The 144,179-nt window shown below is 42.2% G+C and overlaps 4 protein-coding genes and 1 non-coding gene across 6 annotated transcripts; 4 read left to right on the forward strand and 1 right to left on the reverse strand.

The window, feature by feature from the left end:
- The first annotated feature begins 890 nt into the window (after positions 1 to 890).
- marcksl1a (MARCKS-like 1a) lies at positions 891 to 3,454 on the forward strand. Its single transcript, XM_052086710.1, has 2 exons — positions 891 to 1,186; positions 2,088 to 3,454. The coding sequence occupies exons 1-2, from the start codon at positions 1,103 to 1,105 to the stop codon at positions 2,619 to 2,621; spliced, it is 618 nt and encodes a 205-aa protein (XP_051942670.1). The 5' UTR covers positions 891 to 1,102; the 3' UTR covers positions 2,622 to 3,454.
- Positions 3,455 to 7,140: 3,686 nt separating this feature from the next.
- On the forward strand, positions 7,141 to 7,222 carry trnas-gcu (transfer RNA serine (anticodon GCU)). The gene has a single exon. It is a non-coding gene; the product is annotated as a tRNA-Ser (tRNA).
- A 188-nt stretch (positions 7,223 to 7,410) lies between these two features.
- adi1 (acireductone dioxygenase 1) lies at positions 7,411 to 9,243 on the forward strand. The gene is made up of 4 exons (XM_052086711.1): positions 7,411 to 7,585; positions 8,070 to 8,189; positions 8,326 to 8,505; positions 9,020 to 9,243. Exons 1-4 carry the CDS (start codon positions 7,463 to 7,465, stop codon positions 9,134 to 9,136), a joined length of 540 nt encoding a protein of 179 aa, XP_051942671.1. The 5' UTR covers positions 7,411 to 7,462; the 3' UTR covers positions 9,137 to 9,243.
- Positions 9,244 to 10,860: 1,617 nt separating this feature from the next.
- On the reverse strand, positions 10,861 to 34,103 carry trappc12 (trafficking protein particle complex subunit 12). 2 transcript variants are annotated; one of them, XM_052086679.1, is made up of 12 exons: positions 34,019 to 34,103; positions 32,268 to 33,567; positions 30,777 to 30,893; positions 22,797 to 22,910; positions 22,301 to 22,439; positions 17,408 to 17,520; positions 17,107 to 17,179; positions 15,921 to 15,994; positions 14,056 to 14,154; positions 13,812 to 13,915; positions 12,565 to 12,652; positions 10,861 to 12,482 (listed from the first exon to the last, which is right to left on the reverse strand). In XM_052086679.1, exons 2-12 carry the CDS (start codon positions 33,549 to 33,551, stop codon positions 12,240 to 12,242), a joined length of 2,448 nt encoding a protein of 815 aa, XP_051942639.1. In that variant the 5' UTR covers positions 33,552 to 33,567; positions 34,019 to 34,103; the 3' UTR covers positions 10,861 to 12,239. The 2 variants fall into 2 exon arrangements, with proteins under 2 accessions (XP_051942639.1, XP_051942640.1); XM_052086680.1 differs by lacking the exon at positions 34,019 to 34,103 and adding an exon at positions 33,870 to 33,996.
- Positions 34,104 to 34,203: 100 nt separating this feature from the next.
- eipr1 (EARP complex and GARP complex interacting protein 1) lies at positions 34,204 to 73,576 on the forward strand. Its single transcript, XM_052086697.1, has 9 exons — positions 34,204 to 34,379; positions 34,573 to 34,656; positions 45,330 to 45,462; positions 45,894 to 46,050; positions 50,641 to 50,740; positions 55,753 to 55,889; positions 65,141 to 65,308; positions 67,917 to 68,084; positions 70,278 to 73,576. The coding sequence occupies exons 1-9, from the start codon at positions 34,338 to 34,340 to the stop codon at positions 70,450 to 70,452; spliced, it is 1,164 nt and encodes a 387-aa protein (XP_051942657.1). The 5' UTR covers positions 34,204 to 34,337; the 3' UTR covers positions 70,453 to 73,576.
- Positions 73,577 to 144,179: the final 70,603 nt, after the last annotated feature.

Here is a 144,179-nt window from a genome sequence, read left to right on the forward strand (position 1 = left end):
TGTACACACTGGTTTTAATGGTATCAAAACACTACTTGTTTTTATTCTTTTAAGTTACACTTTAAATGCCTTGAATTAAACATCATAAAAGTGTCTCCCCATGTTGCCTGCACACAAGTCTGGCATGTGTACCACTACATCAGCAACTTTGAACACTTTATTCTTTTTCTCTTTTAAACAGTTGATTCTTATTTTTCAAACATGAGAATGCAAATATGTGCAATTCAATTCAATCCGCTCGCATTTGAATTTCTGCTGCGTCCTCATCCTTGCTACATTTTGATCTCTGCTCACAATCACAACCATAGCTAAGTATTTTGTAATCATTTTGACCTTTCTTTTGTTTTATTTCGTCCTCTTATTGTATTTATTTTTCCCATGTCGTGGCACTTATTGGATTACATGTGACATCGGGTATCAAATTCATGCACTTAAACATGTGCAAATAAACGTGTGATGCACAACAATAAAATCGTCTGAATCCTTGTGCCGCCTCCATCTTTAAAAAATACGTAACCGTTTTTTACCCAGAGTACTGTGCAAGGCTAACGTAAATTGCTTGATCAAGATGCGTGCCTCGTTGCAAACCCCTAACTAACATCAAAGTAATAATTGGTGATCTAAGGCACAAACAAACAATCACTGTAAATTACCCAAGTAAATATTAAAAACTTGACAGCTATTCAATACGTGATCCTATCATAATAACGTCTAGAATGCAGACACCTGGCAGCAATGCTAGAAACAGTGCAAAGTGGCATGCAGCTATTGCGCCTCTTGGCCCATCCTCCCGCATCACATTGGATACCGCCCTGCTGACACGCCCATGGGAGGAGACTCCGGTCGATTGTGAGGCGCGGTTGAAATACTCACATTCGCTTACATCCTTTAATTTGAGCTCAGCCGTCGTGGGTTACACAGTCACAGTGGGAGGACGGTCCTGGTGTCTGTCGTCAGGGCGAAGGAAGGATTCTAGACTCTTTGGCGAGATCTCGCTCATCCAAAACCTGGATTTTTCAATCTAAAAAAAACAAACACACATTCACTTAGATTTTTTTCTTTTCCGACCTTTTTGTGTTTAGAATATCGAACCGTAATAAAAATGGGAGCCCACATGTCTAAGGGAGACGTAGCTGTTGAGGGGAATGTCTCCGCCGACGTTGCTGCCGCCAAAGCCAACGGCCAGGTGAGTAAATTGGAGCTAGACCGAGACTGTGAACACCGGTTGGGAGTCACATGGCACCCAACGCCCACCACCGGCGTACTTGAAGCCGCGGTACCAAGTTGTCGCTCATCGGCACTCCCGTTTGCATTTGAAACCTCACAAATCACAATTTTATGAAATGATGGCGAAAAACAGATCCTTATGTAGTAAAATTCGGTCCACACTGGCGATCACCGACGGTGTCTTTGTTCAGTTTGACTATTGGATTCGCAAGGGAAATTCATTCAAAACGACGACAAAAATGTGATCCAAAGTGACACATTGCGACTAAATCTGTTGGATATGTGATGTGAACCATGTTTTATCGAGTGATTTGGCTTCAAACGTAGGGGATATTATCTCTCGGGCTAAACAAAAGATGCGCAGTGAAAAGCTTGAAAATGTGCTCTGTTGGAGGCACATTTTGCAGAGTTGGAAACAAAAGCACGCATTTGCGCCTGTTCGCAAAGCCAGGAGACATTCTAGTGTTGAATAAAATGGACGTTAAATCGCAATATGCGGCGCTTGATGTAAAGACGCGAAAACCCCAAATTTGATTTGTGTTAATGTATTTTAGCTACAAACTGGCCGTTTTTAACTGAAATCTGATGCGATGAATGAGCATTAAAGCCAAAAAAGACTGATGCCGAGAGCGTTTGTGACGAGGAGGTTCCTTTGTTCTTCAAAGCAGACGTAACACTACTGCCTCCACGCGGCCGAATCAAGTGATGCAAACAGCTGTAACAGCCCCTCCACCCCTTTTTAGAGATAAAGATCAACAGCTTCCCTCAACTGTAGCAAGGACCCATAGAAAATAGTCATCGTCATTTCTAACACTGAATTACACCACCTGCTTTACTGAATAAGACCTCTTGTTCTGTAGGAAAATGGCCATGTCAAGACCAACGGTGATGTATCCGCCAAGCCTGACGGGGATGTCGCCGCTGCAGACGGCAATGGCACAGCTGAACCAGCTAAGGAGGGAGAGGCCGGTGCTGGGGATGCCATTGAGCCTGCTCCTGCGGTGGACGGCGAGGCCGCCAAGACTGAGGTCGAGGCCCCCAAGGACGCAAAAAAGAAGAAGAAGTTCTCCCTGAAGAACTCCTTCAAATTCAAGGGTATCTCACTGAAGAAAAGTAAGAAAGGCAGCGAGGAGGCCAAGGAGGAGACCACCTCCCCTGCAGGCGAGGCGAAGCCCGAGGAGAATGGCCACACGGCCACGGAAGCCAAAGATGAGACGCCAGCCAATGAGGCCAAGGAGGGCGAGACCGTCGCTGCTCCAGAGGGAGAGACCAAGGACGCCGAGGAGGCCGCTCCAACCACAGAGGCCGCTCCCGCCGAGGAGGCAGCTCCTGCCGCTGCCCCCGCTGAGGAAACGACACCCGCTGCCCCCGAGGGCGACGCCAGTGCGGAGTGATTGCACCATCAGCGAATGAACTAATTTTCCAAGATTAAAGTATATAAATATATATGAGAGACTCATGCCACGTTCTTCAAGTTATACAACAAAACTACAAAAGAAGACAAAGGATATATCACATCTGCTGATTCAACCACCACTTCACTTGCCTCTTTTTTTTTTTAATCAGTCCTTGACAGACGGAATCTCACCGGGCCCTCAATTTGATGAAAGTGTCTCCCCCTTATGGTACACACAGGGAGTGGCATGTGGAGAAGGTAATGAACTGAATGTGGAGCAAATCAGGAATATAGTACAGACTCCCCCCCCCCCCCCCCCTGCCCAATTCATGGAGTCATCCTTCAAAGTGGCAACCATGTTTTTTCTTCTCATTTTTTGGGATCTAACGACTGCCATTGCTGCAAAGCAAGACATACCAGCTCCTCTATTTGAAATGACTTAAATGGACGCATAAACTTTTCATATGATCTTAATTTTTAGAACTATACATTCCTACGTTTTGCCCACAAATTTCAAATATTTTGTCATGTAAAAGGAGAAGAATGATGGGGAGGTGGGATAAAACCAGTGTTTTTTTTTTTTGTGCATTTTGATTTCTTTTCAGACTAAAGTCCCCATTCAAGTTTCTTGAGTATTGCAGTGTTCACATTTCAGAGTTTATGATGCAGGAGTTGGGATTGTGTACAAAATGTGAGCTTTTTATCTGCAAAACTTCTCTGTAAATATGTTTTGGCCAATGTTTTTGGTTCTCTTTATTTTGCTATCGTTTTGAAGATGTTAATGGTTTTATTGTAACTTTTAATAAGGGTAAAATAAATGTTTGATCCCCACTTGCTGTGTTGTGGATTGTTATTTGCTGATTCTTTTGCCGCCTACATAGGTATCTTCACATTCAGTAATAAATGTAAAAAACACACCTGCCTGGCTCAGCAATTTTGGCATAACAAGGTTCAGGACTGGTGTCAGAAAAGATATTTCAAATTGACGTGATCCTGCTGGAGTCGAATGCACCTTTCCAAGCCGCCTCTGCCACACCTTCATACAGTTCAAGGAGTCTCACTTCTGTCGTCATGGCCGTCTAGATGTCATTCCCATCTTCAAATTGCATCCCCTTGACGAACCCCTTGGGCTTCTGAGGGGGGGGGGGGTATCTCTGAGCCAGATCGAGTCAGAGGTTGCTCCCACATGGTGATGTTCTCCTCAGTCAAACTGTCAAACGTTCGGTGCATTGTGAGCAGGCCTGCTCTGGTGAGTACCCACAAGTTGCCCTGCCACAAGTGAATGAAACAAATGCCACGAAGCCTCTTTGTAGATGTGGTGGTGGATAATCTGGCCAACATCTGTATTCAAAATACTGTACTGGACTAAATAGACTGTTCTGTGATTCATGTCCTGGAACTTTTCTGAGACCTTTTACATTCATCCAATTTGAAAACGTAATGTAGCCCTCCAAATCAATTGTTTTGTCCACCCTCGTCTTTTCTCCCTTTAAAAAAGTTCGAGTCTCTTTTTTTTCTACATAAGAGTACAGAAACACGCAGGTCTTGCAAGAACCCTTGTTTAATACATTTGTATTCATCCCCCCCCAATTCACCTCAAACAACCACAATTGCTTTCATTCTACTGTTTCAACGCATCTTCCATTGAACATCTGTTTATCATTTGTTTCATGCTCTCCCAACAGGGGCGCCACCAACCTATTTGAAACTGAGAACTACCGGTACTTCTCAAGTACTGATTCACGTGAAGGGCTGCCGGTGTTTGACACACTTCAGATGTAACAAATTTATTTTACCTTCAATACGATTGGTATGTATTAATATTAATTGATGGTACACATTTATGTGAAGATACTAATCATGCGGATGATTTGTCACAAAGTACAACAACAAAAAAAGTAACAAAACTAAGTAACAATAATTGAAAAGCAGATCAAGAATTATTTTTAAAATCTTGTGCCCGTGCTGATTTTCTCAAATGATCACTTCTATAATAGTCCAAGAAAATAACAATGTCCCATCCAGTGACGGGCCGTGCATTTGAACCTTCGGCCTTCAGTGACGTCACATACAGCACATTAACACAATACAGTATAGGCTCGTCAGGCAGCACTTAATTTCAGGAGCATTTTAAACCATCAAGTATGCATTCCCAATTAAGAGCAGGAAACTAAATTTACAGATATTGTCAAAATTAAAAAGATTTAAAAAATACTAAATAAAATGCCACCCAAATTACGCTGTGATCATAGACCAGTCCGTCTTGAAAATTGTGTGGAAAGTAGTACTGCAACCAGCTCAACCTCTTCTCCGTCGGCCATTTTGGGTTAAAATGCAGCAACAGCTCCCTCTAGCAGAGGCTAATCCAATCACCAAACTTGCACATCATTGCGTCCAGTGTCAGCGTAAGCCCTTCTAACTGGCCCTGGTACGCAGACTCGTGATGTGATTGGCTGTTGGAAGTTGACTGTGACCGTTCATTTACAGCGCACAGGGGCCTGTTCTGTTTAATCTGAAGGCCCGGAGCAAGTTTAATTTACTTGACAACACAAGCTATCTGAAATATGATTGGTTTAAAAACTTTACCATAATAAATAAGTTATTTATCGAGTGGCTTTCAATGTTATTTAAAATAAGCCACTCGACTAAGTGGAAATAATATGACGTAAATAATACAGAGAATAATTTTGTTTACATATTTATGAAAATAAAATAACATACATTAAATGTATGTTATTCTCAAAAAGTATTTTTTTAATTTACTTTTCTGACAATGTTTAGGCCAGCAGAGAAGGCCTTGATGACCCTGACGGAACCCACTGGTCCCATCACTGGTGAATGATGTTTGGAACAGTTCTATGGACTACGCATATGGTCCTTAGTGCTTTACTTGGTGCCCACTGGCACCACCTTGGGGACTGCTACTCTATAGCAACTTTCTCAGATAAAACAAATCTGAATGACAATGGCCTTTAGTTGTTCATGGTAAACTTCACTCAATATAATTATTTAAAAAATGAAGCCATAAACGCCTGAGAAAAGTAATTATAGATGCATTAACAATTAAACTTGATTGGCTGACCTGTCCCAGGGGCAAATGAAACCTTGTTTGGGACATATTGACCTCAACAGTTCGAATTATTTATTTTTGTTTCTCTCTTGACTATTCAGATTCATTTTTCATTCTTTGTATATTCAATTTAAATGCTTTCGATATCTGGCGTCAAATCCATTTTTCTCATGGGACATATTGTAGTTCAGGTTTAACTGTGCAACCAAATGTAATCCATCCATCCATCCATACATCCATCATCTACCGCTTATCCGGGGGCGGGTCGCGGGGGCAACAGCTTTAGCAGGGAAGCCCAGACTTCCCTCTCCCTAGCTACTTCTTCCAGCTCTCCCCGGGGGATCCCGAGTCGTTCCCAGGCAAGCTGGGTGACATAGTCTCTCCAGCGTGTCCTGGGTCTTCCTCGGGGTCTCCTCCCGGTGGGACATGACCGGAACACCTCACCGGGGAGGCGTTCAGGAGGCATCCGAATCAGATTCCCAAGCCACCTCATCTGGCTCCTCTCGATGTGGAGGAGAAGCGGCTCGACTCTGAGCCCCTCCCGGATGACTGAGCTTCTCACCTTATCTCTAAGGGAGAGCCCGGACACCCTGCGGAGAAAACTCATTTCCGCCGCTTGTATCCGGGATCTCGTTCTTTCGGTCATGACCCATAGCTCGTGACCATAGGTGAGGGTTGGGACGTAGATCGCCCGGTAAATTGAGAGCTTCGCCCTTTGGCTCAGCTCCTTTTTCACCACGACAGACCGATACAACGTCCGCATCACAGCAGACGCTGCACCGATCCGCCTGTCGATCTCCCGTTCCCTCCTACCCCCACTTGTGAACAAGACCCCAAGATACTTGAACTCCTCCACTTGGGGTAAGATCTCCTCCCCGACCCGGAGGGGGCACTCCACCCTTTTCCGACTGAGGACCATGGTTTCAGATTTGGAGGTGCTGGTGCCAAATGCAATCATTTACCAAAAAGTTGATTTCGTCACTCTTGATGTTTTTGCAATCTTTTTTAATGTTTTTTTTTCTTTCCGCCTAATGATGGCTTGATGCACTGATTGTGACAGCTCTTTATACTTCATATTGAGAGATGACCTCACCAAATTCCAAATGAATATAGCACAGTTGAAATGAACTCTAGGTCTTTTATCTGTTCTTTGTGAGTGAAATAATTAGGGATTATAGATACGTGTCCATTGAACACATGACTAGGCAACAGTCCAGATGTAATACTATTGTAAAAGTGAAACTTGTGCAATGCATACATTCATTCCACACAGACTGATACTTTTTATGACATTACATTACCTAAATTAGCATGCCTTGATATTTGGCGCTCTCTCGTGGACAGAATGTCTCACGTTTATCAGTGTTTATCTTCTCGTTATGGATTATTCTGGTAGTATAGTAGAATATGATTTTATTTGAACAGTGATCCGGCACCACTGCATCGCGACGAGGTGGCCGAGTGGTTAAGGCGATGGACTGCTAATCCATTGTGCTCTGCACGCGTGGGTTCGAATCCCATCCTCGTCGACGGATATTATTTAATTGCTCCCTGTGAATTATCTTGAGACGTTTTTTGTCCTTCCAGAAGACAAATATATTGGATGTTAATGGACAAAACAATGTTGAATTAAATCTTGGTAAATATTCAATCGCCAACGTTCGACATTGTGCAGTGTTTGCGGAACGGAGGGTAGACGAACGCACCACGCGGCGCCGTTGTGGTCCAAATTCTCGCGAGCTCTGTGTGTCGTTGAGCGGGTTGTAAACATGGCGTTGGAAGCCTGGTACATGGACAACTCTGATGAAGACCAGAGAAAGCCGCACAAGCTCGACCCGAATCGACCCGTTTCGTTGGAGGAGTTAAAACAGCTTGGCGTTTTTTACTGGAAGGTAACTGTTTTGCCGCAGTCGCGACAATCACGTGCTGTCAGCATACACTCTTGCCGACACTTACCGAACTTGGAAGGAGTTTGCACATTTGTGGGGTGGCGCAACCGTTCTGTAAACAACTGCAGAACGTTTGCAGGATTGAGTGCTTGACTGTCGACAACACTTTTTTACCTACATTGTTACTAATTTGGAAAGAAACTCACAACTGTATATGAAAGAAAGCGACGCCGTTTTGGACTTTCGGAGAATGAAATGTCAGGATACACGTTAAAATACACGGTTACTTTACAAATTAACTTCAAATTTTGCATCTTTCTATTCGTAGTTTTTGTGTGTGTAATACACTGCTACTTTTACAAGTGAACTTAATTTCCAAGCCTTTATATTCTTGACTCTTTTTGTGAGTATTATATTTCTAGACAACAGATGTCCGATGCCATTCAGCAGCGAAGACATATGTTCCAGTATTGCGGTTTTGTTGCAGCTCAATGCGGACATCTATGAAACAGACCCAGAACTGCAATGCATCAGGAAAGAGCGAGGCTACTCCTTCATGGACATCATCACAATTGAGAAGAACACACTGACAAACTACGAGGAGAAGGTAACGTGCAAACGATGTTCGAGGTTTTCTTTCGCACAGTTATGGTTTGAGTTACCATTTCGAGTTTGCGTTTGCATCACCAGCAACTGTCTGCTTGTTGGAGCATTAAACAGAGGAAATCTCTGTCTCTTCTCAGTTAAAGATGTTCTATAAGGAACACTTGCACTTGGATGATGAGATTCGCTACATCCTTGATGGCCAGGGCTACTTTGACATAAGGGACAAAGAAGACCGCTGGATAAGAATTGCCATGAAGAAAGGTGACCTCATTTCCCTGCCAGCTGGTATCTACCACCGCTTCACCATGGACGAGTTGGTAAGTCTGATCGCTGAAATAGAACTTTTCAACCGCGGATGGGCGAATGCTTCTGCTTCATTATACTGGAGACATGGTGGCATGTTTATTCAGTTACAGTAAATATTTATTTGAAGTCATACTTAATTAAGCATACTGTTTGCATAAGAATTTCAAATTTTCTCAACACCACTGAAGATTTAGAACATCTCCACAACACTTTGTGGTATCCGATCGCCTCGTCGGTAAAACATCTTAATCGACTGGCCTGGTGAGGGGCAGCATGGTGCCACAGGTCATCTACAGTTGTAAAATGTTAAGAAGTAGTTGACTTGGTAGTCAGAAGTTGGAAGAAGTGACGTATAGTTTTGTAGAGAAGTCACGTTTTAACTGTCAAGTTTCAAACAAGTCCCAAGTTATGGCGGTCACAATCAAGGAAGTCAAGGATCACTGGTGAACATGTTCAAATAGACCCTACCTTTGTACGTCATTTTCCCCACAATACGCTGATTGTATTTTTTTTCTGTCTCCATAGAATTACACTAAGGCTATGAGGCTGTTTGTCGGGGAGCCAGTGTGGAAAGCCTACTACAAGCCAGCGGAAGACTATGAGATACGAAAGAAATATCTGGCTTCACTGCAGGATGATTGAAAAAGCGCAAGACTGCAGTCTGTGATTTGGGAATTCTGATCAGAACATGATTCCGCGATTACACATTTTCATGTTCCCCAAGATGCAATTACACTACACAAACTGAATGCTGGTGTCTCTAACTAATGTCGGGGGGGGGCTGGAGATCAGGCTGTGTCCTTCTAAAAAAATGGGTTCAAGTATTCCAATAAACACAAGTAATCCAATCTTCTCAATTTTTTATTAATAACAGTACAGAACAGTCACGGTTCTTCGGAACGTGAACAAGAGTGGTGACCCGGTTCTCTCTCTCATCTCCCTTTCCATTCTTGACGGCATGTCTAGTTGAGTAGTGATGTCTGATTTCTTCAGCATCACAACTTTCTGGGTGTTTTTTTTCATGCCGAGCGCAGGTCTAGCACAAGGAGCAGTTTAACTGTGCATGGGTGGGGTTTTCTTTCTTTTGATATTTTGCTAGATTTGCACAGGTGGAATTGGGCATAACGGGGTGTTTGCGTCAAAATCAGAGCGATCGGAGCACAGTACGCCCAAGTGCGCCATGCTTGACTTTTCCCGGCCAATCCCAGCGCCTTACCTCATTTGCTTCCAAATTAGAGTGATAGGAGCACAGTCCTCCCAAGTGTGCCATGCTTGCCATTGCGTAAACACAAATAGACTCTCTTCAGCCTATGCATGGCAAACTGCAAGCTCTCCCCTTGTGGATGATGGAGTCAGCCGTGCATGTGACATTGGCAAATGGAGACTGCCTTGCCCCCTACAATCATGCGTGGTGGTGACGGAGGTGCTATTAAAATATTTCTAAGATTTGTTTGGTAAATTTATTTCTAAAATGATTAAGAGGGGGGCGGCCCGGTAGTCTAGTGGTTAGCACGTGGGCTTCACAGTGCAGAGGTACCGGGTTCGATTCCAGCTCCGGCCTCCCTGTGTGGAGTTTGCATGTTCTCCCCGGGCCTGCGTGGGTTTTCTCCGGGTGCTCCGGTTTCCTCCCACATTCCAAAAACATGCGTGGCAGGCTGATTGAACACTCTAAATTGTCCCTAGGTGTGAGTGTGGGCGTGGATGGTTGTTCGTCTCTGTGTGCCCTGCGATTGGCTGGCAACCGATTCAGGGTGTCCCCCGCCTACTGCCCGGAGACAGCTGGGATGGGCTCCAGCACCCCCCGCGACCCTAATGAGGATCAGGCGGTTAGGAAGATGAATGAATGAATGAATGAATGATTAAGAGGGTTTGTCCCACACTGGTGTCATTTATAAATGGAATCCGATTACATCAACCATTTACTTCAGCGGCGGCACGTCAAATTTGTCTGCCTGCATCCTGATTAAATACACCAAAATCGCGTTCTACTAGCGCAGACTACTTTCTGTGGCCAAATTGTCAGATGAGAGGGGTGTGTGTTAACTTTGTGTGCCAGAATGCCCACAGAGGTGCAACACGGCCCCAAATATTCTCCACTGCACTTGGGCTGGCATGAAAATTTGGTAAGTGGGCTGTCACTTATATAGCGCTTTTCTACCTAATTAATAGGGGCACAATTTTAAATCAGAGCATTCATATTAAAGCTTCTTGCTTTAAGCTTTCATAGTGACTTATTTCTTTGTCTAGCACATCAACACAAGTACATGCTATTTTTTCTATGACAATAAAATGAGTGAATCAGTCATTTTAAATATTTCTGAAGTTACTGTCATTATGGTAGGGACTGCTTGTGGAGTATTGCACTCTCAAATGATATTTCTTTTATTGGGTTAAGACAGTATTTCTCACAAAGATCAACACAATATGTAAACAAAACAATCATGTTTTTAAGAACATATTTTGGATTATTTAATTCAACAAATTACAACCATTGTTTATTTTGACATCTATCTACGTGTCAATATACAAGTAAATAAAATGTATTATTATTATTATTATATACACTTTTATATACACACACACACTCTCCACATATTTATATATACCGGTACACACTATTGTGTGACATACAAAAGATGGATAGTTTACATGGCCTCTATTCAAATGTTAGGTTTTTGTTTTATAAAAATAAGGACCCAGACAAAACGTTTTAGTCTACAATGTTAATCTCGGTTTATTTTTTTTTGCTGAATTTTTTTTTTTTTTAATCGATTATTTCTTGTCATCGTTTCCTGTCCTGTCATCACAAAAACCTGGTATTTGAATAGGGTTTTGTAGGCTTTCAATATCCACTCTATGTAGTTGTGTGTGTGTTGCATAAACGGACACACACACACGCACACACACACACACACACACGCACACGCACACGCACACAGACACACACACACACACACACACACACACACACACACACAGCGTGGGCCCCCTTGTTGTTTTCAGGGGACATTCTAATGCAACCGTAGTGGTTTATGTATATTGTATGAGTTAATAAATCTCAGCACGAGAAATCTTAATTCAAGTAGCATTAGAGTTAATCCAGGAAAAGTATTATAAATGCGTTCTTACAGGGAGAAGTTTTGAAAGGACTCGTGCAGTGCAAGCTTACTGTACTCTCAAGCATAGTGAGTCTCAGCATAATGCCCTTTGTCAAGTCTCACATTGTTAACCTGCAAATCTGATAGAATGTAATATTGATTGCATTGAATGTTTACCAAATGTGAGGCAGTTGGCATCAAGGTTTTGGACTAGCATGGTGCTGTCCCCCTGTCTTGACTTGTCACACATGGAATCCATCCATTTGTGTAATTCATAAACTCAACCAATCAAATCAAAATCAGGATAATTTTCTGTCACCGGAGATTATGGCATTTCTGAGCGCTATCGGCAATACCAAATACGATAAAAGCACCACATCTTCAATGGTCAAACAGTCAACATATGGTGGAGCTTAAGTGTCTTTGTCATGTTCGACTGATAAAATAAATAAGAATCTAAGTATTCCAATTATAGTACTTGCTTAATTTTCCTACAAACCCCGATTCAAAAATTGTCAAAGCATTGCTTTGAGTGGCTAAAATTGTCATAATTCTAATGTTTCAGCCTTTTTGTATATGAAGAAGAAAATGAATGCCTAACTTTGAGAAACAAGGAGAAGACCATTTCCAAACCCGGTCTTTGGGTTTCAAACCAGTTTTAGGCACTGAGTATTGAAGCTGTCCCCTTCACGGCAGGACACAGCCTCCAACAGTGCCTGCTTCTTTTGGGTGCTGCGTGAAGATTCCAGTTCATACATAGTGGTCAGATTGAAGAGGACGCTCTCGTGGAGGTAGAGGGCTGGATCCTGTTGCACCAGGCCTTCCAGCTTGCCCAGGGATTCCTTGAGCCGGCCCAGGTAGAGCAAGCAAACTGCTGCGTTGTTGTTGGCCTGGTTAGGTATTAAGACAAACGAGCAAACGGCTTAAAATAATAGCGACGTGAATGCAATTAGCAGTGTGGCCAAGACTTACAACTGGGTTTTTTGGGTCCATCTTTAAAACGTCCATGAAGGATGCATGTGCTTCACCGTAGTTGTTCTGACTCAGGTAGACAAACGCTCTGGAAATCCACATAAACAAGTAGTGCTTTATGTCGAGTGGCAGTCATAATTTGCATGTATGTTAATATATATATATCAATCAATGTGTATCTTTGTATGGACACAGACATGTTGTACATTCATCATAATAATTACTAGTATAGAATACATTTGTATAATCTTCAAATAATATAGGTTTTAGTGCTTGGGACACATTAAAAATGTCATTTATATATGCACTAAACAGCTTCGGGCCCAGCACGGATCCCTGAGGAACACCATGAATAATGCCAAGATCTTTTGATCTATATTGTCCTGTTTTAACATACCGGCATTATATCCTTCCTGAAAGGTAACATTTGGTAACAACCAACCACTTGCTACGCCACAAATACCGTACTGTTCCAGTTTATTGATAAGGATTGAATGGTCTATTGTATCAAACACTTTATTAAAGTCAACAAAGATACCAACTGCATGTTTCTTCTGTTGAAACACATTTGTGAATTCTTCGATCGCGTCAATTATTGCCTTTGAGGTAGGTCTATTTGTTCAAAAACCATAGTCCCTCATTTATTAGTTTGTGCTTCTCTAAGAAAAGTCTAAGTCGAGAGATACTTTTCCAGAATCCAGCGATGGGTCTATAATTAGTAAAAAGAGGCTTGCCCTCATTTTTGTACAACAGTTTTAGTCTATCATCTTAAATTTCAATTTCAGCAAACCTTCGTGCTCAGTATAATAGCACACTTACTCTAGAATATGCAGGACTCCCATGTAGATAAATAGCTTCCCACTGCATGGGTGGGATTTCTGTACTCTTTTCCCCTAGTAGGTAAATAGCTGTCCACCGCTGAGGGACACTCGTATTCGCTGTGATGGCTTAAGTACCAAAATCAGATTTTTTCTGACACATTTAAATGTATTTGTGACCAAAAAAACCCAAACATAATTATAATCATTAAAGCGCCATAATCGGTGCTACATCACCCACCAGAGGTAAGCTCATTTTCGACATTATCAGCAATCTCAAGAGTGGCCACAGACTTGTATAAGGACTTTAAACATGCACCTTAGGCACCGGCAGACATTTGGCCATTGAACAGAACACTCACGACCGAGTTATTTTATAGAGACACTTTGCAAACATGCTCAATGAAAACATCCAAAAAACACACAGACCTGTTCATTAGCACACATGTTGTGAGGCTGGGCTCGCTGTCTGTCTTCTGGCATGTTTTTTCCACATCGCAGAAATACATCTCGGCTGTCTTAATGTCTCCAATCTGAACAAAGAAGCAAAAACACATTCTGCCGAGTCATTGCTTACAGGAATTGTTTGGCTTTAAAGTTTGCCGAACAAGAACCCGTGTATAGTTTTTATGTCTATGTCACATAAGGTATGGATGCGTGTTGATGTATCAACCTGCAAGAAGATGCGTCCTATGCCACTGAGCAGCTGTGCTCTCTGCTGAGGTTCATATTGGATGATGGCTTGATAGACCTCCACAGCCAGAACATAGTCCTGTGGCGAGAAATGGATACCGTTTGACGTATGAGAGTCGTCGAAAAAGAAAGGCAGAAGGTAGAAGAAAAATGAAAAAGCTTGGCAAAGAACTAAAAGGCACCGAAATTGCAGACAAATGGGGTAAAGGTGAGGGACGCGGCAGGAGGCAGAGACAGGTGGAGGGCAAGCTGAGCGGAGGCATGGGGAAGGCGAGCGAGAGAGGGCATTAATCAAACATATGGAGTAATAGCGGGGCGAGGTGACCCAACTCCCACCTCCACATTGCTCACACTGTGAGTCGACTACTGAGTAGAGCCAGGCAGGGTGGTCAAAAAGGCAGATGTGTGTGTGGGCTGACACACTACTCTGGGCTATAGTGTGCACATTTCTGCAAGTATTAATGGATGCGTGTGATTTGAATTTATAAGTATGTGTCAATAGCTACATTGGGAAAACGGAGATTGAATTTCATCTTCATTGCATTTGTCTATATTCACTCTTCACTAATGATTATAATATTTAAAACAAGCCGGCTCTTGTGATTTTCATGTTGACGTGTTGCTTCTCCCCCAGAGTAAAAGCATGAAAGTACGCACCTTCAATGAATGGCCTATTTTAAAACAGTTTTCATATATAGGGCGCACCGTATTATAAGGCTCATAGAAGCCACAATGGTGGCTGCAGTTGTGTTATGCATCCACAAGATGGAGCTATGCCCATGGGAATAAAATACAATACAGTTTTATTTATAGAGAGCTTTCACAACCGCTGCAGCTGTAACAAAGCGCTTTACAGAACATTTAAAATACTACGTCCAAGAAATTAGAACATTGATCCACATATAAGGCGCATCGGATTATAAGGCACACTGTCGGCTTTTGACAAAATTGAATGCTTTTACTGTGGAAAATAAGTTCCAAGAAATTGGACAGTACAATTACACTTACACTCTTTTTGTCATAATTTCATAGTGTGCGTGCAAATATTGTTTGCCCACTGCTTTCAGAATGCAGAATGCCGAATGCTGCTCCCCCCGTCTTTGAAATCATCCTTACTTTTTTAAACCCAGATGATTTTAGATTCACCACGCTGTGTTCACAAATCCTCAGTGACTTCTTCGAAATGGTTCAGTTCTGTTTATACCTCTAATAACAGCATTTTTTTTTTTAGCTACTTCAGTACAAAAAGTCCTACCCATAAAACTGGCGCACAACAATGAACAAACATTACTGTGGATGAGAGGGAGGCATTTATGCTGACATGTAGCTGATTTTTACACTATTTGTGAGGCATTCTTCCCATGTGTTTCCGGTTGACATATGAAAGTATAGTACTGATTGACCAATGAGTTTACTGCAATGAGTTCCACACTTTTGAGACCCCTAGCTGTGGTTTGTACACCAACAGAGCGTTGAAGTGACACAATACTAATCAAGCCAATCATTTTCACAATGTTTGAGAACGTCAACAAATAAATAGCCAACCATGAAAACCGGGGCCAGATTCAGGTTTGTCATCTTGACACTAGATGGCACCGTGGTTCTCTTTACGTTGAGAAACGCCTCACCACCTTTCCCTTTCTTCTGTTCCTCTCTGACCAAGAATCCAATTAGTGGTCAGTCTGGGGGGATTTTACTGTGAATCCTGCACCCGCTTGGCATCAGAGCGTGCTCTCACTCTCTCTCTGTCGCACACATAAACACATTAACACCACACACCAGCGACCCACCCTCCTCACACACAGGCAAACTAGACACTTGTATAAGGACATTAAACACACGTACCTTCATCACCAGCAGACAGTTGGCCATGGAATAGAGGACTCGACTGAGACGAGATTTCCAAAGCTTCAGAGATTCTAAAATCACAAAGAAAGGATACAGGGCAGATGTTTGATGGTTTGATGTTGTTCCTGTTTTCATCACACCTTTTTGGGTCCCTGCTCCGAGATCCGTTATTTCCACATATCCTACTTTCCTTTTAATTCCGATGCTTTACTCCTCCACATCGGGGGTTTGTTTTAAGAGGAGGCGATAGGGAAGACACTGCGGCACTTTTTTTCCTTCTTTCCCTCAGACAGTACCCCCTGTGGAAGTGCTTTTGTAAAGGCCTATTATTATTCATCGCGGCGCACCTGTGTGTGTGTGTGTGTGTGTGTGTGTGTGTGTTAGGGAGGGGAGCTAATCACTCAGTAGGGGTCTGATGTGCGAAGGCATGCCCCTGTGTTATTGACTTGACTGTCGGCTGTATGTGTGGGCAGGGTGAGGAGAGACAGAGGGCAGAGCTATTACACAAACTGCCAGCAATGGCGCACCAGCAGCAGACATTCACACACACCGTCCTGACAGTTTTTCCCCAATTATAAGCAAGTGTCTTGGTACGTTTAGCTCACATTTAGCAACTGCCATCTAGTTTTTCTAAGGGTTTATATTAAACTTACTTCTTGAGTGCAAAGGGGGGAGAAGCAGACTGAGAAGAGCCCGCAAAGAGATTTATTGCTAGGTTGAGTAATTTTGAAGGACAACAGTTTTGCGTAAGGGTAATATTAGCGGCGGTGATTATAGTCTATACTGCCCGCTTAATAACACACCACATGTGCAGATGCTCGTAGCTTGAAGAAGACTGATATGTATTGATCTGTTCTGCTGGCTGGGCTGGAGAAACCGTCTTTGATATTCAGCATGAGTACGGAAGCAGTGAGGTGCTGAACACTTTTAAGAGCACACATTGACGTGTTTGTGAGGTGGTGGACAATGTGTGTGTGTGTGTGTGTGTGTGTGTGTGTGTGTGTGTGTGTCGAGCCGCGGTATGGTGTAGTACCGCACCAGGCGTGCTTCAGTGCTCGTTTGTTCATGTGTGTATTTCCCAGTGGGGTCTGTGACCTCACTTTCCTCCAGTGTGTGAGGCAGTCTGGGCCCAGGGCCAGGTCCGCAGCCTACAGTCTGCTTGAGTGAGCATGTGTGTGCTTACCTTGCCTATTCTCCATTGTTAGGGTGATCATGTCGCCATCCTCAGCAAAGCCTTTCTCCAAGTTATCCACGATCTGTTTCAATTCAAGCACAGCACTGTCGGACTTCTGTGTACAGTATAGCGAAACGGCATATTCAATAACTCTAAAATCTGACCATATTTCCTTGTTTACAAAGGTTGATTTAAGTATTTGTCTGGCATTTTTTTTTTTGGTGGTAGTGAATTCTGTCATGTCAGTGCTACATATTATAAAGATCTTTATGTTCATCTGGAGGCTGTGTTGGTTTGTTCAAGTACTAACTGTGAGGCAGACAGTTTTGAGATTGTGCAGGCGGTCCAGAGCCTCCTGAGGCTTAGCCAGGTGCTGGGGAAGCTCGGCATGCAGTAACCGCATGGAGAATGGCACCATGGAGCCTGTTAGGGAGGGAAGGATAGCAAAAAAAAAAGAGAGGGGGGCAGGGGTGGGAGGAGAAAATACAGAAGAGAGGAAAGATGTGAGGATGGGGAAGATCAGAAATGGGGTGGGATGAGGACATTGAGGAGAGAGGGAAGAGGAAACAAAGGTACATGATGAAAATGCAAACCTCTACGCACGCACAGTCGCACACGCACACATACAAAACCCTGGAGGCCAGAACCTACAGATGGCATTGAGCTATGTATGCCTGCTTATTAAACCCTCTCATCGTTCTCTCTGAACATTGCACAGTACAATCACTCATTTCTACGCTTCATCCTTCTATGTCTCTGTCTCTTCCACACACATTATTGAAAAATAACCCATGTTCAGGAAAGGCCCTTAGCTTTGATTGGGGGTTCTTTGATACCGTCATCAAATCTCATGCATCTTTGGGCACCACTTCCACCCATCACGGTATACTCCACTTCAAAAGTATTGGAGCTGAAGCAAATTATTTTTTTTGACGTAAACATTTTTTTGGGCTTTGGACTATAAACAATCCGGTTGGAAATCATAAACCGGAAATGAGCTTTAATTTTATTGATTTTACGGCTACATACGATACACAAACTTTAGCACTACCTATACTGGAACATATTTCAACCTGTTTGAGCAATGGACCCTTTTTTTTGTTTTCATATCTGTAATGATCTGTTATGAGGGGCGTAAAGAGTTAGCGCTCAGTGATTTTCATAACAAAATATAGACAATTCATAACATTTGCGGGCGGCCCGGTAGTCCAGTGGTTAGCACGTCGGCTTCACAGTGCAGAGGTACCGGGTTCGATTCCAGCTCCGGCCTCCCTGTGTGGAGTTTGCATGTTCTCCCCGGGCCTGCGTGGGTTTTCTCCAAGTGCTCCGGTTTCCTCCCACATTCCAAAAACATGCGTGGCAGGCTGATTGAACACTCTAAATTGTCCCTAGGTGTGAGTGTGAGTGCGAATGGTTGTTTGTTTCTGTGTGGCCTGCGATTGGCTGGCAACCGATTCAGGGTGTCCCCCGCCTACTGCCCGGAGACGGCTGGGATGGGCTCCAGCACCCCCCGCGACCCTAGTGAGGATCAAGCGGTACGGAAGATGAATGAATGAATGAATGAATGAATGAATGAATAACATTTGCCGGTTCGGCCTACAGCCCCCTTCGTATATCTGTAAATAACTACATTTTGTCAACAAAAGCCGTTTGTCACTTTTTTTTTTTTTTTGCATTATAGTTTGCAGTGTCACGAACACGCCAAAGATATTTGTTAATATTAGTTGCACAAAACCCTTTTTTTCTGGTGAAATAAGAGTGTCTATGCTTTCTTTTGGTCGGTTTGGAGCTGATATTGTGACGGAATACAATATACAGTACTGTAGTTCTTCCAAGATCAATCAAAACACTGTAAAATGGCCGGCAATACTGGAAGTCGTTTTCAAAACAGCTGGGCAGTGAGCACAATGTAATATTCTATTAAAAAAATAAATGCAACACACTTTTTACAGTTGATGGAATTCAATAACAATGAACGTTAATTGTGCATATTTGTCTTAAAGGGATTATTATTGCAGGCCTTAGACCTGGTACATAAATGCGGATTTGTAAATTGCAAAATATTATTTCCACTGTGACGGCCCCCGTATATAAAGAGAGAACAATCAGACATTGAACATTTTTGGTCGTGTTGTGTGTCATGTGCACCGATAATCTCAAGCACAGAACACCACATATAAGTACTCTGATCCACCATCGGTCTATCCAGTCCTCCGAGGCAGAGATCTCATGTGATCAAACGTGCTCTCACAAACACGATAACACACAGGTAGTGGGTATGCGCCGATGGTTGCCGAGTGCTTCCGTAGGGGGACCCGAAGCGGGAATGTTGCAAGAAGGCAATTACGGAGAGGGGGGTGGGGGGGGACTGCTTTGGGAATATACTTTTTGCTGGCTGGGTAACTCACATACAGTATACGTAAAAATAATCAGGGACATACAGAATTTCATTTAATTTGGTGCTTCGTGTTGGTGGGTCAGAACCCTTCTTTGATTGACTATATTCTCTTCATGTCACAGTAGACAAAGTTAAATCGCTCCAGAATAGTTGGCTTTGCCGACACACACAAAGATTTTTGGTGTTAAATATTGAAGCAGGGCGGCCCGGTAGTCCAGTGGTTAGCACGTCGGCTTCACAGTGCAGAGGTACCGGGTTCGATTCCAGCTCCGGCCTCCCTGTGTGGAGTTTGCATGTTCTCCCCAGGCCTGCGTGGGTTTTCTCCGGGTGCTCCGGTTTCCTCCCACATTCCAAAAACATGCGTGGCAGGCTAATTGAACACTCCAAATTGTCCCTAGGTGTGAGTGTGAGTGGTTGTTCGTTTCTGTGTGCCCTGCGATTGGCTGGCAACCGATTCAAGGTGTCCCCCGCCTACTTTCCGGAGACAGCTGGGATAGGTCCAGCACCCCCCGCGACCCTAGTGAGGATCAAGTGCCTCGGAAAATGAATGAATGAATGAATGAATGAATGAATGAATATTGAAGCTGTTTAATATTTAAGAGTGTCGACCCAGACTAGTTTTGGACACTAAATCCACTCCTAAGAAATCTCAGACATTGGGTAATCACATAGGACAAACATACAAGACATAAAATAGTTGCGCATTTCATATGGTCGGTAAGGAAGGGGCAACATTGGGACAAAACCAGCCCGATTGTCTTTGTGCGTACCCACGATCAAATATTGATAATATTTGCAATTTCATCTGTGAATAATTGACAAAAACATTTTTGGTGATCTAATTAGATCCAAATTGTTTAGAGGGCAAGTAGGGCATGGGATTTTAATCATGACAATACATGCTCAGTAGAAACATGAGACAGACGGATTGCTGAACAAATGCTTCCATCTATTTTCCAAACTGCTTATCCTCATTACGGTCGCCAAAAATCAAGACTTGTGTCAGTTCGTTTGCAAGCACAAAGCATAAGGCATTTCATATCGAGCAAAGGAAAGTCAAATAGATGGATCCGTGTGTGTGTGTGTGTGTGTGTGTGTGTGTGTGTGTCAGTTACTTTTTTTTTTCTTGTGGTTGCTCGAGGGCGAAAGCAGATACTAAGTAATCGGAATACATTAGAGAGCAATTCACGCGTGTAAAACGAGGACCAACAAAAGCAAAGAGTTGCTGCAGACAAAAGTGGAGTTGTTCGACCTTCTCAAGGACACCAAGGATTAAAAAAACAAAAAAACAATCCTGGGAGAAACTTCCCTTGTGCAAAGTTCACAATGTTTGGCCCAATCTACATTAATGCAAACATTTTCCTTGAGCAAGGCCTTTTCTGCAGGTTTTCAACACAATTTCTTTGCCCTGTCCATTCGGTGGAAATTTCGACAACAAAACATCTTGCTGTGGACTCTCAGAGGTCAAAACAGAATCCGTACCAGGATGCTGGACAACTGCTGGAAAGTGAATATTCTTTACTGACAACAAGTGCAAAAACAACTTAATCACTCAAACGTTGTCTTTCGTGAGGAAGGAGTAACGTGTGTTGCAAATTAGCCACAAGCACTTTTAAAACAAGTGTAAATTGTCACACGAGTAATATGGAGTTAAACACAGTTAATAGTAATATGTTAAAACATTCTACCCTCTCATGTTCTTCAAAATCCTTCTTGAGCAAGGTTCTTTTAGATAAAACATTGCAAAAAACGTGCAAAGAAGTAGGGTCCGACATACAGTATTTTGTCAACTTGAGTGTTTAAAGCTCGACTCCTAAGTCGTTGCCCTTTGCTCAATGCATAAATCAGGCATGAATGGTCCGTGAGTTCCTACTGGTGAAATTCGCGATTGGGAGTCAGACATGACTTGCTGGGAACGACCTGCAATTGATCTTAGTTACATAAGTCCATATCAGGACATTTTGAGACCACTTTAAGATCAATTGTGATTTGTCTTTCTGCCATCAGAAGTCAGTTATATGTCCATTTTTCATGTTCCGATTTTCAACAGTTTTAAAGGGATGACAGTAACTGCTCTGTACAGCACCTGTATCGTATTGTAAGTGTAGGAGATTTGTAGTGTGAAGGTAGACATATTAGGGCTGAAACAAAGACTGATTTGATTCAGAAAAGTGGTTTTGATTTAAAAGACGTGAGCGCAGTGTATTGGACCAAATTGAATCGTTCCACTTGAAAAGATGTTGATGTAATGTATCGAATCGTTTTTTATTGGAGGGATAAATCTTTGAAGGAAAAGCCACATTCACTGTACTGACAAGTCATTGCATCAGGCCCTCTGGAAACGAGCCGAACCAAGACACGGATCAAATCATTCTTTCTTAAGAAGATGCACATGCCGACGACGTACATACATTTTAATTTTTGTTATCATCGTGGAGAGTTGTTTGTTTACAAACATCTGCATGTAGCACAGTACTATAATTTGTTGTATGCGTTCCATCATTCTAAAGTTCCACTTTTCACACTAATATATCATGCCAGACTCGATGGAGCTGACATAGGCTTCGCCATTCAGCCTTCCCGGCCAGCTAGGAGAACGCAACCCTGATTGCTGTTTGAAACTGGATTGCGCTGAACTGAACTGTGAGCTATTTTGTGTTGTGGAATAAGACTGGGAATTGTAGTGACTTTTCCAAGCATTATTTCTGGAAATACTTACACTTCCAACAGATGTGTCCAATGTTGGAAGTGTATTTTGAATTGGTTTGTGTATGTGTGTGTGTGTGTGTGTGTGTGTGTGTATACCTCTTCTCCCGGGATATAAAGTAGGGTAGTACTCATAAAAGAGGTCTGGTTGATCTAGATCACCAAAAGGCTCAAATTCCAGCTCAGCATTTTGGAAAAGATTCAGTTTTGTGAGAAGAGCCAAACGCGCAAACCAAAGCTGGAAAAGATAAACACAAATATACACGTCTTTGGGAGACAGGCATGAAAAATAAATACCAGCTTGTACAATGCTGGTCAGTGTTTGTTCAAGTATTGTATGTGCGTCATCTGTTTTCAAAAAAAAAAAAAAATAGTAGAAATAGTTCCATCACATTTCTGACATGACTTCTGCTTTAAATAAAGTGGGGAAACAGCAAAATAATATGAATTTGAGAAGAGGGAAAATAGCAAAATACTGCTGGTATTATTTTGGGGACAATGAGTGCAAATGTATTATTTAAGAATTTCACGAATTTAATTGATAGAGAGCACTTTTCAGTTCCGACAGAAACACAAGCAGTTGTTTGCAACCTACCTGCAGTGAGTTAGCGCTATGAGAAGTCGGCTGTCCAGCTTTTCCGTATCCCTGGCCATGAGCTGTCAAAAGACGACCTGTCAGATCAACTGCTGCACGCCAGTTCTTGCTGCTCTGTAGGGGAGGGGAGATAATAAGCCTCGGAGTGTTTGCAATCGCATCTCAAGTCACATCACACACTAAATCTGAGAGACATGAACATTCTGTGTCCGGCACCATTTAATTATTTTACTCAACTAGATAGTTACAGTAAACAGAAATATGGATGGATGGATAGATAGCAGTTCAATCTAGCCAGTGAGATCTGCGAGAATGGCCAGGCGTGCAATCCGGGCCTCCACTGTGCCATGTCACTCTGTTCGACTAACTGAATTTCGCTAACAGCTGATGGTAAAATTTTCATCTTTTACTGTTGTTTTGAAACATTACAAAAGTGGACATGACGCAATGACATCCAACAAGTTGTAGGTCGCGGTGAATGATGGCTGTCAGTTTCCCCAGCCTGAAATGTTGTTCATTACAGTGAAAGATTCACAAAAAAAAGTTTTTGAAAATGCTATGTTTCCAAATTTGTGGAAACGTTTTTTTGGAAGTCTGTTTTCTGTTCCCCAGTCCATAAAGATCTGACTGGATGAATTTAGTGACTAGCTTGACTAGTCTGTGCATACTGCATGTACCATTATTGTGATGATGATATTTTTTCACTATATTTTGTGGCCATACTCCCTTGATTTGTCCTTTTCAACCCATGAGTCTTCTTTTTTTTATTTCTGCCATTTCGTTTTGTATAGATCAAAGGCCCTTTGCTACTCTCCATGTTGGTCTTTTTCCTCTCCCTTATGGCCCGTTCTTATTTGCTATCTTTTATTTTACTGCTGCATTACTGTAGGGTTTTCTTTTATTTGCTCTCTTTTTCTGCCGAGTCATTAGGGTGAGAAATGAAGGTAAAAACAAGAAGGCAGCCGGGATGGTCAACGCAACTGCAGCCCTTTTAAAATATAAAATACACAGCAAACATGTCGGCAGGAGTCCCACTGTCAGGTTGCAAAGCATGAATGAGTTTGTGCATGAATATCTTGGTGCTTGTGTGAAATGGACAGAGGGTAAATAGGGATGAGAACATCTAGCATGTACAGTACTTGGCACACGAGAACAGCACGCCAAGCAACACCGCAGAAATCAACACTGCATGTAGGGTTAAAAAAATTAAAAGAAGAAAAAAATGATGCTATTTGCCAAAATAGTTGAGTGATGGAAACAAGAAGCAGTAGGTGGTAAAGTGAAGAGAAGGGGTGAGCCAGGAGAGCTGCAAGGGAAGAATCAAGTGAAACTAGGATGAGCTAATAAGTTCAGTGCAGAGACTTTACAAGACTTTCCAATGCGCTCTAGAGCAAAGCAATTTTAAATTAAGTGTCAACATAATGGTAATGTATGTATATATGTGTGTATATATATTTCTACATATATATAGCTATATATTGTGCTGTGAAAAAAAGTATTTGCCCCTTTCCTGATTTCTGTGTTCTATTTATTATTCATCGCACAAGGTTTCAGTCCATCAAACCAATGTTATTATCGCACAGAGACTACAAGGAAAATGCAGTTTCTAATGATGATTTTATTTACCAAGGGGGTTAAAAAATTTAAACCGATCTGGCTCATGTGAAAAAGTAAGTGTTATTTCAGAAAGTAACTGACTAACGACACTTTAAGGAAAGCCGAATTCAATTTCATAAACAACACCCTAGCACTACATTGGTTGAATGAAGAAATCACTTAAACAGAATCTGTGAGACACATAGTCTAGAATATCTCAAGAAACAAAGCCATCATGCCACGATCCAAATAAATTCAAGAAGAAATTGGGAAAAAAGTTATTGAAATCTATCAGTCTGGAAAAGGTTACAAATCCATTTCCAAGACTATGGGGTTTCAGCAAACCACTATCAAAGACATTATCCACAAATAGATAAAACTGGAAACAGTGGCAAACATTCCCAGGAGTGGTCGACCAGCTCAAATTACTCCAAGAGTGTGACAGGGACTCATCCAGGAGGTTTCAAAAGACATTCATAGAACTCTAGACCTTGCTGGCCTCGGGTCAGGTCATTGTTCACAATTAGAAAGACACTCTTCAATCATGCAGCAGGGCAACGATCCGAAACACACCAGCAAGTCCACCTCTGAATGCCATTAAAAAAAAAAAAAAAGTTTTGAAGTGGCCAAGTCAAATTCTGGATTTGAATCTAACTGACATGTTGTGGTGTTAGCTTAACAGACAGTTCATGCTCGAAAACCCTCCAATATGGCGGAATAGAAGCAATTCTGCAAAGAAGAGTGGGCCAAAATGACTCCAGAGCGTTGTGAATGACTCATCACCACCTCACAAATGCTGGATTTTCCATATTTTTGCGGTACACCCCATTAGGATGTACAGGTCACAATTACTTTTTCCACATAGGGAAAGGTGGATTTACATGTAGATTTTTTTTTTGCCTTAATAAATGAAATTGCCATTTAGAAACTGCATATTGTATTTCCTTGGGTTGTCTCTGTGTGATATTAATAAACCTCTGTGTCTGTGATAAAAATGCAAAGAACACAGATATCCGGAAGGGGGAAATACACTCTCTCGCGCGCTCGCCCTCTCTCACTTTCTAAAAACAAAACAAAAAAAACCCCTGCATTACAACACTTTATGAACAAACGAACGCCCACGTGTCTTCCCACCAGACCGAAAGCCTCCAGGCAACCCAAAGTTAAAAAGACTTTCGCCACTCAGCTTTGTTTAATACAGAGCTCCCATGCAACTTCAATAAGAAAATACAGCATAACACAAAGAGGGGAAAAACATTAGTATAAGACACACTTGAAGTGAAGTAATTGCAACCAAGGCCATCTTCGCTTTGAAGCCTGTGTAGTTGGTGCAGACACTTGAACCGTGGGTACAGACCACTGTCATCAAGCTGGGGGGCGGTTCCTTATTTTACCGATATGAACTTCACAGATCAGCCATCATTCCTCCCACTGGCAATGGCTAGAATTTTCCAACTATACCACAGAGAGATGTAGAATCACAAAACCTGTGTACTGTAATGCATTATGAAAAGTAGCTTATGGCTTTTAAGAGAACTCTGCATAATATTCCCAAAGATGGTTCAGCGCAGAGTCCAAGTTCTAAGTGACACTCCTCTGGGTAATAGAAACCGCTGATTGACTAGTGGGCTGTTAGATAGGTTTAATAGTGTGGTTGTCAACAATAACAGCTTGGCCTATTTTTTTGCCTTTGAGACAGTTAGCGAGCGCTGCTAAAGATGGCATTAAAGCCACTCGTCCTCATCCACCCACTCCCAAATAGAGTGCACATATTGTTTTCCGACGCTGCAAAAAAAGTGTTTGACTTGATTGGACCTGATTTATAAAATATTCACCTTCCAAATGAGATAATGTGTGGGATGTAAGAGTACATGTATTCTATTCAGATTTTTCTGTATATATTTAGCCATACAGAGTCCCCACACAGTAAGGGATGGTTAATATATTACAACAGGTAACAAACATACACAACAACCATCATACTCCTAATAGGCATCACTCAAAATACATTAACACACAAATGACAGCACAAACGTCTGCCATTTATTTTATCACTGGAGTATGTCTACAATTTTGTAAGCAGTCAAATCTGGTGATTGACTGGAAAGGTAAAAAAAAATCTCAAAAGCAGGTCAGCATTTAAACATTCGGCTGGACCATAAATTCTTACAACCACCCATCAACACATCAGTGCAGTAGAAACAGTGCAAATCCGAATGGAATTGCACTTGGGTGCACAGGGGTGGCTCCTTTCGCCAATCCAAAACAGTATACGCTTCAATCGGAATATCTCGGCAGCATCCGGCCTGTACATGTTCTATCAGTGCGCAGTGAGATTTTCTTTTACACATTTGAAAATGGCGGTTTCACACCAGAATTAGTTTGTGATGGGAGAGCTTGCATTAAAATACATGAAACATGTTTTATTATGCTATTGCTTTAAAGCAAGTGTAAAAACAACCCCACAACTGCTCGGCTAAATAGATGACTCAAGTCCATCTTAATAAATTGTCCTTCAGTAATTTTACCTCGGAAAACACCTCATCTGTGATATTAGTAATCTAATAGAGAGGAGGGACAATATCTGAACAAAATCTGAAATAAAAGCAAACAAAAAAAATTAAGGTCTGTTTAACTTAAATAAGATATGTACTGTGCAACAATTTGAAACAAACTGCATTTCCACAAATAAAGTTCTCGAAGAATTGTACAAAGTTTAGTGCAACCAAAATGCCACCAGAAACCTGACATATTGCTACATTTCGCAATATTTGCAGAGCTCCCGCAAACACACACAAGTGCACAGTTTGGTACATTGCTTGTCGTTTCTTGACATCTCTGCTGCAGTCCAATGCTACTTTCTGACTCACTGTAGCGCACCATTACTTTGTCCTCGGCTTTCAGGACCCACCTACAGCCGTCGCGGATAGTGACTGGCACACATGCACACACCGTTACAGTATGTACCTCTTGTATCGAGTATTGTTTGTGTGCGGGCGTTTGTGTTTGTGTTGTGTGCATGTGATAGCCCAATCGAGAAGGCCTGTAAAATATGCACAGCAGTCCTATGCATAATACATGCCTACAGCAGGAGAAAAGAACTTGTGAGCAGAGTAGATTTCCACCTCTCCATCTCTCCCCTTTGCCCCATTCATTCCTCCGCTGTGCTTACTGCTTTCTCTATTACTTGTTCATTGTTGTTGATCACGTTTTGAATAACAACTGTCTGTCTGGCTCATTTGCAGGTCACAAAGTATGACAGTAAAAGGGATTGGTAGCTTAAGCGATAGGGACAAACATCTAAGGAAAGGTATGTTTTTGGCAGAAGAATGAGGGACATATGTTATGCGAAGAGGAACGCTGTTTCGTTTTCTTCATTAGATGGAAGGAACGGTCTCACTGAAATCAAGACTAACTGCAGTACCACACCACAAGGTGTTGCTGGTGGAACATGCATTTATTTTTACAGTATAGGAGGGAAGGGTAACTTTTTCCAAAAAATCAAATCATTCAAAATGTTAATATTTTTGAGGCACTGTTTGTCCTGCAGATCACTTAAATCTAAAAAATAAAAAATGATGATGCCTTCTCATGTTCTGGTCTCGGCCTTCCTCGTGTGACACCAAGTTTGTCCGCCATGTGCTGAGGAGGGCAAATGGTGGAGGGCACACTGTCGTGTGAGTGAGATAACAGAGGCAAAATAATCCCCAAGTCTGTTTGTGGACAAGAATGATGAACACTTGCCTGAACTAGAGATAAAAAAACATTCTTTCTGATATTGCCAGTGATTGGTGGTTGGGGGGGGAGGGGGTTGTGTGAAAGAAGACGAGCAAGATGGCTATCACATCTTCAAACTGACCACTTCACACCATCCTCTACAAGAACCTTGTAGAGTCTTCCTGAAAAGATCGACATTGATTAACTTCCACAGTGAATGTATGCAGATGTAGTTGCCAGTGTCCCGTCCTCTGCTATATAGTGTGTGAAAGAAGCTGCACCAGAGAAGAGAAACTCACATGGCCCCACAGGATCATCAGGAATCCATGTTCAGAGGGCAGGCGACAGCTGCAGTGCATAGAAGCTGCAGTGGAGCAAACGTTTCTTTCACGTTCTTAACTTCAGTCTACGCTCAACAATGCCACTCATCCACGGCACACTGCCATCACGCAGCAGAGGAGCACTCTCAGTGATTGAGTACTGTCACAAAAATTGACAACTCCAAAAAAAAAGATTTCCTCCCATCAAGCCATTAGATTCCATAACACCACCGTAGGCAAAGGGGGACGAGATGGGAGATAGCTGACATGTTAGTGAACCACACGTCATCCACCCAGCTTCTCTTTGCCTGCCTCACCTTTCTAGCTACTGATATGCACCTTCTTTGTTGCACAGAACACCCACCCATCAAACCCATCCATTTCGAACGCCATTTATTCTGTTGACTAGGGTTGGAACAAAAAAAAAACAAACAAAAAAAAAAAAAACATCTGAACCGAAAAATCTCACCTCATCTTTTTGATTTAAAAGATGTGAGTGATTTGAATCGAACAGAATTGAATTGTTTCACTTGGAAATATATTGAGATATTTATTGAATCATCTTTTTTGGAGATGTATATCACACTCCTGATAAGTTCATTAAAATGTATGTAAAAGGGCAACAGAGAAGTCACCCCCTCAATCTGAGACATACCAAATCTAATCGGATCGCAATATTCTGAGTCAAACTGAATCGTTCACTTCAAAATCTTTTTAAAAACCATCCTTGAATCGTTTCACACAATAGATATCAAAAAACATATTGTCTTGTCTTTTGTGGAAAGCTGCACATCGCTACTATTCAGGATCGCGGGTGCTTGAGCCAGATGATTTTGGGTGAAAGGCCATAAATGTAATTAAATAAATGTCTCGGTAATACAGAAACATAATGCAAAAAAAGTCAAACTGCCTTCTCTTGGAGATCAAAGTGAAGTTGGGAGTGGCATTGGGAGTGATGGCGAACACCGCTTTACTAAGACTGTGAGGCAGCGCGGGGCAAGTTACACCACAATTTGTGAATGGATTCTGGTTGCTTGGGCTAACGTGTCAGCTTGCACTGTTGTTCGAGCTTTCGTAAAAGCCAGCATTATTTCTGTTGAGCCACACAACAATGAGACTGACTCTGACAATGATGTGAGGGAACCTGGCGTGTTTGATGGAGAACTTGCCCAGTTGCTCATTTCGGATAGGATGAGGACTTTGATTGATCTGTGAATGAGGACTGATCAAAAATAAGTATTATTACACCAAACTGTGTTGTGTTACCTGTGCCTTTTTAAAAACATACAGTATGTTAGTGTGCTTGAATGACGCCGTATTTTTTAAGATTGCTTATGTTTACCATGCCAGCGCCCAATAATACAGTGTGCCTTGCCTTGTGTTTATGACAGAAATAGCAGCCGTAACTGAGCCTGCACCTTTTAATACAGTGCGCAGTATGGTCGCGAAAATACGGTAGTTTTTCTGTTAGCTATTAATTGAATAAGACAGGTCACTTGCTGGTCTTAGCACAGAATGGATGGTAACTATTTTGGATCGTATTCACTGGAGGATTTATTCTTTCATTTGAAATCACATTTACAAAAAAATATGTGAGCTCTCAAACTCATCCGAACTGCTGCTTACCATATGAGCTAGCTAATACACCTAGAGCAGTATTTGAATCCATCTTATCTATCTTATCCGTCCATCCCGGCAGCATGGTGCAAAACTCTGCCTCAGTTCTTGTGCTTTGGATTTGAATTATGGGTGCTTCCTCCGGCATTCCCAAACCATGCATTTTAAAAACAATACCAATATGTAAAAACACCGATCTTTCTTCTGTAATTTTTTTAAAAACATATCTGGTATTGGAGTACCGGTAATCTAAAAGTAATTAAAAGTTTTCATAACTGCATTTTTTTAAACACGTAACAAGTACGTGGATCGGAATACAATTTTTAAAGTCACCCTTGAAATCCTGGTCGCCAGTTAGTTGCAGAACACATCTCGAGATGACCAATAATTCACACTCACATTCACATTATCAGTGAGTGGGAAATGAAACCATGCTGCCTGTACAAAAAGTCAGACGAGTGTACTACTACACCATCGATGATCACAGCACACAAAGCTAAAATATAATCCACAATCAATATTTTCACTAGCTTTTCCTGTTTGTTGCTCTAAGTACTTCCCCAAAATTTCTACAATGAACTACAGCGTTCCTTAAAAGGAGAAGGAGGTTCATTTGGCGGAAGCAAATATCAGCGAGTGAATTTCCCATAGCTTATATCATGTCATTCTTTTTTTAAAAAACAAAGTACTGTATTTGGCGAACACTGCATCAACAAACTTACAAACTTACAATGAGCTGTTTCAGACCCAGGAAAGATTGTTCCACAGAGTTGGCAGTGAGAACTTGTCGCTTCATGGCCGCCTGCTCTCCCAAGAATCGAACCATTAAATCTTTTACAGCATCGCCCTGTGACAAAATAAAACATTGTGACATCTCATGCAAAAAACAAGAAAACAAAACTTTTACAGCTTATTGCATATCATTTTTGGTTTGTCATCCGAATTAAATTAAATGTGGCAAGGGAGTTTTGTTACAAATTATTATACTTTGGCTAGGTGATATTTTAAAATAACAAATAGAATATTTAAGTTATACAATTTCAGAATAAGTACTGCCATTCTATCAACAAATTATTCCATTCAAGCAACAACAGAGAGCCCTGGTAAGGATCTCTGCACATAGGCCACTGAATTATATGTACAGGGCTTCAAAAACAAACCTATATTTTCGAAGAAAAAAAATCAATGTACCGTATTCAGGTTTTGGCAACTAATTTCACAATCAATTTGTCATGTTGCGCGAATGTTCTGTCGATCAGCGGCTGTGTCACACTTGTATTATGGCAGTTGTGTTACGTCAGGTGTATCTGAGCGCGCATGAGTTGAGACGTAGTTGCACACTGTTAATACAGAAGCCCAGCAATGAAGTCACTATAGATTAGAATTAGAACACAGACAGGGAGTGAACAGTACACTTTCCACAGAAGTCTGTCTGGAACTGCGCTAACGCGGAGTGCAACCATCCATGAACAGCAAATTAATAGATCAATTAATACGTGTCGAGGGTGAAAATACTCGCATATGCAAGCGCGACACTGTAGGCTATCCAATAGGATTGCATGACAAATTATCAACTTCCATTCAAAAACTGTTCTCCCCCCCAGAGTGTGAACAAAAACTTCTGCAAATCAGAGGCATAAAGGGTCTTTCTTCAAGTTGTTTATTTGTCACTCCCAACAGGAGTTTACTGTAAAACTGAGCGTAAGAGGTAAAATAAAGAATCAACTACCTAAATGCTGTTATACAGTCAAACTCAGGTAAGCTAATTATAATTAGCACCGATGTTAAGGAAAAATAATCTCATTCTTTAAATATGTGTAAATAAGGCATATTCACAGATATTGCAGAGCATGTATTTCAATGTCCATGGCCGATTGTAAAGGTTTTTGATTTCAACATTTCGTTAAAAAAATTTTTTGAGTGAAATTATTTAAGCGCTCTTCACAAACTATGCTGTTGATGCACTTCTCCGCCATATCAATTTGAAATAATTTCCTGTTTTTTTTAAGTAATTTGTACAAAAACTGTAATTGACTATTTAAAGAACCAGTCGTTGTAGCCCTGTATATGATAATTGCGTTTTACAATGAACTTGTTGGTAGGGCTGCATATCACTTGTAGCAGGAAGCTAAATGGCACTACTAGTGTAATACAATGAAGAAGAGGCAATGAAGAGATTTTTTTGTTTTGTTTTTGCTTTCTTGGAAATTGTTTGTCTTACCTGAAGGTTGTCAAACTTGAGACCTGGCATGGTGAGTCTGTTACTCTCTGAATATGCCGAGCTATACTGCTGTGAGGCCGTGGAGAGCAATGACTTCCTTGTCTCCTCAGATGGCAGCCAGGCATCATGGCGTCTATCCACCTCGCTTAGACTAAGCGCCGTTGCAAATGCGTCATCACTTCCTGAGAACACAGCCTGGAGTTGGTTGAAAGACTGCAGCTGAGTCGCTGGAGTAGAGGCGGGGGATTGAATTGGTGATGGTAACATTTGGGATGGATGAGGCTGAGGCTTGGCTGTGGACTCGGGAGGGACAGAACTACATCCTGAATGAGAAACGGGGGCACCTGGGGAGGTGCAGGACGATGAGGTAGAAGAGAGATGGTGGGGATTTGAGGCCATTGGTGTTGCATTTGGGCTTGGCGGGATCTCTGCATTTGGGTTGGACACTGAGATGAAGGAGGAGGGGGCCATGAAGGAATCAAAAAAGTCAGAGGCTGGATTGGCCTGTCCGTTGTCAGTGAAGAATTTGCTGAGGCTAGGGCTGGGCTGGCATACAAGTGGAATGGTCGACTTGCTGGGGGTTACCGCTTCATCACTTCCCCCGGTAGTCCCAATACTAAAACTGGGGGACTTGATGAGAGTGGGCTGGAAGCCGTCAGGTATCAGTGAATTTGGCTGCTTGCTCTGGCTGAATATAGTGCACACTGGCACAGGTTCATCTTTGAGAGGTGTCCCTTTATCCAACACTGGTTCCTCACTTTTAAGACTAGATGGAATCTTTGCGTCGGCGGGAGATGAATGGGCATGCTCTCTTACATTTGTCTCACCCATAGCCTCCTCTTTTTTCTCTGAATATTCTATCTGCTGCACATCTGAAACTTCAGTCTCAGTCATATGTATGCACTCAGTTTGTTCCTCAGTGTCACATGATGTGAATCTTTCATTCACCTCATCAACGCTACTATCGAGGAATGAATCAATTGGAGCAACATCCTCCTCCTCACTGTTATTCGGCGAATCAGAGATAATGACACTTTCCATCATTTGGTCATTGAGCTTGTCCATCAGGCTTTCTGATGGTGAAGCACTGCTGTCTCCTTGGGGTGTCGCAAAACCTCCCCCAAGGTCGATGCTTTCTTCTTGTGGCAGGATATCATTTCTGGTAGGAGTCCGAGTACTGAGCGTTGACACTGGAGGGTCTGGGCTTGGAGTCTCCTGGGTGACATCCTCAACCGTGATGTCCAAAGTGACTGGCCGCTGGGCGGGAGCCTCCTCACTCTCCATTTACTGCTTATCAAATCTTAAACCATAGTAAAATAAATAAGTAAGTACTGTAATTAAAATAAATGGGCCAAGAAAACTTTCTGAACGCGAATAATAACAACAATTAAAACACACTACAGAACGTACATTCAAATTCCACAGGGTTAGTATTGACAGCAATTTACATAGTCATCTTTCTCATAAAAGCAACACTGTAACTGAGATCTAGTACACGTTACTCTACACTGTAGAGTACTTCTCATGCAAGAAACGTTAGTGTAACCAAGGAATCGCGCATTCATTGATGTAATTTAGCGATTTTGCTAATGTTTACTCTACCGGTAGGAGAAGCATCTGTTCCAAGCACTCCAATAAATGCCTCAGGAATAGTCGCAAGCGGTTATAAAGGTATATAATAGTCCCAAGTGATCTATGCAGAATTCTAATAACAGAAGCCAAACGAATACAAGACAGGTATAATTTCTTACCTCTGAGAGACTCAAACACACAACATTAATGCGCACGCGCGGTTTCCAATGCTACCCGGAAGTTTTTCTACGGCAAGTCAAAGTTGCCAAATGTAATTTCCAAAACGTACTTAGTATTCTGGGATGGGTTTACGTACTTCTCCAAACGTCTTCACCGTTAAATGAACAAGGTTACGCATACTTTGCAGCTAAATTAATTTGTTTTGTTTAGGTTTTTTTGCAATCGCGGAAGTGGCGGTGTCATTCTAAACTATTTTGTTTACGAGTCAATCGTGTTTTTGTATCATTTAAACCTACCCACTTCATCAGTACCCTGACAATGGAAGACGACGCACCCGTTATTTATGGCCTAGAATTCCAGGTATGCAATGATGTACAGTGATATTAGTGTTGTATTTACCTTGCTAAAAAATATCGTTTAAATGTTTCATGTTCCATTTTATCCGTACACTATTTAGGTAAATGTTTATATATATTTTTCCAATGTCTTTGGTTTGCTGTCATGTATCAAATCAACAATTTTGCAGCAGGTTAAATTTGCGAATGTTTTGCAGGCACGATCACTGACTGCGCAGACAGCTGAAACGGATGCTATTCGTTTCCTCGTGGGCACGCAATCTCTGAAATTTGACAACCAGGTGAGACAACAGACGTGGTCAAGCCACACAATGCGCATGAATACTCGCCTATAATTGTGATGTGTAATTAACATTACATTTCCTCCCTGTGTGAAGTTAGCATGTTCTCCCGCGTGGCAGCTTCATGGAGCACTCTAAAATTTAGAGTCTAAATTGTCCCTCGGTGTGAGTATGAGCTCGGATGGATGTTCGTCTATGTGTGCCCTGTGATTGGCTGGCAACCAGTTCAGGGTGTACCTCGCCTACTGCCCGAAGACAGCTGGTATAGGCTCCAGCACGCCCTGTGACACTTGTGAGTTTAAGTGGATAGAAGATGTATGGATAGATGATATGGTAACAGTGCTGTTTTTTACAGCTATTTTATTTTCGCAAAGTAATCTATTGGACGAAAATGTTTTTTAGTTCAATTTTAGTAAAATATACTGTATGTGATCAAGTAAAAAATGATTTTAGCCCTGTTTTTGTCACATTTTTTGTCACATCCATCCATCCGTTTTCTCATCCGCTTATCCTCACAAGGGTCGGGGGGCATGCTTGAGCCTATCCTCGGGCAGTCGGCAAAGTACACCCTGAACTGTTTGACATCCAATCGCAGGGCACAAATAGGCAAACCACCAATTAACATTAAGATTCATACCTAAGTCACATATCATTTAGAGTGTTCCATTATCCTTTTGATACATTGTTTTTGGAATGTGGGAAGAAACTGGAGTACCTGGAGAAAACCCACGCAGGCATGGGGAGAACGTGCAAGTGCCACACAGGAAGGCCAGAGCTTGGAATCGAACCCTGGACCTTTGTACTGTAGGATGTACGTGCTAACCAGTTGTCCACCGTGCTGCCCGTTTTAGTCACTTATCTTTATATATATTGAAATTTTAATATTTATTGAAGATTCGTTGAAAGTTGAATATTCATTGAAAGTCTGAGGGTATGGATACCTTGACTGCTTTTTGCTGCTAAACAAAAAATGTTTACACCTTTGAAAGTTGTACAGGTTTTAGAGAAAATGAGATTACATTTCATGAAAAATGGCAAGGTCACGTCACATGATCTACAAAGTTAATTTCAAAGTCAAATTACTGTATATGTCAAACTAAAATATGCACTAATCTTCGAAAGGTTCCATTGGAACCAAAATCTATTTGATGTTCAGATTATTGTCCCCCCCCCGCCCCCCGATTGGGGGCTGGGGGTGTGGGGGGGATTTGGCGTGGAACAACTCATAACATATTACAGTATGTACATGGCTGCAGATTAGAAGCAATAAGGTAAATATTATTTCTACTACTGGAGATTTAGCAAGTGTTCAATTTAAATTACATAGAGAAGAAATACAGGATGTCTTTTGTCTGACTTCACCAAATACTACAAAATATCGGTGCTTTGAGTACCGGTACTAGCCGTGCTGACACAAGAGCAAAACTCATATCACCCAGTGTATTGTAGTTATGGTCTCCGGCATACACTGTACTTGTCATCTTGGTAATAAACAATACACACATTTACCAGTCGTCATAATTAACAATGACCTCTCCCTCTGCAGGGCTGTTATATTAATATGTATATTAACATAAATCGCATTGATTTGTGGAATGCACATTTGTACACTGATTACCAGCCATGGTGGTTGCCTTTAATTTTAATCGGAAATGCTCCCACACTTCTGCCATCTTCATCAAACGACAAGCTTCACTCCAGGCTCTGACTTCCTGCACATCCAGACCCTACAAACATAGATTTATGAAAGTTGATCCAACATAAATATTTATTTCCCCAAAAAAGTACAAATAATGACACTGGACAACAAGCGAGAAATTATGCAACGAAAACAAAAAGTGCTTGCACAAGGCAGTCAAAATGTGAAGTTACTAAAATATGCAAAAATCCTCCATATGATTGCAGATTTGGAATCCTTGTTGAATTGGCTTTCCAACAATACACACTTTGTGAAGATTGACCCCTTAATTATTGAGCTATAAGGGTTCAAAGGAAGGTGGCCATGCCCTTTGTGGCCAAAAAATGTCAAAATTCAGTGGGCCGTAGCTGCCAAATCCCTTTTCCAATTGACCTAAATTTTAAGATTTAGTTTTGTATCATCACCATCAACAAGTACACCACGATTTCCTGAAAATCAAAATCTGCTCAGTGAAACCCACTGAGTGATTTGTCATAGAACGACCCGGTAGAAGACTTTTATGTCTAAAAAAATAAAATAAAAAATAATTCATTTCTAATTGTATCAACCTTTTCAATGCCATTTGGAACCACACATGTTGCTTTGTCAGTTACACATTCATAAAGCAATGACAAATAACAGGACTTGAGCCAAGTGTGATTCTTGAAGGTACACAAAACTGCAACACGTCCACCCATTTGGTGTTTGAAATGATGGTTTCAAGTATTATTCATTGTTTGAATGTTCATGTGTTCTATTGTAGCTACTGTATGTTGATATGTGTGAATGAGAAGAAAGAAGAATCTGTGTGCATGCATGCATGCACATCTTGCATAGGTCATTACAGAGACAGATGAGAGAAACAGTTGGTGCTAAACGGGGGGAGAAATAATTAGCTCTCTGAGAAACGGAGAGGGATGACGGTGAGAGTGAGAAATGTCTGCCTAGAGAAAAATGAGCCTGTTTTCTGGCAGGCTTGAATGTGAAAATGGTTTGGCACCAAATGCGAACTTAACTCATTCCAGGTCTTATACAGAAACGTTCAAAAATGATGCTTGTCAGAAACTGTGACAATGAGCACGATCTATGTAATTTCTTATCACACATTGTCAATAGCTGAAGATACAAATTCCTGACACTTCTTCGACTGAAACATTTCAGGAAAAAAAGGTCAATGAGTTATGGTTTTATTTGAGAAGGAAGATCCAGGAGCAGACATGCAGCGAGAGACAGGTTTACGGGATGAAGCCAAAATTTGAGCTGGATACAAGTTGTGTAATTTACGGACTACGAAGTGCACCTGATTAAAATACCCAACTTATAAACGTAGCTCTAAAAAGAAGTGTAAACATGTAACGGCCTATATTTTAGCTGTAGGTCATCACGTGAATAACATGGGATATTTGTAAAAAAAGAAAACAGTCGCACAGATTTTTTTAAACTTATAATGAAATGAATTTTAACTTATAATGCACTCTCCATTTCTCCCAATGTAGAGTGCAGCTAGTTATACATGAGCCCCCCAGCAACGTTCTCAGTTGCTTTTGTTATTGCATGAGGCAAATTTGCTGACAAGCTTGTGCAGTATTCTTCATCACAGATCAATACAGCCTTTGGAAATCTGTTTATAAACCTTTCCTCTTCTGGTTGCCTGACCGTGGTTGAGGGACATAGGGGGGGATTTCGTTGTAGGCCTGAGTGGCTGTCCTCTGTGAATAATGGCCATCGTCTGTGGCTAATGATAATGGGAGTCCAGTAGCCAAACAAACAACAGATAGGGGTTCACACTGCAGAGATGGTTGCATTTATGGCACTCGTTCCCTCTGCTCATTAAACTCAACTCATGATGCAACTTTTTGCTCTCAATTGCTCCTACACAGCTTTGCACCGCTTCTCACACACACACACACACACACACAAACACAAACAAAAAGACACACATTTGCGCTTTCTCAGACAGCCTGCCTCTCCCTCACGCATGTGCGCTCCACCTACACATACGTCACACACCAAGCCCTATATCACACCAAGTATATCACAATACCCGTAATATGTTGGTAATAGTGGATTTTGACACTGCTCCACACTGTCAGGATCCACTGGCAAACCTCAGCAATATTTGTTCTTGTAAGCGTTACTCTGACGCTTAGGTAACATAATATCTCTGTTAGTTTTGTCATGACAAATTTATGCCATGCCATTATTTTAATAACGTGTGTATGTTTATAAACACAATATGCTCAGTATAGCTGGGTGATATGGCTGAAAAGTATATATATATATAGCGGCTGGGTAGCTCAGTTGGTAAGGCATCGGTTTGGCATATGGGAGACGGTGGTTCGAATCCCGCTTGGGGCAAAAAATGAGCACATAAAACCATGCAGTGTGGGTCCTTGGGCAAAACATTCACGCTAATGCCTACATCATACAATGATGAGAGACAATAAAATGAATGACATGCCGGCTCAGACGTCGCCCGGCCAAACAAAGTCTGCGTCAGGTGCTGGGGAACCAGAGCACCTTGATGAAAACTGGGCTACTGGAACAAAGCGGAGATGGACGAGATGCGATAACATGGCTCTGTTGGAATGCTACTACTCAAGCAACCCTAGTCAGAGGTGTTACATGCAGGGAATGTGGGCTGAATGGTTACTTCGAAACCCACAGTCACGGTTGACCACGAAACAACTAGTAACTCAGTGTTCCAACATCCACAAACGGCAACTGCTGTCACAACTTACGATTGATGAGGTACAACGCAGGTTCCAGGGTGAAGGGCCCAGGGCTGCCAGATCAGAGGAGGAGGTCATACAAGAGATTGGGAGGCAGATGATGCGATTGGGTGGCCAGCCCCAATGAATGAAATGCTGAGCGAGGCAGCAACTGACCTGAAAGCTAAGATCATGGCGAGAATGAAAGCTGGGCAACCTAGAAACCGATTACAACGGCTATGTGAAGTACCACCTCAAAGTCTCATGGAAAGGAACCACCTGAAAGTCTCATGGAAAGTGTGAATGCAGCACTGAGGGCGATCCCTAGCGTAACGATCACGGAAACCAATGAGCTGATATACGCTTCAGCATCAGTGATCCTTGAGATGCTTGGCTATAAAAGCAACCATGGAACACATGAGATCTCATCCTGGCTGTTCAGGAGCAGGCCCCGAGCACCAGAGCCATGGAGGCCCAGATATACCACACCAGACAAGACCCAAGGTGTAGGTTGTGCAAAGAGGCACCTGAGACGATCCAACACATAACTGCAGGGTGTAAGATGCTGGCAGGGAAAGCCATGTCGGTAGAAATGCCAGGTGGCTGGCATAGTCTACCGAAACATCTCTGCGGAGTATGGACTGGAAACCCCAAGGTCAAAATGGGAAACACCTCCGAAGTTGGTGACAGAGCGAAGATCCTGTGGGACTTCCAGATCCAGACTGACAAGATGGTAATGGCGAACCAACCAGATATCGTGATCATAGATAAAGGGCAGAGGAAAGCCGTTGTAGTGGATGTTGCGGTCCCAAATGATGGAAACATCAGAAAGAAGGAACATGAGAAACTCGAGAAACTCGAGAAATACTAAAGGCTCAGAGAGGAGCTGGAGAGAGCCTGGAAGGTAAAGGTGACAGTCATGCCTGTGGTGGTCGGAGCACTCGGGGCAGTGACCCCCAAACTAGATGAGTGGTTGCAACAGATCCCGGGAACAACATCGGACATCTCGGTCCAGAAATGTGCAGTGCTGGGAACAGCAAGGATACTGCGCAGAACCCTCAATCTTCCTGTCCTCTGGTAGAGGACCCGAGCTGAATGAGGGACGGACACCACCTGAGGGGTGAGATGAGGATTTTATATATAATATATATAATATACACACACACATAGGGAGAGAGAGGGGGAGAAATCATTTCCTACTCGAATGGGATACACAATACACACACATACAGGCATGCAAGGAGAGATTCAGAGTGAAACAAATGCAAGCATCAACACAAACAAGAAGTCATTTGTGTCACAGTTGTGCTTTGGTTCGAGACGGAGGACCCTAGAGTAGATCTGACCACTTGAGCTGAAGTGGCGGGGACCATGCTTTGTTCAAGTTCAGCTCTGCAGTAGCCAGCAAACTGACCAGCAACAACTCGTTCTCTCCAACAATTGTTGCCATTTTTACAATTTTGTCCATAATTGGACTTGAACCAGTGATGCCTTCCAAGTTCTTTACAGACTTAATCAAACAAGAGAGTGTTCCCCGATTTCCAGTAAGATGGAACATTCCTGAAAATAGATCAACACACAGTTGGATGAGAATGAGATGGAAGTTTGACTGCATTGCCTGAAGCACCTTTTGTTTGAAGAGAATATTTTTACACGTTAAACGTGGCACATAACACACGACAAAGTTCCTCTGTATTGAGTGAACATCCGCACGCTTGGGTTCACCTGTTTTATGAATTAGACACACAGCGTACCTGTGTACAATTCCCCGATTAGGGTCACGAGACATGAAACGTGGGGCTTCATGAAATAAACAAGATCCCTATTTAACACAATGAAATGAGAGCATCACAACATCCTTGCATATTCCAATATGGTGTAATAATGTGTGTCTTGAATTATGAGCATAATTTAAGAGTGAACAACAGCTGAGGATCCCAATTAAAACATACCCATAAGCCTTTGTCATAAGTTGTGCTGTATGCTTGATTCATGGAAATCATTGTATTCGCCACATTTTGCAGGTTTACTGCCCAAAAATGGTCTGCTTAATTGGGCTGAGTTTGAACTAAGAGTAAGAAAAATGTTTTTTCGATTGGCATTTCAGCCCGGAGAGCTCCTTCTGTATCCATAAGCCTTCTGGCCTCTCCACCTCCCATTAGGCATAATGCAGGGTGGAAATGTCTCTCTTAACTCACACAGCACTTCTCAAATCCCTCTGAGACCAATAGCTAGAATGACAGATCGGAGTGTGTGTCGGCATGGCATTTAAGGCCGCTAATGAGATAAAGTGCCCAAGCTTGGCACCTCTCACCCGCATTCCACTCCTCCGTACCGCTTACTGTCATCTTGTGCAGCTAAAGAGCTTTAGAACAGAGGCCCCTGAAGTGGGGTCCACAAGCCAGCTTGGTGTTATCCCTCCCTTACCTCCCCCTCCCTCCTCCCTTGTCTACCTCTCATTGCTTCTTTCCAGCACATAATTAAAAGCGCTGGGCCGGGTGCCCAAGTGGTTCAAAGTTATGAGTCACTCCCCAGGCCTGGAAGAGTGAGGCATAAATCACCTAGGGGGAGGGACTGTTGGAGGTTCTCTCTCCCCTCACACCTGGGTTTATTTGGGAGGACCCTATTCCTGGGCCCTCCAATTACCCCGTTCCGTCAGTCTGAATTTATTTGCACCACTCCCCCAGCACCATTAAATTACAACTTTGCGTAATTTTTATTTTCTGCTTGATGCAGTCTAACCCAAGGTTAATAGCTGCCTTGCTGACTTTGAGGTGGCTGAGGGACTCTGACGCGATGATGGTCTACCCCTCCTCTTCTTAATGCCCCTTTCTTTCTTCCTGTTGTTAAGCCTGTAAATGGCAAACAGGCAAGATGAGTGGGAGTTACTGTCCAGGGCATCCCTTTTTACAGTGCTCTGAGACATTGCAATTGTATCTCCAATTGGGGATACCGCCTTCAGTTGTCTGATCAACACAAGAGAACCTCACTTTTTACCGCATTGTGGGCCCTGAACTGAATTCAACTGGGGGACCATGTTGAATAGATCACTACCGGTAATGAAAGTCCCTCAGTAAAGTATGTAGGTTATAAAATAAAAGTTTAGCTTGTTGGACTTTAGATAGCTGTTGATTGTTTTTAACATCAGCCAAGGCCTAAGTAATATAACGGGTCAAGGACCTGCTTTCTAACATGCACCAATATTAATAATATACCGGTAGTTGAAGGGTTGGATCCCCTATAAATCTTTACTGGCCTTATTTAACTGCAGGGACGTACAAGTGTACTCTTGGCCCCAACTATAAAGTTGCAGTATTGAAAACCTGACTGACATGTTGCTGGCGCCAACCTTGGGTTAACTGCACCAATGTGGTTAGTAACCCAATAGATGGAGCAAAATGGATGAGAAACCAAGCCGGTAACTATATACTGTTCAAAACTGGACTGCATGTTTTTAATTTTTCATTATTTTGAAACATCTCAATATTAAGTGAGAATAAATGTGAACATGACGCGTATAACACAATGGGTTAAGTACTACAATTTCAACTATACTGTGTGTGTATATATATATTAGAGCTGTCAATTTAGCGTGTTTTTATTGGCATTAATTTAAATGAATTTTAACGGGATTAAATTTTTTCTCGCGAGATTAACGCAGCACATGTCACAAGCGGATGTTATGTTGCTTTATAAATACACCAGAACAAAACAACAAGCGCGCTGCAGAAGTCCACGCCCATGTCTGTTTTGCCAGCCACGTCAGCACGAGACACCGAAAACGAATACTTAAAGAGTTTATGAATGGAAAGTTTACTTTTAAAAAGTTGCCCGATTGCTCCACTGACAAGACCAAAGTTATCTGTTCTTCTCTCTCTCTATATATTACAGGTAAACGATGTATGCCACTGACACGATTGTTACTTGTTTGGAACTATTTTGTCTGCAAGGTTAGTGTTCTGCGTCCATATAAATAGAGCGGGTGGAGCTTCTGTGTTTTTGTCTGACAGTGGTAGCGACCTAGCGAAAATAAAACGTCTCCAGTGTTGTCCTCAAACCAAGTGTAGTCATTCAAAATGAGGTCTACACAAAAACCGTAGTGAGACTTCCGCACAAGAAGGACCAACACAATCAACATAGCCTGACTGTGTTAGGGGGAGTGACCCCCCACCCCCCTTTCAGAATGGTTTGCCCCAGCAGCACGGGGGAAGTGCGTGCGCTTTTTTGTACGGCGGGCAGTTTTGAATACAGCGGCACATAATGAACACTGGTGTCTGGTGTCTCGTTATTCTTCAACAAACATACAGAAACAGACTGCTGTGTTCAATGCAAACTTGAGAAAAACGAAGTATGCAACCATGGTTGAAATGCACTATAGGCTGAGTACTAGTTTACCTTAGATATGCACTTTATAATGTCATATTGCTCTGTTTTGATTTTATTAAAAAAAGCTGTTAAAGCAGCTGTTTTGTGACAAAATATTGTTTTCACTGTTGTTGATGGAGATTATGTGTGAATAACTGCTCCAAGTGAAAAATGTTCATGTAAAATTAAAAATCGAAATTGTTATTTCAGTAAATATTTGCATTTGGCACATAGAAAACTGATTCATGATTCCATGTTGATGAGAGCATTAAAATGGGGGGAAAATAGGACAAAAAATGTAAAAGGAAATTCAGAAACGATAAATGTGTGAGTAATCACGATTAATTTTTTTGTCCATTTGAGTTAATTTTGACGGTTGCATTTTTAATTAGATTAAATATTTTAATCGTTTGACAGCTCTAATATATATATATATATATATATATATATATATATATATATATATATTTTTTTTTTTTACAGTATATGCATTTATATTTAGAATGCATCCAAGGCAGACTGATTTTTACTTAAATTAGCATGTATGTTGACAGAAAACCATGCACCGACATGAGAGACTTTTGCTGGGTGTTTGCAGAGAAAATCTATTTTCCTTTTTCACTTCATCCTATAACATGCTTACTTGTTAACATGTTTAAATCATGATTTTACAGGGCAAATTAGATTACAAATATGCATCACTGTGCTGTTGATGTTGCAAACCACTGCAAAAAGTAACCTGGCACTGCTCCAGATGATCTGTAGCCTCCTGCCCGGGGGAGAGGATGGGATGTGGTGTGTGTGCTGTGGCTTGGGCCCTTGATGATGCAGAAAGGCATCTTCCTACATTTGCCGGTGAAGATGTCTTTGATTGAGCGATGGATGTTCCTAACAATCTTCTGAGCAGCTTTTAAAGCCCTTTGAAGCGCCTTCATTTCCGGAGCCAACAACTACTGTACCACACCGTGATGCTGTTGCCGCGGACACTCTCCACACCACACATAAGTAGAAGCTCCTCAAGAGACAGCTCCCCAGTCCATTCATGTCGCACCTCCCGGAGGAAGTAGCGTAGTGGTGAATCTTCTTTAGCAGACAGGACTGTTTCGGCTTCAGAGGATGTCCTCAGAAAGGTGTTCCCCAAGGCACTTCCACTACTGCTCCTCCAATGCGCAGGTGGGAGAAGGAGCACCACCACCATCTTTCTGGTCTTCTTCAAATTTATCCAAGTTGTTATCTTTATACCAGTCCACTAGATGGTCCACACCCTCTCTGTACCAGGCCCCAGAGTCAACAAAAGACACGCTGGAGACATTATGGCTGTGTCTGAATGTGCAGACTATTCCCTGTATAGTGCACTCTTAAGGGGTTACACCATTTTGTAGTGGTGTCCGGTCCATTAGGACAGGTATGGTGGTCACATGGTGACTATATCACTATGGGACAAAAAGCAAGTCGTTAGCTGGCTGTCCGAATCGCCAAACAGAAATAGGGGACCACTATACGGTGAATGACGAGTTGGGCAGGTGTGTCAAAGTCATTTTTGTCGCCGGCCACATTTACTTACTGTTTCCACTAGAAAGCCGTTATGACTGTGGAATCGTATAAAGAAGCCAAAAATTATGGTTAATTCAACTACTGTCTCAGTAACTGGAATGAGGGGTTTGGTAACAACAAAATGCATCCTATTTATTACATATGAGGATTAGAAGAAGAAAACCTTTATTTCGTTTATATCACATATCACATGCTTTCTTTCACCATGCCGCATCAGTACAACTGGAACTCAAATGCTGAGCGATGAATACATCGTACTTTTACAACTTTATTTGCAAGCCTATTATTGACATCTAATGTGCTTTTAGATATCTTAAATGGAAGTGAAGTCCATTTCTTTCTGTTTCTGTTGTCCTTCCTTCAAGATCCACATCATTGACTTTGACGATGAGAATAACATCATTAATAAGAATGTCCTTCTACACCAAGCTGGAGAGATATGCAATATTGGTGCCAGTCCTGCAGACAAAGAAGTACTTACCACCTGCTACAACAAAAGTAAGTTCGACTCTTTCCCCTTGGATCTGCCACCGTCTCCATTCACTTTTGGCTGATGCATTTTGATTTCCCTCACTAAATATGTCGTCTGGCCGAAAGTGGCAGATCTTTGCAAAGCCTAGCTTCCAAGTCATGGGCGGAAAAAACATTTTTTGAGATGGTATTAGAGCGTGTAGAGTAAATGATTGCCGGCACCTTTCTTTCAATAAGAAGCTCATAAAATGTTTGTGTAATTTCTTACACTGGTTGGAATGGCACTCCGGAGAGAATTTCTCCCCACAAGTAAAATTTCCAGAGCAGTTTTAGTTTCACATGTATTTCTTTGCAATGTCATCCTTGTGACTCACTGGTGACCTGTCCCCGGTGTCTCTGTTTACCTTTTTGAATGACAGTATAATCTCTGAATAATTAAATATGTCATTCCCATCCAGCCAGTGACAGCCGAGTGGTGTCCTGTGCAGCAGTATGGCGGATGCCTACCAATTGGGAAACGGGAAGCCATGAATCTCCTGACGACTCAGCCCACAACCCCCAAACCCTGGAACTGCTTTGTCACTTAGATGACAGTGCCCACGGCAATGCAGCCTGGTAAGTATTTGGGGGGAATCCGAATGGCTAGTGTGACATCACACCCCTCACTTCCGGTTCCAAGCTGCTGCAACTAACATGTTAACACAATGTCAGTAGCCAAGGAGCCGGTCATGTTTCACAGAAGGACGGCGTATTTTGCGGAGTCACTGAAACATGGTTTGAACTCGTACAATTCAAATAGATTTTTCAATGTTAGTGCACTGATTGGTGGAAGAGATCAGATTTGGAAACAAAGGCCTCCAAAATAAGACTGTGGCAGCATCTGACAAGTTAGTTGACACTATCGGGGTGAGTGGGTATTTTATTGACATCATATTTGTTACAAAGTATGACAAGACAGGGCATAGCATTGCATCTTCATAACGTGATATGGCTTGGACACAAAAGTGGCGTTTTTGTATGACAGTGATCCCTCGCCATTTCACGGTTCGTTTATAGCGGCTTCAGTGCATCGCAGATTTTTTTCAAACATATTCATTAGAATTAGAAAATGTTTTTTTTTTTTTAAATCATATACATGGAGTACAGTGCTCTATGTGACTCGCTGTTGTTTTGCTGACTTTCACAGCTTCTTGCGGACCGTTTGCAGACTTAAAAAGAAAAATTATATGTTACCTGGTCGCTACTTTGCAGATTTTTTCATTTTGCACGGTTTTGTGGTTTTGGTCCCCATTAACCGCTATAAACGAGGGATTACTGTACGTTACTTTGGATGACATAGCTACTATAGCCATCCGCATAGCAGTATTTGTTTTTTTTGTGAGACACAAAGCCTCCCCATAACTCAGCACCTACCAGAAAGGAAATCGAAGCTCATTTCTCATTTTAGTCCACTGTTCATCAGTATCTCTCGATTGCTATCATTTTTAGAGATGCCAATCAGTTAAAGTGATGCATACTGTAACTGTGTCTGTGAAGAAGAGATAAAGATGGAGGAAGGAGAAAAGAAGTGTGGGATTTAGTGTGTGTGTGTGTGTGTGTGTGTGTGTGTGTGTGTGTGTGTGTGTGTGTGTGTGTGTGTGTGTGTGCACGCGCGCATGTGTGTCAGTCAAAGGTCAGGTCAAGCAATGCAGCTGTATAAAGATTGATAGTTTTGTGCTTCACCATCTTTACACCCCAAGTGAAGAGCTGTGATTTGCACAAGCATATCAGATGTGTTTGCGTATGCTTGTGTGCATATCATCGGGTCGCCTATGCTGGGCTCTACTGGGTTCCCCAGATGAATGGCTATGGCCTGGTTCCCTCCTTCTCATTAGTGTGTGTGTGTGTGTGTGTGCATGTTTGTGTGTGTCCGGTGGGAAAAGTAAAGACGTTGCGTTGAATGTTGAATATTGTGCGTGTGATTGCCTTCGTGAAGTCCACAACTCACGTTTCTCACTTTGACAATCTTCTAATCCAATGAGATGGAGACAAGCGGTCAGCGGTGCAATAAGATACTATGACGGCTGTGCAGTTGTTGCAGATAATTGTTGCACCACTTTAAAGAGACCAGTAGCAGGAATTGTAGTACAACTTTAGGTGCGCAATTATGCAGAAAGTCCTTGGGTGCTTTAAAGTATCTGATGCTGTGGAATATTGATCGACAATTGTTCAAATACGTAGAGAGTCTTAGAAATTACACCTTTGTGCACCCTCCCATCGCACACATAAGTCCATCCCAAAACATCTATCCTTCAATCCATTTTCTTTACCATTTATCCTCACTGTGGTTGCGGGTGAGCTGGAGTTTATCCCTGCTGACTTTTGTGTGGCAACCAAGTGCAGGGCACATTAACTTTAGAAAAGCATGCGTTCAGACTCAGAGTCACACCTAAGGACAATTGAGAGTCTTCAATGAACCTAACATGCAAAATTATTTATTGAAAAAATGGGTGGTCATTTTAAAGGTTCCACATAATAGGTATTGATTAGGGCATAGCCAAAATAGTTTTATGAATGGCTGAAACTTTTGGGGACCCCAGAGACACCAGAACCTTCAATGATTTTTTTCTTTTGTTTTTTGTTTTAATACAGCTGCTCTCCTCATACATTTGCCCGACAGAAATGTTCCCCAATTTGTCTTTATCTGAACAAACCCGCTCTTTGAATCACACCAAACTTTTTAACATTATGATGACCCTGTTTTGCCTGAAAAATAAGTGTTTCCTAAAAGCAACAACCTAGCATACGCATTTTGTGTGCCTCAGAGAGATCACACTTTGCAAGATTACCACGATTTTTTTTTTCAGCTGAAGTGCAAGCAAAATATCTCAAATGACTTCTAGTTTCCCCTCAAGTGACCGAGTTAATGCATGAAATTTGTCACACAGGCTGTAGTCACGATGTTTAGGAAGTATGATTGCAAAGTTTGTCTCCTTCGTGTATCCATAGCAGAAACTGGGCGGGGAAACATGGCAGCTTACTGTAAATTGAGGCACGATCTGGTCAACACGATTAGCGTTATGTTGATGTGATAGAACATATTATTTTCCACATGACTGAAATCAAGAGTTGATTTTTTAAAATAATGAGCATTGAAAAAAAAATTAACCAAGGAATCAAATACCCACTACTTTTCGGTACTTTTTTCGGTTTTTGTTGTTACTGACCAAAATATACAGTACAATACATCTTTATTATGTCTTTTGAGGGCCTTGCGCGAAAATTGAAACTTTAATTAGGGTTTTTCCTGTCAGAACAAATCTTTTTTTTTTCTTATATAACAAGGCCACACCTGATTTCTGCAACTTTTTTACCTTTATTGGACAATGGTGATCTGCTTTTTATGAATGCACCAACACAACAAGTAAAGAAATGGTATAGTGTGTACCTGTACCATTGTGCTCTGTTTTATTACTGGTTGTGGAAAACATGTTCACCATTCCATTGCACTCTTTATTCTGTTGGTATGTATCCATCTCTATATGACCTCAGGCTCTCGCACCAGTTTATTTTTTTGTTTACAAATGTATTATTGAGCTCCCCCCACCTTACCTCTGTGCATACTTGTGTGAAAACCAACAGGTTGATGGTTTGCGCTCTCAAATACTCCTTCAAATAGCAGGTCCTCGGGTCAGGGCAGAGCTGGGCAAGACAGCATTCAAATATGCTGCTCGCATTTCATGGAATAACCTTTTACAATGGGAGAATTTTAATCTATTGTAAAGGAACGTGAAACTAATTCTATTGGGCAATGTTGTTGTTGAATTATTTTGTATTGATGTACCTGTATGTTTAGGACTCTGTATGTATGTTGTTTGGTTGTGTTTATGGCATATGACTGTTGTTTTTGTGTTGTTGTTGTAACTATGTCTTTGCAGCCAAAATGGCCAGATCACTCTTGGAAAAGAGATTATTCATCTCAATGATTTTTTTTACCCATTTAAATAAATGAAAAGAAATGAAATGAAGTTATTTCTGTGGCCAGTGTGGGTTCGTCTTTCATTTAACAGAGGGGTGCCAACACTATGTGTAAATCTGAGCTGCACTGTCACACTTCGGATGCACCAATTTGCTCAGAGGGCAGCATGAAAGCACCTATAAAGCAGACGGGGATCAACATTTTTCATCTTTCTATTTGCATTGTGGCATAATCGCACCCTTTTCTTAGCCACCAAACCTAAAAACAGAAAAACCTAACAAAGCACAAAAGTAATTGATTGAGCCAATCAGCATTCCAAAGCAACAGTTCATGCTACCTTTTTACGGAACTGCTCATCTCCAAGGCACAGGCACCGAATATATATTGTACCTTAAAGCGGCGCACAGTGAAGAATGACCAAGCAGGTGTGGAATCAATTATATGCAGACCATACACTGCCGGTTGCATCAAAGCTAGGCATACAGCAAAAGAAACCACTTTTCCCAATTGCGGTGAGGCGACTCTGTATCCCATTGCTGTGTTTGAACATTCGAATGACAGAATCAGGCTGTTGCTGTAACGTTCTGTTCTCATGAATTGCTCAATGCAAATGCTATATAATACCATACCATTCGATAAGTAATTATGAAAGGTCTACACAAAGTAACGGAACCCAGTTTTTCTGACTCAATGTTGAGACCTTGCTTGCAGCTGGCTGTGACTGCTGAAGTAGATTAATCACACCACACAGGATTAAAAACACGCTCACATTTTTGGATGTAACTTGAAATGCCAACATGTACCAAGTATTAGTCTTATACTTCGATGTTGACAGTTTTATAATTTTTTTTGACAGACGTGTGAACTTTTGATGAAACTCACATTTATCACTTTCGTACTTACCACTAGGTGGAGTAACTACACTCTTAATCATGCTTCCATCCACTTATGTATTGGAATGTGGGGTGAAAGATGACTGGTAGGGTGAATTGCGGTCCTGCAACCATGCATTTGGAGTTACCCTTATAAAGGCAGACGTTTTTCCGCCTTTCATCAGACCATCATGTTTTGTATCTCATGAGATTGTACAGATAGCTTTGATATATGTCTGACAGTGATTACACAAGTTGATGCCCTCTGCTTGTTTCGGAATGGTAATGTGCTTGATAAACATTTCTGTGTGTGTGTGTGTGTGTGTGTGTGTGCGTGTTTGTGTGCGTGTGTGTGTGTTTTGAATCAATCCACAGCGTACTGTGGGAGCCTATGGGAGATGGCAAGCGTGTGATTTCGTTGGCTGATAACCATGTACTTCTCTGGGATCTGCAGGAGAGCTCCACACAGGCCACAGTAAGACGCACGCACGCACACACATACACACACACACACACACACACACGTATACTGAGAACTGTAAACCACATAAACTGTAAACACACACAAACACACACTGTATCTCACAATAGTAAACTCATTATTTGATAACCACCATATTGTCTCTATCAGATGCACACGTCCTCATTCTCTGTGACACCAGCAGAGTCCACTAATCTCTCTCATACTCGGTTCACCATAACCCCCCGCACCCCACCCAATATTCCCTGTAGTTGTGAAATGTGGGTGTGAATAGCTGTGTAGTTGTTTTCTATATGTGCCCTACAATTGATGACCAGTTTATCTCACCTCTCACTTGAATTCATGACCCTGAAGAGTACCGTAATTCTTGGTCTGCAAAACACACCTGGCCAAAAGCGGCAACAGAAAAATGTGGATATAAAAATAATTTGGGACACACATTGGCTGATTCCTATTAATGGCCATGTTTCTCCTTGTCATAACTTGGGAAAGTGATAAAGAAAGAGGTTATAGAGATGTATTTCTGTAAACATCGGTAGATGCCCAAATTAAAAAAAATGCCCAATGTAATTAAGTACCCCGTGGCGTCCCAGATACATTCTCAGTCACTTCTTTTGTCACATGAGTCAAATTCGTCGACGAGCTTCAACACGCAGCAAGTGCAGCCTTTGGAAACCCTTTTTATTCAGCACTAATCCCCAACACTAAACGGGTTTAATGTTGGCTTCCATATAAGTCCATCAGAGGTCTATGGCCGTACTTGCTGCCCTGGTGTCCGTACCAGCGATTATGGGAGTCAATCACCAAACAAACAAAAGAGAGATCCATGGTCGCACTCGTTTCCATACTCACTAAACGCTAGTCAAAATTCTTCTTTTTACTCTGAATTGCTCCTTGAACAGTCAGACACTGCTACGCAAACAAACTTCCGCATTTCTTTCTTTCGGCAGCGCTCCCAAGCCCTCATTCGTGCGCACTCCAACCGCAAATGGTTGATGAATATTAAGTATGAGGGCGGACGCATCCAGTTTAATTGGTCTAATGTGACATGGTTGTTAATTTCATGGGTCACGTGATGAGGCGATAATTGGTAGCCAAGATGGCGGCATTGATGAGATGGATTGTCGAGCTCTCGATGCAAAACGATATACAGGTTATTCCCAAGTAAAGCTGAGGTCTATAGGCAAAGATTCCCAATGTCACTTTGAAACCCTCACCCACCGAAAATGCCTAAATCGGTTAGAGAACATGAAAAACGCGGGGGAATGTGGAAGACAAGCTTTCGCTAATTTAACGACAGCGACAATCGCAACCGGATAGACTATGCTTTGCAGTTGAAGAATGATGACTTCCCGCTGCTGCCTGTGACTTCAAGTAAGCCTCCGCTTGCCAAGACACCGACTTTATCCTGCCTTCAGACTACAGAAAGCGCTCTTACATTTGACGATGCTGTCCACACATTGGCCACTTTTATTCATTCAAGAAGTGACGCTACTCATAAAATGTTTTGAGATACAAGAGTTGGATGGAAAAATTACTCTGGTTGAAAAACGGATGGGTAAAAATGAAGAAGCTGTTTTGAAATGTATGACATGCATAATTGACCTAGCAAAGCTATGGGCCATGTTGCAATTTGAGGCTGCAGGGGCTAACAGAAGAAGAAGGAAGATGTACGTGCCGAGGTTATCACGATTTGCCAACAAATTCTCCCAGCCGAAAACCAAAAGTTTCCCGCTGCTGATGTAGCCCATCCGGTAGGAAGGAAATACCAATCCAACTCGAAGCCCTGCAGCATCATCATCAAGTTAATCTCTCGTCGGTACAAGGAGGCGCTGTTTAAAGCGGCAAAGAATAACATACAGTACATCTCTTACGTATAGCTACAGGCAAGGGGACTGTAATACATTACTCGGGGCTTGGGGGGGGGTCTGAGGTAAATGGTGCACAGTACTGGCTGCTGCCCTTTTCATAATATTTTGCACAGTATCCATGGTGTTTTGGAAAACTTCAATTTATTATCGTCATTCATCATTTCACAGTTTGAATACTGTTTTGTACATTTTAAAGTACGTATGTACGTATCCTGAACCTATTGTGATTAAAGTCCTGGTTTCATTCTTCTGGGAAGACTTGCTACAAGATGTTTTAGTGTGGCTCAATTATTGTCATTTGAGCTAGAAAACTATATGTGAAGTCACAAGTCGCTCATAATTACTGAGTTGGTCAAGATTTAAGGATCGAGCCCAAATCTAAATATAGAGAAGTGTGTCACTATTTGTGGTCACATTTGTTTTAATTTACTTGTGAAGTTAAGTCATTTCCCCTTGAAGAGAGTGAATGTGCACAACGATTTTCAGTGTTCCATCATTTATAAAGGTTATACTTGGACTACTGCTTTCATATTGGGTGTGCTCTGTTAAGTAGTGACCCCAATGTGAGGTTGAGTACTACCACAGGGGCGTGTGAGGTCTTAATCCTATCTTCTGACACCAACGCTGGACAGCAGAGGTATTAAATCCCATATCACGGGAGAAGAGAAGACTTGGAAAGTAATCGGGGGAGGCTGTATAATGAGAAAAGGAAGATGGAGGGAGCAACGGACGCCCAAGCGTGATTGGAAAGATGCAGGCTGGAAGGCAGAAGAGGATGTATGGATGTGGGAAGAGAGTGTGCTTGATTAGGAGAGAGGGAGTGAAAAAGAGAAGGAAAAAAACTTGGCAGTCAAGACAAATTCCTCTTGTACTGATGAGAATGCTAATATCTCTCCCTTCCTCCCTGCTCCCCCTCCCACCCCGGTTTTCTGTCTCCCATTTCCGCTTTCGGTGTGTTGTGTGTTCATTTCAACCTATCTATTTCTTTCCCACCAGATTATCATGTCTTCACCGTGGGTGTATGCATATGAGCGAGCATCATCCACATGCAGTGGATATTTCAGGTCTCCACACCCCATTGAAATTCCAGGTTTTTGCAAATAAATTAGTTCAAGAGAAATCATTTCAAAATCTTTTGCAGCATTAGCGTGCCCTATAACCCTTACAGCTCAGTTGGAAAAAGAAAAGGAATAATTTATAGAGGTGAAGTGTAAAATAAATAACACATCCTTTCATACAAGGGCTTCACGTTGAAACTCTTTCAAAATGGGATTCAGCGCACTTATGCCATAGGCATAACACATGCCTTTAAAGTGCCTCTTATTAACCCTGAACAGAGTTCAGCAGTTCTAGTGAGCTTTTTTTTTTGGTAGTAACATCTTCCAGTATGGTCTTGCAGCACGCTTCCACATTATGAAAGGGAGCTCATTGTTCAAAGGCATCAGTCAGGAGGAGGGAACAAAAGAATTTCCAAGGCCTTAAATATACAATGGAGTACCGTGATTACAATCATAATCAATTGAAGAACATATGCAATAGGACCTTCTTCCAAAATTGATGGAAAGATGAGAAGAAAATTGGTCAGAGGCTGCCAAGAGGCTATAGCAACATTGAGGAAACAGAGTGAATTTGTAATTCTGGCTTTTTAGTACATGTAACAACAATTACCCATCTATTTTCATATATTTGGGCAACGGGGAATGTATGTTTCCAGTATAATCCTTTCAGGGAACACAGAAACCCAGCTCTCTTCTTTTCCCGACCGAGTGGTCTTTTTTTTTTTTTTTTAAACCATTTCTACTTTCCTGCTTCTCTCTCACTCACACCTTCCGTCTGTTCTCGGACAGCACTTTGCCTGCTCTTCACAGCATTGTTCTGAACTGTTCACTCACTCACTCTCTGGCATTGTCATTGTGCTGTTGGAGAAATAATGAGAGGGCTCCCATGAGTTGTGAGGCGACAGCTCGATTGATGAACACTGCATAAACAGCGTGACTGTGGGGCAAATATACAGAAAATGAGAATGATCATAATGCAGATAGTTAGAGAGAAGGGAAAACATGAAAATTATTATGTTTTTATGACTGTTTGGTCCGTCTTACTTTTCGTGGAAAAATAATCCAAATGCAGTTTGTCGAATCAATATCACTCCACTTTTGGACTTTTATGACAAAAAGACTGTGTGTGAACCGCATGAAGTGTCTTCGCTTATTTTCTTTTTCATTGTTGCAGACATAAATAGCAGTTTTGATGAATATCCAATGATGAACATGCTCTTTGGGAAAAAAAACCCTAAAATGTTCAGTTTTAGTGGTGCTTGCATGTTCTTGCCGTGCTTGTGAGATGCTTCTCCTCCCAGTACTTTCATCTTCCATTGCTTTGCTTTAACGTGTCATACACTAATTCAAGTCTATTAATTCTGAAAGAGGAAATAAAATTGTCAGCGTGAATGTTTTCTTGACTGGCTTCTGACCTCCGTCTTCTTAAAAAAGAAAAAAAAACACTTACCAAAATCCTTTACTGCTGGCTAAAATTAGGCCACCTTCTTTACTGAAGATAAAAGGGCAATCAGTTCAGAACTGTAGAAAATACACAGCCCAGGTCTGCTAAGGTGCACTGACAACTTGCATAAATCGCTCATGTCATGTTTAAAAACGGGTGCAATTCCATGTCCTCCAAAATATCTGTCACTTGGGGCATTTATCCTACAAGATGCCATTGTAGATCATTTGATGCTCACATCATTTGGCATTAATTAGTACCCAAGAAGTGGCTCTCAGTTTCAAAGGTCGGTGACCCCTGTTTTCGAGGCTATACAATATTTAAAGGAAATCCAGACAGCCTTAACATTATGAACACGAAATTATCTAATGGTCTCTGTCACAGATCATGGAAGAGACATGTGTCAGTGTCGGGGCCTGCTGACTGAACAGCAGATCTTTAGGGTGATTTGAAAATTATATGACACTACCTATGAAACAGGACATTTCCATTTTTATAGTTGACACTAAGCATTAAATGTGATTTAACTGTTGTAGTAGCAGTATGATATATTGAAAAAAATGTAATGCACTGCACAGGCTGAGCTATGTCGAGAGTAGAGATGTTCATGAGGTGGCTTGTGATCCTTTGCAGATCTCCAGCACTGCCATGCTTGAGGGAAAAGGACAGCTGAAGTTCACCTCTGGCAAGTGGAGCCCTCACCATAACTGCAGCCAACTTGCTACTGCTAGTGACACAGCCATAAGAGGCTGGGATCTTCGTACCATGAAGTTAGTTTTCTTTAAGGGCATACGCACTGTGATGTGACAATAATCTGTCATTCTACACTCACGTGACGATTAAAATAAAAACAAGCTGAGTAGTTGCATGCAGAGAGGTGGATGCCGGGGGGCTACGGGCATTCACCTGACGGCCAAATTACATTGGGGAGCAAAAATGTCTTTTCCCGGGTGATGTACCAGACACATCAAACAAAAAAGTATTTCATCCAACTAGAGCTGGGCAATGTGGCCCAAAATTCATACCCCGGTATCAATTGCATTCCTTCATGGTAAGGGTATCATCACAATATAAAATAAAGGGTAATTTAAAAAAAAATCAATACTAATTATTAAATTAATAATTTCTGACTAGCTTGATTTTATAATCCATTATAGAAGCAACACTGATCAAACTAATGAATTAGGATATCATGAACAGCACGAATCTCAAGTCAGAATTAAATGTCAGCACTGCTTTCAGTAAAACAGTAAAATAAAACAAAAATACTGCTGGTATCAGTTTAGTTTTCTCTAATCCAGTCAAATTCCTGTGCCCATGGATTCATTAGCGATTGCCAATTCTGTTTTCATTAGGATTAAAGAAAGCAACTCGATTCAAGATTCATCAGATCTCAAACAGCAAAATGATCAATGAGCACTCCAAATAACAAATGTTGCTGATCGATTGGGTTGGATAGTTCACGCACAGTCAAGATTTCAGCTCTCTATTTTGTGCAAATTACTTCATATGCAAATGTCATCTCTTCCGTGCTCATATCCTCTTTCCTATATTCACTGTTACTGCTGAAACAATGCCAATCTGTCAAATGTGGGACTAAAAAAGTCCTAAAATCCCACCTCTGGTTGTACTTTTCAAAACCAAAATTTGAAGTTCCAATAGATTTTCTTGTAATAGTACAAAATACCACTTGCCCACTCGATTCCCAGTAAATTGGCACATCAGACGCTAAACAGTGAAGACAAAAACAATATATTTTCCATACAGCTTTTGTCTTTATATGAAATTTGTGCCCCACAAAGCAAACAATGATGATGCTCTGTCAGAGGAAATGTCACGTCTACTTTGCAGTGTCACCTAATCAAATGAGTGCATGGACATCTATCTACATGGCATGATGAAGTACATTTTGTGGCAGCCGAACATTAATGTTCCCGTTTGACATGAGACATATGTACTTCTTCACATGTACATTGTAACTGCAGCTTATCTGATGCACATCTTGTACCCTCAAGCATTGTGTATGTGTGCATGTGGTGTGCTTGTTTGTGCTTGTGATATATAAGATGATGTGCGAGGTCAGCACGTGTACATGTGGGGTCTCTAGTAGTGGAATAATAATTACCTCGCCATCGATCACCATGATAACAGCAGAGTGCAGAGGAGATTGAGAGGGATGGTTGGTGAAGGAGGTAATAGACAAGAAAAGAATAAACAGTACCGGTATTTACAAGATGTGTATCACAGCCCCTGATAGAATGGAGGAAACATTGACATCACTCTGCCTTGTAACAAATTAAGGAGTTCCAGCGTACTTCATTCTCGCTGTCCTCCCCTCGCCGTGGTTTTTGAGAGACAGTGCTGAATGGCCCACAGCGCATCGTGAAGTGGAACATGGGGGCTGGGATTTTAGAGTTAGAGGCCTGGTTAGCAAAAAACACCGTCTCATCTATAAAGATCATAATGCACCACTGTTATTTCACAGAACAGCTCCACCCAGCAGATGGGAATACATCTGGAAATTTTGAACAAAAGCAACACTCAAAGAAACGACAGTGTATTTATGTACTTTAAAGAATATATTAATATTGGTTAGCACATTCAAACTCGTACCAGCCCCTCCAAAGATATCTATTTTAAAGCAGCTGTATAGATGTCAGACCAGCAGCCACTGCGTACACTGCAGGGCACATACTTAAAAGCAGTGCAGTGCTGCAGTAAAGAGTGGCTGCAGTACTTTACTACAGAATGGCCTCTGCACAAACCCCCATAAAAATCCAGGTCGACCTCATCAAATCAGTTCCAGACAAACAAAACAAGTTCATGTCAATAATGCACCTCACTAAATCATCTTAAATCCGACAGTACTTCCACTTGGCTGGACCCAAGATAAACCATTGTGCCAGACCTTTTCCTCATCATATACAGTATTTTTAGCATATACAGCACCATTATGCATGACTGTCACATTTCCTATTCAAAAAGAGACAATTATGCAAAAATAAAAATCTCAGCCCTTTTTAAATATATTTTTCCATATGTTCCACTTGATTTGAGAGTGACCTTTGGAACCTTGCTGCAGTCAAATCAATTATATCTAACCTTTTCATATATTCCCAGCCCCCTTGACTTTATCAAACATATATTTAGAAGTATGTAATAATATAATAAGTATTTATTACCTTAGGCAGACCGTACAATAAAAATGAACAATGAGTTTAGTATTATTGAAGACATTGAATATGGGGAGAGATTTGCCTATTATTCAAATGAATGCATTCGTTATTTTGATGTGTTTTTGAGATCTGGAAATATATGTGTGAGTTACGGTTTGTGCATTTACCATGACTTTCTAAATATTCAAGTCTGCTTGTGAACGGTTAAATGTGTGTACGTGGATCAGCGGAGATGCACATTTACTTTTGAGACAAACGTCACATAGTTCTAAATATTCACGTGTTGAAAGACCATCCCTCCTCCATCCTTTAGGAGGCAGTGTTGCTGTCTTCATTGAACAGGTATGTGTCATCTCCCGTTTCGCGTTTAAAGAAAAATTGGAAATTGAAAACCGCAAAACGAGCCGTTATCTGATCTTCTATCAAGTGTTTATTTAACACAAGTCCGGAGACAAAATCTAACCATAATTGGCTTCCCTCAAGGTTGCTTTTCCTTTAAGCCAGAAGAAGTCAGTCTTTTATGCTGCTACTTCTTCTTCTATGCCGCTGCTGCAACAGCTGTGGCCTATGGACTTTTATATGAATGGACTCACGATTGACTCCCCGTGGCTGAAGCCAGAGGGCAGCTATCTTATGTTGCAACGGATAGTGACAACCTCTGTTGTATTTATTTATTTTATTATTGTTTTGGGTTCCCCCCGAAAATACTGTTCCCAGTGCATATTTCACACTAGGATCACTGTCTGAAAAATGTTTGCCTCTCAGAAAACTACTTTCTCTGTTTGCATCAAGAATTCAGAGTATATGATCTCAGTATCGTGAATTGTGACTGACAGAGGTTAGGTTTACATTTTGCAGCCATGGCTTCACTTCTCGCGACAGCAGGTAAGTCCATTCATCCATGGCCAAAGCAGAAGAATTTCTTCCCAGTCAAAGCAAAATAAGCCCAATGGACATTCCCTGCGATTGGCTGGCAACTGATTCAGGGTGTCCCCCGCCTACTGCCCGAAGACGGCTGGGATAGGCTCCAGCACCCCCCGCGACCCTAGTGAGGATTAAGCGGTTCGGAAAATGGATGGATGGATGGACACAAATCATGGGATTATTTTCTTTCCTTACCTGTGCTAAATAAATACATAATAGAATATCAGCTAATGGGCTCATTTTCCATGTCCATATTTTTTTCTCTATTGCAAATTACGATCACAAATAAAAATCCACTAGCGAATGAATCCACATTAATCAAACCAGGAAGTAGCGGGGTAGCAGTGTATCTTGAAACTGCGTGACCTTTGTCTCAAAAATAAATGTGAATACCTGCTGATCCACAAACGCACATTCAACTCACAAAACAAAATTGAATATTTTGAAATACTAAGTCGTTAAAAAGCCACATGTACCAAATGTACATCCCACATTACTGTATTTGTGCATCTGAAAAATGCGTGAAAATGGTGCCTATATTTGTAGAGCTCAAAAACAAAACCCTATTTCCAAAAGAACTGCATGGAGCACTGATGTAAATGTTTGAATCTTATTTTTTGCGCGGGTGGTATTTATGCATTTGTTTGCATTTTCTGTGTATTTTAACTTCGAATATCACAAGATGACATGCTTTCAACATAATCGCTCATTAAGTTTTAAAATATAACATTGTTTGGTCAAAACGTGTGGAGGGGTTGCAATTAAGATAAGATAAGATACAGCAGCAAGATTCTGGGAAGAAAGAAGAAAAACAAAGGTTTTCTGAGATCAAAAATGTAATCTCAGGAATAAATCCAAGAGCGCAGAATTTCATTATGTGAGCTTCAGATTAATTGCCCCAAACCTGCATGGATATAAAATGCAGTTCCAAACAAATTCTTAATGTATCCCAGTTAAAAAAAAACAAAAACAAAAAAGTAATGTCATTTTTAAGTGCAGTGATTAATGCAAAGAATGACACATTGAAGACCCCATAACTCCAGTGCATCTCTATCTGGCAAAATACTGAGGGATTATGGACACTCAGTGTTTAAAAGCACACAGGACAAAGAACAGGAATAGATTCAAAGAGACGGTAAAAGACAACAGTCATGGAGCTATAAGGCCACTTTCTCAAATATCTTTCATCGTGAACCCATGTGACATGAATTACTTTCCATAAACCCATAGATGATTCTGCACCCTTTTCCGTTTGTATACCTGTTTATCTTTTTTTATAATTATTTCTTACCATCTGATGTACCTCCCTCCAAACTTGCCACCACCCAGTCATCCTTGTCTGCTAGCCCAATCTCAAAGCCAGGCTTTAATTTCAAACAGCAATGAAATGATTGCTCTACCCGTTCGATTTTTCTTTTCCTTCTCCCCATCCGTTCTCAGAGCAGTTGTCATAGAAACAGAGACTGTGTGTGTGTGTGTGTGTGTGTGTGTGTGTGTGTGTGTCTGTGTGTCTGTGTGTGTGTGTGTGTCTGTGTGTGTGTCTGTGTGTGTGTGTGTGTGTGTGCGTGCGTGTGTGTGTGTGTGTGTGTGTGTGTGTGTGTGTGTGTGTGTGTGTGTGTGTGTGTGTGTGTGTGTGTGTGGTGCGTGTGTGTGACTATGACCGTCTGTTCCAGTCGATTCCCTCAGCAGAGAGATTTATCGGCTAGACAAAACCAGTAGGAGGTTATATGTACCCAGTATTCCTCCGGAATTTGTTTATCAAGTCACAATGTGGGAACTGTCTTGTCTTTTAGACAGACAAAGGGAGACTGAAAAGTCACCAAATATCAAGACTCAAGAAGTTTTATTACAAGTTTAAGTCCTTGAGGTAAGGGTTTGTAAATAAATAATGAACGCCGCTGTAATGTTCTCTGATTTGATGGAGGCACAGTTATGCGAGTGTTTGCTGCTCTACTTTAGTGTTTTCCACATTTAAACACAACAGTATTTGTGAGCGTGTTTCCCCAGTTTTATGTTTTTTTATCTGCTAGTGCCTAACAGTGTGTGTAATAGGTCCCCTGTTCCCCCATCAACCCCCATCACACATACTCAGCCTTGCTGGCTGAGTGACAGTAGATTGAGTGTGTTTGGTGGCTTAGACAGAACACAACTATAATCCCCCACACTCATACAAACACACACTCGCACACAAAAAAAAATGTCCCAGGTCTCTCCACTATTAGCTGGAGCCTAGGGAGTGGATGCCTGAGCGTGTTGCTTTGTATTGATGTGTGTGTAGTGGGGATTGCTTTGTGACACTGGAGAGGGAAAAGGCAAAACTAACCCAATTTCCTGCTCCATTTCCTTTTCACATGGCAGGCACGTTCCATTCCACGCTGGAATGGGTTAAACACTGGCCACCCTTGAGCCCAGGGTCACAGCTTTTACACAGGAGAGGGAACCCTGTGAATAAATCATGTTCCTCAGGTTCAAAATTAAACATGAAATTGGTACTTTAAGTAAAACTGAAGTTTCAAGTCAGCTCTAAGGTAGAAGCTCTTTTGTTTCTGACAGACGATTACGATTTGCGGGGCTGCTAACATTTACAGATTGTCCACATTTGGTCCGGGAAATCACTGAACGCTAACTTGTGAAGCCCGTAATTCTGATTGTTACGGATAGTTTTAAAATCCTGACTCAGCTAGTGTAATTGTGCAAATAAGTTGAAAATTAGCACAAAAAAAGGGGTCATAAATACACATAATTGCAATGTACCGTATTGGCCCGAATATAAGACAGTGTTTTTTGCATTGAAATAAGACTGAAAAAGTGGGTGTCGTCTTATATTCGGGGTCTAGACATTATACCACAACGCTAGACGGCGCCAGATATCATTGAAGCGTATGCTGAACTTGACTCCCCAGGCCAAAGTGAACCCCTGCCACGAAGAATAAAAATAAAAATAGCGGTAGCACGAAGAAGAAAAAAAAAGCTGTAAGAATGAAAAGAGAAGGAAATAATAGAAGAGATAACAGAAACTGGAGAAACGTAGTGACAATCTGGAGAAAAGGTGGTCAAAGATCGGCCAGGTTAACCGGCAGCTGAGAAGTTATGATGTAATTTACATTTCAAAAACCAGAAGCCATTCATTTACCAATGTGATTGCACTTTCGATTTGAATGAGGCTAAATAACATGCTTTTTCTCTCAAATGTATTGTTAAAATCTTTTGTTTCAGATGTACTGTAATTATTTTCTGCATAAAAAATAATTTGGTGTTCAAAAAGTATTTTTTCAAACTTGAGGCTTGAAAAAAAGGGGGTCGTCTTATAATCAGCGCCGTCTTATATTTGGGCCAATATGGTAGATTCATATCAGCAGCGAGGAACACTGACACAAAATGTTGATAAAATGATCGGTATCCTTCTGTGAACAAAGGAAAACCCTCCAGTGGTCACAGAAATCACTTGGATCTGATATAATTAACAACTGTGAATGGCCATTTTTGTCTATATGCGCCTCGCAACTGACTGGCAACCGGTTCAGGGTGTAGTCTGTCTTCTGCCCAAAGTCAGCTGGGATAGGCTCCAACAACTCCCCGCGACCCTATTTGAGATGAGAGGTGTTGAAAATCGATGTATGGATGGATGAAAATTAACAATAAATAAAAATGTAAAGGAAATGACATGAAACCCCAGGAAGCAGTCCTAATGCTTTTGCAGGTTTACCTTCTACAGGTGCCTTTTGAAATGTTGACGGAATACAGACAATGATCTTGACAGCAGTCTCTTTTGAACATATGAAACGGTGAGCCACGTGCCACGACAGCTAAGAAAGAAGCTTAGCATTTCCCTTGAAAAGCAATATGCAGGTGTTAACCTATGTCGTTCCCCTAAACCTCCCTGTCAAAAGCAATTCAAGATGAAAATCAAGCTAACTCTTGTGGCCTTTTCTGCCGTTTTGGATTTTTGATGTGACCCGACAATTGAATCATGATTTTTAAATTAAAAAAAGAAACAACAGTCATAGTCACTTTTAGAATGTTTGATTTTCAATTGCTGTTTGAAAATGGAAAAATAAAGTGTGCGAGCTACGATCAAATAATTCCCTTTCTTTCTAGAATACATTACATCTGCATAGTGACAATTCATTGGTAAGAGCATAAATCTCAAATCAACGTATCCATGCTGCTTTTATTTCTCTGAATGCATTAAATATTCAACATATGCCTAAGAAATTCCAATAATTTGAGCGCAAAGCATTTTTGGAATCTAGAAAATGTGTCGTATGCCTATAAAACCTAAATGACAACTGAGCTTTTGACAGGGATCATTGTTTAAGTCTATGCTTAATTTGCAGACGTGCTGCATAGTCCATAGCTTGAATAATGCATATTCACTCTCCCCTCTACTTGTTATTAAACATTTTGTCGCAGAGGCACACAAAAGCTTCTAGCTGTCTTGACCTAATTGAAGCCCAGCAGTTTGCCCCGGGTCATTCTCTTATACCGCCCTTATTTTAATGAGATTTTTAATTAGCATGTTAATTGCCTAATGTGATCAGAGGGGTGACGAGCTAGCTAGCTATCTGCTGTTGGCATCCAGCTGGGCCATAACACTTGAGGCTTTCCACTCTGCTGAACATAACCCAGCCGAGCTGATCTTTATTAGGCGAGCCTGGAGAGGAAATGGTTTTGAAGATATAAAGTTTGCTTTTTGTTGTGGTGGCCTGTTTGTTTTATTCATCCCTGCTTAAAGGAGGAGTAAGAGCTGTCGTGAGCATCTTCCATTCCATTATTAAACTACCTATTATTTAATATACTTCAGAAAATGTCACCTAAAAATGTTTTATTTGCAATAGATTGAATGGTTGTTTGTCTGTTTGTGTGAATGGATGGAAAGACAAACAACCGGCATGCTCATATCTCGAAAAAAGTACACAATAACAAACCAGCATTAAATTTTAGTGACATTCTGTGGCAACATTGCATTTGGTTGTCCCAAAGAAGGAAAATACAGTTAACTCAGTCAATACTCCGCCATCAACAATTGTATTTTCCTATGTTTTGGTCTATGCGCCGCAACCTATTTCTACTGTTCTGCCAAATGCGGAAACCAAGCTTAGCACCATTTAGCTTGATTTGGCATTGAAAATGGATGGATGGAAACTTATGTAAAAACATGAAACTTGGATATTGTGATATTGAACCTTTTTTCTGGTGTGGCAGCAGTATGCCTCTGTAGTATTCCGCAAAATAACATAGCATACATATAGGCAGCATACATATAGGCAGTAGCCAAATGCATCTCGCGATTGAGATCTCCCTCAATAACACTAACCCTTTTCACTCTGTCACTTTTGCTTGCATGCACTTCAAGATCTGTATCCGTAGTCCCAATACAATTCCTGGTATTGTACCAGTAATTGCCTTTGTCATTGAATTGATCTCTTTCAGCGGACAGTGATGGGACAGTGAATAAGGCCTATGTATTTCAAATGTTCCGTTTCAGTAGCACAGTAGACAAAAGTGTGTGAAGAAGTAGAATGTGACCATGAAGATGGACGCAGACACAATGCAGAGCTTCCCTGTTCCATTGTCATGTCATTATATTAACTTCGAACTAGCAGGAACTCAAGGCTGTGTAGTTGCCTTTATAATAAACCAACCCTGGATGTCAGCTTCTTTATTGGGCCTGGCCTTGGTTGACAGATTCACACTCGGGACTGTCTGGACAGTGTGAATCATTCTCTCTCTGTTTTTATTGTTCTTTTAAATCCACTATCCCCCACCCCCATTTTTTCCATATCATTTTAAAATTTGCTCTTCATAGGCATTCCCTCTTATTTCTCTATCGTTTCATCTTTACCTTCAAATGTCACTTTGCCCAAACTTTTCAGATGTTTTTTTTTCTCAAATCTGTCTCTCTTTCTCCCTCCTCTCAGTCAGATTTACTGCATCGATAACGCTCATGGCCAGCTCGTGCGCGACCTTGACTTCAACCCAAACAGGCAGTATTACTTGGCCAGCTGCGGAGACGACTGCAAGGTTAAATTCTGGGATGTTCGCAACATCCAGGAACCCATCAAAACTCTGGAGGAGCACTCACACTGGTGGGTAGACTGCGTGTGTCCGAACATGCATGTGTTTGTAAATGGACGTGTGTCTATCTGTCAGGGCGTGTGTCGAAAACGGCTTTGTCCTTGAACTACAGGTATGTCACCACCACAGTGTGTCCCTGAGACTCACTGTGACTCACTGTCTTCCCTCAACTCCTCATTTTTGCATGGCCAACAATTTTGATGGACAATCCCAGTAAGATCCTGATGTTAAGCTCTGAAAAGCCAACATAATCGAGCGTAGTCGTAGTTGAATGTCATTTGGAGAGCATTCTGGGATCTCATTTTGATGAATTAGGCCTACTGGGACATGAGAGGTGTTTACAGTTCATGGGTGTTATTGTTTTATAACTAGTGAGTGCATTTTGAATTGCTGCCGTGGAAATCATCATGTTCTTAGGCGGAAAAAAAAAACATTATTTACAAATGGCTGTACAAAAAAAAGTTCTTCTGCAGCCGATATGGATTTCATATCCACTAACTCAACACTTAATCACTGCTTACACAGCTAAATATTTAATAATGAAATAATACATTTAGAACTTAACCAGTTCATTAATTACTGCTTACTTTTATTACGGTAATAAGTTTAGCAGTTAACTAAATATCGGTTGAACATGATTTGCAAATGATTGCATTCTGTTTTTTGTTCTGATTAACCCAATGCCCCAACTTGATTTGAATTAGGGACGTAATAAGGTACACTGTCTGCTCGTGTAATCTGATTTTGGCTTGAACTCCGAAGACTGTTTTATTTTTTTAAATTGTACAATATGACCATTTTGAACTTGAAGATGACCGTAACCGAGCTTGAGGTTGATAACAGAGAGAAAATAACAGATAAATTCATGAAAACTCAATTGCCCAAAAACATACAATTACATTTTTTATTTGTTTGTCTGTTTTTTAATTTTCTTGGAGAATGCAGAAACTACGCCGAGGACAATGAAAACTCCTCTGCGCCACTGTTGGTTGGTGTCTTATTTTATTAATGGCTTTATCTCCTAAATAATTGAATGCCCTAAGTACTTCTGGTGCAATAAAATGTAGTTATACGCTAATTACATTTTAAATAGGCAGTTACTCCTTTTGACAGCAAAGGTTTAACCGTTGTCGGCCCAATGCGCCTCTGTCCTGCTTCAGCACAGCCTCTGCTCTGTGAAGCTGCAGGCACTGCCAAGAGCTGAACACGGTGTACTGCAGCAGTGTGAAAATGCAGTGTGCGTGTGCGTGTGCGTGTGCGAGAGAGATAGAGAGAGAGAGACCCTCTCCTGTGTAAGATTAAAAGATGTGTGCGTGTCTGGAGTTTAACCAAGCTTCTCCTGAATCACACCACTCCTGCATGATTAAGGCATATACACACACACTCACACACACAGATAACGCATCTTCTCAAAAGAAAGATATATTTGGCTAACATATCCTATAAAGACAGATTGCTGCAGATTTCATCTACTTTTAATCAGTGACAGGCATGTGTTGGCATCTAAGATTTGTCTCCACTTTATTTATTTTTATCATTTGTCTAACAGTCTTCTATTGTGTTTGTGCATACTATATGTATGTGTAAATATCTCTAGTCATGTCATGGCTGTTTCTGTGAGTGTGATATACCTGCATAGCTCGTTTAATGAGCACAAGTAGGAAAGGGCGTCTGGGTTTTTTAAGGGTACTGTATTTGCGTGGGAAGCTGATTTGAGACGAGAGAGAAATAGCTGATTTTCCGTCAACAGCATGGAGATCCCTCAATCCCTCCCTGTGAGGGGACAGCGGCAGCACGTTTGAGCTGTGCCCTAGCTGACAGAGATGAAGGGAATGAGGGACACAAGCACAGAGAGAGGTAGAAAGAGATTAAAAAGTAGCATGGGAGAGAAAGGCACTTACAAATGGAGTGATAGAAAAATGGATAAGATTGGAATGAGCTAGTGTCTATGTATCATAAATAATTGGATTCAGAGACATCAAGGGAAACATCGGGAAAAGTTATCATAATGATTGAACCACGTAGGACCTCAACTTTAAGATAGCAAATGTTTCGGCACCACATTGGGATGTACATGCTGTATTGTATTTATTTATTTATTTTCTTCTGATTACCGCTGTGAGAATGGTGCATTTTCAACACGGTTTTGCTTGTGAACGATGGTGTGAAATAGAGATACAAAAGATGCTGCTTTTGCGCTGTCCTTATGCATCCGTGCATGTGTGGAAATGAAAGAAATGAATGAGGTAATGACATTTTTTTCTGTCTACTGTTTCACACTTGTGTCTGCAATCCCAAATTACATGCAGTTGATGCAATGCTATCTTTGGCCAAATTATGTCTCTCTCCGCGATGCAAGGTGAAGATAATCTCTGCCAGTCGGGGCTCAATCAGGAAAAGTGGCTTGTTTCTACCCGTTACCTGGAAAGGGATAACGTTACAACACAGTACAACTTGGACGTATGTGAGCTTTTTAACTATTGCACAAGGACATTTCTGGCCAGATATCGACCGTGGTCCTTCCATCGAATATGCTGTCTCAATACTTTTGTCCATGCATTGTCACACTTTTTTTGTGGTTGCTTTTGTTAAATACTGACTATTCATGTTTGCTCGTAGGGTTTGGAGCGTCCGATATAACCATAGCCACGACCAGCTGGTCTTGACAGCCAGCAGTGACAGCCGCCTCATCCTCTCCAACATGGTTTCGATCTCCTCTGAGCCATTTGGCCATTTGGTGGATGATGAGGATCTCAGCGACGGGGAGGACAACCCCCAGGAGGATAAGTAAGAGTAACATGTGTCAGTCAGAAGATGTTTTTATTGCAATTCATGAGAAATTAAACAAGCAGGGACTTTCCAGCAGGGACTTTCCTGGCCTCCCTGGTAATTGTACTCAGTGACTCTAACAAGGGAGATCTAAGCCATGTTCTACCCAAGTACGAAAAGTTAATTAAATGCCTTGCCAGAGAGGAAGACCCTTTTAGATCACTACTGTGTGCTCTGCCATGCTTCAGCCTCGGACTTTCAGATCATGTGTTGGTCCACCTGCTCCCATACAGACAGAGGTGGAAGCTATGCAAACCTGTTGTAAATGCATCAAAAAGATCTACCAGTGAGACTGTGGAGGCGCTACCCGCGTGTTTGGAAACAACAGAAAGGGAGGTGTTCAGGGATGTGACCGACATTCTGTATTAGTACCGTATTTTCCACACTAAAAGGTGCACTGGATTATGAGGCGCACCTTCAATGAATGGCCTATTTTGTAATTTTTTTTCATACATTGGACGCACCGCACTATAAGATGCAATCTACAATGCATCCACTAGATGGAGCTATGCTCAAGGAAATACCAACACAACCGTAGCGATGCCACAGCAGCAAGCGCTGTGCAAGCGCGCCTCAGCAGTCCATAGTCCGCTGCTCTCGGCTGTGCGCGCGTGAGTACCAGCAGTACGCACGTGGTTCAACCAATCAGCGCAGACACAACCCACGTCACAGATCAAAGAAGCTTTGAACAAACGGCAACAGATAAGATAGCTTAGCTGTTGAGTGGTGTTGCTACAGAACGATCAGATGTCAGTAAAACTTATTTAATAAAGCAGTGACACAGTTCACTTAACCAACAGAAAGTTATAACATTGACCCGTTAACATTGAACTTTCTGTTTCCGTGTTCAACTGCGTAACCTGATCGCCTTAAGTTTGAACTCTCCATTGTAAGCATGTCTCTAGCAAGGAGCCATTTTGGTGTTGACATATTACCGTAGTAACCATGCACATTTTTTAAGAAAATGGAAGGGTGCGCCTTTTAGGAAAATACGGTACTCGTAACTGTGACGTCATATAAGAACTTTCATGAAGATACATTGTGCCAAACATGTACCAGGGCATGTTACAACAACAGCAAAGCTCAGATGATGTGTGAAACGGATGGCATTCAGAAATAGAGACGAAAGCAGCTACAATGAGGCAAAATACTTTTTTTAAGCTGCAGTTCACTGTCAACAACACGGTGTGGCTGTTTGGAGAGCACGCCGGTAAATCACCAACTACAAACATAAAACTCCCCAACGTGTGAATGACCTGGCCCTCGCTCAGAGCCTCATCACCCACTCATTTTATATCCCCTCACTTTGTCTTCCATGATTCCATGATTTAATTGCCAATAAAATTGTTTGGTGCCTTTCATCCAGCTTGACACGTTTGAATATTGAGGCCACACATGTGAAAATGTTATGTGAACCATTCTGCTGTAAGATGTCATGACAACATTTTCAACTCAATTTTCTCGGTCATAGTATAATTTAATGGTGGAAAAAAATGTGAAATTATTCATCTTGTTCTTATTGTTTTAAGTCACATAAACCCGGCCTTTGAACGGGTATGCGCAGTTGTTTTATATCCACTGTAACCCCTCCAAACTGTGCAGTGCATCTCTTTAGTTCGACACAATTGCACTGAACCACTGAAGCAAGAACGCAAGCAATAGCTTGGCCTTGATGTAATGAATTATCCGTTTAATTGTTTGTGATATTAAATGAATGTGATTGTGAATCCGCAAATAATCCCTTACAAATAGATGGAGGTGCGGTAACATGCGTCGTACATTATAATTATGACAAATCATTAACAATACAAGGATACAAGGATGAACAAGGCACACTCGATCAAGACATTTGATCATTGAAGTTTAAAGCAAACTGCTTCCTTTAATATTTTTATTTTTTTAATCCAAATTTGAAATGTGGTATGCATGACATGTTGCCTATATACACAGACTTGCACTGAAATTGAATATGAAGGCCCTTCTAATTGCAACTACCCGTCATGATTCACATGGACTGAAATCAGTGCTCGCATGATGAAATGAATCATATCAGCAGGATTGCACATGACCATTTGGTGTTAGGTATGACAGATTTTGTCTCATCTTTCCAGCGTGCCGCTTCTTTACGTGCTGTGTGTGCTTGTGTTGCAGATGCAAGGAGCCTCTGAAGGACAGTGTGGTGTCCACTTACGAGGAGCATGAAGACAGCGTATATGCGGCTGAGTGGTCGTCGGCCGATCCGTGGCTCTTCGCCTCGCTCAGCTATGATGGCCGTCTAGTCATTAACAGGGTCCCCCGTACTCTCAAATACCAGATCCTATTGTAGGTGAACAGGCTGAATGTGAGACAAAGAGGGCATGGTTAAAATTGCTGTCAAAGACAAACTACAGTACATAATATTCTTCCAAAAACTGTAATTAATGTAAATACATTCTGCAACTTAACAATCTAAATTACCGGTAAACATTTCCTGGTTTAGAGTTTTCTTTTCTCTCCTAAACCCATTGTTTCTTCAATGCTATTTTTTCATGTCAAAGCAACGGCACAATCATTTCCAAAATGAATCGTATTAAATTGCCATTAAATCACTCCACATAACAGTGTTGATACTCTTATCTTCAGTAATCATACAAAGTTCTTCTTCGCGGAAAGTTCTTCTGTCAGTTCGCACTTCACGTTCTATTTGGATATTGTGGAAGACTTAATTCACTGCAGTAGCTCAATTCCCCGCCCACCTCCCCCACAAAAAATGAGGGGGTCTATGAGGTCCTCCAAGAAACATGCCTCCTCAGTCCTTCATTCATCCACCGCCAAAGCGGTCATATTTGTGGATGCTGCACGCAGCAGAAATATCTCCGGGACGTTTCAACCAACTGCTACCCATGAATAGCCCAGAGCACCAGTTGCAAATTTGCCATTTGTGGTGTTCTCTGGAAAATGCCACTCTGACTGCACCATATTGAGCTGTGAGTCGCGCCCTCGTAACGCTCTCACGTACGGAGTACGTATCTGACAGTTTGAGTAGAAACATGCACATTAGTGGCTCACTGGATGTCATTTTGTAAGGTTGCGGCAGTGCTCATCCTGTTCCTCCTCCCACAAAGGGACAGAGAGCAGCCCTGCTGGTGGGTTGTTGTCCTGGGGCCCCCCGCTACGTCTCCTGATATCTCCTCCATGGATACAGTGCCGGGAGACATAACAATCCTTGTTGAGATGCACCACCTGAGAAGCTTCTGTGGTTGTAGACACCACTGCCAAAATGCAAAAGAAGCCAGTAAGCAGTAAGGATTCGGACATGGAAATGGTCTGTGGCCTCCAATTGGAGACCAATCCAGACCAGGGATAGGCAACATGCGGCACATGGGCTCCTTTACAAAATAAAGTCAACTGCCCAATACTGTACTGCATCGTACAGGTGAGTTATTGAATGACATGCAGTCCAAAACATTTTAATATAGTAAAATCTTTGTGTGAGTTGATTTATGTTTAAAAAAAATCCACAAAATGTGTTCTTGCACTTAATGTTTTCATGTTTAGCAGTTTTGTGCAATTTTTGAATGGGAGTTTTTATCCACAAGGGATAAAATCACAGGGGGGAAAAATCCGCTGTATGTGGATTTGCTTGTTGTTGAACAGCCCTTATTTTATGTGTGACATATTTCAAAATAGAGACTTGATTTGCATATCGGTAGGTCAAATTAAACTTTTTAAAAAATGTTAAAAACATGCACATATTTCATCCCTCTTAAAAATGAAATACCTGGTTAAGAAGTATGGAGTCGTATATGGCCCACTGATAGTGCTGATGAAAGATTGTGGCCCTCTCCATCATTTAAGTTGCCCATCCCTGGTCCAAACCTTGTGTACTGTGGCTGATGTCATCGACAGGCCAATTTATCGGAGCTTAACTTTGCAGTCACACTTATTGCATTTATTATTGCTGTACTTCGGTGCTCTGAGCAGTATTCATTTTAACTGTCTTACAGTTTAGAAACAGTGACTCCCAAGTCCGGGCTGCAGTGTGTATTGACATTTGTGACATCAGCGCCCCATTCCTTGTTGCTATTGAAGCATATTCCACCACCGTTTTTATTTCCATGATAGTTCCGTGTCGCGGTCCGCTCGGTGTAAACGGAAGCCATGGACGTGAAGCCTGGTGTCCGGGTACTGGTAGCTGAGCCAGGTTTTGGTTAAGCAGAACACGCCAGAATGTGCAAGGCTTTGTTGTTCCTTGTGAGAAGTTCATCCATCTTGTTTCGCGTAGCACATAGATTCGTAAAATGGATTGATGGGAGCGAGGTTCGAAATCCACGTTGACGTAGCTAGGCGAGCATGCTCGCTTCCCCTTCTTCCGGCTGCGTTTCCATGCTCCGTACAGAGCAGTCGCCCCGCCAGCTATTAACTCTGAAACTACCTAGCTGGAAACTATCGAGGCACACACCTTCTTCAAATGATCCCCGTTGCTGGAAATGCTCCTCCAGGGTGCGTCATGAATGCTGTGTGCCAAGTGCTTCGATGTTGCGCCTGTAATTTGTTAAATGTCAAAAGTCCATTTGTGTGTGTGTGTGTGTGTGTGTGTGTGTGTGTGTGTGTGTGCGTGTGTGTGTGTGTGTGTGTGTGTGTGTGTGTGTGTGTGTGTGTGTGTGTGCGTCTGTGCACCTTCATGGTTGTACAGATCTGGTCATTTTACTGCTCCACAAAGCTCTATGTTGACCTGTCTAGTTGCTAATTGTGGGGTTTTAGCTTTAAGAGGGGGCAAAGCCACTTGAAATTACTCTGACGCCATAATTGTTTTAAATTGTCATCTATTTCTGAATCCACAGTGTTTGTGAGGAAAGAACCAGTTATAGGAAAAAAAGCTCAGATCCAGCAGGATTTTTAACAACTTTTTGGCCCAGTCTATCAAAATGGAAGGAGAACAGGGAATTATTCCAGCGCACAAAAAGAAGTATGTGATTATTCGCATCCATCCACTTTTTATACAGCTTGATTTGGCATGAGACTCTGTTTTGTTTTCGTGTTTTATGGTGTCTGCTGTATTTGTGTTATTAATTTATTGTTTTTATTTCTCTTATCGCTTGGGTGAAGTGATATTTCTTTGCCTTTAATGGCCCACATCTACGGTCAAACACATGAGACACGGCATCAACACGCCAGTTTCGATAAAGGCATTTTCTGAGTAGGACCCACAACGACCCTTCACCTTCACCTGCCTGCGTGGGTTTCTAAGTACCTCCTAAAACTGTTAACAGGACTTCTTGGATATGTCCAACACAAATTTAACAACATGTAATAATTGAACAAATGAAAATAAATGAAATTTTAAGTGTGCTTGGGTGGTCTTTTAAAAATAGGCAAAAGATACTGTGATGGGAAAGTACTTGTCAGGCACTTTGTATGCAACAGTGGTTGTTTTAAAGTGCTCTATTAATAAAGTCGAGTTGAGTCAAGCTTATGCTCATTTGTTTATGTGTGCCGAAGAATTGTTGCAAATTACAACCATGCAGATTGAGGACAGGGTTCCCCGTTTGGCCAAGTTATGCAAACGCACTAAGCGATAAAAAGTATTCACTGGTTGTAAATACCATCAGTTGTAAGCAAGCAAACCTACACTCAGCCCATATCAATGTCTATGTTCTGTGTAAATTTAGTTAATGTTAATTGCCAGGGTCTCGTGCAGGTGAGGACTCTGGATGCTGAGTTTTGGACATATTGGAGTCTGTCTAGAGTTTTGCCGGGTCCTCCGGACAGGGCTCAGTCACAAGAGACTGTGCGGGAGGTTATGAAGGCGTGAATAAGTGTTTGAGCCACACAATCAACGAGTAATGGCTAGAGTATGGAGATGTTCCTAAGATGATGGAGATAGAATGTTTCTACCTCTTGAGCGTGTCGCCCTCAGAGTGTGGAGGTGCAGGGTTCAATTCCGCATCCGGCCTCCCTGTGTGGTGTTTGCATGTTCTCCCCATGCCTGCGTGGGTTTTCTCTGGGTTCTCCAGTTTCCTCCCACATTCCAAAAACATGCGTGGCAGGTTAATGGAACACCCTAAATTGTCCCGAGATGTGATTGTCCATCTATGGGTGCCCTGCCTACTGCCCGAAGACAGCCGGAATAAACTCCAGCATTCCCCGTGCCCCTTGTGAGGATAAGCGGATCAAAAAATAGATGGATGGATGAATGACATTTTATATTTGGTGGTGCAACCCTGGCTTGCTGTAACTGCATCAGGCCTGTGAGCCTTCTTTTCCATGCCTCCATTGCAAACTCGTTCAGTTCTTATTTGATCCCGAGGGGTTCTCCCTTTAGTCTCCGCTTCAGGAGGTAACATTCGGCTCTATTGGCTTAATGTCTGGTTATTGACTTGGCCAGTCTAAGAGCTTTCCCCCTGATGAAGTCTTTTTTTGTGTCGGTGTTGTGCTTTGGGGCATTGTCTGTCTTCTTGCATGATGAAGCTTTTCTCGATTAGTTAGGGTACTTTTTTTTTTGTAAATTGTCAACTAAGTGTTGTATCTACTTCAGTATTCATTCTGCTGCTTCCATCATGAGTTACATCAGGGATGAAACTTGGAACAAAACTTCACATGATGGTAATCTGCAATGAGGAATGTTGTAGTGCAAAACAGACTTTTCAGCTGCGCCAAAAATGCAGCTCTTGTCGAGCCATTGTGAATGGCGGTAATTGTCAAACAGATGTTTCCCCTCAAACGTGGTGGTCAAAATGACTTCAGCCGCTAAGAAATGAAATTAAGAATAATTGGGTTTCATTCAATTATTTATTCATAAATGCAACCTGGAGCCGGGCTGAGTGTAAGAGTGGAGCTTCAGGTTTCAGCTGATAATTACCTCAGTGGTGTTTTTGACTGATTTGCATGGAGGAGATTTCTACTTCCTTGAAACGAAGGTGATGCTTCGACACGCTTCTCTGCACAGTGAGAGAAGAGCAGACGGGCCAAGAGAAGAGAATTACTGACAGCCATAGAAGGGGGGTTAAGAGGTCTGTAGCGAGGACCCTTGGGACATGATAAGAGCAGCATGGCCAAAAAGTATGTGTGCATGAAGTGGAGGAAGGAAGACTCATACGCTGAGTATTATTTTCACCAGGGTTGAGAGTGGGCTCCATGAGTTCCACAGCCATGTAGGTTTTGTAGTCATATTATGTTCTTCTTTTTCTTTCCTTCCCTTTTTTTCGATTCTACAACTCCTGAGTTGGTTTGGTCTTGCTTGAGCAGAGAGTCGCCAACGCGAGCCTGAAGACTTTATTCCACCCACTGCATAGAGTCAATGAAGGACTGACAAAAACAAACTGTCGTAAAAGCACCAGGTGTCAATGTAAAAATGTAACAAAAAACAAACATTACTACTAATTGTTAATTTAATTGCACATTAGCCGCAATGTTCCGTGCTCCGTAACTCTGCAGCCCCTACAGTATATATGCGACTGTAAAACAGTCTCATCACTTTTGATGTTAGCTGCAAGCATGCTTAACTCTGACAAGCACCCTGTAGTGAGGGGAAATGATTCTGTGTGCCCTAAGCTACTTCATATATGGTTTTATCATTCCTGCAGAAGATAAACAGCATGCAGAAAGGAGGAACCGGGCCGATTGAGACATCTTTGTCATTTTAAAGTGTCCGCAATGAAGATGTTTAGCGTGAAAGTCTGACTTCTGGACTGTAGATACTGGATACACATTTGACTGAACTCTATAAATCAATCAATCACGAAGTAATCATTCATCTAACTCAATGTTTCGATCCCAATGCATTGAGTGTCGAAAGGTCTCATTTCATTCATTAATCAATTCCATTTTCAAAAGAGATGGCAACGTCGACTTTGAAAACAGACACTATGGCATTGCCTCAGTAGTAGACAGCAGACTGACCTTCTATTTTTCCTGTCAAAGGCAGTACAATGAAGGTGCTAATATATTCAGCTCCCTGATCCAAAGCCATTGTCCCATAATTAATGAACAAGCGCATTTGGTGGAGTCCGCATTATTTATGGCCTTTCTGCAAACGCACTTACGTATCTCTCAAAAGCTGTAATTCTGCTCATTTCTCATGTGTGATGTTAACATCTACTCTGATGTGCTAATGGTCTCGAGTCACAGATGTTGATTTGACGCCAGCGGAAGGATGTTCATCTTTGAATTTGCAGGCCAATTTTGTTTGAGCTGGATAATAATTAATGAAGCTCAGCTATATTTTTTCTTGAAATATCACCTGTATCATCAAGTGAAAAAGTTGCCAAGTAATTGCCCGGGTGTAACTTATCCTTTGATATTTGCCTTCAGCTAATAACAAATGAAAACTTCACTGTTGTGACTACAGTTCCCGTGTGTGAGCCTGACTGGCTAATAATTAAAGTGATGAGCAAGTCCGTCAATGAAGTCCGAGCGACACAGAGTGACAGTTTGTATGCGTTGTGATCAATGGTGCATAGCACAAACCCGCAAACATCTTTGTCAGTCAAATGGCACGTGAACGACTCTCCATGAAATCCATTAAAAGCAATTTAGCCGCAGTCGCAAAGTTCACAACTCAATGACCACTCGCTCTCCCCGCCAAATGTGTGCGGATTTTTAAAAACTTAATTATAAGGTGTGATTTTGAGTGTGGTACTTGAAGTCACATGTGCATCAAGTAATATTCTTGGTTTAAGCAGTAAGTAACAAAATGTTGCTTTCATTTTATAACATACCGGTACTTTTGTTGCTGCAGAGCTGTTAAGTTAGCGATTCATAAACACTCAAGTGACAACACAGGCAGTTTTAACAGCTATATCAGGGGTGTCAAACTTATTTTTAGCGTCGGCCCACATCATAGTTATGGTTTCCTTCGGTCAAGTCAAGTCAACAGTATTTATAGAGCACTTTCAAACAGCCATCGCTGCATACAAAGTGCTGTAAATGGAGCGATTTAACATACACAATAAACAGTAAGACGAATCAGTAATAAAGGTGGTAGAAAGCACCAAGCAGTAAAATCAAGAACAAATCTAAGTCATGCTGAGTCGAACGCCAAAGAATACAAGTGAGTTTTGAGGAGGGCTTTAAAGATGGGCAGCGAGGAGGCTTGCCGAATGTTCAGTGGGATGTCATTCCAGAGAGAGGGACCAGCAACAGAAAAGGCTCGATCCCCTCTGAGCCTCAGTTTAGTTATTGGTACTTCTAACAAAGACTGGTCCACAGACCTGAGGCGTGTAGGGGCGGATGAGCTCAGAGAGGTAAGGTGGCGCGAGATTATTCAGAGATTTGAAAACAAAGAGGAGGATCTTGACTAAATCGGTGGACTGTGAACCCAAATACAGTCCAGTAAACGTATCCATCCATCCAGTTTCGAATCCACTTGTTGATTATTGTTTAACGCATATTTTGCACAAGCTTTCCTCAAACTATTAAAACAGAGAAGAAACTGAGGGTGGCACTGTGAGCAACGTCCGCCTCACAGTGCAGAAGTAGAGGGTTGGATTTCGGCTCTGGCCTTCCGGTGTGGAGTTTACATGTTCTCTCTGTGTCTGCGTGGGTTTTCTCCGGGTACGCCGGTTTCCTCCCACATTCCGAAAACATGCATGCCAGGCTGACTGAACACTCTAAATTGTTCCTAGGTGTGATTGTGAGCCCGGCTGATTCCTTGTCTATGTGTGCCCTGCGGTTGGCTGGCAAACCGAAGACAGCTGAGATAGGCTCCAGCACCCTCCGCGACCCATGTGAGGATAAGCAGATCAAAAAAGGGATGGATGATTGTGGTTGTGCTCTAAGGTACCACTGTTTAGTAAATAAGTTACGCTTTCAGTCTCATCTCTTCTATGATCATGATCAAATAAATGTTGCTGTGCGATGTCATTGACTATCTATGGTATCTTGAGTGCCGCTGCATTTTTTTTTCATTGTGCACTAACACATGTACACACGATCAGTTAATGTGTATGTATAGTGTGTGTGTGTGGGGTGGGGGGTCCTCATGCAATGATGTCGTCCTCCTGTGACCCTTGCCTCTTTCACTGTCTGGATGGATGGTCACGCTATCTCTCTCCCTCTGCTCCTTGCTCACTCGCTCACATCAGACATGTCATCTGCCGCGTAGCGCTCCGACACTCTCATGGGAACCGCATGACCCAGATCTGTCTTCTCCTTTGGTAGCTTGACCACACACACACACACACACACACGCTTGAACACAGATGCACTTGACATTTGGGTCAGTGACAAGACATCAGGTGAGGACAGAGGAACGCAGGTGACAAGGAGAACCAGTGAACCTTTGCTTTCATATTGGCACACACACACACACACAAACACTTCGCAGTTTACCCATCAAACTGGGATAGTTTCTCACTCGCGTTTCTGCTCTGAAAAATCGGTGAAGGGCTTGCTATTCTGAGCTGTTCAGTGCTTCACTCAAGGTGTGTTATTTTCTCGCTGGAAGGAGCACTTGTCATCACAAAATCACAGAATGGGAGCCAGCTAATAAGATAGCCCGAGCAACAGTAAAGGTTGTTTGACTGCCTTTGATCAAGAAATACATTTTAAAATGACCTTGGCTCACCAACGCTGGAAGCGATTCAGACTTGTTTTTTTAATTTTTTCTTGTGCCTGAAAATCCATGATTTATTTGAAGCAGTTTAACTCCACTGTGTTAAAGGAATACATTCTAAAGCAAAACATTGAACCTAAGTGGACAATTAAAGGAGAAGAAGTAAAAAAAAAAACCCTGATCAGAAAGAAAAAGAAAAGACACGAGATTCATAACAGGAGTCACATTTTGTTTTATTCAACTATTTTTTAAAAAATTTAACTCAAGCAGAAAATTCACATTTTATTTTTTATCTTATTTATGTTGTTGTTTTGAATGAAAATGACATTGAGAATATAACATGTGGCCCAATTGACATCTATAGACAATTGACAAATTGAAAAACAAATTAATTGGTATGCTTTTTTAATTTATATTTGAGTACGCCTTGTTTACATTATGGCAGTTTGAGAAGTGCCCCCTTGAATGGATGTGGATGACTTCTTGCCTGATTAATCAATGTAGTGTAAGTTTGTTAAGAAACCAATCAGTTGTGCAGGTTGTTTATTTTATATCTCAGTGAGCGGCAAATGCTTGCGACAGTACTGAATTAAGAGTTTTCCTCAGGGTTCGGATTTTACTTGCCGCAAACTGTTTTTCTTGTCACGAAGAAATTATGATTATGTTCAAATTTCTTTCTTTTTATCATATGATGATGATGACATCCACCAGACATCAGTGCAAAATGTGTCTTCCTGCACCGTCATCAAATCCACCTAAATTGTGTGAAACAACCTGTGCCACAACTTAGACCTGCTTTCACCATGTCTAAACTTTAGTCTATATTCTGTCATCAAATTGTCAGGAGCGTGAAATAGACGCCCTGAGTTCGACGGAACACCCAGACCAGCGAGGTGGACCACGGTCTGCTAAACTAAACCTGTGCGGGCACAAAAAAATGACAATGAGGCAGTCGTTATAGCGAGCGCACATGCGCCTGCCTACGAAAATAAGAGCCCCAAGAATCATATCATTGCATAGTTAATGTGACATACTGTATAACAGTGGTCCTCAACTAGAAATGCTGTCGGTCCACTTTTTTTTTTTTTTTTTATAAGACCAAGGTCCGGTCCCATGCACGGTGGTCATGGAGAGCAGGGCTATATGCCCATTTAGTATGGTCAAGCCAAGCTTATACAAATCAACATTCCTCACAACCAACCAATAATGGGGTGCATGAAAATAACAATTATTTACTTTGCCAGTACACAGCAAATAATGAGAGGTATTGTGTTGAGGGAGAGGAACTCTTGTTAAGTTGTGCCTGCTTAATAATAGAAATAGCCCTTTTAGGGAAATAAGACATTTTTTTACTTTAACTTTGTTAAACAGTAGTTGTCTTTTTTCGCTTAATTTAACAAAAGCAAATCGAAATACTCATTTTACCAATATAAATACTAAAAATAAAAACAAAAATATTATTTTCATTTGTACAATTCCCCTTTTCACATCCCCTCTGAAATCATTGAAAAATATATCAGAAGAGGAGTTAAGAACCATTTTCAACACCTTCAACACCATCCAGCCCAATTTGCTGGGAGGCAAACTGCAGAACGCCGGAGTGGACCACCCTCTCATAGCATGGATCATAGACTACCTCACAAATCGGCCGCAGTACGTGAGATTGCAGAGCTGTGAGTCGGACCGGCTTCTCTGCAGCACTGGAGCGCCGCAGGGGACTGTTCTGGCTCCATTCCTGTTCATCCTCTGCACCTCGGACTTCAGACACGACACTCCAAACTGCCACCTTCAGAAGTTCTCCGATGACTCTGCGATTGTTGGCCTCATTACAAGAAGGAAAAACAATCCCAACGAATGATGCTGCCACCACAATGCTAGCTATGGTGTTCTTTTGGTCTTGAGCACTGTTGTGGTTTACGTTGAACTCACCTTTTCGAATTTTGCCCAAAAAGTTCATCTTTTCGGTTTCAGTGGACCGACAAATGTTCCCACATGTGTTTGGAAGATTTCAAGTTTGTTTTTGTCAAATGTAGCCAAGCTTGTCTGTTTTTCTTTCTAAGATAAGGCTTCCGTCTTGACACCCTACATCATAGCCCAGACAAAAGAAGACAATGGCAGATTGTTGTCATGTGTACTAAACTAGCAGTACTTGCCAGAAATTCCTACAACTCTCACAATGATGCTATTGGCCCCTTGACAATGTTGGAATGATTTCTTCTTGTTTTGTCACAAAAGAAAAGGCAAAACGGGGAGATATCCAAACAGAATCTTCGTTTTAAAATATTAAAATTTGTATTGGCCAATTGTAACTAATTACTACAATCAAGCAATTCCTGAGGAACAGTCACGATAGATAGATAGATAGATAGATAGATAGATAGATAGATAGATAGATAGATAGATAGATAGATAGATAGATAGATAGATAGATAGATGACAGGTAGATTAACAGACAGACTTCTTACAATCAATGCAATTCAGACATAGGTGATCACGGAATCATCTCGTTGGTCTTTTAATATTCATGAAGTGATTAACGCTTTTCACACTCCCAAAATGAGCATTGCCCACTGTAGGTAATCAGCTGAAAATACCATTTATTAGCATTACAGTCTAATTATTATAATCTCAAGTGCGCATTTATCCACAGCGCTTAACATCCCCGCTTTTCTTTCTATTGTCTCCCCATAATTGTGAATACTTAACCCTTATTAGATGTGCTGAATATTGCATGGAATCTATGAATCTACAAATGCCCGTCTATATTTACCGGTAGTCCATTTTGCTTGGTTAGATTTCCTTTGACTCAGCTGTGTTGAATCCTGCAGTGCAAGGCCCAGGTAATTTGAATTGCACCCCACCCTTTTACGTAAATACATATTACAGCATCGTAAATCAGGCATGTTAACTTCATCACATCATCATTTTTGCTCTCATAATTTCAGCAATTCATTAAGAGTAACTTCAAGCCACTCAAGCTTCATTCAGAGTGATGATAGTCGTGTCTCTAAGGTGGACACACCTTTATCTCTATGCCTGTTTGTGCATGCGTGTGTGTGTGTGTGTGTGTGTGTGTGTGTGTGTGTGTATGTGTGTGTGTGTGTGTGTGTGTGTGTGTGTGTGTGTGCGTGTGCACATGCTATAATAAGCTCTCTTGTCTCCCTGCTGCCTTCCAGTTCCACTTTCAGTGTGATGTGGGTGGAGAAGGAAGTGACCTATATAGGCTATGCAGTTCTTTTCTCTGCTACAGCTTCCTGCATGTGTAATAAGTGTGTCTATGAATATGTGTGTATCTGGTGTGTGTGCATGTGTGTATGAGAGAGAGCAGATGTGAATAATTCAAAGGATGCCTCAACACAACCGCCTTCAATAAAACCATCCGCCTTAATGAGACTTAATGACAGCGACGGCGTGGAGACAATCGAAATATGTGTGTGTGTGTGTGTGTGTGTGTGTGTGTACGTGTGTGTTAGCCTAGGGAAGTGATTGTGTGAATGCTAATGCATCTGTGCCCAAAAAGCTTTATAGCGAGCGCCTCCCTGCCACATGGGTGAGTGTTTGCACAGGTGCCGAACCGAGCCGCTGCCTTTGCCCCAGGCTCTGTCAAGGTTGCCCGGGGTAATATTACCTGAGACTTTGAAATGAACATGAAAGCTGACTTCTCAGCAGGGGAGGTGAGAGGAGAAGCCGGATGGGGTGGAGCAAGAGGCAGCCACGGCATCCTTCCCTCCCATCAGCTTGTTTCTGGGCTTGAACTCCAAAATGACTTCCTTCCTTTTTTGTGTGTGTGCTCGTGTGTGTGTGTGTGTGTGTGTGTGTTTACTGCATTTCATCCCATTTTGTTCCGCCCACCCTGACAGTGTTGTCACCCCGACGAACGCTTTGTTTATATTCACCATAACGAATAATATGACACATTTGACAATACGTGGAAAAGGAACATTTCAACTACAAAGTACAACTGCTTTAAATGTGACTCTTAAGCCACTTTAAATTTTCATTGTTTCTTAATTCTAATGATGTCTTGGAAAGATCCCCTCTTGATTTTTGAAAGATGATCTAATTAGACTTGGCAGGAGGATGAAAACCTATCTGGTGACTGTGGTATTTTCGAAAAGTAGAAAGAGGTCTTTACAGTTTAAATTCACATTTGAAGTTCTTTGTCAGCATTAACCCATGCTTTCCTTTAACTTGATGATCAACAATCAACAAAATCAACAATAACTTGATTTAATCAACAAAAAAGACTTTCACCACAACATTGAGTACAATAGCACAATCTAATCAGAATAAAGAGTCCTCTTTATTGGCCTCTTTATTTATTTTTAGCCAGTAGTATGAGCTCTATGAGTTTTATGAGTACAGACATTACATATAAGTCTTTACATTTTGTCGGGGTACCATTTGTGATGTGGTACCAACCAAGTGCAACAGCAGTGCAAATTATGTGGACAGTCATCAGGCAAAGATAAGGTGAATAGTAGCCCAGTAACCGTGATGCATGTATAAAGTGTCAAGTGCTGTAGAATATTGATCAACACATATATTAAATATTTAGAGAGCTTATGCTACAATGATCAGTTCAGTAGTACAGTTTCACTGGGATGTGCAAACATGTATAAAATGCAGTCACAGGCGGTGTAGTGGCACACTTGCCTGACATGTGTGTGGGAATAGTGGGATAGGCTCCGTGATTACGAGAATGTGCGTTTCTATGGTTGTTCTTCTCTATCTGTGCCGTATCTGACCCACGACCAGTTTAGGGTCAAGTGCGCCTTTCAGGCGAAATCAACTGGCATAGGTTCCAGAATCCCTCCGCGACCCTGCTCGGGATAGGTGATGTTGAAAATGGGTGGATGGATGGATTTACAAAATGCTACTATGCAAACCACATAATGTAATCATTAGCTTTGCGCGGGTGTGCCCGTTTATGTGGATGCCTGCGGCGGCTTTTATAGAGGTGACATGCAACGCTCAAGTTGGTATAGAAAATGTATTTTAGATGGAAGCATGCACCAAACTTGTCATGTTCCTGTTCTTGGCCTGGCCAGCAGGTGGCAGACTGAACGAACTTTCTGGCTGCACACCTGCTGCCAATCTTTCGATTAAGGAACTGTGTATTTAAGGACCCGCAATCTGTCTGGTGGTTATCGGAGTATTGTTTATGCATTGATGCTTCCTTGCCCACAGACTCTTTGCTATTGATCTCGCCGTTTTTAGCTTTTGAACTCTCAGTCCCATTTATTGCGTCAGTATGGCTTTGTGTTGTGATTTGGCTTTTTCTTGCGTGTAGTTGATTCATTGTTTTTTCGTTTGTATTCTCGGTTCTTGTTTTCCTCTCTTGCCTTTTGTGCAAGCACTTTTTGTTATTCGTTTTTGTGCTCCCTGGTCTTTGTTTTGACCAGCGCTTATGTTACTACTTTGTCGGTGCGAATTTTGTCCATTAAATATTTTTTGCTTCGGAGACCTCGTCTGGCGTCTACACTTTTGAGTTCCAAAACTTGATTCGGTTAGTCCGAATCGTGACAAAACTGTTCTAGACGAAACAGTAACTGAATATTAGACAAAAGTTTTTGAGCGGGCTGGTCTGGGGCAACTTGGCCACAAAGTCATCCATCATTGTGAGCCAGCCTAACCACCTTTAGTGTCACAGCTGTTTGGGCTGGGCCACCAGTGGCCATCCACGGCCCCTACATCTGCTACTGGCTTACTGTCGTCAGGGTCATCTGTGACTCCATAAAACACAACAGCCAAAGTCTGCGGCAAAGTCTACGACAGATGGACAGAGATACACAACATTCCAGGTCAGAGAGCTGTAAGACATGTTTTGGGGTGGAAATGAGTTTGAGATTGAAAATGATTTCATATCTCTCTGTTGTTATACGTACATGGAAGGAAAGAAGATGGTCAGCAGCAGGGAAAAATCGAACTGCTTGATTTTACTTTTGCAAGTTCTTCTGAAAATAAAATAATGCATTTTAAGATCGCCAAAGTCAAAAGTGAAAATTATACTACTGGTCTATAAAACGTATGGTTTTGGTTCTGAATACATGAGAAGAATGCTAATTGAAGATAAACCCAGTCGGATTCTTAGGTCAGCAGGTCAATTCGTGGAGTCCAAAGTAAACGTGGTGCATCAGCATGTAGCTGTTATGCCACACGTACAGTAAATGCAATAGGCTCTGAATAAGCTCTGAAACTCGTGCCCGACAGTAATAAAGTGGTCGAGTTCAGTTAAGAGGTTGAACACAGTCTTGTTTTACCTTAAAGTGGAAAAGTGGAAGACATGTCAAACAAAGATGATGTACCACTCCCCCCCCCCCCCCCCCCCCACCCCCGCCCCTCCACACACACATCTAGCCTAAACACAGTATTCTGTATGTGGTAATGTGAAAAATCAATCTTGGGGGGAGGGGGTACTTTGCTGTTGCCTGAAGATGATATCGCAGCGCCTAAGGGCTCAGGTAATGACTGTCACATTTTGCGGGGTTTGGTCATGTGATGTTCGCAAGCTGAGCCCTTAGGCACTGTGATTAGTTAAATGTATTTTCCCTTTCACAGGCACTACAGGAAAATCCTTCCGTTCTTGAGCATGAATTCCGGCATGTAAGATACATGAGTCAAAAAATAATTTGAGAAAAACATTTGAAGGGCAATTATTGTGGTGTGTATCACTTACGATCCTATCCCGATGCTTCTCAGCTAATTAGGGTGTTTATTCGCCACGTATGTTGTCCTCCGTCAGTCTCAAAGTTCAGTTCGACAGTGAAATTGTTTTCGATGTGGTCAAAGTGTCTCTTTCTAATTCCATTATGAAAGGTATGAGAACCTGAATTCTATATATCCGTGAGAATGATTTATTGCAGAACTTGTATACAGAAGAGATATTGATCTCCATGGCACTCTCGGAAGCCTTTTATGAGGACAATAAACACTTATAAACGTCACCTGACAAAACACACACAAGGTGGTTAGCACTCAAATGATTTTGTGGATCTTGGAGTTATTTATGGCTCTCTGTTTTGCTTATTAAAAGGTAACTTGGAAGCAAAGGCAGACATAAATTAGCCATCCGTAAAACAGGCGTCCATAGTGAAGTGCATATTGAGCTTTCAACTCCATTTAAAAATACCTTTGTGCCAACGAGACAATGGTCATTTTTGCCAGATGGCGCTGTGGTACAAAAATGCTTGTCCTCTTTTTTGATCCAAATACAGATTTGACACATTTGATTAGGGATTCAAGTGTAAAACTAAACATGTATGAATTGTCTTCTGTCATAACCTAATACTGCTGTTTTTAGATGAATTGGCATTCATACTGCAGGCCTTAATGGTCTAATTTGAGTTTTCGCTTGTATCGCATTCTTTTTGTACCGTATATGGGTGTTGACATTGTTTTCTGCTATTAGACTCCATTACGAAAGTGCTGTTACCAAAGTGACCCACAAACAAACAACAAATATGTTTCTGACATCACTAGTTTGAAGCTGCGTAAAATGGTTTGAGCAGACAAAAAAAAAATGCTAATAAACGATAACATCGGAGGAGAAGGAGGGTTTTTTCCTATTTGTCAACTACATGTTCTGAATGTATATTTGCACTTTCATTGAAGCAGAATATGCCACACACAGAAAGGTGACCTAGTTGGAAGCACATCTGCCCCTCGCCCGATGTCAGCTGGATATAGCACCAGCTCTTCGCAACCCTGAAGAAGATAAGGGGTATGGAAAATGGATGGATGGATAGATGCATGGATGGTTGGATAGATATTTTTGGTAACAGCATATTAAAGGCAAACATTGAGTCAGTTTGTGACATGCCTTGTTTGCCGGAGATTGTTGTTGTTGATGGAGGTGGGGGAGAGGGCATCGTTACAAGTTGTGACTCCCACTGATCTGTGACCTCCAGGCAGCAAGTGCCTCAAATGTTCCGTTATCAAGCCTCTGCTGACCTCTCCAGTTGTGATGCCAGCCCACCACCACGCCAGAGCACATGGAGTGAACTGGCCAGGCCTGGTAGAAGAAAAGAATTATTAGCCGGTTACACATGTTGAATGACATGAGGTTCATCAACAGGAACAGTCCACTCTGCGCCTTACCCAAATAGGCCATTTGTTTGTGGTGACCAGTCCATTGTGTTGTTGCTATGTACCTCAGGTACTTCAGCATTTGTAATGGTGGGGTCTTGCGCAGTCCAGCCACCGCTGGGCTCAAACCCTGCGCTATTCTATCCTCACCGTTTTAACAGCATGTTCGCCAATCCTTGGTTAAAGCTTGGCCACCAGTCTACTGGCCAGTGCACGAACTAACATGCTTGCATAGCACTTTGCTAGCATCTGCTACATTCATGCCCAAACCTCAATCCCAATTAAAGTCACTGCACCATTGTAACGATGGGTTCCGATGAGGTGGCTACAATCGCACCATATTATAAAGCTCTGAATCATCAGTGAACGTTGTCAATAGGACATGTCAATAAATCTCATCATGCGACTTCAGCTCAGAAAAGTATTGCCAGTCAGATGCCAGATAGTGAGAGAAATGTAATTGTGGTTTTTAGCCTACCTTTATGGTTGGTATTATACTACTATTGTTCATATAAAACAGCTCTGAATTGAGTGAAAGTTTGAATTAACCTAAAGAGACAAGACTATTTTGTCTTCTAGTGCAGTGATTCCCAACCAGTGTGCCGTGAGAGCTCTAACGGTGTGTCGGGGGGCCTTAATACATTTCACTCAATTGGTGAATAAATTATTGAGCAATAACAAATAAATTATCTTTGTCCATCTATCTATGCCAGCAACTTATAGTGACAGAAAGAACAAATAAATGATATTCTATTAGATGACAAAACGTATAACCTTGACATATTGGTATCCTCTTTTTGTGACAATTTTGTTTGTTGGTGTGCCGTGCTATTTTTTTTAACTTACAAAAATGTGCCTTGGCTCAATGAAGGTTGGGAATCACTGTTCTAGTGGACTGTGTACAGCTATTTGAAGTCTTATCTCTTTAGCTGGAATTCAGTCCAGTCTTTGACCGTGTGGGAAGATATCAAAATATCAGAATCCACCACAGTGCAGTCCCCTCCTGCTGCGTAATATCATCTTTCTATATTGTATTCCCATGTTATAAAATTCCAATAGACTGATAAAAGAAGTTTGACTTTATGCTGTTCTAGCTTTTTGCATTTGCAGATTATTTCATCATCCAAGTGCTACCCCAATATCTATCATAGCAAGTACACACACACAGGCACACACACACACACGTTCGACATGTTCGGATGGCACAAGATTTGTCTGTTTCCATGATGACCACAAGGTTGGAGAACAGAAGCCTAATGGGCCAAACACCTTGGTGTCCATTAAAGAGGGTTTCTAAGAACTGGCCACAGTCCGTATAACACTGATGACCTATAGACAACACTGCTGCTGCTCTCTTTCCTCGCTGTAATTGGAGTCCGGGCGAAGCAAACACAGACACATTAATGGTCATGAACTCCTCATATACACACGCACACACACTCGTCAGCTGGATAGACAATGTCGTACAATGTCAACCCGACAATGGTGGTTCCTACCTCGGCCTCAGCATCCAACATGGTCACATATTCTTCATCACTGGTATAAATAACTTTATTTGTGGAATCAGTTCAAAGTAAAGCCAATGAACCCTTTCAGGAACTGTGGTTACTACAGTGGGCAGCTTACCGTGTTACCAGGTTAGAGTGCATGAAAGGGTTAATGTGTCAAACAACAAATACATTGTAAAAATTCAAGTAAAATGAGCCACCACGAGGCTGTATTTCAACTCGAGAAGTTCTGTCTTTGAAACTTGGGATGCCTTGTTTGAGTGCAATCAAAACTTTGCTGATATGGGTATGTACAGGAAGTGACATGGGAGACTTTGCACCACAAAGCTTTGCATTGGCATGGAGGCAGTCTGAGCCCTGGGGATGTGTCGTGGCTCTTAGTCTTGCAAAGAGTTATTTGTTGCCTTCCAGAAGGCCACATGGATGTCTAGGATCAGCGAGGAGCTGGAGTGTTCGGAGAATTGCGTTGATACAGCCACGTTTCGCCCACTTCTGCGCAGACAAGCCCAGTCCACCTCCGTGTGGGGGATCAGTGGTGTCAAATATCGCCAAAAAAAAGGCATTGTAGCAACTTCAGGACATCTTTGGTGAAAGGCATGACACTTGGGACAATCCACCAAGACTTCCACCTGCAAAGTTTCAACAATTAATGTCCTCAGTTCCCAAACATTATGTGAATGTTGTTGTGAAAAGGTGATGTAACAGTGGTAAACATGATCCTCTCCCAGCTTTTTTTGTACCCAGTTGTGGCCATACATTTTTTAGGTAATGATTCTTTGCTCGAAACAATGACGTTTATCCGTTTGAACATTAAATATCTTCAATATAGGTCCAAGCTTATTTGCAAATCATTGTACTATGTTTTTATTAATGTTTAACACAATGTCTCTACTACAAAGAAATTGGGTTTGCACATGCTTTTTGGGTAGGGACAAACCATTCTTGCACAGAAAGCATCTTTCTTTTGAAAAGGCAAAATGAATTGCTTGACCTTACAAAACTAGTATTAGATTCAAAATGCTGCAAATATGTGATAGAAATCTGTGCAGAAATTGCTTTTCACAGCCTTGGTAGCATACACTACCTCTGATGAAAAGTGGCCAAAATGGCCGGCCCATCATCTGTGAAATGAGCAGATGAGATGTCCTCATCAGGGCTAGTATTCAAATACATGTACAAGAACCAAGGATGGTGATTCTATGCATGTGATCTTAGCCCTCACTCTATAGACATGTCCAGAATAATTGCTAGATTAATTGAAAATTGTTTCCCTGATGGGACCTTGACTTTCGGTCCCCACACCGCAAGAGGTCCACATGAGTGACGGTAGAAACCAATTTACAAAATGTTCCCAATGAATACAAATGCAAAAACACGCACACCCGAGCGCGCGTGCACACACACACACACACACACACACACACACAGACACGTGCACTCACATGCATTAGGGGCACCCTCCATGTCACCATTAATACCCATTATCCCTCTTTCTCCTTGTCAACTGCATTCATTCAAGCTACACTTTCTTTGATATCATTACGTGGCATTCATTGCTGCCCCAACAACGGTCATTATAGAGCGATTAATTAAAGTGTCTAATTGTCCAGATGCCTCAGATGTGTGAATGTCAGCAGTGACCTATTTATTGCCCATACTGTCAGGGTGTGAATCATTGCGTGTGGAGACAATAAGGCGGCGGCATCGACTCCGAGGATAATTGAGTGCCGTATAAACAACATTGCCGAAAGGGTAAACGCGGCATTCTGGAGGTGACGTCATTGCGGTGCAGTTTGTGAGATCATATGCAGCAACTTAAAAAGATTAACCTTTCTCTCCGTGTGATTGCGCATCATTCTGGTTACGTATTTTTTCTTTGTCTCACCCAACAGCGCTGACTCTTTTTGGGCTTTCCTGTTCTGCGCCCCGCTCTCCCTTGTGGAAATGTTCTCCCACCAGGGTTATTATTCCATATGGGAATGAGAAGGTATGGCATTGTTGACTGCCAATGTTCAGCATCCCCAGCTGTTGTCTGTATAGGAAACCAATGGCTTAAAAAGAACAGGGGCACTGAACCCTCTTGGATACAGCCACCATCTGCGCGAGGGATCACAGATAGACAGACGTACAGTGTTCCCCTGAATATAAATTAGCACAAGTTTATTCATTGAGAGCATCGCGTCACGTCGATGAGTCACAATTTATAATGAGATGAATTGAGAGGAAAGCTAATGGCGAGGACTGTGCATGCTGGCAGAGCTTGCCAGTAGGAGACAGCATTGTACATATTCACGAGCACGCACACGTGAATATGCTGCAACGCACTGGCACTGAAGAAACTGCGGCAGGGTGAATTAAGGTTTGGGGATTTAATTGTTTTATGGGAACGTGACAGACTGGCAGGCATGGAGAAACCTGGCCTTGAAACACACACACACACACACACACACACACACACACACACACACACACACACACACACACACACACACCTCCCTTGAGTCCCTCCAGCTATGACACAGACTCTGTGGAACTGAGAGAGTCTATTACCGGGACTGGAGACGGCCCTGAGGTACACATATGGGAAGAGGATAACACATTGAGGTGGCAGTGGAGTGTCGCACACACTTTACTCCATGTGCACACGTATGATAATCGCTGTAACTCACAATGTGTGTGTATGCAAGTGTCTCACTCAGCATACAGTAAAACTGTGTAACAATGGGATTTCTTCTTGCCTACCCTGTCCTATAGCTGTCCCTATACTACACAAAGGAAGAAAATAGAATTACATTTGTGTGGGAATTAATAGGAGAAGCTTGGTGTTTACAGTGTTTTGGATTTAAGACATGATGAAAGTCTTCTCATCTTGCTAAATTGAGTTTATGATTTATTGTGCTGTTTATGGCCATCCCTTAATACAAAACAAAAAAGAATGTACTTGCATTAAATCACATTAAATAGGCTATTGCAATGAATCAAATCCAATGGAATGGAAAAATACTCACAGTTGAAGCCCTCTTTATGCAATCAGTAGGTGTTGTGTAACCCCTCCGACAGATGGGCACTCCTAGAGGCAGATCTAATCCATCTAACAGATGTTTGAATGAACACAGAGACAATATTACGCAAATATTGTCATCAACGCAAATCTCCTTCGGTGTGCATGAAAGTTCGTGTTGCCTAGTGCGCTATTTATTTTTTCCCAAAAAATAATACAAATAAGAATGTCATGTTTGTTTTGTTTTCAGCCCCTGCTGTAGGGAAGGGCGTTTCCCTGCATCAGGCGCACCTGTCCCGTGTTTAACGATCAAGCCTGGCATGTATTTAAGGACTGTCAAGGTGCCAAGTCACTGCTGGATTATTGACCTTGCTTGCTGTTTATGCTCAAGTGTTGTTTTCTCAATCTTGTTCGTAGTCATTTTGTTCTTAGTTCCTCGTTTTGTATTATTTGTTGGTATTATTTAGGCTTTTTGACTCTGTCAGGGTTTTCTGTGGCGGGCTATTATGGCTGACGTTCACAATGTGAATTCAAATAAATGCATGGTCGTTTCAGATGACATACACACAACAAACTGAGCGACACAACAATTTGGATACCAGTAACCTATTTGTTTGAATCCAACATTTATTTTAAAAAAGGAATTGGAAACAAATAAATTCTTGCAATATATCCACATTTTTAAAAGTGAAAATAATGTGCATGCTTGGTATTTAGCAAGAAGCATGAAGTTGATGCACAATAATTTGCTTTGGATAAAATGATGTGGTGGGCCGGATTTGGCCCCCGAGCCTTGAGTTTAACGCGGTGGCATTTTGTGTTGCAGTTTTATTTTGAGACACCTTGCGGCCCAACTACATAAAAGTGAAAACCGTCATTTTACTGATTCCATTACCATCAAGTCAGCCAAAATATGGTGGCACAGCAAAGTAGTTGGGTGTGTCGTTGCCACGACTTATCTGGAAATATTTTTTCATATTACAGTAATTGGGCATTGCTTTGCTTTGCTTTTGAATCTATAGGTCGACTACCATTTCCATTTTAGTTGTTAATGGAAACTAATATAATTATATTGCCTGGCACCCTTACAATCTGCCTACCTGGCCAAATCTGCGAGCCAACCCCGTTTCAGAATTGTTTTCTCTGCATCACTTTAAGTTGTGGTTATCATTTTTCTACACAGACTAATGTTTCTGCAGACTCATGTAGGAAATAATGCGTAAAATGCAACAGGCCTACCGCAAAGCAGAAAAAGATTACAGAACACCATAGTTATCTAAATATAGTTAGCTAATTTGATATAACGTATTACTGCCAGTCGATGTCCCCACAAGTGATCAAGAATAGACACAGCTGATGGTCCTCTTTGAATTGCTTTGTTGAACAAATAATATAAACACATAGGTACATTCACATGGCTTAAAGTACTCCAGAGTCATGTGGGAATTGCAGCGCATGATTGTTTGGGACATACAGGATATCTCCATATGTATGTGTGTTGCTGAAGTATTTCCACAGGAATGGGAATTATTAGAGTATTTTTACTAAGAGTCTGCAATTGTATAACTCATCTTGTCCGAAGTCGCGACTTGTTTAAGTACCAACTGATTGCTGATTCATGTAAAATCAATTAGTACCATTTTCCATGGTGTTTTTGAAGAGACAATTGGAGTGACGTCATTCAGTACTTCACACACACACACGCACACACATAAAACGGGCAAGATACAATCATAAAAAGAGTTTCAAATGTTTCGATCAAATTCTGCTTGTTTATGGGCAATTGTCGTTGTGACACTGGCTTCTCTTTATTTGTAAGAAGAATAGGTTGAAGATCCTCTTTTGATCAACCATGTGCTTACATTGCGGAGAGCCCAAATGATCCAGAGAGTGTCATTCTGATACTTCTACCCGAAACACTTTAAAACAGTTTGCATGATAAAAAAAGATTAGACACTTCAAAATGGACCTATTTACACACAAATATGAACTTATTATTATTCTACCTTCACGTTAACTTCATGAAATATGAATGTCTGAGTACGTGTCATTCACAACAAACCAGCATGGATTGAAAACGTTCCAATTGGACTATGGCTCCATTTCTCTTGATGTAACGCAGATTACGCCCATTGCAACATATGTGACGCCAATTACCCAAGGCCAGTGTGGATAATACATCTATTCAGAGGAAACACTTCATTAAAAATCAAATTTTGCTGAAAGGTTGAAGAGTGCAACACATTTGACAGCCTCTCACATACAGAGGGGCCAACAACTCCTGCCCTCGGAACAGGCAGCGGTATTACGCATGCTTTTGTTCTCAACTCTCTGTCTGCTGCCAACCTGAAATGCCATGAAAATGTTGGGCTGGTTGAGGCAGCAGCACCAGCAACAGTGTAAATGACAACCGGAGTGAGGCATCAACTTCATCTGTCCCAGATAAATAAGCAGAGTGTTAAACTCACGCTAGCTTACCTTTTTAACCTGAAGTTTTTTTCATTGCCTGAAAAAATGAATATGTTAGTGTTCTTGAAAAATAAGTAAATAAGAATCGAAAATAAATGGTGGTAAAATTAGTTTGTTTTTGTTCCTTTTACAGTTCATTGTAAATAAGTTTGATTTGGCCTTTGTATTTTCTAATACTGTATTTTTTTATGTTTGTATTATTCATACTTTTAAAAAATGTATTATATTGTACCTTTATTTGTACTCCATCCTCTTTTGGTCATTCCTTTTAACTTTTCGACTGTTATATTTTTCAAAGTTTATGGATTGAAAAATTGAGAAAAAATAAACACAAAATACCCCCCCCCCCCCCACACACACATCCTCACTTTAAGACATAAATTCAAACACTGGGCCACAACTGGTTAACCTGAGCTAACAATATCCTTCTGTGCTCTCATTCGCAACATGGTACACAACAGGCCGGACCCCGCTTTTTAAAGTCACCTACATTCGAAGTCACAGATAATACAGTGTTGATAATCCGTTTTAAGCATGGTGACCCTTTCAGGACAACAATAATACCTGTAACTCACATTTTGTATGCTAAATTTTATGTCGGGGGACAATTTAGCACACTCCATTAACCTGCCATGCATGTTTTTGGAATGTGAGAGGAAACCGGAGTACCTGGAGAAAACCCACACAAGCACGGGAAAACATGCAAACTCCACACAGGAAGGCCGGCGCCGGAATCGAACCCTGCACCTCTGCACTGGGAGGCGGACACGTGCTAACCACTCGATCTCCGTACCGCCTATAAATAAATAAATAAATGGGCAGTATTTCACAAATTTTTATCGATCGTGGGGTGGTTCTGGAACGTAAACTGTGCAATTAACAATGGACTACTGTACATGTTAAAAGTTTAGTTTTTAAAGCATATACCAGATCATAAAAACACATGAACTGTGATTGATTAGCACATAAGAATGTCCATAATGTGCCTTAATCAACATTCTCTTTGCGTCCTCTGCCACTAATGTATCCAGCCCCACCCACTGTGGCTTCCACTTGATCATTTACGGAGCCATTACACGGAATGACTTGCACGGATCCCAGCAGCTCTAAACATGCGATGCATTACACTTTCTGGCCTCGATAGCAGCCGCAGCAAATGAACTTAGCCAACAATTTGAGGATCAATCTCATCACTCAGCCAATTAGACAATAGGGAGACAGATGCCCATTACTGTAAGAACCAATCGATAGTCGGAGCCATGTGTTGAGGCGGGCTGTCTGGATCTGCTGAGGTCGCCTGAGTTTCGGTATACATTATAATACAGGAAAGTAGGCGGCGCTCGTCGGCCTTTTTGATGGGCCCACTGGACAAGAGGATATTGGCAAGGATTGTAGGAATGATAGCTTGTGAAATAATGTAAACATGACAAAAAGCCACAGGGTGGGCTCAGACAAACAGACACTGCGATCAATGGCTGGGAATGAAGGCAAGTGACCAGTTGACTTGACTCTGACAGGCCTCCTTTTACACTTTGGACAGTTTGAGTGCATGATTAAGTTTGGATTGTCAAATTGACTTTGTTGTGTTTGAAATGCCATAATAATATGCCCCCACCACACTCGACTGCCATTATCGGAACGTAATTAAATATGGCATGAAACCAGATTTGACCGTAAACTTTACGAGCAAGGCGTTGGTTTAGATTTCGAGATAGTAGCATGTCTTTGTTTCCCTGAACTAAAATAATGTGCTCGAGTTGTGATTTCAAAGCACACTCTGTAATTTATTACACACTCTGTAATAAATTACAGAGTAATAAATTACAGAGTGTGTAATAAATAAGAATGTGTATTCTTTGGCGTTTGACTCAGCATGACTTAGATTTGCTCTTGATTTTACTGCTTGGTGCTTTCTACCGCCTTATTACTTATTACTGATTCGTCTTACTGTTTATTGTATATGTTAAATCGCTCCATGTACAGCACTTTGTATGCAGCGATGGCTGTTTGAAAGTGCTCTATAAATACTGTTGACTTGACTTGACTTGACTTAAATTACAGAGTGTGCTTTGTAATATCTGTACACTTTATACACTTTATCTGTAATTTATTACAGAGTGACTGCTAATTCATCAAAGTTATCAACAAACATCCGTTTTGCTCCATTTTATCTTTATTTGTACTCCATTATTTGCTTATCACTTGCTCGTGTGAACTGGAAACGCACTTCCTGTTTACATTCTTGTGACCAATAAGAGAAGAGAGCGACCTCGCTCGGTTTGTGATGATCCATTTTGGTATGTTTACATTTAAGGGGGGTTCACACGGCAGCTTCGCCGGTGCTGCCCTAGTAGAGCGTTCACATGTGCAAAGTTACACCGGTGTAGCCCCTTAAAACAGCTTAAACCGGAGCAAATTTAAACCCTGCTCAGGGAGGTGGTTTAAAAAATTTGTTTCAGAGCAAATGCTCATTTGCGGGGGGAGTAGCCTCGCTCCGCATGAGAAAAGTTGATTACATATGGTCTTACATTGATTTTCTGTTTGGCGCATTATGTTTGCTTTTCTGACTGTTATTGAAGTCATCGTTGATTTACATTTTCGGGGGCGGTCATTGAACGCCTCTCGAGCAGAAGGCACGGAGACCGAGAAGGAGAAGGACGTGCCTGTACAGTAGTTGCTTGAGTTGTATATGTTTTAAAAAGAACCAACACAACAGCTCTTTGTTTTCTATCGTTTTGCACCGCTGCAGAAACTGCCGTGTGAACGCAAGTGGGGCTGTGTCGGGGCTGCACCGGGGTTAACACGCTCAACGGCTTTGTACGTGTGAACATTGCACAAAATTTGCTCCGGTGTAAAATATATCGGCGCAGCACCGGAGCAAATGTGTGCCGTGTGAACACCCCTTTAGATTAACTGATTTGGACCAGAGAAAACAAACTTAAGGGGTGTTAGGCTGTGTTCATTCTTAAATGCTTGGTTTGCCTTGTTATTTTTTTTAATGTAGCCATCTGTTTATTTAAGGCAATGAACGGTTTATGTCGGTTTAATCACATGAACTTAGCCATGCAACGCAGCTTGTCCCGAGGCAGAAGTCATTCACCCAATTACAGATACGAGAAGCAGGCGCATAGTTGTTTCCGTAAGTTGGTCCCATTTTGATACTTTGGATTTTTACCAAACAAGTAAATAAAGCACTTAACATTCAAAATGGTTCTGAAAAAAAGGGAAACTACTAAGGGGAGCATTTGGAAAAGCTTGTCATCGATGAGCGGGTATATCTGTGCTCTTCTCATGTTGTTTAAGCATGCTCTGCATCACGCAAGGCAAGGCATCTATGGTGTTTTCCTGTTTTTATGCCAATGTCAGACTACACGATTGTAGCCCGATTTTGAGCCGCCGGACATGTCGCAAACAAACGTAGGGTTCATAGTCTTGAAAAAAAAAACATGCAGGTTATCTGAATTGAAGAGAATTATGCATTGTCTGTACTGTAGGTCTGAATGTGCATGTGAGTGGTTGCCCTAATGTGCTGTTTCCGGGGTGGAAACCAGTTCAGTGTACCCATAGTGACAGGGGATAGGCTCAATGTCACCTCAAGGGCATAACTGCAGAGAAATGGAAGGATGGATTTTGCACATTATTGCATTCACGGGTGTGTTTCTATTTAGTACAGTAGGTCAATGAGGCTCGTTTCTCCTTTAAAGCAACAGACAATGTGCTCAGGTCGAAAACTGATTGAATAGTTGGGAGATGCCAGTTCTGTGATGGACGTGTATGACACGAGTTCAGTGGGATTTGACAGTGCGGCTATGAATGTGCGGAGCACTTGAAGCTGCATTTTGATTCACTTTTCACTGCACCCACCCATTTCTCCCTTGCTCATTTCAGCTGCAGAGGGTAGATGCGACAAGACCGAGGTATAGGGGGAAACTGTCGATCAGAGGCAGGCTGAGTTAGGACACGGCCCATAAGGAGCAGTGTAAAGCCCCACTAGTTATTACCCCCGCTACCCAGGCCCATTTTATCTTCATCAATTCTTAAACTCATAAGACTCCCCGCCTCTCCTTTTCCAAATTGTGCCATCGATCAAGCAAGTCCCCTCCTCCCTTTCTCCTGCCTTCCTCAACTGCGTTTCATTCTTGTTCTCTGGCTTGTCTTGGTTACTATAAAGCAAGGCAGGCGGAGAAGTGGTGGATTGCCCAAATTCTCCAAGTCATGTGATTGTGAATACAGTGCCCCTCTACATATAGGCCGACTGTATGTCATTCTCCCTTTTTTTCTCCACATTCTCCATCATCTTTGCTCCCCTATCACCTTCCAATCCCCCATCTCTTACCCCCTAAATCTCTCTGTCTCTGTACTGTCTTCTCTTTATGTCTCTGGGCTGCGTTGTTCTCTTTCTCCTTCCTTTCCCTCCATCTCTGTAATTATCTGCAGAGACAAAGGCATCTCGTTCTCCCTCCTCCCACTCAGAGCTGTCAGGCCTAGTGTAGGAGAGAGTTAATTTCACACCCGCTGCATGCTTTAATTAAAAAAGGGTTAGGCAGGGGAGTGGGGCACGGGAAAACAAGGAGGGGTACATGCACACATCGTACAGAAGGGACGACTTCATGGCAAAGTGCAGCGGTCATGAAGATGCTAGCGCAGAGTGCCTACAGGTATGTGTGTGCAGTTGTGTGCCAGGTGTGTGGTTAGTAATTTAAGCAGTGTGGGGGCGTACGCGGCACCACGTGCAGAGTTCGCATCTCCACCTTTCAGGTGGATGACACACGCATAGCGTCCCTCAACGCCAACATGAGGCTGTATTTTTTGCCAGGGGCTTTAATGAGGAATCAATAGGATCATAATGGTTGTTAAGGGCAGTCTCACTCAAACATGCCCACATTGACTTAGATATCATCTCGGTTGGCAGCTGGAGTGTGAGTCACACATATTCTTTCAAATATACTCTACAGCAGTCAACTCATGCATAGCTAGAAATTGCGCAAACAGCACATATGAACACATGCAGGTGACCACAGAGCACACCCTGCCCCATGACCCCTTTCTTCCTCACTCATTTGCAACGTAACACTCCATGATAATCTGTGTTCAGCTACTCAGAAACGATGATATGGTTAATGTGAGGCACCATAAAATCGGGTAATTTATCACCCTTACCACTCCATGGGGCGAAACACGATCTCAATGAGACGTGCACTATAACTCTGCAAGGTCAAGCTTCGAGCCACTGTGAGGGTCTCTCAATCAGGATGTTGCAGGATAAATCTTTTGAACCGTTAGTCACGTCAAATTATTTTTTGCCAAGGCATTTGTTGTTGATCACCGGTTATTGCATTACCCAATTGTCCATTGGCAGCTCAGTGTCTGATTTTGAGTAGAGGGATTGGGATTCAAGTCAGCGATGAAGGTCCACCCATGGAAAAATGGGGGAATTATGTCAGTGTAAAAACGGTGCCAAAAATGTCACACAAGTGAATTTCTGTAGCAAACCTTGACAGGGGAAATTTGCCTTTAGTTCTTCTATTTAAAATAGTTTTCATTTAAACCACAGCAGTTTAACTCCTCAGTATAGGTAGTTGTATCAAAGTCTAGTCCTTACGTGCTAGGTTTTATCCTCAACTCAATGCGCTGGGTATAAATAAACCAGCATTGGCTCAGTCCCTTCTGGACCAAGCTTTGGGTTAGTGATTGCACTCAATTTGGGTAACATTGGACCCTGCAGTTTTAAGAGTATAACAGTCTAAGCATCCCATTATGAGTGATAATGTCCCAAGTATTTATTTACTTTTTTTATTTTGCATGGAAAGATATGTTCACATAGCACCATAATATCAACACACATAATATCTTTTTTCCCTAGTAGATATGCTGGATTGTACACTAAACACATATTCTGTAAAATATACTGTATTTTTCTTATTGCTTTTCTTGGTCTCTCTCAATTGAATTGAATTGAGAGAGACCAATTTAATTGAATACAACTTTATTGTCAAATGTGTTGTACATACTGTATGTGTAACATACAGCACAGATGAAATTTCAACATAAATACCATATTGAATGTTTTTAAATATGTTAATTAATTTCAAAGAGTTTTTAAAAACAACAACAAAAAATAAGTGCCATAAATATAAAAACATGCATAGGGAATGTTGCAATAGTGTAGTTCAACTGTATTTTGCATATTTCATTTGTTGCGGCGGTGGTCTGGAATGTAACCTCTGGATTGGAGAGGGGTTTACTATCGACAAAAAGGAGTGACACAGCATGCTAGCAACTGCCCACTGCCACAAAAACAACAACAAAAGAGTCACCCATGTGGAAGGCCTGAGAACACTTTAATGCACATTTGTACTCTATGCTCATGCAGGCGGAACAGTTTTTTTTATGGTCCATTTAAACACATGACAAGTTTGTCAATTTTTCATGAACCCAATTCCAATGAAGTTGAGATGTTGAGTTAAATATAAATAAAAACATAATAAAATGATTTGTGAATCATGCTCAACCTATATTTTATAAACTACAAAGAAAAGGTACAGTATTTGATTGTTGACCAAACAAGCATCATATATTTAATTTATTTATCTTATATTTTATTCAGTGGCTCAGTGTACAAAGATCAGTGTGTCATCTTTTTTTTTTCAGAGTGGTTAATTTTTAGCTATTGACCAGTCCATTGTTTTCACTGCCTCTTGCCCAATCATCTCACCTGTTGTCTGGGAAAAAAAATTCTCTCTCCCGGGGTTAAAAGAGGGCTTTATAGATACAAATGTGGGGCCGCTGACAAAATAAACTATAAATATATTGTAGAAAATCAAATGAAATGCTGGAGAGGATTTCTGACCAAGCTATAGACCAACCTGACTCGTTGTAGCACTATCTCTGCCTAGGCCCTAGGGTCTCTAATAATATCAAGCGGTAAAGAAAATGGATAGATGGAATTGAATTGTTCTGGAAAATCCTTCACAGATTTTGAGAACATAATCAAGGCAGAGGTGATGCACGTATGTAGTTGTCCAAACTACAATGGGAGTAGATTCACTGGGCTCTTTTCATTTGAATGGGTGATCCAACCTCATGCCTCACTCATGAATGTGGCACTGCGGAAGTTTGAGTCATATATCGAAAACAGCTGCTCACTCCCACACCTTACCTGTAATAGCACAAAGCAGGCAGCCAGAAGATGTTAGCATAAGCTAAGTTGAGAGCCGTGCTGATTCCAATTAGCAGTCTGTTGTTTCACACTGTGGGCGATGGAGCTTGTTATTCGAAGCATGGAGAGAGTGAAGAACGCTGCTCTGCAGCTTCCCCACCGTGCAATCAGCCTCTATGACTCTTCGTAGTCACCAAGCACTGATTGCCACATTCATCCACCGCTATCCTCCCGATGTGTGGTGCTGCCGTGGTGCATTTTTTAAGAACGTAGAAACCTGCGGAACAAGGTGGAAAATGGCCTGATGTGAGAGCTGTTGTCATGCCATCGCTTGCATCTATAAGTAGCTCTGATGAACCCAACAGCGAGGCGTAAGATCAAGGCAAATAATCATAATTTTCCTGCGCAATCATAATTTAGACCATGAGTGCTAATGCAGAGTTATAAGCACCAATTATGTGCCTTGATTAAAACCTAGCAAATTACAATAGAGGATTCAATTACATACTGGAGACAGACACCGTGTTTGGTACTCTTACTGTGCTGTGGACCAAGAGATTTACAGAAAGCTGCCTGATTGTGCACTTGTCAGATAATTGTATTTGGGTGGCTCTGATTGTTCTTCAGAGGCAATCTTATTTAGCTTTTACAAAACCTCTAGCCAACTCAAAAGGCATTCAATATCATTCTCTCGCGATATAACTATATTTCAAATGAATGAATTTGTCAATGAGCTTTCAGGATAACGGTCATAATTTCACGAATCCGTAGCAAAATTATATGGCTAGGATTGATCCATAAAGCATAAAAAGAGTATAGAATATGGCTAGATTCAGTACAACCAAGGTTTACATATCGGCATGATATGCACATGAACTTGTGCATAAACTGAATAAATAAACAAAAAAGTAAATCATGATTTTAGCTATTCATAATGCTTGACTCTCAGCCACCCATCCATTTTCTACCAGTGATGCAGTTCAGGGGCACAGATAAGCTGAATTAACTTTGACCCAACCATCCAAACTCATGTTCACACTCATGGTCAATTTAGACCAGGGGTGCCAAACTACTTTTTGTTGCGGCCACACCGGTTCCCTTGGGAGGGGGCGGGGGGGGGGACGAAACCATATTAGGAAGTCAAGAATAATGGTTTATTCAACTATAGTTTAAGTTACCGTAATGAGGGTTTTGGTAACCAGAAAACTTACAATGGCTCTCTTGTATATTACATCCGAGAATTTGAAATTTTGGTCCAAATGTTAGCAAGCATCATAGAATTCAACATGTTTGACTTGCTTTTGCGGGCCACATCATGATCAAATGATGTGGCGGGCCAGATCTGGCCACTGGGCCTTGAGTTTGACCCCTGTGATTTAGACAATCCAATCAACCTAGCATATAGATTTGTGGGGAGAAATGGTTTTTTTTGCATCACTTTTTTTCATTAAATAAAATGTTCATACATATGCATTAACATGTATAATAATAATAATAATAATAATAATATATATTATATATATTATACCTGTATATTGTATATATTATAATATGATAAATATAATATATATTATATATTATAATACATATATTATATGATATGTTATTTATATACTATATATAATAAATATAATAATTAAAAAAATAAAATACTACAGCATTAAAATATACTTTATCACAACCATAATTGATGCTTAATTAATTCTTCTTACACAACAACAACATTACTTCTACGACTACTACTACTCCAACAAATACTAGCGGTACTACCAATAATGAGTAATAATTGTAATGGTATGGTGGATGTCCGCCTCACGGTGCAGAGGTGCAGGGTTTGATTCCAGCTCTGGCCTTCCCGTGTGGAGTTTTCATGTATGTCAGAAAATGGATGGATAAATGGATGGGATGGTGGTAATGGTATGCTTTTATTGGCGATCTGCAATATGTGTGAAACATACAGAGGATCGAAATTTCATTTCAACGTCCAGAGTTTCAAAAACATGACATAAAATAAGAGCAATAATACAATAACACAATCTAACCAAAATCGTCTTCTCCAGTCCCACTGTTGAAATAATTATACTGTGATGAAAAAGAAGAGCTTGGAATTCTCCTTTCGCGAGTGGAACAGAAATGCCACATTCACAGCATTCATGATGTCGGTCACATTTGTTCCTGTAATAAAAACAAAGTGATCATTTTAATAATGCTGGAATTTTTTCAAATATTTTAAGGACACACATATTTGGGTTTGTATACTGTCCAGTGAAGCAAATGAAATTTTTTTTGACCCCAAAACACATTGTCCTTCTCTGAGACTCAAGAATTTCACAATCTATTCAAATGGAGTACTCCTGCATGGGTCTGGCTTCATCTCTGCCTTGTCAAATCCCAAATGAGCCTGAGATCTCAACAAGAGCAATGGATGAGTGTGCAGCATGAGGAATGGATAGAGGAAGCATAGACGGATGGAGGAGGTGAATCGACCTCGGGAAAATAGAGAGGACTTGGGGCAAAGATTGAAGAACAAATGCAATGATGGATGAAGCAAGACAAGAGGATGGATGGACGGCAACGGGGAGAATATGTTTATAGAATGGACAGGTGGTCGAGTGAGTGGTAAGCAACAATCTCATGATGGTTTATGGGTAATGGAAGAATACCCTCGGGGACAATTCAAGGTCCCGTGATGCTATTTTGAGCTGTTTCACAAATATAACCCCAGAGGAGTTTATTGATTAGTTGACAAAAATGATTTATTTTATGTTGTTTTTTTATGTAAGCAATACATTGCACCTCATAAACTACATATGTGTGTTTAAGACCAAATAAAAAACAGCTGCGATTTCACCAACACCTTCCTTCCTAAACACATTACTGAAATACAATCGCTGTGCTGTTGTCTTGTCAACAAACCTTATTGCCAATGCTTCCCCCACTTTGAGAACTTCTAAATTGAATTGGAATTGATTTAAAGTAACCCCTATGTTACCATTATATCTCTCTGTTTTCATTTATTTGATGCATTTGCATTTGGAGCTATGTTAAATTGATTTAAGACGGCGATTACATCCTCTCAGCGTTTTCTCCTGGCTGCCGCAAAGCAAATAAATGAGTTAAGATTGTGACAACAGTTTTTAATTCATCTGCTTTTGCTCTCCTGTTTTCACCTAACCGTCACCGTTTGTGAAAGGAAGAGAATAAATGAATGCAGAGGAAGATGTGCCTCAAGGCAAAGGGGAAGAGAGAGCAGTGTAGATGGAGGGGATGTCCACAGGCTTAATGCACCCTGAACGCTCTGGGACATTACTGATGCAAACGGGTTACTCCAAATCGCTCCCCTCTGGACTGCAGGAGTGTTGCACCCCTGGAAGACCTAATGGCTCATTGAAAGGGGTCAAAGGCGAGGTGCTTTGCTTCATTTACCAGCCGACTCATGATGGATGGACGGAGGGAGGGAGGGATATTGAGGAGACTTGCATCCTGCTGTGCGAATCGAGAAGCAGGGTTGCACCAGGGGACCTCCCCTTGGCGATGTGAACGCTCGTGGGTGGTAATGGGAACAGACTCAGGTGGAGTCAAAGGTGAATAATATGTTTTCAAGTCAACATTCCCTTGAGTTTTCTGTCTTCGTATGGATGTGGATTTATAAGGCTTTGTGTCAACATGAATGAGGAAGAAATTGTAATTACCGCTACATCTTATGGCTAAAAGCAGAAATTGAACATTCTTTTCATACTTTGAGGGGGAACATTTAACATGAAGCCATCCCCGCTTCGACCAAGTGTGTGCTTTGTTTCACCAAGGAGAGTTTGGTTCCCTACACTGTTTCTCTCTCTTTTTCAATTGTAACACCCACACACACTCACACAGACACACACACACACACACACACACACACATTTTCACATTCAAAAAGCCGTGGTTTAGAACTTCATTGGACAAATAATACAAATGTGTTTAAGATAAGATAAGATATCCTTTATTCGTCCCACACTGGGGAAATTTGAATTAGAAAGGAATGTTGAACTATTTGTGTGGTGGGTGACTGGTTGGTTAGCGCATCGACCTCATAGTTCAGAGGTGGTGTCTTCAAACCCAGTTCCCCGTAGCCCCTTTTTCTTCCTACACTTCAAAAATGTACACATTGTGTTCATTGAAGACTACATTTTGAGTGCAATGCTGTGTAATTAGGATAAGCAGTACAGTATGCACAACAGAACAATTTTCAATATTTATATTAGATGACTTTGGAAAAAAAGGTTTTGTTTCAATGTTCAAATTGGTTTACATAAACACTTCCAGTTTAAACTGAAGGAGATATTTGCTTCAAGTAATAAAACCAACTTATCGTATTTTCCGCACAATACGGCGAACCTTAAATGAATGGCCTATTTTAAAACTGTTTTCATAGATAGGGCACACCGCATTATAAGGCACAAAGAATAGAAGCTACAATAGTGGCTGGGGTCGTGTTATGCATCCACTAGATGGAGCTACCCTTACGGAAATACAATACAATACAGCTTCATTTCTATAGCGCTTTCACAACTGCTGCAGCTGTAACAAAGCTCTTTACAGAACATTTAAAATACTACGTCCAAGAGATCAGAATATTGATCCATATGTAGCTACCTCAGGATGTAGCATGAAACACGACACGAAGTCCATAAAAATACAGGGTTTATTCCTTGGCAACCCTTTTGAGAACTGATCACAAACGCAGACATGAAACATATAAATACAAACGGCATTAAAAAACAATAAATGAAAGACAACAGTTATGAAGACAATTGACTTAACAAAAAGGCACACAAACCTCGTGGGCACACGTCCACAAGGGGCGAAATATCCTTAGAAGTTTTGTTTGTGTCCTTCTTCCTTCGTTTAGTCAGTAGTTAATTGTGCTTTTGGTATGATCGTCGTTTTGTAATGACTGCACAGAGCTCACAACATAGTTGTCTGGTTCAGTGTGTGTTGACGAATGCACAAGTGAATTAGTGTCGGGCAGAAACCTCTTACGTTACAATTGGTTTCTGCTTATAATCACCACTGGATAGCATAGGAACACTAACAGGGAAACATCTCAATGGGACTGTACCACCATATATAAGGTGCATCGGATTTTAAGGCGCACTGTCGGCTTTTGAGAATTTTGAATGCTTTTACGTGCGCCTCACAGTGTGGAAAATACGGTAATTATAATTTTGAATCACTGATTTGCATCTCCTTACGATAGTAGTTGACAAGACGTTGTTGACAAAATTAGAAAAACTTCACTGGTAGAGCTGTACCGAAGCTTAAGTTCTAAAACTACATATGATGTGTCATTATTAGCATGCAACTAAAGAGGTAAGAGTGTGAGAAAGTGTGAATTTTCTTTCTTTCTTTCTTTCTTTGCTTCCTTTTAAAATGGGCTTCAACATTACTAAAGCACTGAACTCACTTTTGGTCCACACAATCTGAACCTTTTCACTTTTTACATCATCTCTGTGTATTGTGGTGTACACTTGCACACGCCCACTTGTTCTTGACCACTTATACTTGACCTGCATTTGTAGGGACCCCAAAAAGCTCAAAATATAACTATTGCCTGTTCCAGCACCATGTTTCAGAAGGAAAAATTAGCGATAGAGCAAGTTGTAACTGATAAACTAACAAGTGAGTGAAATGTCTTTTGTTGCAAGGATGTGAGACTGAATTGCTCACCTAAATAATGAGAACGTTAAATTGGCAAGAAAAGTCATTTGCGCATTTTCAGGGTTTTGGATCGAAATGACGAAGAGAAGTGTGTAGATATGGGTTAGTGAGAGAGTTCTCTGAGATGGAGAGAGATGCAGAGGGTGTGTGGGAGGAGGCAGCTCTGCGAGCTCCTAGGAGCGGCTGGCAGGGTGAAAGGTCATTATTGACTGAATGAATTTTTAAAGAGGGCCCTCGTCTGAGGGTGGAGGCGAGCAACTTCATGTGTTACTGTGTGTGTGTGCATGTGTGTGTGTGTGTGTGTGTGTGTGTGTGTGTGTGTGGGTGGGTGGGTGTGCGCGTGTGTGTGCAAAGTCATACTAAATTCTACCCGATATTCTTTTTTTGCACCCATTCATTTTGTTGCATGCATTTAAGAAAATGTTTCACATGCTGCTTCATCCAAGTATGATTTGACTATACAAAATCCCAAAAAGCCAAATATTGAAAAAGCCTTAATTGAAAGAAAACAGATATTCTGACAAAAAACTTTTTTTACATTTATGACTGACATTAGACTCCTCAAAATATTTGATTATTTTTGCTGTTTTCTAGTAATGTAAATTTGCACATGTGTTCAGTACATTAGTACATAAAAAGAAATCCAGTTCAAAACTTGAACGTGTTCAAAGTTTCTTGTGGCGTGACGTGCCCCTGCCCTGGCTTGTTTTTGTTTCAGGCATTCATTCATTCATTCATCTTCCGTACCGCTTGATCCTCACTAGGGTCGCGGGGGGTGCTGGAGCCCATTCCAGCCGTCTCCGGGCAGTAGGCGGTGGACACCCTGAATCGGTTGCCAGCCAATCGCAGGGCACACAGAAACGAACAACCATTTGCACTCACACTCACACCTAGGGACAATTTAGAGTGTTCAATCAGCCTGCCACGCATGTTTTTGGAATGTGGGAGGAAACCGGAGCACCCGGAGAAAACCCGGTACCTCTGCACTGTGAAGCCGACGTAGATTCAAAATGAGTTGATATTTGTCCGAAAAAGAAAAATCAACACAAAACAAAGTTTATCAGTTAACTATTTGTCATGTATTTCATTTAATTTTAAGTTGGAAAAAATTTGCAAATCATGGCATTGTGTTATATAGCAACGTCCTAATTTTAGTGGAAATGGAGTTTGCATTATTAGTGGAAATTTTAAACCTTTTCGCTTTTGGTTGCAGTTTTTGGCTACTCGAGGCAGGGTTTCCTTTCCAATGTATCCCAGATCACCCATCGCATGCAAAACCAGCACAAAGGCAAACAGCAGGTTGCCCGTGCTGTTGATGCAGCCAGGCCCCATGTATTTGAGCAGGCTTGGGCTGATGTCACTGAATGTCTCCAAGGTGATAGCACAGTTTTCAAAATGTTGCGATCCAAAATGAAAAGTATTCCGAAGTAGGTTGCGGGCCCATCAAAGTCATGATAATAAAGCCCGAGTCATATAGATAAAGTTAAAATGTCTAAAATCCTTTTTTTTTTTTCAAAACATACGCATCATCTTGAAAAAAAACTAATTGGAAGAAAATTCAAGAAACAAATTTGTGCCAGCCCCTTCGCCACCCCATGTAAAACTGTCGAGAACCACCAACGCATATATGTCACCCAAATTATTTTCAAATGAGGGGATAGCAGATTATTTTGATACTGTGTATCCTATTAGTGTCCGTTGCCATGTACTTCTGCTCTACATATTTCATCGCGGGATAAGAAAAGGGAGTTATTTAAGGTCAAGATTCATTTGCTCATATGTAGCTGTTTGAAGTCAGATGGCTTTTAAGTCACATGCAAGTGTAATTTGAGACCACTTCCTGCAGGTCTCGGATGAGATGATTTGTTCAGCGCTAAGGGTATGCTTTCTGTGTTCACATCTGACCAAGTGAAATGCACCACAGTCTCAAATGAATTTGAGTTTGCCGATAGAAAATAACTTTACCCCTGAAATGGGGTGCTTCACGAAATGGTCTTGGTACGCTTCCATAATACATGAAACTGTGGTTCAAGTGTTAGCTTCAGTTTGCATATGAGCACATTTCTTGATTTTATTTCCCCTTCAAATTGTCACGTCCCGTGTTTGCCAGCATGGGGCGGGGTTTCTGCCCGCCGTTTACACACCTGTCACCCATTTTGGAGTAATTGCTCAGCCTTTATTTGGACGCTCTGGCAGTCTACTCACTGCCGGAGAATTCCACGCCGCGCCAATACTCTCTCGCTCAAATTCTTATTCAGATTATTCGTTGCCTCTTAACCTTGTGGCTATTATTACGCGCCATTGTTCCTCTTGCTTATGACATTATTTTATTGACTAATCAGACCTTCCTTGCCATTTGTTTTCCGCAAGCGTTTTCTGTTGTTCGCGTTATTCTATTCGTATACGTTTTTTGTTATCCTCCCTGGTATTTTGTGTTCGTTATTAAAGACTTCTTTTGTTATCAGACAAAATCTCTTTTTGTGTCTGCTATTTCGGGGATCCACTTCCTTATTTTGTTGTGCACGAAGCGATCATTCTATCGCTTCGGGCACAACGTGACACAAATGTTCTGTCGTGAGCTCCTCTTTTGTATTCTGTGATGCATCATGTGCTCAGATTTACACTAATCATAAGGTTGCGGAATCAGGGGTTAATTTGATTGTATCAATGTATATCAATGTTGTGTAGCTCGAGTCCAATAACATATTTAGACCTTCCTGACCATCCAGGCTGTATAATTTCCATCTGCACAATGAGCGCTCTATTGATTGCCCTTTAAGAATCAATGGTCAGCTTGATTCCAGAGGAGACTCTGAGAGGGGAAGGATTTGAATGGAGCCAGCAAAGGAAAGAGACCTGGTGAGGATAAACACCACTGGGCCGTTGTCGGCTTTGGAAGCAGTTGTAAAAGGACTCGAGCCCCAAACTTCAGCTCAGTGGAGGTCGGGAACAAGGCCAACCGAAAGTGTGGAGAAACCAGGCGCAAGGATAATTTGGTTTCTTTTTATTTTGGGTGGGTGGAAACATGATGGAAAGTTGGCAGTGAATGCATGCCGCAGCGTGATTGGAAATGTATGGTCAGTGGCCCTGGCAAATAGCAGATGAAAGAAGGAGGAGGGTATTCAATCATACTAATGAGGGAGCAGAGGGAGGGGAGAATGAGAGGGATAAAAGAGGAGGCATCACGACAGGTTTGGCATTGGTGGGCAAACACCCAGCTTTTACAGACACCTCCTCCCAACCTCTCTTACAGTCCAGCAACCACACTCTCTTGTGTCTCTGCTCACACACACATAGCATGTCCCGAGAGCAGCAATACTCATTAGCGCCAAAGACCCTCTGTTGGACAGAGCTGAAACACCAGCTAAAAGCCACCCTCCCTCTCTTTGTTTCATTCTTTACCTTAATCTCTTCCCCCCTTCTCTCTCTCTCTCTCTCACCCTCTCGCTCTCTCTCTCTCCTCCTCCTCTCTCCTCCTTTGTCTCTACACTCTCACTAATGCTATCATTGGCAGCCAATTTAACCCTCTGCTGTTTTACATTTGCGCTCTCCCAATTGCTCATCTTTTTTTTATCAATCTGTCTCATCTTGTATTTATTTCCTTTCTGCAATTTCCAACCTCCTCTTTTCAGTCAATCCTCCTTCCTTCTCGTCGCTTTGCATCCGATTTTGCATGCGCTCTCCATGCGCAATCCTCCCCTCAATCCGAGTTTGTCTCTGCTCCCGTGGTAAAGGGATGATTTCGGGGATTAGGCCAGTGGCAGGGTTGTTGCAGTGTCAGTCTAACAGGCAGGGATCTGGACCAGTGCTCAGTACAAATCCCTTCTTCCATGCCTGTCTGCCTGGCCAATGCATAAGGAGCTCCTTCTTTCTTCCATCTTAAATCTAGCTACGCACCCCCGCCCCCCCTTCAATATGTTATGTTACTCTCCTTGCCACCTTGTGGTGTCACCACGTATCACGATGGAACGTTTCAAACAGCTAATATTTACACTCAGGTTTAAATTCAACTCTTTACATCACCACCAACAATAAGAACAACTAACTGTCTAAAAAAAACTAACGGAAAAAAGGAGTTACAATTTTCACATTTGTTTTGTCTGTCGTAGGTTTCGTAACTTTGACTCTCCAGCCTGTAAACGGAGACATGACTAATAATACTACTACGGCAACTGTACCACCATTTTAGAATCATACTAAAAAAAAAAGAAAAAAATGAAATATCAAAACAACTGCCTTTTCACTCTACAAACTGGTGACAATTTAGATTTTAGTTGTTGTTTTTTTGTAGCTCAATGCAAATACTGTGTGACAGTTTGGTGGCATAAAGGCAATCAAAATGCACACCTACTCTGACCATATCTACTATAAGTGCTGGTGCAAGGTCGAGCAAAGCAAAGTAAATTTGGTGAATTTGATGGAGGTATAGACAGACAGGTACTGATCTCTGCCAGCATGTTTAAAACACCAACAGTTATCATCCGCTCATTCTGTATGCCCGCTCTCATTGTCTGGTGTCACACCAAGGCCAGAGCAGTGACATTTCTCCACTCAAAATCGCTTTACGCATTGTCCTTTTCCGCAGAGATATGACATGAAATTAATGGTTGATTTGTTCCCAAGCAAATGCAAATTGAAAAAAAAAGGTAAATTGCACAAATTGCTACAACGGAATAGAAGGGAAATGACTTTCATTGTGACATGATTGTGAATAGACTTGAAATAAAAATTTGAAAAAGCAAATGTAGAACATTTGGCTTCATGTCAGAAGAGATTTACAGTCTGGTATTCTTATGTTTGTAATTGCTTGAGGATGAAATCTTCTAACAAAGATGTCTTCTGACCTTATTAAATTATTTAGAGCCTGATTAACGAATGGTTTGAACATTCAAAAAGGAGTGTAGAATAGAATAAATGTGGAAGCTGATCCCCAAAATCGCAACCAAGACTGCATCTGCCAATTGCCCACAAATCCAGTTAATTCTGCACATTATGGTGGTGGAGTATATCGTCGCTGTCCTGTGAAAAACACACATTACTATAAACATTTTTCTAAGTGGTAAAATGACATCCATGTTTTTCACAACAATGATATGCAAAATAATTATTTTTGCATGTGGAACGCGAATGATGAAACCCAAGAAAAATGTCCCTAGCTGATGGTGATTTGAATGGTGACTCAGGGATATTATTCACAGTATACGATTTTAAAAAAAAGGTTTCTTTGTGGGTGTTTCATACACAGATTATAATTTTTTATGGCTCTCAAGGGAGAATCCAACAGAAAGACAACAAGAGAAAAAGTGGAAAGAAGATGCCCTTAAGAGTCGATTGCATTAACGAGATAGGAAAAAGGAGAGGATCCATGTGGCTCGTTGGGTGCTTCAAGGCAACGCTCTCTTGCTGTCAGCTTCATCAGAGAGGTAATTTTAGGCCCACCGGTGAACTTAAAGGTCCAGGGACTTATAAAAAGAGGCACACGGAAAAGTATAGTCTTAGCAGTGCATTTGAAAGCTTGCCTGCTCATCTTGCATTCTATCTCATAGACGATGTTAGTGATTTATTGTGTTTCCAGATTTTATGTTTTTGTTGTTGTTTTTTACTGTTTCATTGTTTGATTCTTAAAATATCTACAACCCTTTTTATGCAGCTGTGATTGTTTATATCGTGCTTTTAAAGCACACTTCCGTCAAATTTTGTCTAGTTCTACAAGGCAGACGACAAATAACACCCCCCCCCAAAAAAAACAAAAAACAAAATAGTCACTCTGACAGCATCAATCAAAGATACTTTTCGTTTAAAAGGCATACGCTGCTTTTGTATGGGTAGTCCTGACAGCGCATTTTCTCACGATATTATCTACCGCCTTTCTGTGCTTCTCCTGCTCAGGATCGCAAGGAGCTGGAATTGAGCTCAGCTGACTTTGACTGTACCAGTCATTTACAGGGCACACACTGTATAAACAGACAACCATACTCACATTCACACCGTCACTGAGCAGAAAAGGAGGGAGGTCAGGGGACGGTAGGTAATGGCGAGGCTCCAAGGTGAGAAAAAGCTGCTTGTGTTCAATTCTCTGTTTACGTTGCCGGTAACATTGCAGGTTGACTCAGGGCAAAAACGCTAGCAGAAGAAATGAAAATTGAACATTTTCAAGTTCCGTCTTGTTGCTTTCGTCTTATGACACGCCGCCAACTATCCATCCGCACAAGGACTACCGTAGCGCAATGTGCTCGATGAAGAATTTGCCCAGCTGTTCAGTTCAGATACAAATGAAGATGGATGTGGATGAGGATTGACTAAAAAATAATGTGAAGACAGTAAATACTTCAATAGTATACTTCAATACTTCAATACTTCAAAAGTTCCACAAACTCAGTTTTGCTCCTGCTCCCTTTTCATAAACAAACGCTAGCATACATGCATGTTACCGCGCATGCTACCGTATTGTTTAAGCTAGAATACATTTTAACATGCCAACGTCTCATAATGCAGCGCGTGTTATGTATGTGTTAAATACAGAAACAGCACCCATAACTGACACTGTGCCTCTTAATGCAGTGTGCTGTATGATCGTGAAAATACAGTGTTAATGTCTAGAATACTTGTATAAGCTTAAATGATTTAACTTTCTTGCAAATAGAAACAACCACCGTACAGCAAAGGCAACTTGCCCTGTGGTTGTTCAAGGAACACTTCCCTGAGCTTTTTCATGCCGATACTCCTTATCTTGACGAAACAAGCGTTCTGCGTGTCTGTGCTTTACATGACGACCATTGTTTTTTCTGACACCAGCAAGATGGTCTTGTCTGACTTTGTAATCCTCTGATTTAATCAAACAGGCCCTATCCCCCTACCAAGTCAATTAAGCTGGACTCAAATGGTGACTGCAGAGACGCTGTTCTGTGACTGTTCTGTTCTCTGGTTATTTTCCATCCATCCATTTTGCCAAAATATTCATTTTAGCGTTCTAGTTAACATTGTATAGCAGCACGTCGGGTGTTAAATTGTATGTCCTTGCTGCAAAAAAAAAAAAAAACATCTTGCTTGCCATGGCTGGAGGAAAGATGGGTCAATGCCCTCCCCTTAGAGAGATGCCCGGCCTCCTTTTCGAACAGCTGCACGTTTTTTCTAACTAAAGAGAATCTGCCCCTATTTGAATTTTGAAGAGACAAAGTACAACCAAGTCAGGTGACAGAGAAGTTGAGGGAGTTAAAAGGTTTGAAGGGCGCAGTATTAATTTTAAATGAGTGCGTTGCATTTGAATTGATGTGTCAAGATGTGGTCAGGTGTCCTCAAACTTTTGTCAATATACTGTATCTCTCCACAGCTTCGTGTCAGGTTAAAGTAAAAAGCAATATCAGCTTGACATTTACTTTCCCAACCAGTGCTTCCTTGTATGTGCCCACAGATTGGAGAGAAAGCCCGAGTGGTGTCAAATAGCCTTGAAAGATGATGTTGACTTTTCTCACACCAAACATGACATTGCAGACACACACGCGCACACGCAGATGCACACATGCACACACATTTACCCTGTGTGTAGATAAATGTACACGCAACACACATTTAGCCTGTGTGTAGATAAATGTACACGCAGGTAGACGTGATATCCATGGATGTCATCGGGATCGAGCGCAGTGACTCACATGTAGACACATGAAAAATGGAAAAACTTGCCCAAATTTTTGCGTCTGCATGCCGCAGACGTTTTGATCAGAGCATTCTTTGCTTGATGGCAACGGAAACTGCTCGCCACGCATAAATGCGCTCCGACGGAAAGCCGAAAGACGAACACGAAAATGTTTAAAGGCCCACGGGCGGGAAGAGAAAAAGTGCTGACGGAAACAGGAAAAACACCCCTGATGGTTGCTTCACGTTTCTTCGGGATCACATACATGTAGGAGATCTGGAGGTTGCTCAAGGGAATGGGAGTATGATGTCACCTCAGCCGATAATTAGCTGTGCTGAAGTGCAATGTGTTTTGTTTTGTTTTTTCCTTTTGTGTGCTTCTTTGTGTTCTTATAAAAGGATGAACCTGTCACATACAATCAAAGTGTTCATTGGCTAATGGACATTTAGACAGAGGAAGTTGAACTTCTGACCCCGTTCGGAAATTTACAATGACACCTCTACACTAGTTTGAGAGTGGGCGTGCTCCGAGAGTCAGAGTGTGCTGCGCTCTTATGACTGGACTATTAACCCATTTTTGTTCGACGTCATCAAAAGCTGCAAGTGCATCATTGGCTCAGAACGACGGGAGAAATACGTGCGGCGAGAAAGATTTCTCTTTTAGTGTTCAGTTGTTGAAGCTCTGAAATAATTTCAAACAATAGCAACATGCCCTGCTGTTGTGTGAAAGGGGTTCATTTTTTTATCTCAATTCCACGAGGAAAAAGGCCATTTCATTGCCTTTGAACTAGTCTGTTTTTTTCTCTGAGGAACTACTGATATTCACATAAAAGCATGTTTCTGAATACTACACGCATACAGGAAAAGTTTTTTCTAAAATTTTTGAGTACTGTCGTAATAGTGATAATAGTCCATAATTTGTGAATAGGCATCTCTTTGCATTTTTATAAATAGGAATGACTGTTGCTCTTTTCGTTGCTGATGGAAAGATATCAGCTTTGAATGGCAAGTTACATATGTGGGAAAGGTCGCGCTACATGTTCTACAATAGTTTTTATTAATGACATGTCAATCTTGAAGCAATCAGAAGACTTTTTATTTTATGGTGTGTTTTACAACATATAATACTTATCATTCGCAGGGCTGAGGAACATAGTGGAGCTCTTTCTCAGATTTTAGCAATAACAATATTTTTATCTTTTCTGAAATATTCTGGATAGTTTCTTGAAGCTATTTTTTATTATGTGATTTAGAATTTTCTGTATTTTAGTGTGTTGCTTTCCTTCTGCTCTAATAATGGATGACAATGATCTCTCTTACTTGTTCTTATTATATTTAGTGATGAATTTTTCTCACATTATTTCAGTATCTTTGGTTCTCAATTTGATAAAGGTTTCAAATAAAATGTCTTTTTTTTCACCTGCGTTCTCGATAACCTTCGTCATTCGGGGCTTATTTAAGCTTCTATACTTCCTGGTGACGAGTTAATGGAAACATTTTATCGACAGATTATGGTAGACTGAAATATATCGCATGGAATATTTGGGTCTTCAGTTGAATCAACCTCAGACCAGTTTTGATTTTCTAGCTTCTACTTAAAGGTCTGCGATTGGCTGGCAACTGGTTCAGGGTGTCCGCCGCCTAATGCTCAAAGACAGCTGGGATAGGCTCCAGCACGCCATGCGACCCTTGCAAGGATAACGTGGATCAGAAGATGGCTGAATGGATGAACTTAGAGGTCGCAATGGAACACTGTGTTCTTAGACTTATGTGTGTTTGTAATGGTCATATGCAGTATATCATTCACACAAGTCACAAACGTTTCTATTTTAGGGCCAATTTTATTGATAAATATGTTATCTATTAGGCGGCGTACTGGTCCAGTGGTTAGCGCGTCGATCTCACAGTGCAGAGGTTGTGGGTTCGATCCTGCGCCGGACTTCCTGTGTGGAGTTTGCATGTTCTCTCTGTGCCTTCATGGGTTTTCTCCACGTATTACAGTTTCCTCCCACCTTCCAAAAATATGCATGGCAGGCTGATTGAACACTCTACATTGTCCCTAGGTTTGAGTGTGAGCGTGAATGGTTGTTCGACTCTGGGTGCCCTGCGATTGACTGGCAAACGGTTCTGGGTGTCCCCCGCCTGCTGCCCGAAGGCAGCTGGGATAGGCTCCATGCGACCCTTGTGAGGATAAGCGCTGTTGAAAATGGATGGATGGATGTAATCTATTAGTGTGGCTAGATCAACTGTTATTCTACTGTTTTGTAATTTCAGGGAAAGGAGTGTTGCTAAACATTGTGATTATAAAATTTGTGTTTTTTTTATGTCCATTTAGATCCAACTGGTCAATTGTGAAATTACCACGCATTATTAGTGATTTGTTTGTTTTTTTAATTCATTTGAGTAGCTCGGTAACCATATTCTTGAATCTTTCGAGTTTAACCACCACCAGTTTGTCTCCCTGTCTTTCCCTTCCAGTCCTTTCTATCTCAACCACTTGTTGGTAAGTTTTCGATTTACACTTACCACTTTCCAAACTTTTTTTTTCTGTCTCAGTCAAGGACTCTCTTGGTGACTCCCGGATTCCATCAAAATTGTTTCTCCTGGCCTTTTCTTACAAATAGTCCATTTTGTCAGCAGACTGTCACACACTTTGAAGTCACCCGGCTGTATGGTTTTGCTGTATTCCGGACATAGACAGGCTTTTACACACAAGCACATGCAAAAAAATAAAAATTTTAAATGAAAAAGGCAAAAGTACACCAAAGGGAAAGAGTCAGGTGCAAGAGCACCAAAAAAGCCCCTTTCCTGTACATCACACACAACTCGGAAACCATACTGCCAAACAATCTCCCCCCAAAAAGTATCAGTGCACACTTTATCTTCGGCTCTCCATTTTTATATCATGTAATTACAATGTATGCATACTTCTTTCTGCATGGATGAACATAAGCCAACACATATACACAACTTAAGAGGCCTGTTTACATGCAAGCACATACTGCTGCACTTGCACTTCATTATACAGGAAGCTTTGGGCCATAACAGAGCTGCCGTTCCTGCCCATTGATCTTTAAAGGGCCTTGTGCTCTCTGCATTCAAATAGTGGTGCGTGCATTAATAGTGAACGCTATTAAGGACAACGCAGGCGTATGTCGAGAGTTACCTTGTGATAACACATTTTGAAGTCTTTTCTCACCTCTGATGACGTTTAGTCATGCAGATGATTTTGTTTTATTAAGATTAAGATATCCTTTATTTGTTCCACACTGGGGAAGCCTACAGCAACAAGAATGTGGGGAGAGGGAAGAAAGAAGAAAAAACTAACAAACACCGTTCAATTAAGTGCAATATAAGTACAAAATGGATAAATCGCAGTGCTATTTACAATTATTTTTCACATCATTTAGCTATTATTATTATTATTGTAATTATTTTTATTCAGCAGCCTGACAGCAGTCGGTAGGAACGAGCGTCGGTATCTCTCCTTCTTGCAGCGCGGGTGTAACAGTTTCTGTCTGAAGCAGCTACCAAGTGCTGTCAGGGCGGGCTGGAGGGGGTGGGAGGGACTGTCCATCATAGCTTTTAGCTTAGTTAGCATCCTTCTGTTGCCCACCTCCTCCAGAGTGTCGAGGGAGCAGCCCAGGACAGAACTGGCCTTCCTGACCAGTCGCTCCAGTCTCTTTCTGTCCCGGGCCGATATGCTGCCTGATCACCAGATAATACCATAATGGATGGCCGAGGCCACCACGGAGTCATAGAAAGTCTTAAGGAGTGACCCCTGAACCCCAAAAGACCTCAGTTTCCTGAGTAGGAAGAGTCGGCTCTGTCCTTTCCTAATCAGGGTGTCCGTGTTTGTAGACCAGTCCAGTTTGTTGTTCAGAAGAACACCTAGGTACTTGTAGGAGGTCACCCTCTCTATGGCAATACCCCGGATGTTCATCGGTGCTGGTGAGGACTGTTTCCTACAGAAATCCACAACCAACTCCTTAGTTTTCCTACGGTTGATCTGGAGGAGATTCTGCTGGCACCAGTCCACAAAGTCCTTCGTCAGTCCCTTGTAATGAGGCCAACAATCGCAGAGTCATCGGAAAACTTCAGAAGGTGGTAGTTTGGAGTGGCGTGTCTGAAGTCCGAGGTGTAGAGGATGGACAAGAATGGAGCCAGAACAGTCCCCTACGGCGCTCCAGTGCTGCAGAGAAGCCTGTCCGACTCACAGCTCTGCAACCTCACATACTGCGGCCGGTTTGTGAGGTAGTCTATGATCCATGCTGTGAGATGGTGGTCCACTCCGGCGTTCTGCAGTTTGCCTCCCAGTAAGTTGGGCTGTATGGTGTTGAAGGCACTATGTTATGACACATATTTTAATATTCTTCCAGATGTTTTTATTCTCATACAATTTGAGTATTGTAAGTTTGTTCACATTCACAATTCCTCAGAACAGCCCCCTTTTCTGTTGACTTGATTACTTTTGGTTTTCTCCTATACCAAATATGTTAATGAAGATAAAATAAATGTAATATTTTTTGCAAGATATATTTCTAGTGGACCCCCTTGTGGGGATAGGTACTGGGACGGCATGCAAATAGCGCCAGTCCACGTGTCATACATTAAAATGCAAAGGATAGATAGATAGATAGATAGATAGATAGATAGATAGATAGATAGATAGATAGATAGATAGATAGATAGATAGATAGATAGATAGATAGATAGATAGATAGATAGATAGATAGATAGATAGATAGATAGATAGATAGATAGATAGATAGATAGATAGATAGATAGATAGATAGATAGATAGATAGATAGATAGATAGATAGATAGATAGATAGATAGATAAACCAGGGCTCAAATTAACAATTTGGCTGATCGCATCTCCATGTCTATGTGAAAATTGTAATCCTGCGATGAATGATCCCAATTTTTAATAACACTACCTGTAATCCGATTATGTGTGTGTGTTTGTGTTTTTTTCTGTAACTGCGACAAAATAGGGTTGCATATTAGTTCCTGAATACATATATTCTGTAACTCCCAATTATTCTGTGTCTGTAACACAGACTACTTTCGGTTTGGAGGAAGGACCAGAATCTTTTTTCGCATTCTATTTGATGCTCTGTGTGTAGCGTCCTGCAGGCTGTGTCACAAGGGAAGACCACACGTGCATGACTAGTGTGTGAGCGCCACTTCTTCACACATTTGCAGGGAGGGAATTGCTTGCATCAAACTTCCACACGTCAGTATACTGATAAGTGCAGCAATGTTCAGTGTATGGTGTAGGATTGTCTTGTTGAAATAAACCTGCCTGTCGGTGCAGAAAATATCATCAAAAACAAATGTGATTTGTGAACATTTTTGCCTTTGTGGACCCCCCCCCCCCCAAAGTTCTGAATGATCTTAATATGCAATAACGATCTGGCAAAACATTTTTGCAGGCATTTGCAGAGTTGTTTACGTGCTGTTGTCCTGAGCACAAGTCATCCAAATCCTTATTACCTCCACCAAGTGCAAATGCAAAAACGAGAAGTGTTGCTTTGACTTGTGAGTTGGCTGCCTTGTCTGTCCTGTCTAAGGTTTGACAAAATCTACACTCCTGATTTCCCTCAAGCGTAATGAATAGGTACCACATTTGCATAGGAAAAACCCGTTAAATGTGAGTGCATGTGGATAACGTATATTTTCGCTCATTGGTTGTTGACTGCATGTGCACACATAAACATCAGAGGCTTACTTTTTTCTGAGGCATAATAAAATTAATAAGAATCACAATAAGAATAATCATTATTATTATTGTTATGAATAAATGAAGGCGGCCCGGTGGTTGAGTGGTTAGCGCATTGACCTCACAGTGAAGAGGCCGTCGGTTCGATTCTGGCTCCGGCCTCCCTGTGTGGAGTATGTTCTGCCCGTGCCTGTGTGGGTTTTCTTCGTATACTCCGGTTTCCTCCCACATTCCCAAAACATACACGGCAGGCTGATTGAACACTCTAAATTTTCCCTCGGTGTGAGTGTGAGCGTGGATGTCTGTTCGTCTTTGTATGCCCTGCGAGTGGCTGGCAACTGGTGCAGGGTGCCCCCCGCCTTCTGCCCGAAGACAACTGGGATAGAATTTCAAGTAGTACACAGGAACAAATGATGTTCACGTGACTGGGCTCTGGATGAAGCCCAGGTCTTATTCTTGCGTGGTGACCATTTAGTATTGCGAAAAGAGTGTGGAGTCCAGGAAGAGCATCAAGTGGTTGTCTTTTTGCAATGAGGTGGATTGCAAGAATATTAAGACTTGCAACTCACTGCCCAGGGGAAACGCTTTCGACAGGCCGTCCGTTATCTTGAGGTTTGTCAACAGGAAGCATCAAATTGCCTTGGGAAAAGATGGAAAGAAGCTAAAGGAGACTGATGTTTAGATAAATGGGTGTCTGATGAAATAAAATGCTAACATCACCAGAAAAGCGAGGTACAGCAGAAAATACAGTACACCTGGACCACCAAACTTTTTTAACTGAATGGACGATTGGATGAGCTAATTTGAATAAAGGACAGTGTTGAAAATCTGAGCAAAAGTAACCATTAAACAAGCACTTTTATCTGGATCTGCAACAAAATGTAATATATTTTTTTTCTTTGCACATGTGAGCCAGTTGGGACTAATATCACTAAATACAGTTGACTGTTGAGCTAAACAAAACCGGTAAGCCCACTTTCACCAGCATGTTTCAGTGGCTTGCTCCATATTAAATCTCACAACACCACAATATATAGCCCCAGACTGATCCAGTGTGACTACGTCATGGCAACCCTAACAGCTTCTGTTTTGTACGGCAAAATACAATTGCATACTGCTTTGAGAAACAACACATTTATTTGATATTTGTTTCAACCCCTGTAAATGTTACGTCAGATGTGCATATGTTTAATCAGCAATTGGTAGTTGTTTTTCCCTTGGCTCAGTGCCACGTATAGGCAAGCCCAGGTCCGACAGCACCATGGCACCCAGCAGGCTGAAAAGCTTTGCCAAATGATTGGGTCTAAGGACGCAGTGACTGTGACCTTGGCTGAACTTGTGAGTGCTTGACTCCAGCTGGGCAACCATTAAAGAGCTCCACAACAGACGCCGCCCACTGAGGAGAGCCAGGGGTCGGAATCTATACATGCGTACCCTCAGACACACACACCATTGCCGCACAAAATGCGCACAGGAAGACAAAGCAGCACACAACTCCACACAGCTCCTGCAAATGTGGGCAGTATTTGTATTTAACTTCAGTTTTTCAAGTATTAGCCTCCTTTTTATTTTGACTTATTGTATTTCACAACCTCTGCTCATAATGCTCATACTATGATGTTTACCTTGTTCATTTTGGTGCGCTTGGATTTATATTTTGCTTGAATGTTAAAGTGTATTTGCCTTATCCTTTTGTGTCTTGAAATGTGTTATTCATTCCTGCATTGGGTCACTGTTTTGCCTGGCTCAAACCTAAAGACAAATTTGGTCTCTCAAAATGGCACAACAGCGTGTCAGACTACTGCCATAACATTGTGCAGTGTCTCGGTCAGAATATAGGAACAAACCACAATGTACCTTCGGTTATCACCTTCCCCTGTTTTTTTAGTTGATTGGGTTAATCTTGTGGAGCCAAGCTAATTCATCAGCGTACCCAAAATGTAAAGAATCAACCTCGTTGGACACCAAGTGATTCGATGATTGAGCGCATTTTTCACAGATGTGGCTGGAACCACATTAAAGTAGAGAGGATACCAATTTTACAAAGCAGAATTGTAGACAGATTAATAAACATCTATCTGGACTCTGGAGAGAAAATGATACTCGCTGAACTGGAATACTGTATGCTACAACCTACTTCAGCCAAGACGAGTGGTAAACATTAAAAATAAAGTATAAAATATTTACAATATCGGTAATGGTATTTTCTTTTCACAATATAGCCCTAAGTTTTGATTTTTTCTTTTTTTCCCCAGACATGAAAATACACTTTGATGCTATACACCAGGGGTGTCAAACTCAGTTCCTGGAGGGCCGCTGTCCTGCATGTTTTCCAAGTCTCCCTGTTCCAACACACCTGATTCAAATGAACAGGTTCAATGTCAGGCTTCCGCAGAGCTTGCTGATAATCTGACCTGAGTTTGACACCCCTGCTATACAGGATAGTAATTTTAGAAATAAAACCATATGATTATAATTCTTCATTGGTTATATTGTCTTATATTTATTCTTTAATATAGTACTTGCGTCATGTCCCAGGGATCAATCGCCCACCCCCCATCTCCCAAAATGCTCCAGAAAATTAGAAATTAGCTTTTTTCTTTTTGAAGTATTTGTATTTCAAAACTGCTCTGCAAAAAAAAGAAATTATTTCCAGCCTTGCTATATAACGCTATGCTGTCATGATAATTGCACACCCAACATCAAAAGTGTGGAGGGTGCTGCTGCCAGAAGTCTTTTCATGTTCATTGTTCCACTCATACCTCTTTCTCGTCACCCAAAAAAAAACCTGGGCGACGGCTAAGGAAGATGAGGTGCCATTTCAAAATGCAATCCGATTGGCCGACATTAAAGTTCTATGCTGATCGTAGATCGTGTCACACTACAAAGGCTTTTGCCATTACTGACAAAACATGCTAGGACACGATCTAGAAATGTATTGGTGAAAACAAATGAGGCCATTATTCGGGGTAAAATCTTGTGGTTTCATCCAGGCATAACTCAAATTTCCTTGGAGATCAACAAGTTTTCTCAAACTTCCTAATGAAATACATAAAGGCAAAATGTGACTGGTCAAACACGGGTCCGATCCTTTGCGAAGCTGACACAAATGTGGTCTTGTCAAGAAATGACAGTGGATGATAATAGCAGAGTAAGCAGAATTGGACCAAAGAGCTGTATTATTTCATTGCATTGCTCATTAACTATCCGCCGTATTCTTATAATTTTAAGGTTGGGGGTTCGATTTCAGGCTCCAGCACGGAATAGGTGGAGTCCGCACATTCATGCTGCGCTTGTGCTCACAATCCAAAAACATTGATGTCAAGCCCACTGCAGAATATAAATTGGTATAAAATGAGAGTTTAAGTATGAATAATGATTTGTTTTATATGTGCGCTACAACGGGCTGGTGACCATCCGATGTCAGCTGGGATAAGCTCTAGCTCATCCCACAACATTAATGAGGATAAACGGTAGACACAACAAACCACATTATCAATCAAAAATCATTATTATTTTTAGTTTAGTATGGGATCATTAGCATGTACTCTAACATACTGTAATTCTGCTTCAATAAGTTGCGATTCTTGCAACGGAAAATGGTAACCAGATATTAGAAACCCCCGACGAGTTATTGCAAATCTGGAAAAATAAAAAATTGCCGGACTCAAGCCTCAATGCAAATGGAGTTAATTGGTCGATAAAGCTAGAGGCTGGCACAAAGTCTTAAAACAGTGTTCCACTCTCACATGGAAAACAGCAGTTATCAACATTACTGCAGATAGCCGCTGTGGGCGGCCGCTTGCTCCTTGTCCTGACAGGAGAAGAGGAAAGCTAATTTTGTCTTCTGTTTGCAGCGGACCCACTGGGGCACAACACTGGCATGCTGCAGACACCATCTCACAGCATGCCACCTCTCTCTCTCCCTCTCTCTGTATAAGCTGCTCAACTCCGACAGCACAGCCATCATTAAAGTGTTCTGGCTGATCACACGCTTTAATTGGACCGTACCACTGACCTGGGAAAAAAAATGGTGCCCTGTTAGCTCAGCTGCAGAACAATGTGAACACACAAACAAACAAGCTAACAAATGGGAATAGAAAAAAACTACAAGGTTCAATTTGCGCATGGGACATGCTCTGAAGCAAAAACGCAGGATGACCTGCAAACAGATTGACGAGGTGACAATGAGCAATTTTGCGCCGATCCAAATTTTCTGATTAATTGTTGGGTCTTGACCAATTTTCGATTATTCTGCGTGAAAGTAATCCTTCCACTGTCCACAAGATGCCTCATTCATTCATTCATTCATTCATTCATTCATCTTCTGAACCGCCTGATCCTCACGAGGGTCGCGGGGCTGCTGGAGCCTATCCCAGCCGTCTGCGGGCAGTAGGCGGGGGACACCCTGAATCGGTTGCCAGCCAATCACAGGGCACACAGAGACGAACAACCATCCACACTCACACTCACACCTAGGGACAATTTAGAGCGTTCAATCAGCCTGCCACGCATGTCTTTGGGAATGTGGGAGGAAACCGGAGCACCCGGGGAAAACCCACGCAGGCCCGGGGAGAACATGCAAACTCCACACAGGGAGGCCGGAGCTGGAATTGAACCCGGTACCTCTGCACTGTGAAGCCGACGTGCTAACCACTGGACTACCGGGCCGCCCAAGATGCCTCATATATCAACATTATAACAACAAATCCAACTGTCCACAGTGAAAGTGCTAAAACACATGCAGACTGGCCACAAAATTAGGTCGAATTGAAAAATCCCCTGAAATTCCATGATTCAAATTGCTATCAAAATACAGATTGCAGATCATAGAATTGACCAGAATGCAGAGGGTAGTGTATACGCACCATGTAATTTGCCAACTCAACTGAAAACAGGAAAATATGGAAGCTATCGGTTTCTTTTGTCCACTAAGCCTCCGTTTTCTACACCGCTTACCCCATTTTGGATCCCATGGAGTTAAGATGACTTCAGGTGAAAGGCAGACTCTACCCTGAGACAGTAGATCACAAGTCACAGAGAGAGAGAAAAAACACCAATTTACATTCTCATTCACACTGCCACTACTTTGGCGATCGGACACCGTAGAGAGATTTTCTTCTCATCATTTTTTTCTTTTTTTAACAGTTCAGCCATAAGATAAGATAAGATAAGTTAAGATAAAATAAGATAAGATAAGATAAGATAAGATAAGATAAGAACCCCTTTATTAGTTTGGTGAACGACTACACTCCTGAATGTCATTCTAGTCTTATTCTTTGAAGACATATAGTTAACTCCAAAGTAATTAGATAATGAAAATGTATTATTATAATGATTTGAAATAAAACATAATGAAGTAAGGACATTCTCTTGAACCATCCTTTCATCCATTTTTTATTATGCTTGTTCTTATTAATGTCACAAGTGAGTTGGAGCCTATTGCATATGCCGTTGGGCGAGAGGCTGGTACTGGTGCTAGGCAATTCAATAAAAACATATTTAATACCATGTGTAAAATTTTGATCTAAAGGAGATTCATGGGAATGCCAAGTCTTCACTCCAGCCACTTTCTGTTACTGCTTGTTTGTGGCTCTTGTTTTCTCACCTTTCTCTTCACTAAGTGAAAAGCATCATTGATTTTGGAGTCAGATTAGGTGACAGATTGGGCCATTGAATAGATTGCATTTACCGTATTTTCTGCACTGTAAGGTGCTTCGGATTATAAGGCACACATTGCATTGGCTTCTCCTTAGGCTTTTTCCAGTCATTTTCTTTCCTCCTCTCACTCTCTCTCTGCTCATTTGTCCATCCATCCATCGATCCATCCTTTTAACGATCCACATTATCCTCATATGTGTCGCGGGACGTGTAGGAACCTATCCCAGCTGTCTTTGGCTAGTAGGTGGGTGTCACCCTGAACTGGTTGCCAACCAATCACAGGGGACACAGAGACGAACAACCATCCATGCTCACAATCACACCGAGGGACAATTTTTTTTTTGCTTTTGTTTTTGTTTTTTTGTGAGTGCAAATGGTTGTTTGCCCTACGATTGGCTGGCAATCAGTTGAGGGTGCACCCCCCGGCCCCCCACGATGGGCTCCAGGACGCCCGCCACCCTCATGAGAATTAAGCGGTTTGGATAATGAATGGATGGATGGATAGATATAAATATAGAGGACGTGTCTTCATGATGTCACGGGCCACGACTTAGAATTCCTCAATGCGATATGCCACATTTTTGTGGACGTCTTCCAACAAAGTGAAAAGTCTCCAGTAATTTGAGACTTGGTAGCTCCTTCAGCCAGAGACTGTTACACCCGCGCTGCAAGAAGGAGAGATACCGACGCTCGTTCCTACCGACTGCTGTCAGGCTGATGAATAAAAAATAACAATCATATTAATAATAATAACTAAATGATGTGAAGGTAAATTGTAAATAGTACTGCGATTTATCCATTTGTGTTCATATTGTATTTAATTGAAAGATGTTTGTTGTTGTTGTTTTTTTTTTCTCTTCTTCTTTCTACATACATTCTTGCTGCTGGAGGCTGGATAAAGGATATCTTATCTTATCTTAATTATCTGTTTACTTTATTATTATTATTTTAATTAATTGTGGTGGTTTGTGAAGTTTGGATAAGTGCCAGGTGATTGTGCAGGCACACTTACTGAAGTTTGGTTTGTTCTATATCAGCTAAACATGTTCTTCAAGCTTCAATTGTCAAAATTACTTCATATTTTCCTCTTTTAAAACTTGTTTAACCATTGTTTGACTTGCATGTTCTCCAAAGTAAAATATAACTTCCAGGTAGACGTTGTGCTTATTTCAACTTTCTCAATCATAGCACCAAGGGAAGTCAGTGGGTCGTTTCACTTTCATGCTTTGTTGAAGAAAAAAAATAAAACCATCTAACAACAGTCGCTGCAAGTCACCTTGGTGAGGCTTTTATCAGAGTAGCACAGAAGATGATTCAAGGTTGTTGCCACCACCAAAAGAAGATATTATGGTACAATAGGTCCCCTCTCATCCACTGTGCTGATTCAATCACAATAATGCCTATACAAAATTGGTCCTTGCAGGTGTACATTTATTCCTGCCACTGAAAAGGAGCTTGCTGATGATGAAACCTTCAGCAGTTGATGATTGCTCCAAATAAAAAATAAATTAACTAAATACTGTTGATACACAATCTAATGTATAAAATCAGAGCGTCCCGAACTTGTTGAGCTTTTTTACCTTTTCAACTTGGACTCAAACTAACAACACGTGTACTGCCATAATCATCGACTAAAGTCTATATTGTAAACATCTGGGTAAGTTACAAAATGTACCACTGTCTTTCGAGGTTAATTATTTCACAAGACGACACACTAAAAAATGCTGGGTTCTTTGTCTCTCCATCTCGCTGTCTGCGTAGCTGTAGATTTTGGGTTACCCAAGGTTGGTTTGCTACTAACTACGTTAATTGGGTCGAAGATTGGATTTGGGTGGGCTGATGAGCTGAAGCTGGCTGCCATTTTGGGCATTTTGAGTACTAAGAAAGTAAAATTTAATGCAACATTCCGAGAAAATAGTGGAGCCGGCATGTTGAGTGGGTACCACCGCTGAATTTGAACACGGGGATTGCAGTTAAAATCCTAATCAGGGTGACCGGAAACATCGAGTTGGGTCCCTAGGTCCCTTTATGCCATATGTTAACCCTGCTGGTCCTAAGCCTAGAAAAAAGTTGGGAGGGTTAAGAAAGGCCATCCTGTGAGAAAACTGTGCAAGACATATCATGCGAGTGGCATATAATTTTTCTTAAAACATATTCAGTAGTTTTCATTTAATAAAATTATTTCTTTTATTTGATTTATTTAACAAAAAATACTTTTCAATTATAGTTTACATGTATCTATAATAACCTTAGTGTGCGTGTGTGTGTGTGTGTGTGTGTGTGTGCATGGAGAAAAATGACTTTTTGAACGTTGCATCATGATTTTCTTTAGCATTTAATAATAACAAACAAAAACAATAATAATAAAAACGGTAATAATATTTTTTTAGACAACACCACCTGTAAGTAAAATTTGATTTTTTATGTCTCTGAGCAAGTCGTTCTGCACCTCTCATATGTGCTCTTGCCACCAGGATACACTAGGACACAATGTAATGATGTGATGTCATCAAACTTGTGGCCGCATGTCTTGGACAGTTGGCTGAATAGAGGAGCGGAGCTGTCAACTGATCACCAGGTGTTGTGTTGGCACCGCTGGTGTGGGAAGAGGCTGGCGGAACCTCTGTACTGTTCTGTTGTGGTGAAGAAGAAGCTAAGCCGGAAGGCGAAGCTCTCGATTTACAGGTCAATCAAGGTTCCTGCCCTCACCTATGGTCTCGAGCTGTGGGTCATGACCGAAAGAATTAGGTGGTGGATACAAATGGCTGAAATTATTACACTCCGCAGGGGGTACGGGCCCACCCTTTGAAATAGGGTGAGAACCTCGGTCATTCAGGAGGGATGCAGAATCAATCCGCTGCTCCTCTGTATCAAGAGGAGCCAGATGAAGCGGCTCAGGTATCTAGATAGGATGCCTCTTGGACGGCCTCTTGGTGAGGTGCCCCAAGCACATCCGACTGTGAGGAGGCCCTGTGGACAACCCAGGACACACCTTGGGATTCCCCCCGAAAGAGCTGGTCAAAGTGGCTGGAGAGAGAAAAGTTGTAGTTGTAGGTGGGGGTGAAGGACAGATGCAGCAAGAAGGAGGAGTGGCTCTGTAAACAAAATATTTATCCTTGTGAAGAGCAGGCACAGCGTCAAGATTTTTATTGTCTCGTGGCTAAGTGGGGGCGTGACCGATACATGGAGGGGCTGAAAAAATTTAGATTATTATGACTTCACTTACTTGAGAGTTTCTCTATTTTTTCAAAAAAAGGTATAACACACACTCGTGGTGCGCGGAACAAACGTGTCTTCAATATAAGGTAGAGATTTGGACCCGGCCATCCGACAGTGGTAATTGATGATGTCTTTGTATCCCCTTCTGTGCTCACTGCTTAGTGTGACAGAAATGTCCAAATATGTCCAAATATCACCTGTTGCTGTTTTCCCCCTGTTCTTATTAGGGAATGCTTGTTTCACACAATTTTGAAGCCTCCACACTTGCAAGATGCGGCTGGTGCTCCTTGTAGGAGTTGGACAGAGCTAATTTTTCCAATCTCCTTCTTCTTCTTTACCCCCCTGGGAGACTGGGAGATTTTTTTGAGGAAAATGTGTTTTTTTTTTTTGGAGGGGGGGGGGGGGATGATCCATTGCTGAGATGGACTACAAGCTAACGACCTCTCACCTACTCTAAGAGTGGATGTGTTTGGAGAGGTGGGGTGTGCTCTGCTCTCATTAATTTACGAATGAAGCTAGCACTGGTACACCGTGTCCCCAATTGGAGCATCTAGTGCCAAAGCGCCATTTTTGGTGGACTCTGAATAGATGAATGAAAATTTGGAGAAACGCTCTAAGTTTCACAACGGTCGCAGTGAACCAGTATGGTCTCGGACATTAATTCTGAACGAGCCCCTAATGCGCAAGTAACTGAAAGACTCAGCCCGTCTCCATGCCCTAACAATCAGACACGGGGGTACAGCTGCAGGATGGCTACTTATTTGTTAGTAAGTAAACAAATTGCTGAGGGCTGAAGCGGGGCTAAAAACGGGCGTAACTTTTCATGCCACCACAAGTCTAGTATATAGCGTCTGTGGCCAAATTGTTCCTCTCTGGGCATTCTGGCGCACGGACTTGCCTCGCCCCGATTCATCCGACATTTTAGTAATAGAAAGTAGTATGCGCTCAGCATGAAAACGGACCCATCTTTATTTTAGTTCAACTACTTTGGTTGAACTCCGGTTTCCTCCTACATTCCCAAATCATGCATGGTAGATTGATTGAACACTCCAAATAGATGTGATTGTTAGCGTGAATGATTCTTTGTCTATGTGTGCCCTGTGATGGGCTGGGAAAAGCGCAGGGTGTACCCCGCCCACCTATTGCTCTTGTGAGGAAAAACTGATTAGAAAATGGATGCGGCGCTCTATTATTGTTCCAAGCACAAGTCTAGCGCAGTCGAGCTAATTGTCCACATGGGTGGAGTTTTCTTTCTTTTGGTATTGTGCTGGATTTGCACAGGTAGAATTGGGCAAAACGGAGCATTTGCAATGTTGTGAGCCGGTGTGGGATGGAATCTAGCCGACCAATCGTAGCAGCATCCCTCATTTGCATTAAAATCAGGGCACGCCGACTGCACACCGAGCATGACATTGTTGAAACAGAAATATACTTGCTGAGATCCATAAAGGCCAAAGCAGGGAAATGACAAGATCACTTCTTCCGGATGATGTAGTCAGCCGTGTATGTGGCTTTGGCAATTGGACACTGCCTTGATCCCACAATCGTGTGTCTGTGTCTGTATATTTATGAATGAAATTGATGACATCCACCACACACATGCCTGTTTGCCTGCACCTCCATCAATTTCACCAAAATCACGTTACACCATCTGCATTAGCTCTCTGTATAGTTGTCTAATTTGTTTAATTGTTTAAAGGAGGTGGTTTTGTCATTAATACTGGTGTCATCACACGTATTGGTGTGACCCCAGAATAAGAATCATTTTCTCAGACGTTTACTAAATGTGTAAAGCTGATCTGATGCCATGACAAAAACATTTTTGTCAACATATTTCTGTCATTCTTGTATCCATTTTCTTTACCATACATCTGCAATATAAAGTCATCTTGAGAGCAACAAAGAAAAAGAACCTAAGAATTGTCACTATTTTTGTGTTGGTGACATCCGTAGGTGTCTCTGAGAGAGTTATAATGATGTAGAGGATATTGAGTGCGTGCATGAGTGTGTGTGTGTGTGTGTGTGTGTGTGAGGGAGAGAGAGAGAGAGAGAATGTGAGAATGTGTGTGCAAATTGAGGCAATGTATAAACGTTTTTTCTGGTTACTGGCACACACGCACGCAATGCACGCACTTACTATGCTGCCTTACTTTAGGTTTAGGTGACCTTCAAGATCTGTTTATTCTGAGAGGTTTTTGAAATTTTTTGCCACCTTTCTCTGTGTGTTCCCTGTGTGTAATGTGTGTTTGAGCGTGTGTCACAGGTGGGTAGAGTACCCAATAACTGGTGAGTGACATCGGATATTTATTCTTTTCATCAACATGATGTCTCGAACATTTTAGCACATGCCGAACACATGCCCTAACCGGTCGCCCAAAATTAACCCTTGCTTGCAGCCTGTAACCTGATAACATGATGAGCTGTTCACTGTAGTGACTGCTGCCCCTGAAAGAGTGAAAGATCTAGAAGGCAGGTGATATGCATTCATTCAATATCATACATTGATATTCTCATGATTAAAATAATCCAAATCTTTTTGTGTGATTTTTGTGTTCTGTGTATCTGTTTAGATTATTTGTCTTGGTTGAATCGAGGCAATATGACTCTTGAGGTCTCTAGAGGTATGGCTCGGCTCCTCCCTAGGTGGATACCTGCCTTTTGCACTCATTTCTAGGTTTGTCCCATCCCTTGTTGTTAGTCCTAAAGTGTATTTTCTTTGAAAATAAATGGATAACGCATTCAGGTTTGCATTCAAAATAAAAACAGCTGCCTAACTTTCTTTTAGCCAAGTTGCCAAACATGTTTCCTTGGCTCCAATTGTCCAAAGCCATCTCTGCACTCCTCTTTATGCTTTCATAAATATATACAGTACAATGCTATCATTTTATAGTGTTGCTAAAAAAAAAAAAGCATTCTAAAAAACACTCTGCACTCTCTGACCTCAGTAAGCGGAATATGTGCCAACTGTTTGTGCCCATAGACATGCTTGCCTGTTTTTGTCAGACTGGAGTGTCCCTGCAGCCGTCTGGCACTCGACCAATGACCTGACCTCGCTTGTTGCCAAGAAACCAACTGTGTGTCTTTGTTGTTGAATGTATATTCATCAAAAACATAGCTTTTGCATTTTGGCAAGAACCATCCCACAAAGACTACATGGAAGCAAGTAAATCCCTTACTATTTCCAATCCATTGTACTGTTGGCCCTTGTGTATTTATTATGGGTCAGTATTTAAGTCCAATAGTGCGGAGGTGGAACAATTCCAGTGGCATCGTCCAGAAAAACAAGACAGTGCACCAAAGACTCTCTACAATGTTTGGCTTGCTGTTCAGACTAGATTGGATACGAACCCTTTCATGCACAAATAATGATAACCTGTAACCTGATAAACTGTCCACTCTCGTAACCACCCTGAAAGGATCAAATAATTTTCTCAAGTAAAAATTAAATCAAAAGGGACCCTTGAGTTGCGTATCTTATGGACAGTAATTTCATTGCGGTTTATTGGAGAAAAATAGGAATCTGTTTAAGATTCCTATTATATGATTTATCATAGGCCTAATGTATACTTGGAGGAAACATGTTAAATACATTGGATTTTGGCAGGATAATATACTGTAATTCCCATTTTTCAATCCAAAACTCTCAATGTAATTTTTGATCAGAAAAAATGTATTACAATAAAAACATATTTATCACTTTGTTTTGGGGAAATCAATAAGTAACTAACTACTCCCAAAAAAAGCCCCTTTCTTGTCAGCAATACAGCCACGCCCTGCTCTCTTCTCATTTCTTATAACTTGGTGGGAGTCTATGCAGGAACTGGACACGATTTTTCACGGCTTTTGCTTTGTACGCCGACAGCAGTGAGCTTCGAAGAAGTAAAGCTTGGCTTTCTTTCAACAGGGGGCTGGGGCTTACCGACAGCAAGATGTAGCGGTATAAATTATTTTTCTTCATGCAAAAGCATCCATGGGTCTCTTGATGGGTACTCTATAAATCTCATTCATTATTCTTATCAACTAAAAAAAAAAAAAAAGATACGCAAACTATTTACTAATTTCCTCATTCTCTAATTGTGCACACTTATGAAGAGGTTTTCAGAAGTTGGAGCTGTCCACATAAATGTTGGTGCTGATTGAGTGCAGTTTGGGGATATTATAAGCGGTGTGTCAGAACGAGGCTTGGACACAGTTGCAGGGTACAAAGTAAAAAGATTTATTTGAGGATCAGCGACTGACATCTCAAAATGGTACGGTTGTGGAAACACGGCCGGGACTGGTCAGCTCTGTGGTGAGAGGCTGGAGTGCATACACAAGTACAAAACCCACTGGCACAGGACAGAGGGAGACATGGACCTCCCTGGTTGTCTTGTAGTAAGCCTCCAGCCAATTTGTTTGAGGCTCTTGGTGCCTTCACTTTTACCATCATTTGGTGTAACATCAGATTACTTCCTGAACCACTGAAGAACATTCATTGCCTTCAAATAAACACAAAGTAAACATCCATATTTCTTTCTTAAAGTCAGTAATTCTGGATTTTTAATTAGACATTTTTTTTCATAATTTCGACAGACAGCGCTGATGGCCACAGCAACTGATGCCCAATTGTTGTTTTTAGTGGATGAACTTCCAGCAACTTAGTATCTTGGAATGATTCGTTTTTATACAGATTTTCCTGGAGATTTGGATTGCTAACTTTATCCAAAAGCCGGACTTATCCAAAAGTAGGACTTGGTAAAACAGAACATGATCTCTGTGTGTGTGTGTGTGTGTGTGTGTGTCGGTGTGTGTGTGTGTGTGTCTGTCGGTGTGTGTGTGTGTGCGTGCGTGTGTGTGTGTGTGTGAAGGAAAATGAGGTGACCTGACATATGTGCTCTGAGAGACTGCCTTCTCAGATGTCTGGAGAGAGGCGGCTAATCGTCTAGTCTGTCTGCCTGGCTACAAACACACACACACACACACACACACACACACACACACACACACAAACACACACGCGCACACACAAAGCAGGAGCCAAGATAAGCATATCAAAACCACCATGTTCAAGACGAAACACATGTTTAACACTTAACACAGCACACTTGAAAGGAAGGATTGTGGGTAGATGCAACATGATTTGATTATGTTACACGCACATGCACAAACGAGTGGCTCAGACACTCCTGACAGTAGAAAGAAGAAAGAAGAAAAAAAAAAAAACTCCGTTCAATTAAGTGCAATATGAATACAAAATGGATAAATCGAGGTGCTATTTACAATTGTTTTTCACATCACACACATCACATCATTTAATTATTATTATTATTTTTATTGTTGTTATTTTTATTCAGCAGCCTGACAGCAGTCGGTAGGAACGAGCGTCGGTATCTCTCCTTCTTGCAGCGCGGGTGTAACAGTCTATGGTTGAAGGAGCTAGCTAGTGCTGTCAGGGCGGGCTGGAGAGTCAAGTCAAGTCAAGTCAACAGTATTTATAGAGCACTTTCAAACAGCCATCGCTGCATACAAAGTGCTGTACATGGAGCGATTTAACATACACAATAAACAGTAAGACGAAATGGTAATAAAGGCGGTAGAAAGCACCAAGCAGTAAAATCATGCTGAGTCGAACGCCAAATTATACAAGTGGGTTTTGAGGAGGGCTTTAAAGATGGGCATCGAGGAGACTTGCCGAATGTTCAGTGGGAGGTCATTCCAGAGAGAGGGACCAGCAACAGAAAAGGCTCGATCCCCTCTGAGCCTCAGTTTAGTTCTTGGTACTTCTAACAAAGACTGGTCCACAGACCTGAGGCGCCGGGCAGGTGTGTAGGGGCGGATGAGCTCAGAGAGGTAAGGTGGCGCGAGATTATTTAGAGATTTGAAAACAAAGAGGAGGATGTTGAAAATAACTCTAAAATGAATGGGGAGCCAATGAAGGGATGCCAGAGTAGGAGTTATATGCTCCCTCTTACGAGTACCAGTCAAGAGGCGAGCAGCGGCATTCTGGACCAGCTGAAGGCGCTTAATGGAGGACTGGCTGACTCCAAAGTACAGGGCATTACAGTAATCGAGCCGGGATGTGACAAAGGCATGGATTACTGTCTCAAAATGTTCATGTGAGAGGAAAGGTTTTATTTTAGCCAGCTGTCTATGGTGAAAGAAGCTGGATTTAACAACGGCACCAATTTGCCGATCGAGTTTGAAATCACTGTCCAGTTTAAGGCCCAAGTTTGAGACCATTGATTTCAAATAAGGAGACAGGGGGCCCAAGTCTACAGGATGGAATGTACAAGGGCCACTGAGACCTAACACTATCACCTCTGTCTTCTTTTCGTTGAATTTCAAGAAATTTTGTGCCATCCAGGTTTTGATTTATTCCAGACAGGATAGGAGTGGCCTTAATGAGAAGGCGTCTTTCTTGCTCAGTGGGACATAGATCTGGCACCACGCCGGAGCGATGGAAGTGCGTCTCAGATCCCGTTTCAGCTTCACGAGCCGACAACTGCGTTTGCCGCGGCTGCGGCGGCAGCCGCGGCCCGTGAAGGGAGCAAGCAAACGCGGAAGAGATCAGCCAGCAGGTTAGCCAAGAACGGAGGTAGCGTCTTTTCACCACTGTCTTGCCAAAACGCGGCCGAATCTCCGACGTGTTGTTGAATCAATAACAATGATTGGCGATCATAAACCAACCGAGACGCTGTTAGGGAGGTAACAAGGATTGCGAAAAGTAAAAAAACCCGAAATGGCAGGAGCGTCGCCGAACACACTGGCGCACAAGCGGCCATCTTAGGCTTCATCTTAGGAGAGGATGGGAGGGACTGTCCATCATAGCTTTTAGCTTAGTTAGCATCCTTCTGTTGCCCACCTCTTCCAGAGTGTCAAGGGAGCAGCCCAGGACAGAACTGGCCTTCCTGACCAGTCGCTCCAGTCTCTTTCTGTCCCGGGCTGAGATGCTGCCTGACCAGCAGACAATGCCATAATGGATGGCCGAGGCCACCACCGAGTTATAGAAAGTCTTAAGGAGCGACCCCTGAACCCCAATATATAGCCCATATAGAGGCCCATAGTATGCAGGCCAATGATGAAAATGTTGATGATGAAAAGTGAAAATGGGTGATAGAAGAGAACACACACTGTCACAGGAAAAAGCTGTTTTAGAAAAAGGCAATCGGCCTGAGCATACGAAATAAGCCACAGGATTTTTCCATGGTTGCTTACATGTTCTGCTATTGCAGGTCTGATCTCACCTTTAATTATTTCTTGCTGTTCGTCCTCGGTCTCCTATAATTCTCAAACCACTTGCACCCTTGATTGTAGCTGTGGCTCACTTAGAGAGCTCAGGCTAATTGCAGTGAACATACTTTCTTAAATAGTGTAACAGTTTGTTGTTGGTTTTATCATAGTAGAGTTCTGCAAGAAGTGTTGATCATTTGGAAATGAGCGCAAAGCAATGGGTTTTGTTTATAGTTCTGCAAAGAAAGTATGAACAGTTTTGCAAAGTGTGCGTTGCAACATTACAAACTCAATACGAAGCAGTGTTTGTGCTTTTGGTTTTGCAAACTGAAAGTGGGGTTCAAATAGATAATAAAAGTAGTAGAAATTATGCTCCGAGAATCACTGTTAGAGTTAAAGTATTCAGAAAAAACATGGAAAATAATGGCTTGTATTAATTGGATGAGGCAAAAACACAATTTTTCAAAGGTTTGAAGAATTAACCAAAATAACTTTGATGTTTTGCCATTTTGGCGAAAGGTGTTCTTATTTGTGTGAAGAGTTCCAAACAAATGTTCTTATCAGTAGTCAATCAGAAAAAAAAATAACTGTCACAGCACTGCATGTTGATTATGTGGTTTGTTGTTTGCAGTGTCGTTCGCTTGCACTGAGATGACACAGAGGTATTTCCATTATTGCAGTCATTTATTAAGAATGTCTAATTGTAAAGAGTAGCGCTTAATAAAAGAGGACAAAGAAATGGAACAAAACTTTCTTTTAACACATGCTCACAAACTCCACAAGTGCATGCATGCAAAACAGCAACTCTCTTGGGAAATTTCAAATTGTTTTTGTGACATCATGGACGTCGTGTCCTCCGGGCCAAAGAGGAAAAAGGCCATTCCGATTGTTTATCAACGCAAAGTTTAAAAGACGGGATCTGTGAAGGTATTTATTGTCTTTATTGTCAAATGTACTGCATGTGTAACATACAGCACAGATGAAATTTCTTCCTTCTCAACATTAAACAAGAGGAGCCGATGCGGTTGGTGGTGGTATGGTGGTGGGGGCTCATTTTAACCACATTCCATCATTGCTACCATCGGTAAATATCATCAGTCCGCCAGTCCGCCCAAACCCCGCCCGCCCCAAAAAAAACCAACAACAGAACCCCCGCCGCCATAATCCAACAGATGAAAAATCCAAATGGTAATACTTGACATGTTCAGTGAAGATTACATTGACAGACTGAAAATCCACTTCTGTTTGTGATTAATCTTTCATTCATTCATTCATCTCCCTAACCGCTTGATCCTCACTAGGGTCGCGGGGGGGTGCTGGAACCTACCCCAGCTGTCTCCGGGCAGTAGGCAGGGGACACCCTGAATCGGTTACCAGCCAATCGCAGGGCACACAGAGACGAACAACCATTCACACTCACACTCACACCTAGGGACAATTTAAGAGTGTTCAATCAGCCTGCCATGCATATTTTTGGAATGTGGGAGGAAACCGGAGCACCCGGAGAAAACCCACGCAGGCCCAGGGAGAACATGCAAACTCCACACAGGGAGGCCGGAGCTGGAATCGAACCCGGTACCTCTGCACTGTGAAGCCGACGTGCTAACCACTGGACTACCGGGCCGCCCTGTGATTAATCTGTTTTTTAAAATATTTTTACAGATGATTTTCCGTTAATCGTCAGCAAAACGGACCTTCCGTCAGTAGTGACGGAATGCCCTCCTCTGTAAGACACCATTAATGCTGGGAGGTACATATGAATTTTGGAGCATCATATGCTGCCAGGGGGTGGCCTGGTGATGAGTGGATCACGCGTTGACCTCACAGTTCAGAGGTCATGGGTTCAATCCCGGCTCCGGCCTTCCTGTGTGGAGTTTGCATGTTCTCCCCGTGCCTGGGTGGCTTTTCTCCGGGTCCTCTGGTTTCCTCCCACATTCTGAAAAACATGCATGGCAGGCTGATTGAAGACTTTAAATTGTCCCGAGGTGTCAGTGTGAGTGTGAATGGTTGTTCGTCTCTGTGTGCCCTGCGATTGGCTGGCAACCGGTTCAGGGTGTCCCCCGCCTACTGTCCAAAGACAGCTGGGATAGGCTCCAGCAACCCCCCGTGACTGTTGTGAGGATAAAACGAATCGGAAAATCGATGGATGGATCATATGCTGCCATTGAAGCAATGCCTTTTTCAGCAAGACAATGTCAACCCACACGTGTTACAAAGTGGAACTTAGTCGTAAAAGAGTGCTAGACTGGCTGACAAAGAGTCCAGACCTGTCCTTCCATTGAAAATGCCTGCCGTGTTCATGAGGCGCAAAAAAACACACACACACACACACACATCAGCCACGGATGGCTGATGAGCGCCCTGAAGTTAGACATTTTAGAATTCTTTTTAAGATCCTATTATTTGTTTTCAAATCTTTGAATGACCTAACCCCCACCTAACCTGTCTGAGCTCTTCCTCCCCTATGCACTGTAATGTTTTTGTTTAGGTTACATTTGGTTTTGTTCCCTCTTTGCCTGTTCTCGTCATGCGGGTCCCTTGTGTTTAACCAACCTGCTCCCTCAACCCCGTGTGTCTTGTCCAGCTGTTTCTCATTCTCTTGTCACTTTGCTTGTATTTAGTGCCCTGTGTTCTGTTAGTCTTGGTCAGCTCAACGTGTGTTTGTGTGCTCCTGTCACTTGTGTACTCGTGTCATTGTTTGTTGGTTTGTTACTTTGGCTCATTGTGGTTCTCAGGACTTTGTGTTTTTTTTTTTTTAATTTCATTTTTCCAGTGTACCTCTGCAAGTTTTTTTTTTTTTTTAATACATTTTGTTCAGTCCGCTCTGCTGCACCCGCCTCTCTCCTTTTTGTGGTCTTCTACCAACCATCATGCCTAACCTTGACAGGATCCCCGGTGCTTCAGGTAGGTTTGCGAAGCAGACGCTATTAGAGGGACTGAAGCTCAGTGGAGATCGAGCCTTTTCCGTTGCTGGTGCCTCTCTTTGGAATGGCCTCCAATTGAACGTTCGGCAAGCCTCCTCGCTGTCCATCTTTAAAACTCACTTTTGGTTTTTGACTTTTCACTTGGCACGAGACTTTTACTGTTTTAGTGCTTTTGACTGTCTTTGTCATTCCTTTGTTGCCATGTACAACACTTTGTATCCAGCGGTAATTGTTTTTAACCCTTTCATGCACCAATAATGAAAAGCTGTCCACTGTTGTAACCACTGTCCCTGAAAGGGTTAAAGTGCTCTATAAATACAGTTGAGTTGAGCTAAAAGAAAAGGATGTTGCACTGTGACCTTGTCTCAACTTTTTGGGAGCATGTTGCGAGTATCAAATTTAAAATGGATAAATATTTGTAAAAACACTGAAGTTAATCAGTTTGAATATTAAAAATGCCGTCATTGTATTCACTTCCATATAGGATTTCCAAATCATTCTGTTTATTTTACATGATGCCCAATTATCTTTGTATATGTCTAATGGTCACATTTGGCTTAGTAAATAACTGTTTACAGCATCATTCTTTTAAGAGGAACTACGAAGCTCCAACCTGCAGCTGAATGTTAAATCTGTTTATTGTACCTTTTTAGTTAGTCAGCCTCGAAAGGGTGTTTCGTTAAGATACTATAACATGCATCAGTGATTGCTGACTGCTTGCCTCAAGTTCTGTCACGTCGCGTGCTCGCCAGCAGGTGGCGGGTTCTCCCTCCGCCTGTTCGGCACACCTGCCCGTTATTTCGGGCTGATTACCTGCCTTTATTAGGCGACTCCGGCAGTCATCTCACTGCCGGAGAATTCCTTACCGTGCCATTGCTCTCGATTTGCTATTCTCGTCGCTTTACATTTTCTCGCTACCCTATTGCCTTACGGCCTCAATCGTCGCGTACTTCATATTGTGATCAAATTGTTATCATCGTTTCGCGAGCGTTTTCGGTTGTCTTCCTTATTTTTTCCTGGTCCTTATTTGACCAGCGTTTTCTGTTACCGTTTTCCCTGTTCGGGCTCCTTTTGTTCTTTATTAAAACCCCTTTGTTTATCACAAGATCTTTTCGTTGTCTGCTTCTCCGGGGATCCACCTCGTTTTTTTCTGTTGTGCACGAGGCGATCTCTCATCGCCTCGGGCTCAACGTGACAGAATTCTCCGGCCACCATGGATCCCGCAGACGCCGAAAAGATCTTGTCCGCTGTTGCTCGACAAGAGCGGCAAATGAGTCAGCACAGCCAAGCCCTTACGGAACTCAACGGCGCGGTCTCCATGCTGGCTCATCGGTTCGATGATCTCGAACCTCGCCTTATTCGGGTGGAGGAACGAAGACCACCTTCCGGGCTTCGTCCTACCACCCCGGAGGCTCCCTCCTCGTACCCCACTATGTCGAGGGAGCCCTCGCTTCCACATCCCCCTCGTTACGGGGGTGAGCACGGGCAGTGTGGACACTTCCTACACAATTGCTCGCTAATATTTGACCAACAGCCGTCCGCCTACGCTACTGACGCCGCCAAGGTGGCTTATGTCATGAGTCTTTTAACAGGTCCGGTGGCGTCGTGGGCTATCGCGACCAGTGACGCTAAGCCGAATCTCCGCACCTCCTATCCTGACTTCGTGGCAGCCTTCCGTCGAGTGTTCCACCATCCCGTGCGGGGCAGAGAGGCGGAGGGTCGGCTGCTCGCCCTGCAGCAGGGAGGGCGGTCGGTCGCTGACTACTCCATCGAGTTCCGGATCCTGGCCGCGCAGAGCGGGTACGCCGATCGGGCCCTGTGTGGACTGTTTCGCCGTGGCCTGAAATCACTACTCAAGGACGAGCTGGCGACCCGCGACCACAGCACCGATTTGGAGGAGCTGATCGACCTCGCCCTCCTTATGGACAATCGCCTGAGGGAGCGAGGCCGGGAGCGTGGAGGTGATCGGTATCCGTCCCGACGCACCACGTACCGTGAGGAACATCGTGGGTTCGGTGATCACTCCCGGGGCCGGGAGACAGCAACCACGGACGAACCGATGCAGCTGGGCGGCAAGGACGGTGGTGCGGAGGAAGGAAGGCGCCGTCATCGCGACCATGCTACAACAAACGGCGCCCAACCATCCCCCCGCGCCGCAACCAGCTATCCGGGATCGTCTTTCCACGCTCCTCCCGAGTACTGTGAGTCACGGCCCCGCGCGTCACCCCCCGAGCCTAGGCGAGTAGACAAGCGACCAGGACACCCCAATAGACTCGAGCTCGAGGCGGAGGTATTCGGCGGTTCCCGGTCAAGACGGGTTCGGGCCCTGGTGGATTCAGGAGCAGATGACTGTTTAATGGACACTAATCTCGCGTCCGAACTGGGGTGCTTTTTAGAGGAGTTGGTTGTGGCGAAGCGGGTGCGTGATCTGGATGGGCGCCTCCTGGCGGTGGTAACGCATCGAACGGAGCCGTTAAAGCTTTCGTTATCCGGTAATCACATTGAGCATCGCCGTTTTTATGTTATGCGGTCCCGGAACGCCCCGATCATCCTCGGATTACCCTGGCTTCAGACGCATAACCCGGCGATCTCATGGGCGCGCCCCGCTATCGATAGCTGGAGCCCTTATTGCTACCAGCACTGCCTGCAGTCAGCCGTCGGGAGGCACGAACGCGTCACGCCCCCCGAGGAGATCTGCCTTGACGGAGTGCCGGAGTGCTATCGGGATCTTAAGGAGGTCTTTAGCGAGGATCGCGCGCGCTCCTTGCCCCCACACCGCCCCTACGATTGCGCGATAGACCTGCAGGCGCGCGCCCCGTTGCCGACCTCGCGGCTGTATCAGGTATCCCATCCCGAGCGTGAGGCGCTAACGGAATATATTAACAGCTCGCTCGCTGCAGGTCTCATCAGACCATCACGCTCACCGTTAGGGGCGGGTTTTTTCTTCGTGGGGAAGAAGGATAAGTCCCTACGACCCTGCGTAGACTATCGTGGCTTAAATGAAATCACAATTAAAAATAGATACCCGCTACCCTTGTTGGACTCCGCCTTCGCCCCATTACAAACTGCCACAATATTCTCAAAATTAGACTTACGCAGCGCTTACCACTTGGTTCGCATCCGAGAGGGCGACGAATGGAAAACCGCGTTTAAGAACCCCCTGGGCCATTTCGAATATCTGGTCATGCCTTTTGGTCTCACAAACGCACCTGCCGTCTTCCAGAACCTCATTAATGACGTGCTCCGGGACATGATTAACATCTTCTGTTTCGTTTATCTTGACGACATTTTAATTTTCTCTCGTTCGCTGCATGAGCACCGGCAACATGTTCGGCTGGTGCTACAACGTTTGCTCGAGAACCGGCTCTTCGTCAAGGCAGAAAAGTGTGAGTTCCATGTTCCCGTCATCTCCTTCCTGGGGTTCATTATTGAACAGGGCAAGCTACGGGCGGACCCCATTAAGACGCGTGCGGTCACTGACTGGCCGGTCCCGTCCAACCGTAAGGAACTGCAGCGCTTCTTGGGGTTCGCCAACTTCTATAGGCGTTTCATCCGTGGTTACAGCCAGATGGCGCTTCCCCTCACCCGCCTTACTTCGACCAAGATCCCTTTTAAGTGGGACCCTGCCGCGGATACGGCGTTTGCTCATCTTAAGGCGGCGTTTACTAGTCCCCCGGTACTGCAACATCCTGACCCTGACCGCCCTTTCGTCGTAGAGGTGGACGCCTCGGATTCAGGGGTGGGTGCGGTGCTGTCCCAACGCTCCCCAGTCGACCAGAAGCTGCACCATGCGCCTTCTTCTCCCGTCGACTCAGTGCCGCCGAGTCGAACTACGACGTGGGCAACCGGGAACTGTTGGCTGTGGTCACCGCCTTACAGGAGTGGCGGCACTGGCTCGAGGGGGCTAAGGAACCTTTTACCGTGTACACGGACCATAAGAACCTCGCCTATCTCCGCTCCGCGAAGAGACTTAACGCCCGTCAGGCCCGGTGGGCCCTCTTCCTCACCAGGTTCGACTTCGTTCTCACCTACTCCCCCGGATCTAAGAACACTAAGCCTGACGCCCTTTCCCGGCTCCACGAACCTGCGGGGAGGGACCGTTCCCCGGAGACCATCCTCCCGACCCAGTGCATAGTGGGGGCCGTCCAGTGGGAGATTGAGCAGCGGATCCTGTCCGCCCTGGTGGGGGTGCAGGTGCCGGCGGGGTGCCCAGCAGGGAGGCTGTTCGTGCCTCCTGCCCTGCGTTCGGAGGTCCTGCAGTGGGGACACGCATCCAAGGTGGCGTGTCATCCCGGGGTGAACCGGACTGTGCAGCTCGTCGCCCAGCGTTTCTGGTGGCCGGAGCTCCGCCGCGACGCGACGGAGTTCGTCAAGGCCTGCACCTCCTGCGCCTGCGGCAAGTCGTCACATCAACCTCCGGCGGGACTGCTCCAGCCGCTGCCCATTCCTCCTCGCCCGTGGTCTCACATCGCTGTGGACTTCGTCACGGGCCTACCGCCTTCCCGGGGCCGGACGGTCGTGCTCACGATCGTGGACCGCTTCTCCAAGGCCGCTCACTTTGTGCCCTTGTCCAGGTTGCCGTCGGCGCTGGAGACCGCCAACCTCCTCATCCAGCACGTCTTCCGTCTCCACGGCATTCCGGCGGACATCGTGTCGGATCGGGGGCCCCAGTTTGTGTCCCGCGTCTGGAAGCTGTTCTGCCGGTCCCTCGGAGCTACGGCCAGCCTGACCTCGGGGTACCACCCTCAGTCCAATGGACAGGCTGAGCGCGCCAACCAGGATCTGGGGGCGGCCCTCCGCTGTGTTTGTCTCCACCGTCCGGCATCCTGGGCCGACCACCTGCCCTGGGTGGAATATGCCCACAACACTCTCGTCTCCTCCGCTACAGGCAGATCGGCGTTCATGACGGCCTACGGTTACCAGCCACCGCTGTTCCCGTCCCAGGAGGGGCAGGTGGAGGTCCCTTCCGTGCAGCACCACCTTAAGCGGGCCCATCACGTGTGGAGGGAGGCCCGGGCTGCGTTGTCCCGCACTGCGTCCCGGAACCGGCGGATCGCTGATCGTCGTCGGCGCCCGGCGCCCTCATATGCGGTGGGAGAGAAGGTGTGGCTGGCTGCGAGGGATCTTCGCCTGGCCGGCTCGTCTGCCAAACTGGGGCCCCGATTCGCTGGCCCGTTCGAGGTCGAGGCCGTCATCAGCCCCGTCGCGGTCAGGCTCCGGCTG

This window comes from Hippocampus zosterae, chromosome 14, assembly GCF_025434085.1.
Source record: "Hippocampus zosterae strain Florida chromosome 14, ASM2543408v3, whole genome shotgun sequence".
Taxonomy (NCBI): Eukaryota; Metazoa; Chordata; class Actinopteri; order Syngnathiformes; family Syngnathidae; genus Hippocampus; species Hippocampus zosterae.

Bases quoted from the DNA above. Each gene is read 5' to 3' on its own strand.
- eipr1 (XM_052086697.1), top strand. From the start codon at position 34,338: ATGGAAGACGACGCACCCGTTATTTATGGCCTAGAATTCCAG. The intron at 34,657-45,329 runs GTGAGACAACAG...CCTTCCTTCAAG, and splicing joins CTCTGAAATTTGACAACCAG to ATCCACATCATTGACTTTGA. The intron at 65,309-67,916 runs GTGGGTAGACTG...GTTTGCTCGTAG, and splicing joins CTGGAGGAGCACTCACACTG to GGTTTGGAGCGTCCGATATA.
- marcksl1a (XM_052086710.1), top strand. From the start codon at position 1,103: ATGGGAGCCCACATGTCTAAGGGAGACGTAGCTGTTGAGGGGAATGTC. The intron at 1,187-2,087 runs GTGAGTAAATTG...CTTGTTCTGTAG, and splicing joins CCGCCAAAGCCAACGGCCAG to GAAAATGGCCATGTCAAGAC.
- adi1 (XM_052086711.1), top strand. From the start codon at position 7,463: ATGGCGTTGGAAGCCTGGTACATGGACAACTCTGATGAAGACCAGAGA. The intron at 7,586-8,069 runs GTAACTGTTTTG...GTTTTGTTGCAG, and splicing joins TTGGCGTTTTTTACTGGAAG to CTCAATGCGGACATCTATGA. The intron at 8,190-8,325 runs GTAACGTGCAAA...GTCTCTTCTCAG, and splicing joins TGACAAACTACGAGGAGAAG to TTAAAGATGTTCTATAAGGA.
- trappc12 (XM_052086679.1), bottom strand. From the start codon at position 33,551: ATGGAGAGTGAGGAGGCTCCCGCCCAGCGGCCAGTCACTTTGGACATC. The intron at 17,521-22,300 runs GTATACACACAC...CCTCCCTAACAG, and splicing joins TTTATATCCCGGGAGAAGAG to GCTCCATGGTGCCATTCTCC. The intron at 12,483-12,564 runs GTAAGTCTTGGC...ATACCTAACCAG, and splicing joins TGGACCCAAAAAACCCAGTT to GCCAACAACAACGCAGCAGT.